This window comes from Zingiber officinale, chromosome 6A, assembly GCF_018446385.1.
Source record: "Zingiber officinale cultivar Zhangliang chromosome 6A, Zo_v1.1, whole genome shotgun sequence".
Lineage (NCBI taxonomy): Eukaryota > Viridiplantae > Streptophyta > Magnoliopsida > Zingiberales > Zingiberaceae > Zingiber > Zingiber officinale.
In genome coordinates this window covers 88471575-88615753 of record NC_055997.1, presented here as the reverse complement: position 1 = coordinate 88615753, position 144179 = coordinate 88471575, and the positions used below count along the sequence as shown (strand labels likewise).

The following is a 144179-nucleotide window of genomic DNA, read 5'->3' as shown; positions in this document are numbered from 1 at the left end:
TTCCCAGTCAAGTATCCGGTCATCCTTGACCTACTTGACTCTTCTTCAATCAACCTTGCATTGTCAAACATCGAAACCCAAACCAAGACTCAAGCTTGGTCAACCAGGTCAACCTTGACCTGAGGGATGTTGCACCAACAGATATAACCCCTTTAGCAAGCATAAAAATATAGTTTGAAGTGGACCTCCTACTATCCAAATATCTAGCAAAATCAGAGTTTGAATAACCAATCACCTCAAGGTAATCTGACCTCTGATGTGAGACTATATGTCCTTTAGTTCTTTGCAAATACCACATCACTCTCTTTACCACTTTCTAGTGTGATAGTCCTGGATTATTTACATATTTACCTAATATCCCCACTATAGATGCTATATATGATCGTATATAAACATGTGTATACATGAGACTTCCCACAATTGACGCATAGGGAATTATTGCATCTCGTTTATTTTAAGTTTAAGATATGGACACTACTGCAGATTAAATCTGTCACCTTTAAACGCAGGAGTGTCACTAGTGCACAATTTTATATGTCATACCTTATAAGTAACTTTTCAATATAGGTCTGTTGTGAAAGTCCAAAAATATCTCTTGAACGATATGATCATGACAAATCTATGCCTAAAACAAAGGATGTTTCACCAAGATCTTTTATTTTAAAATTAGCAGATAGAAATGACTTAGTTTAATACAGCAGACCCTTATTATTGCTTGCAAACAATATATCGTCCATGTACAGAATAAGTATAACAGACTTGCTCCCACTAAACTTGACATATATGCACTAATCAACCGAGTACTCTTAAAATCTAAATGAGATAATCACTTAATCAAATTTCTAGTATCACTGACGGGATGCCTATTTCAAACCATAAATGAGCTTCTTTAATTTACATACTAGGTGTTTTGAGTTTGAGAACTCAAAATTCTCCGACAGGGCCGGTCTTGATTTTTGGGGGCCCTTGGGCGAAAAAAGACCTCTATAGATTTTTTTTTTTACTAACGTACAATTTGAATATAGTTTAATAGAAAAATTTAAAAATTAATATATTTTATTTAAAATATGTTAAACTGCATACAAAATATATTTATCAAAATTCTTCAAAAAGTGCAATACCAGACAAAATAAATATATTTCCTAATTTTCTCCAAAAAGTATAATACCCAAAATACCAAAAAAAAGTATGACATAATAAAAAATTTATATCTTCTAGCATTTTGAGTAGCAAAATCATCAATAAGGTCTTCAAAATCAAGTTTTTCTAACACTTCATTTTCGATATATAAAATTATCAAGTCATTTACATTCAAATCATTATTATCATTTTCTCTCAATTTTTTCCATTGCATAATTATAATCATCATTTTCTCTCAATTCTTTCTACTCATTGATTGCACGATCAGTTAATTCTTCTTGATTACATGATTGCTGCTTATTTGTTGTATGATCATTTAGTTCTTCTTGTCTTTCTTCTTGTAATTCATCAACTGAATCTTTAATTGAAGAACTAACTTTAAAAACCTTATGAAGAACACCTTTGTGAATTTTAATAATCTGTTCCACTTTTTTTATTTTTTGTTTCTTTTCTGACTTCAATATTGATATTTTTTTTGAAAATATGTTTGTACTACAAATTTGAAGTGTAAAAATAAAACACACAAAACTAGCAACAAAGTTAAAATGAAATAAACACAAATAGTGAAAATAATAGTCAAAGAATAATAAAGTGTTTGAAGCAATCAACATAATCTATTCTATGATGATTAAAATTGGGATGATTGATTTAGACTCTTTCAAATCTGTAAGAAAAATCATAAAATATTGACTCCAATATAATATTAAAAATCAATATTGAATATTGACAATAGAAAAAAAATATAGATAAGTAGGTAACTTACATTGTAATTTTATATATTGATGAATGATGATATTGATGAAACTAAAATTTTAATTGGAGAATAAACTTTTCTAATTTAATTAAAAGAGATTCATATGAAAAGAAGGGAGGACATTAGTATTCAGGATTCTCTTTAGAGTCTTATGACTTCTATAAACAAGTTAATGAAGAAAGAGTTGTACAAGAAATAAAATCTTAGAAAGAGAAAAAAGGATCGTTTACCTTCCTTTTGTTTTTCTTTTCTTTTTTAAATTTTTTCCTTAAATTTTAATAAAAAATATATTTTTTTGGACCTTTATTAAAATAATTCAACAATATATATATTTTTGAACCTTTATTAAAATAATATAATAAAATATATATTTTTATTAAAACAATTTAATTATATATGATATATATTATTTATGCATGTCAAATTTAGAGGCCCCTAAAAATCGGGGGCTCTTGGCCATTGCCCCCGGTGACATGTTTCAGGGTCGACCCTGTTCCCCAGTTGCACCATATATATAGATTCCTCAATGTTTTCATTGAGGAATGTAGTCTTTACATCTATTTGGTGTAGCTCCAAGCCATAATGAGTTACAAGTACCATAATTACCCTAAGAGAGTCTTTTATCAACATAGTTGAGAAAAGTTTCTTATAATCAATGTCTTCCTTTTGAGTGAATCCCTATGCTACAAAACGAGCCTTATACTTTTCAACATTTCCTCTTGAATCCCGTTTGATTTTAAATATTTATTTACAACCAACGGACTTCTTACCTTCAACCAATTTGACAAGTTCTCAAATGTCATTATTTGTCATATACTTCAACTCTTCTCAAATGGTGTTAATCTACTTTTTAAAATGATAGATCCTCTACCTTAACAACCTCCTATTACCGGCCCCATAGATATGGAGAGAGGTAAATACTTATACACAGGCTATAGGTGCATGGTGGGGTAAATTCCAGGTCATCAGTTCCTGAGAATTGACCCCTAACCATTACACCAGAGATGTCATACGCCCACCATCTGCGCTACGCCTTGGGGGCACATTAATCCACTTTTCAATGTTAGAGCATTGTTTGACCTCTTGGAAAGATGCATGATCACTTTTCAACCCCATGCTAAAATCATGCTCTTAGAGAAAAATATAATTACAAGAAGTTGTGGTTCTCCATTCACTTGTGGATCGCGTTAATAACACTTGTGTTTAAGGTGGTTGAGGTATGTGCTCCTCAATATGAGATATTATCTTAATTTGAGTAGTAAGTGTCGGTACCCCAAGGTAGTTTTGATGTGATCAAATAAGCTAAGTTAGGTCATGTTATGTTTAATCATGTGTCTAAGTGTGCAGGAACTTAGGAGCACAGGATGTCGAGCAAAAGACGCAGCTAGCAAGAAGGACGGTACGGGAGAGAGCCGACGGACTCGGTGCGTCTAAGGCACGAGGTGCTGCAGGAAAGTACACGGACGGATGAGAAGGAGGCACACGACGTTTCTGAGGGACGAGAAATCGGAGCAGAAGCTTGCTTGAGAAGGACGGAAGTTGAGTTCGGATGAGCCATATTCCAGATGGCCAAAATCACCCAAGCGAGCGGAGCTAGAGCAGAAGACCCAGACCGAAGCAAGTGAAGTCGAAGATGGAGGCTCGGAGAGAAAGTCAACAAAATGTTGACTTTTTCCTTCGGGGCACCCGGAACCCTTCTAAGCGCCCAAAACCCAAGTTTTATCAAAATCGACGTGGATTTTGACCGACGCATTGGGGATAAGATTTTATCCCATTCCAGGTGCCTGAAACACTTCCAGGCGCCCCGAGCAAGACTATATAAGCAGTCTTACTCCTAAAGCTTTACAATAACGCATAATAGTTTGCCACAACACTTGTTCTTGAGTTTGTTAGAGTTTAGCTTTGCTTTGTGAATCTTGAATGCTGTAAGAGGCTTTTCCGTCTGAAGGAGATTCTTATTGCGCTTCAACTTCCTTGGATTAACAACCTCCCCGATTGTAACCAAGTAAATTCTCGATGCCTCTTCCTTTTAATCTTTTATTTATTCTTATGCAAGTTTTTATTTAAATTATAAGCCGAGGAAGGTATTTTTGTTTGTTTTTGTGCAGGGGCTATTCACCCCCCCTCTAGCCGGCTGTCAAGGGTCTTAACAAGTGGTATCAGAGCGAGGACGCTTCAGGAGGGCTAACTGTTGAACGAAGCACACGAGATGGTCAGACCGAGCATCTATCCATAGAAGTTCAAGGGGGAGTTCGCAAGCTGGAAAAATAAAATGGAGGTATTCTTTAAAACCATCTTTGAATTACTTTTAATAATGAAATTCGATTTTGTAGCACCCAAAGGAAAGGAAGAATACCAATGGACGAAGAAGGAGCAGGCGGACTTCGTGGCAAATGACAAAGCAGAGTTCCATCTACTGAGCGTCCTACCACCACAAGAAGTCAACCGGATCGGCGTCTACGACTCAGCAAAGGAGCTTTGGGAGAAGTTTCTTAAGCTACACGAAGTGACGTCTGAAGCCAAGCTCACGAGATGGGTGTTGGTACAATATTCCCTAGGTCAATGTTGATCTGGTTGACTGAGCTTGAATTGGGTCAAGCTTGAGTCTTGATGTATGGGTTTTGATGTTTGACAATACATGTAGACAATACATGGAGATTGCAGATGCAATTGTTCATGTGGGGAGAGTGTGAAGGAGAGTCAGTAGGTCAAGGTTGGCTGGATACTTGACTGGAAAATCCTGGTGAGTGAAGCCAGGTGAAAGTCCTAGTGAGTGAAGCTAGGCAGAAGGAAAGTCCTAGTGAGTGAAGCTAGGCAGTTGTGGAAAATCCTGGTGAGTGAAGCCAGAGGAGAAGACCTAGTGAGTGAAGCTAGGCAGAAGAAAATCCTGATGAGTGAAGCCAGGTGAAAGACCTAGTGAGTGAAGCTAGGCAGAAGAAAATCCTGGTGAGTGAAGCCAGGTGAAAGTCTTGGTGAGTGAAGCCAGGCAGAGGAGAAGTCCTAGTGAGTGAAGCTAGGCAGAAGGGAAGTCCTGGTGAGTGAAGCCAGGTAAGGAAAATCCAGATGGATCAAGGTTGATCGGACATCTGGTGTTGGGAAGTCCAAGTAGGTCAAAGGGATTGACCGGATACTTGGCACGAGAAAATCCAGATGGGTCAAGGCTGGCCAGACATCTGGTGGAAGTCCAAGTGGGTCAAAGGGATTGACCGGACACTTGGTAAGCGAGTCCTAGCAGGTCAAGGGTGACCAGATGCTAGGCATGATGTACCAACAGGTCATGGTTGACCGGATGTTGGTTTAGGGGACTTTGGACTTTGTTTTGGGAAAAAACAAGGAGCTGGTTCGATCAGCTGATCGATTGGCTCATGCCCAATCGATCGGCTGATCGATTGGGCGAGTCCCTGCGACAAGCCTCCTCCCAATCGATCCGAGTCCCTGCGACAAACCTCCTCCTAATCGATCCGAGTCCCTGCGACAAACCTCCTCCCAATCGATCAGTGGATCGATTGGGAGAATCTCCGATCGTACAGAAAGCCTCCCAATCGATCGGCCGATCGATTGGGAGCTTCCAATCGATCGACTGATCGATCGGGAGGTGCGATTTCACGCGATGGGGCCTGGATCGATCAACCGATCGATCCAGGCGATTCCCAGGAGCACAGAGGCGCTCTGAATCGATCGGCCGATCGATCCAAAGCCTCCCCAATCGATTGGGAGCAATCCAATCGATTGGGATCCGACCGTTGGCGCAGGATATAGTCGTTGTCGAGTTCTTTCTCCGCCAAGGCTTGCACTGTTCAGCTCCGATCTACACAGTGATTCCAGAGCTTCTCCATAGAGTTCTCACCGCCAGATCTTGAAGGTTCTTGGAGGTTTTTCCAAGTCAAGAGGCGGATCTACAACAAGAAGAAGAAGCTAGGGTTAGGGTTTCTTGTGTAAACCGTGTAAGTTTTCCCTTGTATTTGCTTCTCTTTGCATCTTGTTGTATTGAGAGTGTTATAGGGCTTCTCCGCCTTCGGTAGTTACTGTAAATGAGTGTTTTATTAGTGGAGGGTGCGTGAGTGTGTGGATCCTTGGATTAGTCACCTCTTGTGAGGTGGATACCAAGTAAATCCTCTTGTTAGCGTTGTATTTTGTTTCTTGTTTGTTTTCCGCTGCATATCTTTGAAGAAACAAGCAACGAAGAGCACAAGGAGCGTACCGAGCTATTCACCCCCCCTCTAGCTACATTTCGGTCCCAACAACGGGATCTACTAAGGAATCAGTTAAGCAACATAAAACTATAAGCAGAAGAAACCGTTGCACATCTTTACTCGAGAATGAAGAAACTAATCACCGGACTCATAAATCTCGGAGAAAAGGTAAACAACCGAGATTCACTAAGTTACACACTTACTGCATTTCCTAGATCGACTGAGTGAGCATCATTAGTAGATGCTTACTATATTTCTAAAGATTTAGATTCTATTACCTTAGAAGAAATGTTTTCAACATTTGAAGTCCATGAAACGAGATGTGCAGATCTGAAGGAGCCGAAGCACAACATTACCTTTAAGGCAAGGATGGACGCACAAGATTTAGAATCCTCTCTCGACAACGAAAAATGGTAATGATGGTAAGACAATTTAAAAAATTATTTAAATCTAGAAAAATTAACCATCTGCAAGGTAGAAAGAAAAGAACAATCAGATGCTACCATTGCAATGAAGAAATGTATGTTAAAGATAACTATCCTAAGTTAAAGATCAAGGACAAAGGGAAGAACAAGAAACATGTCCAATCGAACAAGTACAAGATGCTAAAGGTGACATGGGACGAAACATCGTCCAAATCAGAAGTTGAAGTTGTTGCCGGACTTGCGTTAATGGCAAGTCATCAAGATGACGAAACGAAACAAGCTCATCTGAAATGAGCATCGAGAGCATCGATGAAGGGGGAGCGACATCGGAAGAGAGCAGCAGTTCAGAGGGAGCTACAAATAACGAGATCGACAAGGTAAGTCAGGTACGATCTCTTCCTCCCGATAAGTATTTAAATTTGTTAAATTATTATCTAAAGATTGTTGCAAATTAGAAAAAGAAATTAAAGAGTTAAAATTAATTCTAGCAAAATCTTGTCCATTAGAAGAATTTGATAAAATAAAATTGGAAAATGATAATTTATAAAAAAATAAAGAACTTGAAAAATCATGCATGCTTATATGTTAAAAATTAAAATATTAGAAAATATAATAAATTGAACTGTATTTTAATTACCACAAGGGATAAATTAGGAAAATTTCTCAAAAAAATATTCCTAAGAAAATTTTAATTAACCCAGTTGGCTGGAACCTATATTGGGTTCCAAAGTCTTGTCTAAATTGAACTATAATTAGACATAGCATTTTCAACGAGAAAATTAAATGTTTGAATTTCCTTAAGAAGCTTTGTCTAGAAAGTGGTTGTTGTTCCAATAACTAAGAAAGCCTAGTGTCTTGCCACAACCTGGAATCCAATTAATGAAATAAAATGTTTAATTGACTAACTGATAAAACATTTAATTGTAATTAAATAATGCTTTAAATAGTTACTCAAATTTTCTTTGGTGTTTTTAACTTAGAAATTAAAAAAAAACTTAAAGTTGATTTTTTTGGAAAACTTAGGAAATTATTGATATTTTTTTTGTGATATCAAAAATATTTTCCACTTAAAATTTTTTTTCTAAAATTATTATAATTTTTTTAAGTGCTATCAAAATTATTTTTCAAAATTTTTAAAAACTTGATAAGTTTTTCAAAATGTTGAAAATCATTTTCTTTTAACTAAAAACTTTCCTTTTTTTTTTTCTTGAAAAAGTTACCCTTAAATTTTTTTTGGTACCTTATTTTTTATATGATCAAAGGGGGAGAAGAGAAGATTAAGTCTAGGGGGAGGTAGATTAAAATATTTTTCAATTTTTGCACTTTAACTGTAAATTTATTATTTTTACTTTATGTTAGTTTACCCTAACTTAACTTGGATTGCTCACATCAAAAAAGGAGAGATTGTTGATACCCCAAGGTTGTTTTGATGTGATCAAACAAGCTAAGTTAGGTCCTATTATGTTTAATCCTGTGTCTAAGTTTGCAGGAACTTAGGAGCACAGGATGTCGAGCAAAAGACGTAGCTAGAGAGAAGGACGACACAGGAGAGAGCCGGTGAGCTCGGTGCGTCTGAGGGACGAGGTGCTGCAGAAGAGTACGCAGGCGGACGAGAAGGAGGCGCATGACATTTTTGAGAGGCGAGAAGCCGGAGCGGAAGCTTGCTCGAGGAGAAGGCCAGAAGTTGGGTTAGGGTGAGCCTTATTCTGGATGGCCGAAATCACCCAAGTGAGGGAGCCAGAGCGGAAGACCCAGACCGAAGCAAGCAGAGCCAAAGCTAGAGTCCCGGAGAGAAAGTTAACAAAATATTGACTTTCCCCTTCGGGGCGCCCGGAACCCAAGTTTTATCAAAATCGACGTGAATTTTGATCGACGCGTCAGGGACAAGGTTTTATCCCATTCCAGACACCTAGAACGCTTCCAAACGCCCCAAGCAAGGCTATATAAGTAGCCTTGCTCCTAAAGCTTTACAATAACGCATAATAGTTTGACACAACACTTGTACTTGAGTTTGTTAGAGTTTAGCTTTGCTTTGTGAATCTTAAATGTTGTAAGAGCCTTCTTCGCCTGAAGGAGATTCTTAGTGCGCTTCAACTTTCTTGAATGTTGTAAGAGGCTACTTCGCCTGAAGGAGATTCTTAGTGCGCTTCAACTTCCTTGGATTAACAACCTCCTCGGTTGTAACCAAATAAATTCTTGGCGCCTCTTCCTTTTAGTCTTTTATTTATTCTAATGCAAATGTTTGTTTAAGTTATAAGCTGAGGAAGGAATTTTTGTTTATTTTTGTGTAGGGGCTATTCACCCTCCCTCCTCTAGCCGATTGCCAATGGTCCTAACAAGTGGTATCGGAGCGAGGATGCTTCAAGAGGTCTAATCGTTGAACGAAGCATACGAGATGACCGGATCGAGCATCTATCTACTGTAGTTTGAGGGGGAGTTCACGAGCTGGAAAAAGAAAATGGTGGTATTCTTTAAAACTGACTTTGAATTACTTTTAATAATGAAATTCAGTTTTGTAGCACCCAAAAGAAAGGAAGAATACCAATGGACGAAGAAGAAGCAGGAGGACTTCATGGCAAATGATAAAGTAGAGTTCCATCTGCTAAGTGTCCTACCGCTACAAGAAGTCAACTGGATCGGTGCCTACGACTCAACAAAGGAGCTTTGGGAGAAGTTCCTTGAGCTACACGAAGGGATGTCTGAAGCCAAGATCGCGAGACGGGATATGCTAAGGAATCAGTTAAGCAACATAAAACTAGAAGCAGAAGAAACCGTTGCACATCTTCACTCGAGAATGAAGGAACTAATCACCAGATTCACGAATCTTGGAGAAAAGGTAAGCAACCGAGATTCGCTAAAGTACGCGCTTAATGCATTTCCTAAATCAACTGAGTGGGCATCATTAGTAGATGCTTACTATATTTCTAAAGATTTAAATTTTATTACCTTAGAAGAAATGTTTTCAACATTTGAAGTCCATGAAACGAGATGTGCAGATTCGAAGAAGGAGTCGAAGCACAACGTTGCCTTTAAAGCAAAGATAGACTCACAAGATTCAGAATACTCTCTCGGCGACGAAAAAACAGTAATGATGGTAAGATAATTTTAAAAATTATTTAAATCTAGAAAAACTAACCATTTGCAGGGTAGAAAGAAAAGAACAATTAGATGCTACCACTGAAATAAAGAAGTGCATGTTGGTTGCTACTGGGAATATCGTATCGGTTCCCATGTACAAAAATTTTGTACAAGTCCTGAACCATTGCTAACAACCTATTGTGTTCTTTAGAAATTAAATTTGGAATCGCAAACGGAACTTAACATTATTGATTCCAAATTCAACTTATCTGTTCTTAGTGGTTTAGACTTGGATCGCAAACGATGCTTAACATTATTGATCCAAATCTACCTATGTTATAAATTCAATTAAATATTAATTTCAGAGATTGGCTTCCAGGTTAAACATGGCAAGGCACTAGGTCTTCTTGGGTATGAGAGCATCCACCACTTCCTAGACAAAGCCTTTCAATGAAATTTAATATTTAATTTCCTTATAGTAACCCTAGGTTTAACCAAAAAGAACAATCGAATCACAAATTCGAAAAATAAAAGAAACACAAAATCAAAAACATAAATTTGATTACCTAGATTCATTAACCTCTTGTGTTTGGTATTTCAAGATCTAAATAAAAAGATAAACTAGTTATGATGCGGAAACTAATAACTAGTTATACCTTTTATAGCTTATTAACCTCACGATCTTCTGTCGTATTCCTCTTCTTATATCGGATGTCGTGTGGGCGACGATCTACAGAGACGAGAATCTACCCAAGCTTCCTTCTTCTCCAAGCAAGTTTCGGCCACCACAAGAACTCCAAGAGAAGATAAGGTTCGACCACCACCACCAAGCTCCAAGGGATGCTAGAAACAAAAGCCTCCTATCTCTCCTTCTTCCTCTAACAAGATCCGGCCACCAACCAAACTCCTTGAGATGAAGATGCCACTGACCAAGGAAGAAGAATAGTAGTTGGAGAGGAAGAGAGGGGCCGACCACCAACCAAGGAAGAGAGGAACTAAAGAAGATATCTTGTGTTGAGGTGAGACACCTCTACCCTCTCTTTTATATTCCTTGGTCTTGGCAAATAAGAAAAGTTTTATTAAAACTTCCTTATTCTCTTTGCCAATGAAAGGAAAGTTTAATAAAATTTCCCTTTTAAACTATTATGGTCGGCCACCTTAATCCCTCCAAAAAAGAAAAGTTTTAAACACAAAATTAAAACTTCCTAATTTGTTTCCGGAAATTTTTAAAATAAAAATTTCTTTTTTAAAAATTCCCTTCATGGTTGGTCGTAAAAGGAAACTTTTATAAATTAAAATCTTTCTATTAAAATATGTGGATGATTTAAAAGGAAAGTTTTCTCTAAAATTAAAATTTTCCTTTCAATCTCCAAATAAGGAAAGATGTCAAATCTTTTCTCTTAATCTTATGTAGAAACTATAAAAGTAAAGATTTATTTTAAAACTCTCTTTTAAAATCATGAGGATGGTTACAAAAAGGAAAGTTTTATCAAAAGTTAAAATCTTCCTTTTAACTACAAATAAGGAAAGATATCAAACCTTTCACTTAATCTTTTGTAGAAAACTATAAAAGGAAAGATTTAAATTTTAAACTCTCTTTTAAAACCATAGCTTCCACATAAGCAAGATTTTTAAAAATAAAAACCTTTTAATTTATTGTGGCCGGCCGCACCAAGCTTGAGTTCAAGCTAGGGCCGACCACCTCTCGCCTTGGTTTGGCCGGCCCTAGCTTGGGCTCCAAGCTAGGCTTGGCCGGCCACTTTAAGGTGGGTAAGAAGGTGGGTATGGGTGGGTATAACACTTTATAATTAAGAGGCTACGATAGAGACCGAGAGGAGAAATTGGTTTTGGTCTCCCAATGAACTTGAGCTTCCCGTGTTCGCCCTGAACACCCAACTTGACTTCATCAATAATATCTCATTCTACTAAAGAGTTATTATTGAACTACCGCACCAATCTCATATTACTATATGGGCTCCTCTTTATCATGAGTGTGTTAATCTCCCTGTGTTTAAGATATCGAATGTCCACTAATTAAATGAGTTACTGATAACTCACTTAATTAATATCTAGCTCCAAGAGTAGTACCACTCAACCTTATCGTCATGTCAGACTATGTCCACCTGCAGGATTTACATGACAATCCTTATGAGCTCCTCTTGGGAACATTATCAACCTAGATTACTAGGACATATTTTCCTTCTATAATCAACAACACACACTATAAATAATATCATTTCCCAACTTATCGGGTCTCTTGATTTATCGAACTAAATCTCACCCATTGATAAGACAAAGAAGTAAATACTAGATATATGTGTTTGTTATTATATCAGGATTAAGAGCACACACTTCCATAATAACAAAGGTCTTGTTATTTTATTCAGACAGTATAAAAAGAACTTACCTTAAATGGTCCTGCTCAATACACTCAGAGTGTACTAGTGTAATTTTATAGTTAAGATAAACTAATACCAAATTACACTACGACTATTCCAATGGTTTATTCCTTTCCATCTTAGTCGTGAGCTACTATTTATAATTTATAAGGAATTGATAACATGATCTTCTGTGTGTGACACCACACACGATGTTATCTACAATATAAATTAATTAAACAACTACAATTAGCATACCAATGTAGATATTTGACTAATGAGATTCTTTATTTCAAAATAAATGTTTACAAAAAGTTAGGCGTTTAGTATACACTCTAACATTGTATGTTAAAGATAACTGCCCTAAGTTAAAGATCAAGGACAAAGACAAAGGGGAGAACAAGAAGCTTGTCCAATCGAACAAGTATAAGACTCTAAAGGCAACGTGGGATGAAAGATCGTCCGAATCAGAAGTTGAAATTGTTGTTGAATTTGTATTAATGGCAAGTCATCAAGACGACGAAAACGAAGCAAGCTCGTCCGAAATGAGTATCGAGAGCATCGATGAAGGGGGAGTGACATCAGAAGAGAGCAGCAGTTTAGGGGGAGCTACAGATAATGAGATCGACAAGGTAAGTCAGGTACGATCTCTTCCTCTCGATAAGTTATTTAAATTTGTTAAATTATTATCTAAAGATTGTTGCAAATTAGAAAAAGAAATTAAAGGGTTAAAATTAATTCTAGCAAAATCTTGTCGATTAGAAGAATTTGATAAAATAAAATTAAAAAAATGATAATTTACAAAATGAAATAAAGACCTTGAAAAATCATGCAAGCTTATATGTTAAAAATCAAAATATTAGGAAATATAATAAATTGAACTGATATTTTAATTACCACAAGGGATAAATTAGAAAAATTTATCAAAAAAATATTTCTAAGAGATTTTTAATTAACCCAATTAGCTAGAACCTATATTGGGTTTCAAAGTTTTGTCTAAATTAAACTATAATTAGACTTAGCGCTTTCAGCGAGAAAATTAAATGTTTGAATTTTCTTAAGAGGCTTTGTCTAGAAAGTAGTTGTTGCTCCAATAACCAAAAAGACCTAGTGCCTCGCCACAGCTTGGAAGCCAATTAATAAAATAAAATATTTAATTGGCTAACTAATAAAATATTTAATTGTAATTAAATAATGCTTTAAATAGTTACTCAAATTTTCTTCAATGTTTTTAACTTAGAAATTTAAAAAAAAACTTAAAGTTTTTTTTTTGGAAAACTTAGGAAATTATTGATGTTTTTTTGGTAATATCAAAAAATATTTTTTACTTAGAATTTTTTTTTCCTAAAATTATTGTAATTTTTTTAAGTACTATCAAAATTATTTTTCAAAATTTTCAAAAACTTGATAAGTTTTTCAAAATGGTGAAAATTATTTTCTCTTATCTAAAAAATTTCTAATTTTTTTTTAAAAAGTTACCCTTAGATTTTTTTTTGGTACCACATTTTTTATGTGATCAAAGGGGGAGAAGGGAAGATTATGTTCAAGGGGAGGTAGATTAAAATATTTTTCAATTTTTGCACTTTAACTGCAAATTTGTTGCTTTTACTTTATGTTAGTTTACCCTAACTTAACTTGGGTTGCACACATCAAAAAGGGAGAGATTGTTGGTACTTTAAAATATTTTTGATATGATCAAACAAGATAAGTTAGGTCCTGTTGTGTCTAATCCTGTGTCTAAGTGTACAGGAACTTAGGAGCACAGGATGTCGAGCAAAAGACGCAACTAGCGAGAAGGACGACGTGGGAGAGAGTCGAGAGGCTCGATGCGTCTGAGGGACGAGGTGCTATGGAAGAGTACGTGGGCGGACGAGAAGGAGGCTTGCGGCGTTTTCGAGCGACAAGAAGCCATAGTGGAAGCTTGCTCGAGGAGAAAGCCGGAAGTTAGGTTCGGGTGAGCCCTATTCCGGATGGCCGAAATCACCCAAGCATGTAGAGCCAGAGCGGAAGATCTTGACCGAAGCAAGCGGAGCCGAAGCTAGAGGTCCGGAGAGAAAGTCAACAAAATGTTGACTTTCCCCTTCGGGACGCCTGGAGCAGTCCCAGCGTCCGGAACCCAAGTTTTATCAAAATCGACATGGATTTTGACCGACGCATCGGGGATAAGGTTTTATCCCATTCCAGGCGCCTGAAATGCTTCCAAGCACCCCCAACCAAGGTTATATAAGCAACCTTACTCCTAAAGTTTTACAATAACGTAGAATAGTTTGACACAACACTTGTAGTTGAGTTTGTTAGAGTTTGGTTTTACTTTGTGGATCTTGAATGCTATAAGAGGATTCTCTGCCTGAAGAAGATTCTTAGTGCACTTTAACTTCCTTGGATTAACAACCTCCCGGTTGTAACCAGGTAAATTCTCGATGCCTCTTCCTTTTAGTCTTTTATTTATTCTTATGCAAGTGTTTGTTTAAGTTATAAGCCGAAGAAGGTATTTTTGTTTGTTTTTATGCAGGGGCTATTTACCCCTCTAACCAGCCGCCAAGGGTCCTAACAGTAAGCTCCTTTAATTGCATTGGAGATAACATGAGCATATCTTAACTCACTACTCTATTTGGAGGTGCAATTTCCATAATGTACAGTATGAAAATCATACTACTATTTGTAAGTACTCCGTGGTAGTTTTGATGCGGTCAACTAAGTTAAGTTAGGTCCTGTTATATTTGATCCTTATGTCTAAGTATGCAGAAGCTTAGGAACACAAGAAGTCAAGCGGAAGACACAACTAGCAAGAAGGATGGCACGAGAAAGGAGTCGACGGGTTTGGTGCATCTAAAGGATGAGATGCTGCGGAAGAGTACATTGGTGGACGAGAAGGATGTGTGCGACATTTGAGGGATGAAAAGCCGGGGAGAAAGCCTGCTTGAGGAGAAGGTCAGAGTTGAGTTTGGGTGAGCTCAACTTCGATTAGCTGGAGAGTCACCCACGTGAAGAGATCAGCTACTAAGGAGCTGATCTGCCTCTTGGAAGGCTCTTTCGATGAACAGTGCGAAGGTGCCTTCTAATTATGAAAGGCATCTTCTAGTAGTTGTTAGTCGTAGATAGAGTTTTATCTTGAACGGATAAAACTTATCTAATGGAAGGTGCCTTGAACTATCTTGAAGGCGCCTTCAAGCTACGAATAGAGTTTTCCAAGGGCTATAAAAAGACCCATGGAGGTAGGAAATATTCAATAACTCTGGTATTCATTTCCTAACTTATTTTTTAGTGTTCAAAGAGTGTAAGAGGATTCTTTGCCTTAAACGAAGGAGATTTTGTTAGTGCTTTCATTTTCTTTGGATTAACAACCACCTAGGTTGTGACCAAGTAATTCTTTTGCCTCTTTAAATTTTTTGTTGTTCAATTTCGTTAATTTAATTGTGCTATTAATCTAGATTGAAAGATTGAGAAAGGTTATAATTTTCATACAGTCAATTCACCCCTCTTGTCGGTCTCACTGCACTAACACTACTTATTACACTAGTAGTGACCATAGGAGTATTGCTAACACTTTTCTCAAAAGATATTTTCCTAACCTTATCACTCCCACTATTCTTAATGAATTTGATGTTTCTCATTTCAAAGAAAGAACTTTTAGAGGGATCATAAAATTTATACCTTCTTGATTTTTCAGAATAACTTATAAAATTACAACTAACTATTCTTGAGTCTAGTTTCCTTTCGTTAGGCCTGTAAGGCCTAGCCTCAACTGAACAACTCTAGACATGTAAATGTCTAATATTAGACTTCTTATTCATCCACATCTCAAATAAGATTTTGGTTATTATCTTATTAGGTATTCTATTGAGTAGATAAACTCTAGTCTTAAGTAAATCACCCCATAAAGACTCCGGTAGAAAAGTGAAGGCCATCATACTTCTCACCATGTCTTTTAAGGTACGATTACGCCGCTCAACTACACTATTCTGACTAGGTGTACCAGACATGATCCCATATACTTACCAAGTTAGTTCATAAAAGGTCTTAGATGTTATTTACCTGATTCATCATATTGACTATAATATTCACCTCCATGGTTAGATCGGACGATTTTAATTTTCTACCTAGTTGAAATTCAACTTCGATTTTGAAAATTTTGAATATGTCCAACGATTGTAACTTCTCATGAATAAGGTATAGATAACCAAATCAAGAATAATCATCTATGAAGCTAATAAAATATGTGCGATCATTCTAAGATTGCTTAGGGAATGATCTATAAATATCCGTATGTATTAGTTCTAATACGTCACTGCATTGATTTGTTCCCTTATTCCTTTTATTAGCTGTCTTCCCCTTAACAAACTCTATGGAGACATCAAAATCTGACATACCAAGAGAATCGAGAATTCATATGGGATTAACCTTTTTAGGTGTTGTCTGGATATATATTCTAAACGCCTATACCACAACATAAACGAAATCACATTAGTTAATTTGTATTTCGTACCTATACTATGTATTATCATATTGTCATTCATAGAAGTTATGATATTTAATTTATAAAGCTTATGAACCAAAGAACCATTGCCAACTAACACTAAATTAAAGAAAATAATGAAAATTTTATTTCTAACTAAACAAGAATAACCTAATTTGTTCAAACTTAAATTTCATTGAAGAAATGATATATTAAATATATTTTATAAATTCAGAAAGACATTAGTTCATAAAAAAGTATAAAAATACCAATCGATTCTACTTTAGCCTTCTTTCCATTCCTCGTATGGATGTATCTTTCATTATCAAAAGAAAGTCGACTCCTAATACAATTCTGTATAGTGACACTTATATGAGTAATAACATCGATATCTATTCACCAAGTGTCAGTGGGTACAAAATCAAATTGACTTTTGAACTAACAGGAGTGACAAATTTACCTTTCTTTGCACACCAGTTGACGTACTTGCAGAAGAAATAAATGGACTCCTTATCATATTTCTTTTGCTCTTAATGGCTAAAATCCCCAGAGTCTGTTGTTTACTTTTCCTTTCCTTTATTGATCATTTTCTCTTTTTGTCCAAACCTTGGGAACCAAATACTAAGTAAGCACTTTCAAGTGTCTCATGCCTCAGTCTCTTCTCCTTTTGCACACATTGAGCTATAAACTCATTTAATGCTCACTTTTTATTTTGAGTATTATAAGAAATCTTGAAAGTAGTGAACTGTGTAGACAGAGACATTAAGACGAAATGCACTAACATACACTCAGACAAATTGAGTTTAAGTACTTTTAAACTTGTGATGATATTGGACATCTCCATAAAACCTCATGATACTTAGACACTTGTGGTTCTATCGTTCCCACTTTCCAAATTCTGCCCTCTACTCTATGATGCTACCACTAGTCAGTGGTGTTGGACAATTATGTCTCAATGGATAGTCTAAATCCGTACAGCCAAAGATTACGATAATGTATGCTTTTCACTTAGTAAAATTTGAACTAGTTAGTGTGAGGATGTTATTAATACTGACAGTTATAGATTACACTGAAATTAAAAGAGCGTAGATTATATAAGTTCACGATTTAATTAAACCCAAAAACATGAATAAATATGCAAAAAAAAAAAATGCATATAAATGAGTTTTTATGAGATACCAAAACATTACATTTTACTCTATGGACTAAAATATAATTTGTTAATGGTACTCTCTAATATAACTCAAAATTTAATTAGTCGCATAATGAGTCTTCTTTTAGCCTGACCCATTATGAGCATAATTTAACACTTTATATGAGTTATAAATTGGTTCATAGCTTACAACAACTTTAATTTGTCACGCAATATGTATTTCTTTGAGTCGACATATTTTGTGCATAATATGAGCAAAATAAATTTTGTTCTATAGTTGTAGGCTTACTTGAACATATAACATATATCTGACATAAAAGTAATTTTTCTTTAGACCAATTACTTTTAGCATAATTATACGTCTATCAATATAAAATGTACTAAACCTATCTAAAATCTTTTTCTTTGGGTTAACACATTAGTTCAATTTAATAACATATATATAAACAGACATAAAAAAATCATGAGAACTTTAATTGAATAAATAATCACTAAATTAGTCTTACTAAATTAAAATTAAATTTATTAATCGATTCATATCATATAATAATTAATTAATTTTATCCAATCATCATAATTCATTATATATATATATATATATATATATATATATATATATATATATATAAAAGATCAAAATATTTAATGACATATATATATATATATATAAATAAAAAGATCATTAAATATTTAATGTCATTCAATTAATATTCTCATGCATGAATTGCTATAATTGTTTAAAGTCATTTAATTACTATTTTCATGCATGAATTGCATTGTTTCACGTTAGAAAGAAATGCTTAATCGGTTGCAACCCTTCTAATCGATTGATGGAATTAAATATCATTCTCATGCATGAACCAAGTGTTTCATGTAGAAAACATTCTGCTAATCGATTCGAAACAAATTCCAATCCAATAACAATTAATCCTTTAGCAACTTAAAGTTAATTGGTATTTTTAATCATTGGATTCCAATCGATTAATTATGATTTTTTAACCGTTAATCGAGTGAAAATAAATCCTAATCAATTAATTGTATCAATCGATTAGGTTGATCGTTTCCAATCGATTTTGTCACATTTTAAAAGCGGTCAATCGATTGACAAAAAATAATTTGGTAACATCAAATCGATTGACTTCATCGATTAAAATTGATCCCGTATTTGATCCGGTCTTGCTAATCGATCGGAGAAATTCGTCAATCGATTTATGTCCACTGAATCGATTAGGTAATCGATTTGACTTGGTTTTGTTCATAATTTTAGACTTGGTAATTGATTGACCAATCAAACTAATCGACTGAGCCGTCACAATTTGATATAAAATTAGGTTAAACGTGGCAGTTCTTCCTGAACACGGTGACGGTTCACCACTGTTCTTTGTGTTCTTCGTGAAATACACGAACAACATATAAGATCAAGCCTTTCTTAATATTTTTATGCAAAAAATTTCGACGATCAAACATGATTCATACAAAGAAAACTTTATCTAACATGAACATAACAAATCGAAGAAAAATCTAAATTGTATCGAAGAAATAAAATCATGACTCTGATACTAATTGATGGAAGTTGTAAAACCTACGCCGCATCTAAGAACCAAATAAGAATTCAAATAGAAAATAGAACTTAGCATAGATCTTGTTTCAATGAAAGCATGACATAACAACATGAAAGCATAAACCAAATACGACAACGAACATGTTTGAAGAGGCATGTCCTTATCTTTAGTGTTGTCTAAGAATCTATGAGGAAGAAGAAGCAGAAACAAGAAGATGATTTTCCAGGGGAATTAGGGGTGACGACATTACAAAACTTCTTGTCGATGGGGAACAAGAAATTAGGTCAAAATCCCTAAATTCTTAGGGATCAACCTTATATATAGTGGGCATTCATTATCAGCCTGTAAATAATAATGAATATGGATAATAGGTTTAACACATACGAGGTCCACATCTAATAACCCAATATCCAATTAATGAGTTTCGCTATTGCAAGTCGTAAATCACATGTGGGTCCACCTTAAGAGATATTAAATCCAATAAAATTTTCTAGTCTATACCTCTTGTGAGTATTGTGTATTTTTTTAAAAAATTTCTTTAGCTTAAATCCTAAACCCGGAAGCTTAAAGCCTAAATCCTAAACTTTAATATTAAATCCTAATTAATTCTAAAAAAATACACTTGGTGGTCACAAGCTGTGCACCAAGAAGTGTGTAGGTTAACATTCTTGTGCTGGTGTATATTTAGAGTAACAATTTACTGTGTGCCCTCCTGTGCGCGGTAACATCAGTGCCTAATAGCGCCCGCCCATGTGGCAGTCAACCCACGTGGGCACGCACCCCTTAGGCAAGGATGTTGTTATGCATAGGGGGCCTTGCAATAGATCAACACTGCATGTGTGTATATAATTTCGGTATATCACATATCCCGTGAGCACTTTAAATTATTTTTTTTTTCCATTTTGAAGTTTTTTTTATGTTTATGTTTTCAACAATATGTATATATATATGAAAACGCCGTGCTTATTTGATAAATAAGATCATGAAAATCTTATAGATGAAAAGCTTGGTCAACGAAGACTTGTGTTAGCGATCCACCAGAGCTCCGCGTCACCGGAGAATCATCTGTTACCATCTTTTGGATCTCGGTACATCGCATTTGGAATGCTATCTTAATCAGTGGCAATTCAACGGGGTTGACTTATTGAAGTCTTGGTCATAAAAGGTGAACGGGCGATTGAAGTCAAGCAGAGAAAAGGTTAATAATTAATTAATTAATTAATATTATTATGTACATTTCTGCCACCAGTAATAGAGTCAATAGATTCCTAATTTTTGAATTAAATTAGTCGACCGAAAGGTCTCCTCCGCCCGGTGTGGACGTATAACTGAAAGGTCGCTTTGTCTCATAAAGCATCATCATTTTTATTGGACTGAAGCCATTTATACTTGATGATCTATGGGTAAGCCCAACTAAGGCCCAAAGCATATATAGAAGAATTCGGTTCTTGCCCATTTGCTCATCTACCGAATCTAATGCAAAGAGGAATTACACTTGTCAAAACTTTTTTGTGTAAATAACTGAAATGGGCATTCCATTCCACCTGCTAAAGTGCCTCCACAACAGTTAAATTCATTTGGTGGGGAGACTAACTACTCAATAATTAACTTCGTTAGGTTACTATCCAATGGTACCTTGCTGAGTCACCTCCACGTGGCCGTCATTTGGCGCAGTCGCATCATATCTTCGTGGTACATTGTGTTGTGTCCATGCACCAGAAGACAGGCCCGTAGGCAATAGATTCTTAGTGGGGCCCAGCCAGCTCGGAAGGATAAATTTAAGGGTAAAAATAAAAAAAGACGTCCGTATTTTTTTATCGCATAAGTTTTAAATTTTTTTTTTTTTAAAGAGTGTCCCACCCCTTGATCTTCAGATAAAATGACATAATTTTCCTGTCATAGATATTAACTCCTACACCGATCGATCAATTGTATAAATAAAACAAGTTTACTTGATAACAGTTTTAAAATCATAATTGTTAACAGAGTAACAGCTTTTATAATTTTATAGTTGCTACAATAAAAATATTATTAAACAAAATAAATTTAAATTACAATAATTATGATTTATAATTACTACGATTTATAATTATTGTAATGTGAATATTATTAAACATGAGATATTTAAATTGTAGCCGTTATAATTTTATAATTGCTACAATATGTTATAATTTTATAATTGCTACAATATGAATAGATTAAATCAGCGCTATAGTTCATAATTACTACCACTTAAATGTTATCAAACAAATAAAAATTCATCCACATGGTTCCAGATTTAAATTTGAAATCCACCTACTAATAAATCAAAATTGAACTATTTAAAAAAAAGAGACACCCATCATGATTCCAATAAAAAAAGGGACACCTTCTAGGTTTACCCTAAATTTAAATCCACACAATTTACTTATTTTCGAGATCCATTTCAAACTATATTTTTAAAATGCATCCTGGTGTCTACTTTATCAATAAAAACAAAAGACAGATATTTTCAGCAAAATAATATGCTGGCAATATTTCTTGTGGTTTGTTCCATCCCCACTACAATTCTTCTTAGTTTATTAGTTTCAGGTGATTTCTTCACCTAAAAGATCATTTGCTTGCAATCAATCAACTAACTACAATTAAGCACAAGAACAATCATTTGGTTGCTTTCTGATGATTTGATTTCCCCGAGTTGAAGTGGTTGCTCCAAACAAAATATAATTAATCTTTTCCTTTTCCTTAACCCTGGTGTGGCGGAACCTTAATGTTCTGACAAATAAAGATGTTTGGTTTTACAAAAAAGTTAAACTTGATATTCCCATAAGATTTGATAATCTGATATATCTTATAAGATTTTGCCGACATTAAAGATTACTGCAACGCACAACTTAACTTACCAATTGTTGAAGGTGTATAACACATCTCGGAAAATCTGAAAGATTTAAGTCTCTGCATGAGCTTTGAAGATTGTGCCATCTAACTTTGTTGATTGAGCATCTAGGAAACACGACCAAACATCCCAATCAATATCTTCTTCGGTTTGGTTCACCCAACTTTGGAAACAACTCGGTTCCAGGTTTCCCAAGGAGATGATTCACCGATTCATCTTTCTCCCTGTTTATTCATGATCCAGAAGAACCTCTCACCTTCATATCCAAGCCACTCGCACGATGTTCTGTTGTCCCACTGAAATCCTCATCACTTTCTCATCATCTTTCATGGTACCAAAATACTTTTGAGCCCAAGAAAAGAGAAAAACAGTGCCAAAGTGATATACAACCAAATGTTTTAGTTTACTCCTACTACTTTTGCCACCCACAGCTAGTGATGACGATAAACCTCCCCTCCTCCACTCATCTCATATCACACAAATCGTTATAAGAATCCAAGCTTCAGCTTGCTCGACCAAAGTTGCAGCATTAGCAAGACCAGCAACAGCCATCGCAATCTAGCTCTAGCTGGTGTTTGTTGTGTTTCCTCACATTCAAGAAGTTGCTGATTTGTTGGTTTCGAAATGGGCGAAGCGAAGCAGGTAAGGATGGTTACATGTAATCCTTTGAGGTATTTATTCAACTCGAGGAGAATGCAGCAAGATTTGCTCTCTTCTGTTTGTTTTGACAGGAAGTAGAGAACAAACAAGAAAAGAAGGCCGAGGAGAAGAAAGAAGAGAAGGCTGCAGGTCCTCCTCCACCCATTGTCCTGTCTCTGGACCTGCACTGTGTTGGATGTGCAAGGAAGATAGAGAAGTGCATGCTCAGATGTAGAGGTCGCGCCCAATTCTAACTCAGTTATTCACTAGAACTCCTCTACTCAAATTTATGTAGCATCTGGTTAAACTATGTTTTGTATTTTCTCCACATCAGGAGTTGAAAGCGTTGAGGTCGACATGATGCAGAACAAGGTCACAGTCAAAGGGATAGTGGATCCTCAGGCCTTGTGCTCCAGAATTCAAAAGAGAACACAGAGGCAGGTCCGAGTGCTCACTCCTCTGCCCCCGGCCGAAGGGAACCCCAAGCCGGAAGCTGATCCACCTCAGGTATGCAAAATTCAATTATGCCTTCTGAAATTCTATCATTTCCTAAGTGAAAGCTTAGAGTTTGGACTTGGCTCATGTTTGTAAAAAGGAGAGTGGCATGACAACAGTTGTGCTCCTTGTCAACATGCACTGCGAGGCATGCGCAGAGCAGCTGAAGCGAAAGATACTAAAGATGAGAGGTGACAAACCACACTGACCTTAGTTAACAATTAGCAGGGATGTATCAAGTTAAAACCATGACTTTCTATCGTGACTTCAATTGAAAACTGATTGCAAACTGACTTTGATTTTTCTAGGAGTGCAAACGGCCAAGACTGACATGACTGCTGGGAAGGTCACTGTGACCGGAACAATGACTGGAGAAAAGATAGTGGAGTACGTTCACCGGCGCACCGGGAAGATAGCTAGCATCGTTCCTCCACCGCCCAAGGAGGAGGAGAAGAAGGAAGAAAAGAAACCCGAGGAAAAGGCCCCGGAGGAGAAGAGTGAGGAGAAAAAGAAAGATAGCAATGAGAAAAAGGAAGAAGGGAAGGCATCTGAACTGCAAGAAAATGCAAGTGACAAGAAGGAAGGTGATGCCAAGGAAGGGGAGAAGAAAGAAGCCGACGACATGATGAAAAGAATGATGTATTGGCCTGGCAACTTCTTCGGTGAGGAAGAGATGGCGAGGAGGATGATGGTTCACTGGATGCCGGTATACATAACCCAACAGCCTCCACCTCCACCACCCCAACACTTCAGTGATGAGAACCCCAATGCCTGTTGCATCACATAAAATTTCATGCATCAAAAAACATGATCTGTACGTAATGTTGGAGCTAGGAAGCCATGCCATTTATTATTTCATATAAGATGATGTCGCATGGTATAACTGTAAACTTATGTAGAACTGGCTCTTGTTCATGTTTTATCTATGAATTGTAACTCCTGTATGTCCTATCCTCTGGTTGTTTCAATAATTTCCGATGAAAATGTTTTCTCAAAGAGAAACATCTTTATATATTAGGCTATGCAAGACTAAAACTGTTACAAAAACAGCAATGAAAAAGCTCATCACGAAATTTTCAGTAGCAGAACAAGGCTGAAATTTATATATTTCATCTACCAAAGATAATCTTATATTAACAAATGCCCAAGAGCTTAGAACCAAAATGTAGAGAAAGAACACAGTACAGGATGAAACAATATTGAAAACTAGTTACCTCCAAAGCATGAGCAAAAGGTGGTGCATTGCATGTGGAAAATGGCTGCAGGAACAGGGAGAGTGGCTTTGCTTGACTGCTTGTGCTGCAGATGGTGAGTGTCACATGGTGGTAGGGACATGGAAGAAAAAGAGGGAAAGGTGGTCTTCACTTTCCTACCTGGGTTCATGTGTCTGATTGGCACACAGGCATTCCAACTTCAACATCCCATGATAGCAGAGCACAAGATGCTCGAGTTGATGACACTGGAAACAGGTAGCCCCTTGGTCGTGCCTCCAATCACAACTACATTTGAAAGGTACTTTAAAGGTAAGACATGATATGACACAATTGCGGAAAGGGATCAGCTCTTCTGCATCACAATGATCATGGAGGAACACAGCTGAAGAGAGTAAATTAGGCAGGTTTAACTTCTTGAGCAGTAGAGAAGTGCTTCAACTAGACAGTCAAAAGTATCCGTTTATGCATGCTGAACAAATCATCCTTTCCATATTTTGAACAAAGGTGGAACTGAGTTTCCTTAACAAGGAAGAACAATGGCAACTAAAGAGAACCACTAGACTGAGAAATTGTACACGAGAAGGCAATAGATCTTAAAGATGGATTATAAGATCAGATGTGGCACTCCACATGGCCATCTGCTTGAAAGGAAGAAAAGTTGCAATAAATAAAATCAGCTAAACCTGAAGGCAAGTGGATTTAGACTGTCACCCCATAAATCTGAACTCCTATTCGTTGTCTAAAAAAAGCAAGAACCCCATCTTGACAAGCTCCGAGTGTTGTTCTTAATTAGGAAATTGCTTCAAAAAGGATTGCTCCATAAAAATATCAAAGATTTAAACACAAAATTACCTTAAGCAAATATAAGAACTTAAGTATTATGTAAAGTGTATTGCAGTATCTCGAAACCAAAAACTCAAACAAGCATCAATCTTAATTAGTTGAGTAGACTAGGGAAAAATCTTAGGGTAATGCCAAATGACTAGAATCTGGTCACCTAGAATATATACATGCATGTGTATGCATGGGCATTTTAGTAATATCATATGTACATATTAATTACATGCATGTACATGCATGCATTATGATTGGTAGATAAAAATTTCTAGCTGGCCAGATTCTGGCCAACAAGATTTACTCAAAATCTTAATAGTTGATCCATTAGGAGGTTGCATGTTAGATATCGTGGACGCTTTAAAAGGGAAAAACTGCATGAATTTCAAGGTAGGAAATCTGCACTAACTATCATAATGAAGACTTAAGTGGGGATAATAATACTTAGAAACATACAAATTCTCAAAGAAGTGGATTTAGGAACACCACAATGAAGACTATGTCTATGAACAAAATCAACTTTAAAACCTAAAACAAATGTATTCTTTGTTGAAACAAATCATGTGAAAAAATTGCGTGATATAATGAAATATGGATCAACTGAAAGAGTTCGAAATGCAATGCTAGTACTGGAACTGATCTGATTATTTTCATTTGCTTCAAGAACAAAATATAACAAAATCCATGTGAGGCATTTAGTATTGCCTTCTTAATATCTCAAGTGTGTAGCAATTCTAATTCAAGCAGTTATATAATCCCTTGTTTCATATTAGGAGAAGTGCACAAAGGACAAAAACTTCATGCTTACCAGTATGGCACTATTAAAATTCAAATACTTGTAAGAGATTAATAAATGAGAAGCCACATTGTATTCATCACAACATATCCACACTTCCAATTGTATTAAAAATTAATAAAATTCAAAGTGCGATACACGGGGTTTAACTATTATGACAAATGATACGAAAAAAATCAACGAAAATATAATTGGTTTAGGATGGGTACATCCTTCAAGTTTTATAGTGCAAACACGTCTAGGTGAGTTCTGGTTTTGGTAATCTAGGAAGGATTCAACATATATTTCTTACCAACAATATTTGTGACTGAACTAAAAACATATCTGTGCTCCGCTCAGTGACTTAGCTCTACGATAGGGGGAAAAGGCAAATATACTCTTGTTAAACAAGCACCATAGATTGAACATTTTGACACTAATGAAAATTACATGCCCGGATACATATGTCTTACCACTGCATCCAGCAAACTAGAAATGATTAAACTTGCCACTGACAACCTTAATATTTCCAATATAGTCTTTTTAACAATTGCTGTTCCAAGCAGAAGTATGGACTTTATAATCATGGAGTAAAAGCTTAACAACATAGAAGAACTACTGGTCTTGTTTACTCATTTTGTCATTCTGCACTATCTGCAGCACATAACTGATGATGGAGCACACAGTTCAAGGAATCAACTATGATCATTCTTATGCGTGCGCTTTCAGTAAACTGATGTAGCTTATTCTATGTACTTCATTCTGGCATTCAAACTTCCATGCATCGCTGATTTAAGTACAATTCAACAATTGCAGTATGTAATGCTGCCCCAATTGGAAGGACTTCTTCATCAAGGAAAAAATGAGGGGAGTGAGGAGGATAGACTGAACCAGCTCTCTCATTTCTCATTCCAATGCCAAACATAACACCTGGGATCAACTGTTGGTAGAATGCAAAGTCTTCACCAGCCATGATTTTTCCTCCCATCTTTACCTTATCTTGACCAAGTAGAAGGGCACCAACCTGCTGTAGATGATCATTCAACTCTTCATCATTCACTACAGCTGGATAGATTGGGTATTCCTCCGCTAGCATGCTAATAACTGCCTTACATCGTTGTACAGCTGCCTGGCCTTCTATCACCTGAAGATATCAGAAATTTTCAACCTTTTGAAGGACAAGTAATGCTAATGCATATCATAAAGTAGAATGCTTTTACTTGTCCATCTGGGTTATACAATCAATAACTAGTGTTAAAGATTACAAGATGTCATTGGGACAAGTACCAAATTAATGTAAGCAAGTTATGTATCTGTGTCCCTATACCAAAAAGTAAGTGCCCGTGGAATACCTCTTTTACCCTTCTCTGAAGCCTTTGCAAGCCTTCAGTGGTTATACTTCTCAGAGTACCCCCAAATTCGACAATCGGAGGTGTTTCATTGAATGAGCTACCACCCTTGACATATGTAACAGACAATACCTGCAAAATATCAGAAGACGGTTCAGAAAACAATAATGTCACGAGCAAATACACAACTAAGAAGCCAATAGCAGGAGCAGACAAGATATAGAGGGTCATCGTGAATGAAGTACGTGACTCTTTGAAAGCCACTGATACATCATCTGTGCAATATAGAACTTATCAAAATAAAATAAACTTATTAGCATGCTAAAAAGAAATAATGTCAAATGTCAGATCATACATACTTGACTATGCAGAGGGTCATCTTCTCTGGAGATGAGCTGTTGCATTGAAAGAATAGCAAACGCTGCAGCAATAAGTGGATCCACATTTAAATGAGGTTTTGCAGCATCTCCCCCTCTACCTTCTATTTTGGCTTCAAAGAAGCACACAGCAGCTTGACTAGGCCCTGGAATTGAGCTAATACTACCTGTAGGCAACCTGTAATCAACATGCATAGCAAAGATAGCTTCTATGCCATCTAGAGCACCTTCCTTGATCATGTGAAAAGCACCTGCACCACCCTCTTCTGCAGGTTGAAAAAGAAGTCTCACTGTCCCCTTCAAAATAAACATCCAAAACAAATTAACAGATGTTGCATTAAGGATATGTTGTTGTGTTAAATTGATTCACGTTGAGATGTAAAGGAAAAAAACAATAAAAGAACAAATAAACAACCAACATAAGTATCATTTCCCAAAGTAGAGTTCTAAGAAAAAATGGGCATTGCTTGACAAATGAATTTAATGGGCCACAAGAGCCTCACAAGGCAAAAATTGTAGAATTTCCAAAATTTAGTTATAATAAATAGTTAGCTTGATTGTGTTTCTCTTCCTCACTCACGTGATGTAAAAAGTGATAACGCTCACTCTAGACACTCCTCCACTGCTCGTCCCAAGACCTTGTGAAAGGGAGGTAAATCACGATATTGAACGGCCTCCTAGGTGGGAGGAACTTATTCTCTAAGGGAATGAACCTAGGGGGATTCGAACCTTGCTCTTATAATACAAATCTACCACCCGAGTACTAACTAAGCTACACTCACGTGAGCTTCTCTTCCTGAGTCATAGACCAAGACTATGTGGATGGAGAAACATGATCTACAGTATCAGTATAAAACCAAGCAGTTGAAATAAGAGGTCATGCTAATGCGAGCTTTTTCCTCCGTCTTCCTTTCCTCTTCCCCTTTTTCTCTTTTTTCTTTTCCTTTTCCATTGTTGGTCCTTTTCCACATGCCTTTTCCCTAATCCATCCACCCCGGAGTAAACACAGCAAGCATGAATCTCCTTTTGGCGGAATCCTACTCAGTTGTTCACCAGGTCGTGCATTAAACAACACACTAAGTGGAACAAAGTAGGTGAGGAACTGTTTCGAGCTGTAGTACACGCGGGGGGAAAAAAAGAGAGTAAAGTCGACCCTTATGAAAGAAAAGACATGAATATAGTGGGTGTATTTGAAAGAAAGAGAGTACCCGAAGTACGTTCTTTCGTTGATTCAGCAATTTTGCTGCACCAAGAAGCATCGTCACATGAGCGTCATGTCCACAAGCATGCATCACACCGTCGTTCTTGCTTTTGTGCTCCCACTCCACCATTTCCTAACATCGCATGGAGAAAGACAAGAACTTTAAGCGACACCCGTATATCCTTTCGAAATAGGACTTGATTGAAACCCTAAAAGGTAAAATTTGCAACAAGGGAGCGAGAAAGACGAATAATCAAAGTAGGAAAGCACGGTCTCGGAATTTTAAAAGACAACCAATTCTCGTACTGTACCTGAAGGGGGAGGGCGTCCATATCAGCGCGGAGGGCGACGATTGGCGGGTCACCGGAGCCAATCTGGGCGAGCACGCCGGTGCGAGCGTAAGGGAAGGAGTAAGGTATGCCGAGGCGGTCGAGGTGGAACCGGATAAAGGCGCTGGTGTTATGCTCCTGGAAGCGGAGTTCGGGTTGCTCGTGGATCCGCCGCCGGATGGAGACCAGCCATTCCTTCTCCTCATTGGCCGATCGCAGCAGCTCCTCTGCATCGTAGTGGGGAGAAGAGGAAAGAGCCAAGCACACAAGGAAGAAGAAGAGAGGGAGGAGGAGGAGGAGACGACGGGCATGCAGATCTCCCATTTGACTTACGAATCAGTAGATATTTTCCATGGAAGACGTACCCTCTGTTTGGATGGAGGGGATGCGAGGGGGAGTTAAGTAACTCCTCTTTGTTTGGGAGGAAGGGAAAGTGTATTATTGTAACCTGTGTTATTTTAATGAAGGTTAAATAGATAAAGTTATAAAAATTTTTTTACTTTTTAAATTAGATATTTTTTATAATATTAATATTTTTTTATAAATATAAATTAGATATTTTTAATAATAAAATTATTTTTTTATATTATCATTTAAATTAATTATTTTTTAATAAAAAATTAATCTTTTTATTCATAATAAAATAATGAATTATCGATAATCAAATAATTAAATAAGAAATAATGAAAATAATGATTTTAAAAATTTTAAATAAAAAAATTTGAAAGATAATGACGAGAATTCTTATTCTTTAATTATTAATTTTTGATGGAAAAATTTAAAAATAGTAGATATCCTCTTAAATTTTGAGGATAAAAATGATTTCTCCTTTCAATTCAGTTAGAAGACGTGTCAGATCTCTTTTAATGATATGGCAGCAAACGAGCTATAAAGAAGACGAGGAAATTGGACTCCGACGATATAGAAAAATTATAAATTGGAAAATTTCTTAAACTATTAAGAACAGGGATAAAATTGGAATAACTTTTTTTTGTTTTCCCTTCCCCTTCCTTACACCCCAATTCGGGGTGTAAGAAAATCTCTCTTTTCATGGGTAACAAAAGTTAAAGCTTACCCTTCCTTACCTTTCCTTCCTTTTCCTCACTCCTTCCCATACAAGGTTCAAAGTTTCCCTTCCCCTTATTTCCCCTTCCTTCCCCTCCCCTCACCTCCTCCCAAACAGACTGGTAGAGTCAGCACATCATTTCAGAAGTTGGGAATGCTAATTATCAAAATTATAATAATAAAAATATATATATATATTTTGAGATATAAAATGTTTTTTAATAATTTTTTTAAAAAATAAATTGTTTTTTATTATAATAAAAATAGAGGATACCTTTTTTATTTTCAATTCTGCAGAAATAGGTTCCACGGTAAAATATAAGATAAATTATGATATGCAACAATCTTCTAACACTTGTTTGGATGGGGTGAGGAAAGGTTCATTAATGAAAGGAGAAGGAAGAGGAAGGGTGGGGAAGTAAAGAATTTAACTTCCCCTTGTTTGGGAGGGAGGGAAGGTTCATTAACCTAATATATGTTATTTGGTTTGGGAGGAAAGGAAAGAGAATGAAGGTTAAATAGATAAAGTTATAAAAATATCCTTACTTTTTAAATTAGATATTTCTTATAATATTAATATTTATTTTATAAATATAAATTAGATTTTTTTAATAATAAAATTAAAATTTTATATTATCATTTAAAATAGTTATGTTTTAATATAGAAAATTAATTTTTAAAAGATGGGTTATTATCAAGTTAAGATTAACAAATAAATCTATATGTTATAAGATAGGTTATGCATTCAAAGGTGAACCTAGATTTTACATATTAAATATTTATTGTGAATTTCCATATACCTCAAATGAAAAAAATATCTACAACAAAAATAATAATGAAAACCATTCTTATTTTTATTTTATAAAACAAAAACAAAATATATCCTATTTTTATAAAACCAATCCACCATAAGTACAAAATATATCTAATCATCAAATAACAAGTCTTACATCAAATAATAATAATCTAACAAACATCCAAGATCATCCAAGTACATATAATCCAAATTCATAATACATAGCATCCAAATATATAATCCAAATACCTAACAAGCAACAAACTAATCATGTCGTAGATTCTCTCCATCCAACATTTGAAATAACAAGTTTTTGCGATGTTCGAAAGAACATCCAAGTAAAGCTCTCAACATCTTCGGGCGTTGAACAAGATACAAATAGCATGTAGATATTATATGTTGCTCAACACCTAATTGAATCAACAAACTCCACACTTCATGCTCAGGAATTGGAAGTTCATTTGACTTAACTATTTCATGTGTTGAGCTCATAATGGCTTGAGCTATATGGTCAATTGCATTGGTTATATTGTCATTATCAACTTTAAATTTCTTTGCACTCTTATTCTTTAATGATGCACCAACAAAAGAGGTAGTTTGAGATTTAGTTGGTTCATAACTAAGAGATGGAATTTGAGCGCCCTCATTAACTGCATTTGAATTGTCCAAATGGATTTCCTGTTGAGATATCATAAATTCAATTTCATCAATGGTTTCAAAATTATGTCCACCAACATTATTCTCCATTTCCATGTTAGCTTTTCTCTTTCGCATTTCTGATGTAGTTTCGACATGTTGTCCTGTAGCCCTATCTTTCCCATATAATTGAACTAATTTTTCATAATTTCGAATAGGCTTGTTTTTCCATTCGGCAGCTGCTGGTTTTATCTATAAGTTACAATATAATTGCATTAGATATTCATTCATAAATAGTATTACAAGAGAAAATCAATTATAGTTTTCAAATGCATATTATGAAACGTACCTCAATTAATTGTTGTCAAACTTCAGGTTCAGCAATGAAGAATTCTGTGATTGGATCCCACCCAAAACCACTCATCCATTATTGAATATATCATAACATGAAAACCAACATCTTTTAATATGTTTCATGCGATTTTGAATCCTGTCCTTATCGATAAGTTTGTCGGGAAATTTTGCTTTCAATTCATTCACAATGTTTTCAAATGCATGTGTAGTAAAGGTTCCACCAACTCTATTACCTATATTATGTTGGTTCAAATATGCATCAATAAGAGCATCATCCATTACTTTAGTCCAGACACACTGATTATTTGTTTTGCTTGTATTTGCACTTTGCAAGTCCTTTTTTGACATCCTTAAAAATAAAAATATAGTAGCAATCAAACACATAATCACATAAACAATCATTGACATAAAATCAAGTAACATAATAAATTAAAATGTCAATATTTACAATCATCCAATTACATGAGAATTTGTCAAAACCACAAGATAAACATATAAACATAAATATCACATATTATAATCTAACCACATAGTCGCAGCTATGGAATCCCTAAGCAATTCTCCCTTTCTTACATCTTCACTATCATCTATATTACTATGATTTTCCACTTGATGTTCACTATTATTATTAAGTTCAGCATCAACCTCGGCAAACAATCTCTCATCTGGATCAATATTAATCAAGTAATTGTGTAAAATACAACAACAGATAATAATTTTTTTTTGAGTTTCAATTCCATAATGTGGCTCCGTTGAACTTCTTAAATAGCAAATCTCTTCTTAACAACTCCAAAAGCTCTTTCAATTGCATTGAGCAAAGAAGAATGTCGAAGATTAAATAACTCTCGAGCATTTCATGGTGGATTGCGACTATATTCTTTCAAATGATAGCGTTCTCCTCGATATGGTGTAATAAGACTACTTTTCAACATGAATCCAGCATCAACAAGATAGTATTTTCCTAAAAAACTTGTGTTATTAAATTATAAAAGTAAGGAAAGTCTAATCACAACATATGTCATTTAATTTACCTTTTGGAATTTTAAGACAATCTTTTCTGGTCAAAACATTTTTTATTATTCTCGTGTCAGATGTTGTCCCTTCCCACCTAGCTAAAACATAAGTGAATTTCAAATCAAATGTGCATGCTGCTAAAACATTTTGTGTTGGAAAATCCTTTCTACTGCGAAACTTTGGGGCATCAAAGGGAGAAACTTTAACTCGAATATGTGTTCCATCTATTGCTCCAACGTAATCCTGATATACCATGTCTACATTATTAATACTTATGAATATATAGACATGAATCTTTAGTACTCAAAAGATAAGAATAATATTTTCACCTTAAAAAATGGATAGAATCGATTGCTATTGAAAATTTCTAAAGAAACTTGTGACCCATCCGGTTGTTTGAGAAATTTATCCTCCAACTCCATTATAGCTCTTAAAACATTATGGAAATGACGACTCACTGTTTCTCCTGATCGATAGAAAAAGAAGCCAAGTCCATGATTTGTAATATTGTGATCTAGTAAATAGAGTAATTTTGCTACTTGTTCTTCCACAGTGATCCTTGTTGTAGGTCGTAAACCACCTTCTTTAACTAAAAGAGTACACAATTCCACAAATGCAGAAGGACCCATTCTAATTATACTACGACATTGATCATTAGTTAACACTTTTGTCATTAATTCATTTCGCACGCGTTCCCCTTCTAACGGTACAATACGAGGAATTTTGATATTTTGTTTGTGCCTATTTTGTACATACCAAGCTGCAAACAAACAAACCACTTGTGTGTTGGTGTAGGAAGCATCCGACGATCGAACCTTAGTTTTGATAATGGCAAAGGGATTCAAAGTTAAGTTTAATTGTTATCTAATGTGTATGACTGAGTGTTTCAAGAAAGTCCTAACTGTGGTTAGGCAGGTGAAAACCTTAGGGGGTGGTAACCCTAGGTCCTAGGGGGTGGTAACCCTAGGTGGAGAAAAGTCCTAACTGCGGTTAAACAAGGAAAACCCCTAGGGGGTGGTAACCCTAAGTCATAGGGGGTGGTAACCCTATGCAGCAAGTCTTGGCGGGTCGGCGCTTCGGGCAAAAATCCTAGGGGGTGGTAACCCTAAGTTAAAATCCTGGTGTCGCGAACCGGGTAGAAGTCTGGATGGGTCGAGGACCGGACATCCAGCATGAAGACCGGAAGCATCGGACGCTGAGCAAAAGTCCAGTCGATCTGGAGGATTGTACTGACAATAGGTAAATCTCCTTAGAGGAGTAGGTGAGGACGTGTTCCCCGGAAGAGGGAACAGTAGGCGTCGGGTCGACCTAGAGTTTCTGGTCGGAAACTCGAAGTCAGACCCGGACAGTCTGTTGACTGTCAAATTTATTTATATATATTATCTTTTGTGTTCTAACTCTGTTTTGTAGGAAACTAATATTTTTGTGCAGGGTTAGAACTGTCCGGGATCGGTCGACCGAACCTCCAAGCTAACAGATCAGGTCTCCAGAAGTTGGGCTCGACCAGGGATCGATCGACCGAACCTCGGGATCGGTCGACCGAACCTGGGATAGGTGTCGACTGGATCAAGCCGAGGTGTGCGGGTCAGAGGAGACTGATCGGTCGACCGGACCCTGAGATCGGTCGGCCGAACCCAGGGATAGAGTTTGACCAGATCGAAGCAGAGCGACAGATCGACGGATCAGATGCGGTGGAGATCATCTGATCGGTCGACCGAACATGAGGATCGGTCGATCGATCCGCTTCGGGTCAAAGCTGATCCCGAGACTTGGGGATCTGGATCAGATCTTGCAGAGCTATAAGAGGAGGCCTCGAGGTGCAGCTCAGACATCAATTCAAATAGAAGAACGTGTGACCTTATACGCTGCTCCGAAAGCTTCAACTAGACTCTGCTACTCCGACAATCGACAACCACTTCATATTTGTATTTTGTCGGTATAATCTTTATTTTTAAGCTCATACTTGTACTCATCTATTTGTAAAGATTTGCGCTATATAGTTGTTGCCCACCGAAAGCGGTCAAGGACCGCGGGCCTTCGAGTAGGAGTCGAGATAGGTTCCGAACGAAGTAAACCACTTGCGTCTCTGTGTGTTTGCATTTACTTTCCGCTGCGTTTCTACTCTTAGTTTTAAATCATTAAAATAACCACGAGCGCTATTCACCCCCCTCTAGCACGATCTCGATCCAACAATTGGTATCAGAGCGGGGTCGTTTTGAATCGGTGCAACCACCATTCAAAACAAATTTTTCGTGGTATTTTCAGATTTTTTCGGAGTCAATTAGAATTTAGCCTTATAGCTATATTCCAATTCTTTTCTCGAATCAGTTTTTGCTCGAGGTTGGTGCAACACCACCCGAGTTCGTATTCTATTTTTATATACTTCCCGCACTACTAATCCAGGACCAAGTCCTGGAATTTTCTTGTTGTTTATTTTTCATAGTTGATCTAAAATGACCCTTCCAGAGGGTTATAGCACTGTCCGTCCCCCGCTCTTCACCGGAGAGGACTTTGGTTACTGGAAGGACAGAATGGAGAATTTCCCAAAGATCCTGTTCGAGACGTGGATGATCGTCAAGACTGGTTTGGATCTGCCAACGGATAAAGACGACAATCCTACACCCTGCGAGGACTGGGAACCTGCATTAATCAAGAAGGTGGAGGCAAATTCCAGAGCAACTTGTACCCTCCAGTGCGGACTAACAAAGGAGGAGTTAAACCGCGTCGGTCCATTCTCGAGCACCAAGGAGCTATGGGAGAAGCTGATCGAGCTTCACGAAGGGACCTCCGATACCAAAGTAAGTAAGCAGGATTTATTATTCAATAAATTGTATAACTTAAAAATGCAGGAAAATGAGACAGCAAGCCAGCTTCACGCGCGCATTCAGGACCTCCTAAACGACCTTCACGCAATCAGCCAAAGAATAGAAAATCGCGACATAATAAGGTACGCACTTAGCGCCTTTCCAAGGAACACCTTGTGGGCATCCATGGTTGATGCTTACAATGTTTCTAAGGACCTCTCTTCAATCAAATTAGATGAACTTTTTTCGGAATTAGAATTGCATGAACAGACTAATACACGCCCGGTTGAGAAAGGTGTTGCTTTGGTTGCAGGTACCAGCAGAACGCGTGAACGGACATCAAGGCGCAAATCGAAACCCGAGTCCAAAGACGAATCAGACGCAGAGGACAAAGACGAAGTTATTTCCGAACTGATAAAGCTCATGCGGAGAATATGCAAGTCAAAAAGGGCAACTCAAACGGACCCGAAGGACAAATTTGAAGTCACCTGTTTCGGCTGTAACCAGAAGGGGCACTACAAGCCAGATTGCCCAAACAAGAAGAAAAGAAGGAAGGTATTAAAGGCGACTTGGTCCGAATCATCAGATGAATCCGATTCCGACGTAGAAGAACCGACAAGCTTCCTCGCGTTGCCAGCACAAGTAAATATTGACAAAACTGAGTCCGAATTCGAGTATGAAACCGAGAGCGAGTCGGAAACTGAGTCCGAGCGAAGCCACGGATCCACATCCGTTTCCGAAGGACCGAACCCCACTGTAAGTGCCTTACTTGCCGAAACTCAATTTGATTTGCAAAAGTTAATTCCTTACTTGCTTAAGAAATTGGCTAAATCCAATGTTCGTGTCAAGTCACTCCAAAAGGAGGTAACAACCCTTAAGAAGGTGACGGACTCGAGTTCCTTAACTGAGCCTATTCGAATTGGAAGTTCAACTCAAGTCCAACAACTTGAGGAAGAAAATTCCAATTTGAAAACTCAAATTAAAGAACTCAAGGACACGTTGGAACGGTTCACTATGGGTTCCAAGAATTTGGATCTGATTCTTGGAAAATAGCGAGGCGTTTACAACAAATCTGGACTTGGATTTAAAACCAAAAACAAATATAAATCATATCTATCTTTAGTAAATAGAAATAATAAAACCATAGTTCAAGCATGGGTCCCCAAGTCAAACTTGGTTAATCAAGTTGGACTTGGACTATATTGGGTCCCCAAGGATCAGATTCATTACCTTGATAGACCCTATCGAGACTATGATCCAGGGGGAGCCAATAGAAAGACCATCTTTACCAAGAGATAGATTGATGCTTGTTTATTTATTCTTCTTTACATTATGCATGTTTAGATTTAGGATAGCTTAAGGACCTAAGCATACTTTACAATTGTTAGTTAAATCTAGGGGTTTCAAAAAGAAAATTAAATATATATCTTCTTTGAACGGTTTTGTCTAGGAAGGGGTGGATGATCCCATACCCAAGAAGACTTAGAGCCTCGCCCTGACCTGGGAACCAATCATTGAAATATATATTTAATTGACTAATTGAAAAACCTAATTTTAACTCAAATGTAAATTAATCCTTATAAATAACCTAAATTACAGATAACCATCTCATAAAATGTAAAATACCGGAAAAAAATAGGAAATATTTAAGGGAATTTTTCGGAGCTCGTACGGATAAGTTCACGGGGATAAAAATGGGGCCCGGAAAAGGCCTGTTTAGACTATCCTATTTAAATGAGGAAAAGTTTTATTTTTCTTTTCCTTTTCTTTTTCTTTTTCCTTATTTTTATTCCTCCGTTTCTTTTCCTCTTCCGCGAGCCCGAGCTCTTCTCCCCGACGCCGCCGATTTTCCTCCTCTCCGAGAGCACAAAAACGCCGGCCACTTCTTCTCCCTCTCCTCCTCTCCTCTGCCGGAGCCCTAGCACCGCCGCCCGACCGCCTGCCCGAGCCAAACTCCTCTACTCTGCTTGCCCTAGCCACCCGACGCCGAGCCACTGCCGTCGGCGACGCACAGAGCAGCGCCGGTCATCTTCCTCCTTTCTCCCAAGTCCGACTTCATCTGTGCCCTAGTACATCTGCCGGCCAATTTCTCCTTTGTTCTAGTATCGGTGATTGTACCTCCTTCCCTCTCTTGGCGGACGACTAGAGTCGTCGTAAAACAGGAGCTTAAGAAGGAGGCTGAGGGAAACAGTAGTCCGGCAATGGGATTGAAGGTGAGGGATTAAGGTTTGGTTTTGAATTTTTTTGCTATGTTTGTGTCCTGCCGTGAGCAGTAATGTGTTTGGGCTTTAGCCATTCTTATTGAGGATGATCCACAGCTTCGGACATAACTTCCAGCAGCAAGATCTGTGGTTGTGAGTTGGCAGGAAGATACTTAGAGTGAGGTAAGCTTCGGTTGTTGATTAGGATTGTTGTTTGATTGGTTATTATCGATCTTGATTTCATCTGATCCGAACAGTGAAGAATTTCAGCAGCCAACAACCCTTGACGGCAGTAACTTCAGCCAACAACTCTTTGATTCCAGTACAAACCCGTGGCTGTGAATTTAGGTATGGTGTAGGATAATGGATCCTTGTTATAGATTGAGTTGGTTTAAAATTTATCTAATGGAACGGTTAGGGTTAAGACAATTAACCCTAGTCAATTGTTATATTTTAATTTAGGTAGACAAATGGTTATGTGGATTAGGGTTTTCCCTAATTTAGTCTCGTGGATTTTGTTTAGCTATTTAAATTCTTATGAATTTTAGCTAAATAAAAATATATATATTGATTGGTACAGGACTTTGACGCGAGACGAGTATCTCGGAGTCAGATTTGGACCTTTCTATTTTCGGAGGCGGGTACTTTTGACTTTTGTTGTCTTTGATATGCTTAGTAATGGAATTAACATGTTTCATTAATTATGTTTCTTATCTATATCGGTTAATCACTACCCAAATCTTATATGCTTGATTGATTGATTGGTTTTGCATCTCAGGTATATTTTTACCTGTTTATACATGCTTATAGGGGTAGTGATATGCCATGCTTGACCATGTTCAGGACCTAGGTTTTTATACCTTCTGTGTACCTTGATTTGATATGATTCTTTGACCTAGGGTGCACATTTCTATATATATGGATTAGGTCAGGATGTTTATATGGTTATTGCCATGCATCATTTGCATGATTGCATGCTGTGCGATAGTCCGCTCCATTATTGCTGAGCACATCGCCAGTTACATGGATCTGCACACACCACCACTCATGGGTTAGTGGTCGATTCAGGCTGAGTGTGTCGCAGCAGGGACTCTGTTAGGCACCGTTGGTCCGCTCATGGGTAGTGTGACACAACGAGTTATCCGACAGGAATTCCTCCCCGTCTTTGAGTACCAGGAGTTGAGAGCATTGCGCTCCCCCATCTATGATTTGGGGTAGGAGGATAGGTGTACTCCGACAGCATCCCGTCCACTCGGTCACTCATCAGGAGTAGTGACGACAGAGTGCACGGTTGTCACAGCCCTACCCACTCGGCCTCACTTTGGTATGAGATGATCGACTGGCGTCAGGGGTGACCAGGACGCATCATTGGCATCATACGCATGATGCATTTATTGCTTGTGTTTGTGGTTGCTGCATTTATATGCTGCATATTATTTGGATGCCTATGTTTGACATGCATACAGGATTCCTATACCACTCGGACTGTTTGACCTTATACTCAGGACCTGGTTAGTACAGCATTCTCCTGTTTACTTCAGATGCATATTTATATCTTTCTTATATCAGGAGACTGTACGCATGATTAGTGTTAGGTGTTATTTCTTTACTTTGCATATCAATTGTACCTGCTGAGTGTTGGACTCACCCCGCCTCCATTGTTGATATTTTCAGGTTGATGCTGTCAGGAGAGAGTTCCAGTTGCTGGTCCCTGCAGACCTCGAGGATAGGATTTGGTTTCCGTTTTGGTTTCTTTTCTGTTCTAGACTATTTTAAACTTGTTATGTTTTAGATTTATTCCACCTATGGACGTTGTATGGATTTTATGATGTCGATGAAATTGGATTTGGTTTTATTCTACTACATGCCTGCCTGGACGGCAGAAGAGGTAAGAAAAATCGGATTTGGGCTTAGTATTAGTAGGTTGTTTAGTTTATTATCTGCGTGGTTGTGACAGCCAGAGGTGAATATATATATAAACTGCGTGGTGATTGATTTTTATTATTATTATTCCAGCCGCATGTGGCTGAGTATTTAGTGCTTGTAGAAAATTTTGATTGTCCACCGTACAGGGGAGAAATTTTCTCGGACGGGGACTCTTCCGGGGCGTGACAATTTAGTGGTATCGGAAAGGTTATACGATCTTTTGTTTCGTATTTTGGATTTTCGATTTATCCGATACCAATTTATTGGTATCGAGCGTTATGGATACACGCTTTTAGTTTCGGAGATTTATCGGATCTGGGTTGTTGGTATTCGGATATTTGGGTTAGCCGGTTTGCGAGTCAAATTGGGCATTATCGGATTTTCGATATGGTTATGTTTGGATTTCCGTTTGGATTTATTTGGATTTGTACGCTCGGAATTTTGAGGTCAAATTGGGACCTGGACAGCGCATCTTCTGACGACAAATAGGTATGTTGTTATTTTATGTTGGTTATATTGGTATTGATATCTGTAATTTAATTTAACAGATATGAGACGATCTACTCGTATTGCTGCGAGACGTGGTGCTGGTCGACCATGTGCGAGGACCACGGGATCTCTGGATAGAGATGCCCACTGTTAGTGAGCCTGTCAGTCAGGGACAGACTCAGGATGCAGCGGGAACATCGGGCTCTCAAATCCCGATAGCTCCTGTAGAGATACCTATTTTGGCCACACCGACGGTATCCACGCCTACCCTGTTTACAGTACCATCGGAGTACCATTGGGTACCCGACGCCCCGCCTCCAGCCTCACGGTGTATTCGGACCACCGCCACTTGGACCTACAGGTACCCGACACCGGCACTGCTTGTACCTCCGGCTCACGATGCTGCTCCACATCCTGTACCTTTTCCTACACCTCCGCCACCACGCTTGTTCCCAGGACCACCGACGGCTTATGCTCCGGTATATACTGAGCACCGGAGTTCCTCCTCCGGCTATTCTCGGTACCACCGTAGTATCGCCCAGCTCAGTGTTTCCGACGTATCATCGATATTGTCATTGCGAGCTAGGATTCGACCGCCGAGTCGATGAAGACTCGTTTCACTCTTTTCCGCGGAGATCTCGATCCGAGTATGGCTCTGTCATGGATAGAGACAATGGAGCGGACTTTCTTCTATATGGCTTGCTCCGAGTGGGAGAAAGCAGAGCTGGCTGCTTACCATTTACGGGATGAAGCTAATGCCTGGTGGGTTACTCAGCGTTCTATTATTGGTGAGCGCAACGTCACATGGACCAGGTTCAGAGAGGCTTTTGAGAGCCGTTTCTTTCCACTGTCCTATCAGATGTCTCGCCGACAGGATTTTATGAGTCTGAGGCAGAATAACCGCTCAGTGACCGAGTATAATACAGAATTCCTCCGGTTGGCTCAGTTTTGTCCAGAGTTAGTTGCGGAGGACAGAACTCGCATGATGCAGTTTATACAGGGATTGGATGGTTATCTGCATGTACAGCTTGCCGGATTAGGGATTACATCTTACTCTGATGCATTGAATCGAGCTTTGATGATAGAGTTAGCTCGGCAGACAGCATATCCGGACAGGAAAAGAAAGCATACGGGTCAGACATCAGGGCAGGTCCAGCAGACTCAGGCGACAGGACAGCCTCAGAGTAGTCGCAGACAGGTCAGAGTTCTTCTGGGGCGTCTCGTAGGCCTCAGAAATCAGGGCGGTCTTCTTCAGGACGTTCCCGGTTTTCTCAGCAGAACCGGCAACCACCTTCCGGTGATACTCATTGTTTCAGATGTGGATCCAGAGATCACCTCACCCCAGCTTGCTCTCTGGGACAGTCAGTTTGCTTTTATTGCAAACTGCCGGGGCACCAGAGCCGAGATTGTCACAAGGCTCAAGACACGGCCCTGAGGGTCAGGTCGAGGGGCGGTCTAGTCACGAGGCATATCGAGGAGGGCGAAGCCCAATCTTCACACGGCGAGCAGCCCTCCAGAAAAGATTTGGCATGCTTGGACAGGAGTACTCCAGAGCACCCTGCAGTTTTGCTCTGGACCTTATTATCCGACTGTCGGACTCGATCTCGGCCTGCAGACGATCACCATCCTCTCGCCTTATCGGCACCTAGTCCAAGAATACCTCGGTGGCGCCACCGGGCAAGATTACCACCTCCTCCTCCGCCAGACGAGGGTGTTCATGCTTCCGGAGGGCCGACGGATCCGTTTTCCGTGATACGATTTCCATTTATGCATTTACTGCTGATATTTTGATTGATACTGGTAGTTCGCATTCTTTTATATCCCGTACCTTTATGCGGGAGGTTGGTAGATTACCTACTGTTAGGTTGCGGCGATTGACTGTTTCCCTACCGTCCGGTGATACTTTAGACGTCACCCAGGAGATCAGAGGTTGCCCGTTAGACTTTGGCAACATGATACTTACGGTAGATCTTCTAGTATTGGAGATGGTCGAGTTTGATATCATTCTTGGCATGGATTGGCTGTCAATATATCATGCTACCGTTGATTGCCAGACGAGGGTGGTCACCTTCCGGCCTCCGAACCAACCCTCGTGGAGTTTCACTGGCATTAGAGACGACGGCATCTCGATTATTTCGGCGATTCAGGCGCAGAAGCTGCTGTCTCACGGCTGTCATGGTTTTCTGTTGTCGTTGATCAGTACTGAGGACAGTAGTAGTTCGCAGCTCTCCGACGTTCTTGTTGTCCGGGAATACCGGATGTATTTCCAGGAGCGCTGTGTTTGCCTCCTAGAAGGCCGGTGGAGTTCGCTATTGAGTGATTCCAGAACCGCTACGACATCGAAAGCTCCGTATCGTATGGCACCAAAAGAGTTGAACGAGTGAAGGTTCAACTCTTTATTGAACAGGAGATTTATTCGCCTAGTGTTTCACCATGGGGTTCTCCGGTTCTATTTGTCAAGAAGAAAGACGGCACCATGAGATTATGTATTGACTACGGATAACTGAACCATCATAAATAAATATCCATTACCACGGATTGAGGATTTGTTTGATCACCTCAGACTTCAGGGTATTCTAAGATTGATCTGCGATCCGGATATCATCATTGAGAGTCGAGATTCGATATCCGAAGACAACTTTCCGTACGGATACGGGCATTATGAGTTTTGGTAATGCCATTTGGCTTACCAATGCTCCAATGGTGTTTATGGATTTGATGAACCGCATCTTTCCGGAGTATATGGATCAGTTATCGTCTTTATTGATGACATATTGGTCTACTCGCTCCGAGGAGGAGCATGCACGACATCTTCGCACGCTTAGAGATTCTTCGACGACATCAGCTGTACGCGAAGTTCAGCAAGTGTGCATTCTGGCTATCCTCAGTTGGGTTTCTGGGACACGTGGTTTCTAGCAGAGGTATTTCAGTTGATCCTCAGAAGATCGAGGCTGTCACCGGTTGGGAGCAGCCGAAGTCAGTTCAGGAGATCCGCAGTTTTCTGGGTTTGGCCGGATATTACCGACGTTTTGTCGAGGGATTCTCGCGTATTGCTATGCCGTTGACACGTCTTACCAGGAAAGGCGTGAAGTTCATATGGTCCGAGGATTGCGAGACCAGCTTCCAGGAGCTGAAGCGGAGATTAGTGTCGGCTCCAGTTTTGGTTTTACCTTCTGGAGAGGATGGATTTGTACTTTACACCGACGCGTCTCTACAGGGTTTGGGCGCTGTTCTGATGCAGCACGGTAGAGTAGTCTCTTATGCTTCTCGTCAGTTGAAGGAGCATGAGAAGAACTATCCAGTTCATGACTTGGAGTTAGCTGCCATCATCTTTGCTCTGAAGCTTTGGCGTCATCATTTATACGGTATCACATTTGAGATTCTCACTGATCATAAGAGTCTCAAATACATTTTCACTCAGAAGGAGCTTAATCTCCGACAGAGGAGATGGGTGGAGTTCCTGAAGGATTACGATTGTACCATTAGCTATCACCCTGGGAAAGCTAATGTGGTTGCAGATGCACTCAGTAGGAAGTCCAGAGGGACTTTGGCTAGTCACCGGACTTCAGTCACGGACTTGATTCAGGCTTTCTCAGAGTTAGATCTTGAGGAGCAGGGACCGACAGAGCAGGGTATTCTGGTTACCATGGTTGCTCAGTCGTCGATCAGGACGAGGATCCGAGAGGCACAGGCTAGTGATCAGCATTTGCAGTTTATTAGCAGTCAGATAGCTTCCGGGCAGCAGACCGAGTTTACACGAGACGAGGAGGGTATCATATACTTCCGAGGCAGATTATGCGTACCTCAGTCTCATTCGGTCTTACAGGAGCTACTTCAGGAGGCACATCGTTCTCGATTTGCGATCCATCCAGGCGGGACCCGTATGTATCGAGACTTGAGACGTTCCTATTGGTGGAACGGTATGAAGAAAGACATCGCGGATTTCGTAGCTAGATGTCTTGTCTGTCAGCAGGTGAAGGCTGAACACCAGAGACCTGCAGGATTACTTCAGCGGATTCCTATTCCTGAGTGGAAGTGGGATCACATTACCATGGACTTTGTGGTGGGTTTGCCGAGGACACGACGAGGCCACGACGCGATTTGGGTAATCGTTGATCGATTAACCAAATCAGCGCACTTCTTAGCGATTCGGAGGACTGATTCCCTGGATCGATTGGCAGATCTGTATTGCCGAGAGATTATCAGACTACATGGTGTTCCATTGAGTATCATTTCGGATAGAGATCCACGGTTCACGTCTCGTTTCTGGCAGAGTCTGCAGCAGGCCTTGGGCACACAGCTCCGTTTCAGTACAGCTTTCCATCCACAGACAGATGGACAGTCAGAGCGGACCATTCAGACTTTAGAGGACCTGCTGAGATCATGTGTTATGGATTTCGGAGGCAGTTGGGAGGACCATCTGCCATTGGTAGAGTTTGCCTACAACAACAGCTTCCATTCGGCTATCCAGATGGCACCGTTTGAGGCGTTGTATGGTAGACCTTGTCGGACACCCGTCCTCTGGGATGAGGTTGGAGAGGCTCAGTTGTTGGGACCTCATAGAGTTCAGCAGGATGCAGAGTTGGTCCGTACTATCAGACGGAGGATGTCAGAGGCGCAGGATCGCCAGAAGAGTTATGCTGATCGGAGACGCAGACCACTAGAGTTCTCTGTTGGCGACCATGTATTTCTGCGAGTTTCACCCACGAAAGGGGTGAAGAGATTTGGCCTCAGAGGTAAGCTGGCTCCGCGATACATTGGTCCTTTCGAGATCTTGGAGAGGATCGGAGCAGTAGCTTACCGACTGGCACTACCACCGTCCCTGTCAGGCGTTCACGATGTATTTCACGTATCCATGCTGAGGAGATACGTGCCTGATCCGACACATGTGCTGGCAGATATTCCAGTTCCAGTTCAGCCTGACATTACCTATGAGGAGGTTCCGGTACGGATTCTCGACCGGAAGGAGCGTCAGTTGCGGAACAAGACCATCCGGCTGGTTAAAGTCGGATGGCAGCATCATTCGGACGAGGAGGCTACTTGGGAGCTCGAGGACACTATCCGAGCTCGATATCCCCATCTTTTCACTTGAGGTATGTGATTTATTTACCGTTCAGCATTTATACTCAATATCTGTTGTTAGTACTTGCTGGTGGTAGATAACGAAATTTGGGGACCAAATTTTTATAAGTGGGGGAGAATGTAAAATACCGGAAAAAAATAGGAAATATTTAAGGGAATTTTTCGGAGCTCGTACGGATAAGTTCACGGGGATAAAAATGGGGCCCGGAAAAGGCCTGTTTAGACTATCCTATTTAAATGAGGAAAAGTTTTATTTTTCTTTTCCTTTTCTTTTTCTTTTTCCTTATTTTTATTCCTCCGTTTCTTTTCCTCTTCCGCGAGCCCGAGCTCTTCTCCCCGACGCCGCCGATTTTCCTCCTCTCTGCCCTAACCGCCGGCCGGCGGTTCCTCCTCTCCGAGAGCACAAAAACGCCGGCCACTTCTTCTCCCTCTCCTCCTCTCCTCTGCCGGAGCCCTAGCACCGCCGCCCGACCGCCTGCCCGAGCCAAACTCCTCTACTATGCTTGCCCTAGCCACCCGACGCCGAGCCACTGCCGTCGGCGACGCACAGAGCAGCGCCGGTCATCTTCCTCCTTTCTCCCAAGTCCGACTTCATCTGTGCCCTAGTACATCTGCCGGCCAATTTCTCCTTTGTTCTAGTATCGGTGATTGTACCTCCTTCCCTCTCTTGGCGGACGACTAGAGTCGTCGTAAAACAGGAGCTTAAGAAGGAGGCTGAGGGAAACAGTAGTCCGGCAATGGGATTGAAGGTGAGGGATTAAGGTTTGGTTTTGAATTTTTTTGCTATGTTTGTGTCCTGCCGTGAGCAGTAATGTGTTTGGGCTTTAGCCATTCTTATTGAGGATGATCCACAGCTTCGGACATAACTTCCAGCAGCAAGATCTGTGGTTGTGAGTTGGCAGGAAGATACTTAGAGTGAGGTAAGCTTCGGTTGTTGATTAGGATTGTTGTTTGATTGGTTATTATCGATCTTGATTTCATCTGATCCGAACAGTGAAGAATTTCAGCAGCCAACAACCCTTGACGACAGTAACTTCAGCCAACAACTCTTTGATTCCAGTACAAACCCGTGGCTGTGAATTTAGGTATGGTGTAGGATAATGGATCCTTGTTATAGATTGAGTTGGTTTAAAATTTATCTAATGGAACGGTTAGGGTTAAGACAATTAACCCTAGTCAATTGTTATATTTTAATTTAGGTAGACAAATGGTTATGTGGATTAGGGTTTTCCCTAATTTAGTCTCGTGGATTTTGTTTAGCTATTTAAATTCTTATGAATTTTAGCTAAATAAAAATATATATATTGATTGGTACAGGACTTTGACGCGAGACGAGTATCTCGGAGTCAGATTTGGACCTTTCTATTTTCGGAGGCGGGTACTTTTGACTTTTGTTGTCTTTGATATGCTTAGTAATGGAATTAACATGTTTCATTAATTATGTTTCTTATCTATATCGGTTAATCACTACCCAAATCTTACATGCTTGATTGATTGATTGGTTTTGCATCTCAGGTATATTTTTACCTGTTTATACATGCTTATAGGGGTAGTGATATGCCATGCTTGACCATGTTCAGGACCTAGGTTTTTATACCTTCTGTGTACCTTGATTTGATATGATTCTTTGACCTAGGGTGCACATTTCTATATATATGGATTAGGTCAGGATGTTTATATGGTTATTGCCATGCATCATTTGCATGATTGCATGCTGTGCGATAGTCCGCTCCATTATTGTTGAGCACATCGCCAGTTACATGGATCTGCACACACCACCACTCATGAGTTAGTGGTCGATTCAGGCAGAGTGTGTCGCAGCAGGGACTCTGTTAGGCACCGTTGGTCCGCTCATGGGTAGTGTGACACAACGAGTTATCCGACAGGAATTCCTCCCGTCTTTGAGTACCGGAGTTGAGAGCATTGCGCTCCCCCATTTATGATTTGGGGTAGGAGGATAGGTGTACTCCGACAGCATCCCGTCCACTCGGTCACTCATCAGGAGTAGTGACGACAGAGTGCACGGTTGTCACAGCTCTACCCACTCGGCCTCACTTTTGTATGAGATGATCGACCGGGGTGACCAGGACGCATCATTGGCATCATACGCATGATGCATTTATTGCTTGTGTTTGTGGTTGCTGCATTTCTTGCATATTGTTTGGATGCCTATGTTTGACATGCATACAGAATTCCTATACCCTCGGACTTTTGACCTTATACTCGGGACTGGTACAGATTTCTCCTGTTTTTTTCCAGTTGCATTTATCTTTCTTATATCAAGAGACTGTACGCATGATTAGTGTTAGGTGTTATTTCTTTACTTTGCATATCAATTGTACCTGCTGAGTGTTGGACTCACCCCGCCTCCATTGTTGATATTTTCAGGTTGATGCTGTCAGGAGAGAGTTCCAGTTGCTGGTCCCTGCAGACCTCGAGGATAGGATTTGGTTTCCGTTTTGGTTTCTTTTCTGTTCTAGACTATTTTTAAACTTGTTATGTTTTAGATTTATTCCACCTATGGACGTTGTATGGATTTTATGATGTCGATGAAATTGGATTTGGTTTTATTCTACTACATGCCTGCCTGAACGGCAGAAGAGGTAAGAAAAAATCGGATTTGGGCTTTACAAGTGTAGTTGAGTAGGGTGGATTTCGAGTCAGAGTATTATTACTGCGTGGTTGTGTCAGCCAGAGGCTGAATATATATATAAACTGCGTGGTGATTGATTTTTATTACTGCTATTATTCCAGCCGCATGTGGCTGAGTATTTAGTGCTTGTAGAAAATTTTGATTGTCCGCCGTACAGGGGAGATGCTGCCGAAATTTTCTCGGACAGGGACTCTTCTGGGGGCGTGACATAAAATTATATAAGATTACCTGATTGATAACTTAGAATCGGATGAGATGGATCTATGTTAAACTTAGTCTTAAATAAATTCAATTTAATCAAATGAATCGACTTAATTAACTTAAATCAAATGAATTAATTATTTGAAAAATCTTTTAAATCAATTTCAAAATCTTTTAAAACTTAATTATTTGAAAATAATTTTAAAAATCCTTTGAAAAATTATTTGAAAACTTATTTAAAAATCCTTTAAAAAATTATTTGAAAATCATTTTAAAAATCCTTTGAAAAATTAATTTCAAAATCCTTTGAAAATTCTTTTCAAAATCATTTGAAAAATCCTTTGAAAATTAATTTCAAAATTATTTGAAAAATCCTTTGAAAATTAATTTCAAAATTATCTAAAAATCCTTTAAAAAATTATTTGAAAATCATTTTAAAAATCCTTTGAAAAATTATTTGAAAATCATTTTAAAAATCCTTTAAAAAATTATTTGAAAATCATTATAAAAATCCTTTGAAAAATTATTTGAAAACTTATTTTGAAAATCCTTTGAAAAATTATTTGAAAATCATTTTAAAAATCCTTTGAAAAATTATTTGAAAACTTATTTAAAAATCCTTTGAAAATTAATTTGAAATCATTTGAAAAATCCTTTGAAAATTAATTTCAAAAATTATTTGAAAAATACTTTGAAAATTAATTTCAAAAATCATTTGAAAAAAGCTTTGAAAATTAATTTCAAAAATTATTTGAAAAATACTTTGAAAATTAATTTGAAAATCATTTGAAAAATCCTTTGAAAATTAATTTCAAAAATCATTTGAAAAAAAGCTTTGAAAATTAATTTCAAATTTTTTTTGAAAAATACTTTGAAAATTAATTTCAAAAATCATTTGAAAAAAAACTTTGAAAATTAATTTCAAAAATTATTTGAAAAATACTTTGAAAATTAATTTGAAAATCATTTGAAAATTAATTTCAAAATTATTTGAAAAATACTTTGAAAATTAATTTCAAAAATCATTTGAAAAAAGCTTTGAAAATTAATTTCAAAATTATTTGAAAAATCCTTTGAAAATTAATTTCAAAAATTATCTAAAAATCCTTTAAAAAATTATTTGAAAATCATTTTAAAAATCCTTTGAAAAATTATTTAAAAAATACTTTAAAAATCATTTGAAAAATCCTTTGAAAATTAATTTCAAAAATTATTTGAAAAATACTTTGAAAATTAATTTCAAAAATCATTTGAAAAATGCTTTGAAAATTAATTTCAAAATTATTTGAAAAATCATTTGAAAATCCTTTGAAAATTAATTTCAAAATCATTTGAAAAAAGCTTTGAAAATTAATTATTTGAAAAATACTTTGAAAATTATTTCAAAATAATTTAAAATTATTTCTTAAACTTAGAGTTTAGAAGGATTTTTTTTTTTAATTTTTTTAAAAGAAAATACTTAGACTTTAATGTTTACAAGAAAATTAATTTGAAAAGCTAAGTGTTTACTTCAGAACTCATTTTTTTCCCCTCCTTATTTTGATATATTGCAAAGGGGGAGAGGATAAGGAAATTCAAAGGAAAATAAAAGGAAACTAAATACAAAAATTCAAAACTAAAAGAAATCAGTTAAAGGGGGAGCTTTCATTAAGGGGGAGCTTCAATGTGCTTATGTTTTATTTATGCTTGTACTCATGTATATTTACCTTTATTGCATTTTTTTCCTTTAACTTTGAATTTCGGTTGTCATAATAAAAAAGGGGGAGATTGTTGGTGCAGGAAGCATCCGACGATCGAACCTTAGTTTTGATAATGGCAAAGGGATTCAAAGTTAAGTTTAATTGTTATCTAATGTGTATGACTGAGTGTTTCAGGAAAGTCCTAACTGTGGTTAGCCAGGTGAAAACCCTAGGGGGTGGTAACCCTAGGTCCTAGGGGGTGGTAACCCTAGGTGGAGAAAAGTCCTAGCTGCGGTTAGGCAAGGAAAAATCCTAGGGGGTGGTAACCCTAGGTCATAGGGGGTGGTAACCCTATGCGGAAAGTCTTGGCGGGTCGGCGCTTCGGGCAAAAATCCTTGGGGGTGGTAACCCTTGGTTAAAATCCTGGTGTCGCGAACCGGGTAGAAGTCTGGATGGGTCGAGGACCGGACATCCAACATGAAGACCGGAAGCATCGGACGCTGAGCAAAAGTCCAGTCGATCTGGAGGATCGTACTGGCAACAGGTAAATCTCATGAGAGGAGTAGGTGAGGACGCGTTCCCCGGAAGAGGGAACAGTAGGCGTCGGGTCGACCTAGAGTTTCCGGTCGGAAACTCGAAGTCAGACTCGGACAGTCTATTGACTGTCAAATTTATTTATATATATTATCTTTTGTGTTCTAACTCTGTTTTGTAGGAAACTAATATTTTTGTGTAGGGTTAGAATTGTCCGGGATCGGTCGACCGAACCTCCAAGCTAACAGATCAGGTCTCCAGAAGTTGGGTTCGACCAGGGATCGGTCGACCGGACCTCGGGATCGGTCGACCGAACTTGGGATAGGTGTCGACTAGATCAAGCCGAGGTGTGCGGGTCAGAGGAGACTGATCGGTCGACCGGACCCTGAGATCGGTCAACCGAACCGAGGGATAGAGTTTGACCAGATCGAAGCAGAGCGACAGATCGATGGATCAGATGCGGTGGAGATCATCTGATCGGTCGACCGAACATGAGGATCGGTCGACCGATCCGCTTCGTGTCAAAGCTGATCCCGAGACTTGGGGATCTGGATCAGATCTTGCAGAGCTATAAGAGGAGGCCTCGAGGTGCAGCTCAGACATCAATTCGAATAGAAGAACGTGTGACCTTATACGCTGCTCCGAAATTAAAGCTTCAACTAGACTCTGCTACTCTGACAATCGACAACCACTTCATATTTGTATTTTGTCGGTATAATCTTTCTTTTTAAGCTCATACTTGTACTCATCTATTTGTAAAGATTTGCGTTATATAGTTGTTGCCCACCGAAAGCGGTCAAGGATCATGGACCTTCGAGTAGGAGTCGAGATAGGTTCCGAACGAAGTAAATCACTTGCGTCTCTGTGTGTTTGCATTTACTTTCCGCTGTGTTTCTACTCTTAGTTTTAAATCGTTAAAATAGCCACTAGCGCTATTCACCCCCCCTCTAGCGCGATCTTTATCCAACATTGTGCTGCTGTGAGTTGATGCATACGATGCAACTTAATGAAATCATTATATTTCCTATTTTGATCACCCATCTATAATCAAATAAATGAAAAATAAAATAAATTACAAAGAAAACACTAATGAACATTGAAAATGAAATCACCCAGTTAAAAGAAAATTAATTTAATTATATAAACAAATTGAATTCAATTATGTGCATGAAACATAACTTTTGTTGCATCTGCTGATCAAATCCTTAAGTGCCTTTGAAATTATATACAAGTTGATATAGATTTATAGGGTAATAATAACTTGATTGGAGTTGGCTGTATCAACTTTGTCAATAATGATGGAGCACAGATGTATTGATTAAGTAGGTCAATACATTCCATTAATAAAGATGCACAGATGTATTGATTGGAATATTTACTTTATTCCAATACACAGATGTACAGATGTATTGATCTATTTACTTTAAAAAAGTAAATCAATACATCATGCACAGATGTATTGATTGGAGTTGGCTGCATCAACTTTGTCAATCACTTTTAATATGTTTCTGTGATGCATCAACGTTCACTCATTCTATTCTTTATTTGTTGAACTATTCAAATAAAGTAATGGTTTGCATCGAAGTAAAGAAAAAGGAGAAACAACAAAGTAAAGAAAAATACAAGGAGAAGAAAGAACGAAAAGAAAAATACAAAGACACGGAGAAAAAGGATAAAGACAAGGTTATCTGTCCTCGGGGTGAAACGCCGGTGTCGTGAAGTGGGAGATGTTGGAGTCGGCGGTGCAAACGTGGTACCTAATAAATCAAAACAACAAATTTTATAACTAATATAATAATTGAGGGATAAAATTGGAAAATAAATTTTTTAAAATTTTCTTTACCTTTCCTTACATCCAAATCGGGGTGTAAAAAATTCTCTTATTTGATGGGTAAGGGAGGTTAAAGCTTACCTTTTCTTACTCTTCCTTTTTCTAACTCACTTTCTCCCAAACAAGGTTTAAATTTTCCTTCCCCTTGTTTCCCCTTCCCTCCCCTCCCCTCACTTCCTCCCAAACAGAGCGCAAGGGGGAGGGCATAATCCTCGATGTTAAAGTCTTCGAGAATCGACTCCAATCCAATAACTCTACTATAGTCAACTACACCGAGGCAGCTTTTTAATTTTCAAGTTAGGTAGAGAGATGATGAAGACAAAGGCACTTTTTTAATCCAAACTCTGGCTCTATCGAACGCCTACAGGGCTCTTATCCCCATCATCTCTCGATCAACTAAGGTCGATCGGACATGCTTTCAGGAGGTCAATACCTCAGCCTATCAATTGCTTACGAGGCTCAATTCCCCCTTTTTGGGGTACTATCATAGTTCACTCATTCCCTATAAGAGATTGAACAACCTTGTTCATGGCTCATCTTCTAACTAGTAGCCCAATAGACCTTTCAACCCATGAACCCATTTTGTAATTAATATAACACGTGAATTTATCAAAAAAATCAGAGAATTATCTTCTCACAGACATGCAATACTCCTCCATACGTACGATGAGATTGCAGGATACAATAGAAATATGGTGATTAGATAAGTTGTCAAGCGGTGATATGATCTCTCATTAAATACGAAGATTACAGGAGGCATTATAAAAGAGGTCCCTCTCCACTAGCATATGCATGCGAGCCCATTGTCTTTTTTCCCTTAAGTCACTGTTCTTCTTCTTCCTAGATTTTGATTTGATTATCGAAGCAGCTGCGTTAGAGACCCCTATTGACGATTTTTTTCCCTTCTCCTTTTGTTGGTGATTGCAAGTGCTCTCCAACATGCCCTTGTTGAGGTTTTTTTCTAGTCAAACTCCCAGCCAACTCACTGATAATCCATAACTATCACTTCCAGACCGGATCACCTACTATTATCTCTCTAATGAAAAAACATTCCTATAATTTTTATTGACCCTACATCACAAATCACATAGCTCCCTTACAAATCATAATATAACAATACTTTATCATTGATTAAGCTCTTTGTTAGTTTTTTTTTTTTACCAAACCTGAAATGCCCTTAATTAAAATCGAGACCGGATAATACATTTATTAAGGAATCATTAACAAAATAATTTATTAGGTCCAAAATCAGCTGTAATATAAACTTCACATTCATTCATCTCCCTTATTTGTCTTATTGATCAAGCAGACTTATCTTCCCAGTAATTCACTTAATCTTCTTCGTCCTCCTCTTTCTCCTTCTTTTTCTTCTTCTCCTTTTCCTCTTCCCCTTCTTCCTCCTCCTCTTTCTTCTTCTTTTTCTTCTCCTCTTTCTCCTTCTTCTTCTTTTTCTTCTCTTTTTCTTTCTTTCTCTTCTTTTTCTCCTTTTTCTCCTTTTTCTTCTGCTTCTTCTCGTGAGCATCCTCTTCACCTTCTTCCTCCTCTTCTTCTTCGTCTTCTTCTTCATCTTCCTCCTCCTCGATGTACTCTGTTATGTCCACGTGGACGCCGGGGTCTTCGGCGGTGGTGCTCCCGCCCAGGAGAATGGAGTTGTTGACGGCCTGGTAGTTGCTGTTGGCGTAGGTGAGCATGCCGCTGTCGTCGCCGTAAGTGACGCCGCTCTCCATCAGCTCTTCTATCTCCGCCTTCATCGTCGCGCCCTTGTTCTCTCCGGTGAGCGTGATGGTCCCAAAACCGTGCTCGGCGTCGCGGCCGTCGGAGCGCGCCATGGACCTGCCGAGGGCCCCGAGGCGGCCGGTGAGCGCCGAGAGCACGTCTCTGATCTCCGTCTGCATCTGGCGCTGTCGGGGCTCGTCCTCGCCGTTCGCACTGCTGCTGGCCACCATGGCGATCGACGACACAAAGCTTGCAATTCCTCCATGTGGAGCCGGATCATACTTATATAGAATTTCTGCGAGGAATGAATTCTTAGCTTGGAACGAGATTGAAAGGATCGCAGGGATGACAAGCAAAGAATTAACAAATTTTCACATGAGAATGCAGGGGATTAAATTCCTTGCTTGAACTAGTTCCTACTCCGACTTAATGCCCTGAAATCACAATTCAGCTAAATAAAACGAAGGCTTGAGTACAGGAATTAACATGATGAATATATAGTTTTGTTCAATAGTTGCAGAATCGCAGTTCTTCCCCAGCGCCACTTGTTTCAGAGCATCGCGAGCTGACAGGCCTAAACTCAAGGCCTTGCACTATAAGCACACTTCCGTCTTCATGATCACTGAGAAATCGCCCCATCTGAATCTCCATCCATCCACCTTCCCTGATCTGCGGAGTCTGCACCTCCTCGGCACCGATAGGCAGTTGCACAGCCACAAGGGTTTCCAACGCCTAAGCTCCGACATGGACCGATGCTTCCTGCACCGGCCCACCGGCGAACTGAACCCTTGCAAAGCTTTCTAGGAAAAGAAAAAGAATGGTAGTCTAATAAAATATTTATGCTTCGTATATTCAAGTTAATTTCAATTGCTAACATTCCTCCTTAAATTTAAAATTTCCTTATTCCAAACATGAATCTTAATCTTTGAAAATCATTTTATTTAAGTAATTTTAGAAAAATATTCAACTTGATCGGTAGTCTTCGCATACTCTTTGCAATGTATTTTCAAATAAAATGATATCTTCTGTCAATATGTTTACTAGTTCATGAAACATCGAATTCTTTACCAAACTTTGAGCTAATTTATTATCAATCATGATTCTTGTAGCATTTTCTTGCTTCAAATGAAGTTCCTTTAACAATCTTCTCAACCATATAGCACGACAAGTACAAGAAATAGCTGCAACACACTCAGCCTCACAACTGGAAAATGTCATAATAACTTATTTTTTGAACTCCATGAAATTGTATTATTTCTCAAAATAATATAAAACCATTTATGTTTTTTCTATCATCAATGTCTCCTATAAAATCACTAATACAATGTCCCGTTAACTTGAAGTTGCTAGAGGATGAATAAAGAATACCATAATCAAGAGTACATTTACTATAACGAAGTATCCTCTTAACTGCTAACATGTGAGACTCAGTTAGATTCCTCATAAGTCGACTCACAACTCCAACTGCAAATAAAATGTTGGGTCTTGTACAAGTCAAGCATCTCAAACTCCCCGTAAAACTTTTGAAATCAGTCGGATCAATCTTCTCTTTTCCTTTCTTTACTTTGGATAGTTGTGCTCTAAAGTGTATAGAGGTATTAATTGAATATATTGAACTTCTTAAGAACCTCTTTTGCATAGCTTTCTTATGAAATAGTCTCATCCTCCATTTGCTTTATTTGGATTCCTAAGAAATAAGTCATGAGTCTCATGTAAGTCATCTCAAATTCATGACTCATGGTTATTTCTAATTTTTCAATTATTTTTTAATTATTTCCTATAAATATGAGATCATCCACATAAATGCAAACAAATAAGAAACTCTTACCTTTGTCTTTCATATAGAGTGTATACTCATGAGTGTATCTCAAGAAAACTTTTTTTTTCAAATACTTTTCAAGTTGATTGTTCCAAGCTCTTAGTGTCTGTTTAAGTCAATAAAGTGTCTTCTTTAGCTTTAAGACCTTGTCTTCATGCCCCTTAATCACATATCCAATAGGTTGCTCAATGTAAACATTTTTATTGAGATGCCAATAAGAAAGATAGATTTAATATCTAATTGATAAATCTTTCAATGATTTTGAACAACAAGAGATATCAACAAGCACATTGTCTCCAATAGAGCGATCAAAGCAAATACCTCATTATAATCAATATCTTATTGATCCTGTCCGAGTCACCGAACCAAAGGACGCTGGGCACGTGGCGTGCTCCTAGTCGAGGACGTAGGCCTCTGTCTGGTCGCACGAATCTCCGGCGAACCTGCACAGAAGTCGGGCCGGGAAGGGTTCCCGGCGTCGACCCTCCGACGCTCAAGTCAGGCAAGCAAATAATGCAAAAGTCACAACTTCGAACGGACATGAAACGGTTGATGTCTTCATCTCCTCTGCCGGTCGGTGCGAGAAGTTGTGATACTTTTGGCATGAAAGGCACGTAGATACTGTCCGCGCGGCGTCCATTTGTAAGGTCGGCCAAAAGTATCCAGCTAGCAAAATCTTCTTGGCTAGTGATCGTCCGCCCGGATGTCCTCCGCGCGATCCTTGATGTACCTCTTGGAGGATGTAAGCCGAGTCTTCCGAGCTCACACACTTCAACAGCGGGCGAGAGAAAGCCTTCTTGTAGAGCTGATCGCCGATGAGTGTGAACCGACCGGCCCTCCTCCTGAGCAGCTGGGCTTCTTCCCGATCGGCAGAAGTGGTGCCCGAGCGCAAAAACTCTATGATGGGTGTCCTCCAGTCGTCCGGAAATCTGAGGCCTTCCATCCGGTCAACATGTGCCACCAAAGATACTTGTTCAATTGGCTTCGGGATAATGACCGGCGTCATAGAACTTGCTAGTTTGGCCAACTCATTGGCTGCCTGGTTCTCCGTTCGGGGAATCTTCTGGATAAGAACCTCACGGAAATTAGCTTTGAGTTTTTCAAAGGCCTCAGCATAGAGTTTAAGCCGAGCGTTGTTGATTTCAAAGGTGCCAGATAGTTGCTGAGCGACCAACTGTGAATCTGAATAAAGTGTCACCTGACCGGCTCCCACATGCCGTGCTGCCTGTAATCCGGCTATGAGGGCCTCATACTCTGCTTCATTGTTGGTAGCTTTATAATCCAGCCGGACGGATAAGTGCATCTTTTCTTCTTGAGGCGAGAGCAGCAATATTCCAATCCCACTTCCGAGCTGAGTGGAAGACTCATCCACATATATTCTCTACAGAGCTTTCGGCTCTGGCTTTTGCACTTCGGTCACAAAATCAGCCAAGGATTGCGCTTTGATCGCCGAGCGGGGCTGGTATTGGATGTCAAATTCACTCAGTTCTGTCGTCCATTTGATGAGCCGTCCGGACGCTTCTGGATTCAACAGCACCCTTCCCAGCGGGCTGTTCGTCCGGACAATGATGGTGTGAGCCAAGAAATATGGTCAAAGACGCCGAGCGGCTAGAACCAAAGCAAAGGCCAACTTCTCGAGCCCGGTGTAACGAGATTCAGCATCTTTTAAAATATGGCTCAGAAAATACACCGGCTGCTCTTCGCCGCTCGCCCTCACAAGTGCTGAGCCTACAGCATGCTCAGTTGACGACAGATAAATATAAAGTGACTCACCCCCGATCGGCTTGGCAAGTATAGGCAGAGAATTAAGATATGTCTTCAATTCTTCGAATGCTCGGTCACATTCTTCATCCCACTGGAACTTAGTAGCCTTGCGCAGGATCTTGAAGAATGGTAGGCTCCGGTCGGCGGTTTTGGAGATGAATCTGGACAAAGCAGTTATCCGACCGGTCAACCGCTGCACTTCCCTTGTATTTCTTGGAGGCGACATGTCTTGCAGAGCTTTCACCTTGCTGGGATTGGCTTCGATTCCCCGCTCGGTCACTATGTACCCCAAGAAACGTCCTCCTTTTGCTCCGAACAAACACTTTTGGAGATTTAGCTTGACTCCATATTTGCGAAGCGTTCGGAAGGTTTCTTCCATGTCCTTGAAGAGATCGGCCGCTCGGGAGGACTTGATAAGAACTTCCAGATTCCGCCCGATCTGCTCCCTGAACACTTTATTCATCAAGCGTTGATAGGTGACCCCGGCATTCTTCAATCCGAACGGCATCACATTGTAGCAATATGTGCCGTCGGCCGTTACGAAGCTTACTTTTTCTTGATCTTCCCGGGCGAGCGGCACTTGATGATAGCCTTGGTAGGCGTCGAGCATACAAATTAATTCGCAGCTGGCCGTAGAGTCCACCAGCTGATCTATACGGGGCAGGGGATAAAAATCTTTGGGGCATGCTTTGTTTAAGTCCCGAAAGTCGATATAGACTCTCCACTTGCCGCCCGGCTTGGAGACTAATACTACATTAGCCAGCCAGCTCGGGAACTGCACCTCACGTATATGGACGGCTTCCAGAAGTTTCTCTACCTCCGTCCGGATGATGGCGTTCTGTTCGGCGCTGAAATCTCTTTTTCTTTGTTTTACCGGCCGAGCATCCAGTCGGACATGCAACTCATGCTGCGCTATGTTTGGCGAAATTCCGGGCAACTCATGTGTCGACCAGACAAAGACATCGTGATTTCTCCCGAGGCACTGGATCAACTCCTCTTTCTGCTTCTCCTCCAGATCGGATGCAATAAAGGTTGTGGCCTCCGATCGGGTTGGATGAATCTGCACTTCTTCTTTTTCCTCATAAATTAAAGTGGGTGGCCTTTCGGTGATGGCGTTTACCTCGATTCGGGGCGTTTTCCGAGCAGAATTGGCCTCTGCTCGGACCATCTCGATGTAACATCGCCGAGCTGCTAGCTGGTCTCCTCGTACTTCTCCCACATGGTCCTCCACGGGGAATTTGATCTTCTGATGAAAGGTTGAGACGACCGTCCGGAATTCACTGAGTGCCGGTCGTCCCAAAATGACGTTGTAGGACGAGGGAGAGTCAACCACTACGAAGTTTGTTGTTCTCGTCCTCCTGAGCGGCTCTTCTCCCAGCGAGGTAGCCAACCGGATCTGGCCGACCGGCTGAACTTCGTTACCCGTAAACCCGTAGAGCGGAGTCGTCATAGGTAGCAGCTCGGCTCGATCAATTTGCAGCTGATCGAACGCCCTCTTGAATATGATGTTGACTGAGCTCCCTGTGTCAACAAATACGCGGTGAATAGTGTAGTTGGCTATTACCGCATTGATGAGCAGAGCGTCGTCGTGAGGCACTTCAACTCCTTCCAAGTCCCCGGGCCCGAAACTGATTTCAGGTCCGCTTGATCTCTCTCTGCTGCAACCAACGACATGGATTTGGAGCTGCCGCACGTTCGCCTTTCTAGCTCGATTGGAGTCTCCTCCGGTCGGCCCGCCAGCGATGACATTGATCTCGCCTCGGGAAGTGTTGCTTTTATTTTCCTCTTCCCGAGCGGATGGTCGGGACCGTTCTCTGGACGCTCGGCGATTCTCTTGCCTAGGAGAGCGATGCCGATCGGGAGTCTGTTGTCGTGGCCTATCAACTCGCGTCCGATCGGCTTCCTGAATTCTCTGTCGCCGATCGACTGAGGGAGATCGTCGTCCAGCATTCTGTGGCACAGGATGAGCCACGAAGGGAAGACTTCGACAATCCCTTGTGTTGTGCGTATCCGTCCGGTGGAAGGAGCAGAACATCGGGGTCCACCTCTTCTTCGGTTTGGGTCGGGCGGCGGCTACCTCCTGCACATGGGACCGGTCATGGGAAGATCGGATTGCTTCAGCCCTTGGTCCCCTCGGCGGTTGATGAGTGGCGTGTTGTTTCCGTTCGGCCTGAATAGGTGCCCGCTCGGTTGGAGTTTCCTTTTTCCGGGCGGCTTGCGCTTCTTCCACGTTAATGTACTCGTTGGCCCGATGTAGCATGTGATCATAATCCCGGGGCGGCTTTCGGATGAGCGATCGGAAGAAATCTCCATCCACTAGGCCTTGTGTGAAGGCATTCATCATGGTTTCCGAAGTGGCCGTTGGAATGTCCATCGCCACTTGGTTGAATCGCTGGATGTAAGCTCGAAGCGATTCCCGGGCCTCTTGCTTGATGGCGAACAGACTCACGCTTGTTTTTTGATAACGCCGACTGCTGGTGAAGTGGTGGAGGAAGGCCGTTCGGAAGTCCTTGAAGCTTGTGATGGATCCGTCCGGCAGCCTCCGAAACCACCGTTGAGCCGATCCCGAGAGAGTGGTGAGAAAAACTCGGCACTTCACTCTATCTGTGTATTGATGGAGCGTAGCCGTGTTATCAAACTTACCCAGATGATCATCCGGGTCTGTTGTCCCATTATACTCGCCGATCGTCGGAGGCATGTAGTGCTTGGGCAAAGGGTCTCGTAGAATAGCCTCTGAAAATTGACGATTGATCCGCTCGGGAGAGGCGTCCGCTCGGGGGGCTTTCCCCTTCCTGTCATCTCGTTTAGGCATTTCATCCGAAGAAGACCCCTTATCTCTGTGAGTTGGTAAGGCTTCAGGGGTTCGGAACAGAGCCCGATGAAATGCGACGTTGGCAGGTGGTGCTTCCGTTCGGCCACCAGATGCTGATGTTGCTTGCTGCTCTGGCCGCTCGGATGCGGCTTTCTGTTTTTGCTCCACGAGCTTAGCGGCCCTTGTCTCGATCAGAGCATCGAGTTCCTCGTTCGAAAGCGTCACCATGTGTTGTCGTCCAGCTTCGTCCATTGTTCCCGATCGGATGCAGGAGTGTTCCCACAGACGGCGCCAAATTGATCATGTCCGAATCACCGAACCAAAGGACGCTGGGCACGTGGCGCGCTCCTAGTCGAGGACGTAGGCCTCCGTCTGGTCGCATGAATCTCCGGCGAACCTGCACAGAAGTCGGGCCGGGAAGGGTTCCCGGCGTCGACCCTCCGACGCTCAAGTCAGGCAAGCAAATAATGCAAAAGGTGGCTCCAGAGATGATTTTCCGCGTACCTGCGGCGAAGTAAGAGGCTCTATATATAGAGCGAGGAGAGAACTAATGCACGTTCACCGAGGTGCAGACGTGTCAGCCACCCATACCTCGGTATGTACTTGTCAGAGAGCTTACCTGACACCATACTGCTACAGTCCGAGCATGTCTTCGATGGGACAACAGGACACCCCGTCGCCAGACTAGGGGTATGGCGTATCCATACGACTTGACGGCTATCAGAGGGTGTTCCCTTCCTTTACCCACCGCCCGGCCGGGACGTCCGTCCGGCCGACCGGGCGAAGAACGTCGTCCGGATGGCCTTAATTCCCTGCGTCGGCCGGGCGGCCCGTCCCTCCGCTCGGTCATTATGTACTGTTTCATTAAGCGTCGGAACCCTGGTCCCAACCAGGGTGCCTTTTACTACCAGATGTCCCTTCCTTCTAAATCCGGTCGGCTCGTCCTTCTCCGGCGGGCCACTGGGCCCTTTAACCTCCCCGTGGTGTTGATCCCTCGTTATGGGGTTCCGGATTCTTACCACCGGATCACTTATTTTTCCTTATAGCCTTTAACAACAAGTCTCGCCTTATACCTTTCTACTTCTCCATTGGCATTCTTTTTTATCTTGTACACCCAATTGACTCCAATAGTCTCACGGTCTTTTGGAAGAGATACTAACTCCCAAGTATCATTCTTCACAATGGCTTGCATTTCTTCATCCATGGATCCTCTCCATTTCTTATCCTCTTTTGCTTCTTTAAAGCTCAAAGGCTCAACATCTAAAAGTAAACAAAACAAACTCATTACATCAATAGCATAAGTCTCACTGTAGATGTCCAAGATTTTGATATTTTGGAGTCTCTTCTCCCAAGATGATCCCGGTATGTTTGATAACTCAGGTGCATGTGGAGTTACTGGTGGAGTAGATTCCTCTTGAACTTCTTATTTCGCATCAAAGTATAGAAGGAAATCATAAGACCTTTCCTCTTCCTTAGAGCTCAATCCCATAATGCATCTTCATTAAATTCTACATCTCTATTGATCACAACTCTTCTTTTGTGTGGATTGTATAATTTGTAGCTCTTGGAATTTTCATCATATCCAATGAAAATAAGTTTATGACTCTGATCATCTAACTTGGATCTTTCTTGTTCAGGGACATGTGCAAATGCAATGGATCCAAATACTTGTATATGCGATACAGTTGGCTTCTGTTGGTGCGGGAAGCATCAGACGATCGAAATTGTGTTTTGATTATGTCAAAGGATTCAAAGTTAAGGTTATTTATTGTCTGACAAGTTTGAATGAGATTGCAGGAAAAGTCCTAAGTTGTTTTAGGCAAAAGTCCTAGTGGATTTTAGGCAGGTGGAAAACCCTAGGGGTGTAACCCTAGGTCCTAGGCCTAGTAACCCTATGTGATGAAAAGTCCTAACTACGGTTAGGTAAGTTGAAACCCTAGGGGGCGGTAATCCTAGGTCCTAGGGGGTGGTAACCCTAGGCGGAAAGTCTTGGCAGGTCAAGATCTTCTAGCAAAATCCTCGAATCGGGGACTCTAGGTTGAAATCCTGGTGTCACGAACTGAGTGGAAGTTTGGACGAGTTGTGGAGTGAATGTCCAACATAAAGACCGGAGGCTTCGAATGTTGAGCAAAAGTCTAGTTAGTCTAGAGGATCAATATAGCAACAGATAACTTCTCCTGAGAGGAGTAGATGAGTACGCGTTTCCGATGAGGGAACAGTAGGCATCAGTTCGACCTAGGATTTCCGAAGAAAAATTTGAAGTTAAAACTAGACAATCCGGTGACTGTTAAATACTTGTATTTATCTTATATTATTGTGCTAACTTAGTTTTGCAGGTTATACTTTGTTTGTGGACTAATGTGCCTTGCAGGAATGAAGTTGCCCAAGGGAAGCCTCGGATGAACAGTACTCGAGACGCCTTCAAGTATCCGAGGCGCCCTCCATGGAGCTTGAAGGCGCCTTGGGTGCCTTGGATGAAAGCCTCGCCAGCAAGGAGAAAAGGTGTTAGAATGTATACTAAAAGTCTAGCTTTTTGTATAAATATTTATTTTGAAATAAGAATCACATTGGTCAAATGTCTACATTTATATGCTAAATGTAGTTGTTCATTTAATTTATATTGAAGATAACATGGTGTGTGGTGTCACACAGAAGATCATGTTATCAGTTCCTTATAAATTATAAATAGTTACTCACAACCAAGATGGAATGGGACAAACCATTGGAATGATTGTAGTGTAATTTGATATTAGTTTATCTTAACTATAAAATTATACTAGTACACTCTGAGTGTATTGAGCAGGACTATTTGAGGTTGTTCTTTTTATACTGACTATAAAAAAAGAATAGGATCTCTGTTATTATGGAAGTGCGTACTCTTAATCATGATATAATAACAAGCACGTATACTTAATATTTATTTCTTTAATTTATCAAAGGGTGAGATTTAGTTTGTTGAATCAAAAGGCCCGATAAGTTGAGAAATGATATTATTTATATGGTGTGTTGTTGATTATAGAATGAAATTGTATCCTAGTGATCTAAGTTGGTGATGTCCCCTTGAGGAGCTCATAAGGATTGTCATGTAAACCCTGCAGGTGGACTTAGTCCGACATAACAATAACGTTGAGTGGTACTACTCTTGGAGCTAAATATTAATTAAGTGAGTTGTCAGTAACTCATTTAATTAGTGGACATTCGATATCTAAAACACAGGGAGACTAACACACTCATGATAAGAAGGAGCCCATATTGTAATATGGGATTGGTGCGGTAGTGCAATAATAACTATTTAGTGGTATGAGTTATTATTGATGAACTTGAGTTGGGTGTTCGGGGTGAACACGGGAAGCTCAAGCTCATCGAGAGACTCGGTCCCTGTTGTAGCATCTTATTTATAAAGCCTTATATCTACCCAAAGCACAACTTCTTAACCAAGCTTAAGGGCCGACCACATCCTTGCTTGGAGCCCAAGTAAGGGGCCGACTAAGCCAAGCTTGGAGCCCAAGCTAGGGCCGGCCAAGCCTTGCTTGGTGCCCAAGCAAGGGGTCGGCCATCCACACACATGGAAAAGGAAGTTTTATTTTTTTTGTAAAATATTTCTTTTTATAGAGATCCATTAAAAGGATTTAAAAGGATGATTTTAATTATAAAACTTTCCTTTTTTAGATTGGTCACATAAGAAAATAAAAGGGAGTTTTTATTTTGTTAAAAACTTTCCTTTTATGATGCTTTCCACATGGTTTTAAAAGTTAGTTTTAAATTTTAAAATCTTTCCTTTTATAGCTTTCTACAAAGGATTAAAAGAGATATTTGAAATCTTTCCTTATTTGTAGTTATCTATAATGTTTAAAAGAAAGATTTTAATTTTAAACTTTCCTTTTTGTAACCATAATATAAAAGGAGTTTTATTTTAGATCTTTTCTTTTATAGACATCCACAAAAGGATTTAAAAGAGAAGATTTTAATTTTATAAAACATGCCTTTTATAGCTAACCACAAAAGGAATTTTAAAAGAGAGATTTTAATTTTTGTTTAAAATCTTTCCTTGATTGATGAACAAGTGGTGGTCGGTCATGTAAAGGAATAAAAGGAAGTTTTAATTTTTGTTTTAAAACTTTCCTTTTTTGGATTCACCAAGGATTATAAAAGAGAGGGAGAGGGTGCCTCATTGAGAACAACCTAAGCCTTGCATCCTCTCTATTGTGGTCGAAATCCTCTCATCCTTTTCCCTTGGTGGCCGACCCCTCTTCCTTCTCTCTTCTCCTTTTGTTTTCTTTCTTGGAGGCCGGCGGCATCAAGCTTGGTTTTCTCTTGGTGGCCAGTTCCTTGAAGGAGAAGAAGAAGAGAAGGAAACTCTCTTATCTAGCATCCCTTGGTGGTTAGTTGGTGCCCGAAACTTGAAAGCAAAGGAAGAGGCTTAGGTGGATTTCATCTTGGAAGATCGTCGCTCACACAACGTCCAAGAGAAGGAGAGGAATACAACAGAAGATCAAGAGGTCTATAAGCTACTAAGAAAGGTATAACTAGTTATTTGTTTCCGCATTATAACTAGTTCATCTTATTTGTATAGATCTTGAAAAACCAAAGACAAGAGGCTATCGATTTTAGGTTATCGTTTTGTTATCGATTTTATGTTTCGATATTGTGCTTCTATTAAGGTTTCTGTAGTTAAACCTAGTTTACTGTAAGAAGTTAAATATCCGATTTCTTTGAAAGGTTTTGTCTAGGAAGTGGTGGATGATCTCATACCCAAGAAGGCCTAGTGTCTCGCTATGTTTAACCTGGAAGCCGATCTTTGAAATTGATATTTTAATTAACTTCTGTAATATGATTTAACTTATGAAGAACACATCGGTTAAACTTGGAGTAAAAATGTTAAGTATCGTTTCCAATCCAAGTTTAACTTCTGAAGAACAATTTGGATTAATAATGTTAAGTATCGTTTGCAATCCAAATTTAACTTCAGTAGAGCACATGGGTAGCTAGGATAGTTCTATACCTGTATAAATTTTTGTACAGGGAAACTAGAACGGTATTCAGAGTAGCAACCAACAGGGTATACTTTGTTTGTGGACTAATATGCCTTGCAGGAATGAAGTTGCGCAAGGGAAGCCTCGGATGAACAGTACCCGAGGCGCCTTCAAGTACTCGAGGCGCCCTCCATGGAGCTTGAAGGCGCCTCGGATGAAAGCCTCGCGCAACAAGGAGCGAAGGCGCCTTCCAAGGAGATGGAAGGCACCTTGAATGCTGGATGGAGGGCGTCCTCCATGGAGCTTGGAAGCTCCTTCGGGTGGATAAGCAGCGTAGACATAGGAGATTATCAACACCGCGGAAACTGGGATAAGCATCCTTACTAAAAGCGCCTCCTATGGAGGTTGGAGGCGCCCTCAATGGCTTATTTAAGCATGGTTCGAGTAGAGGCAAAGATACAATAGTAACTTGCAATACTTCTTCTGTGTGCAGCTAACAAATCGATTCGGCAAAGTCCTAACACTACACCGACAACCAGAAGTTCTCAATTTCAGATTTCTTTATTGTCGGTATAATATTTGGTAGCACTTTAATTGTTGTACTCTTTTTGTAATATTTTCGAAGCTATAGTGATTGCCTATCGAAAGCACTCTTACGTGCGGGCCTTGGAGTAGGAGTCGTCACAGACTCTGAACCAAGTAAATTCTTGGTGTTTGTGTTTGATCTTTATTTTCCGCTGTGATCACTCGATTATCTTAAAAATAAATGAATTAGTCATGAGCGCTATTCACCCCCTCCCCCTCTAGCGTTTTTCGATCCTACAGCTTCCACTCACTTCATGCTTCTTGAGGTGTTACATTCTTCAAGCTCTTTATTGGAGATCGATTTAAAAGATACACATCATATGTCATAGCTTCAACTCAAAACTCCTTCGTCATTTCTTTAGACTTTAACATACTCGTTGCCATATTAAGTATTGTTCTATTCTTCCTTTCAATAACTCCATTTTATTGGGATGATCTTGGAACTGTCAAAAGATGACAAATTCCATGCAACTCATAAAAGTTATTAAATTCATTAGATATAAATTCACCACCCTTATCGATCCTTAATATTTGAATTTGATATCTACTTTCTTTTTCAACAAGAGTTTTGAACTTTGTGAATATACAAAATACCTTATAATTTTGCTTCAAAAAAATAAACTTATGTCTTTCTATTAAAATCATCAATAAAGAGCACAAAATAATAAATTTTACTAAGAGATTCAAGCTTGATAGGACCACAAACATTAGAATGGACAAGTTGGAGTGGTTTGGTTTCTCTTGAAACCGATTGCTTTGGAAAGCTCTTTCTTAGATACTTTCCTAGTAAACATGCTTCACATAATTGATCAAGATGATCGATTTTTGGAATCCCTTATATTAACTATCTTATATTCTCCCAAAGCTTTAAGCCCACCAATTCAAATGGCCAACCCGCATATGCTAAATTCATGATGGATCCTAGATACAAGTCTTCAAGCACATAGGCCCACAATTCTTTAAGTTCAATAAAAACATCCTATTCTTAGTCATAGACACCTTAGCAACAAGATTAGAATCTATATCTCATATCCAAAGCATATAATCATTCATATGAATCTTGTAATTTCTTTTCAAAAGTTGACTAATACTTAAATATTGCTAGTCAATTTTGGAACATAATAAACATCACAAAGTACTGTTGGAAATGTGAATGGAATAAAGCGGTGGAGACGAAGAGACTCTATTGTGCATGAGTTTAGTCCCACATTAGAAGTCTCTTGGCTTTATTGTTAGTTTAAATTATGACACGTGCATTGTAAACATATGCATGGGGAGAGACTCTCTCACGCGTGAGTGCGCATGGGTGGGTGCAAATCCAGGGCCTAGATTGTACTGAACCAAGGTTGACTTGTGCGCGAGCATGACTTGCGCATGTTGAATATCAGACCGGTTGAGGTAAAATTTATCCAAAAGAATGAATCAACATATTGCCACTTGAATCTTGCTCAAGAGTGTAATGGAAGCATTAATGTGAAATTAATGTTGATTCCATAATGTCTCGACATTAATGGCGGCATTAAACTCATTAATGGTGATTTCGTAACGTCTCAGTATTAATGGCGACATTAATCTCATTAATAATGATTTTGTAACGTCTCGACATTAATGAAGACATTAAATTCATTAATGACGAAATTAAACTCAGCATTAAATGATCATAATTTGATCATTTATTACAGGCAAGATGAGAGCTCCTATATAAGGAGGCTGGATCTTGAGCAAGCGAAGAGAAAGCAAAAGCAAAGCGAAAGCGAAGCAAAAGCAAGAGAATTCCTCCACCTTCGTTCCCCGATTCTTTTCTCTCAGTCGTGCATTTGCTCGGCTAAACTACTTGTGATTGCACTCAGGTGCATTCTCAGTTCGTCACGAACAACCAGTGCTTGGTTGCGTTCGTGGTTTTGCAGTTGTATCCTGGGAAACAGACGATCCGAGAAAACCTCGAAGCACAGCCGGAGGTGGGACGAATCCGTTTCAAGGAAACTACGTCGATCGCAGGCCTCGGTCCGCTGCTTTGTTTGTCCGCTCGGTTGGACTCTTCATCTGCTGGGTCGACCACTCGCCCTTCTGATCTGCCCGACAGGTCTCCCGCTCTGCCTATCTATCCTTCAGTCTGCTCGGACGCTTTGATTACTCAGACTTTGAGGTCAGAAAACTAGCCCCTACTGGCAGCCTGAGATTATTTGCTCAGGTCATCTTAACTGTGAGTTGAATTTAATTCGAGTATTTAGATTCAGCTAATTTCCTGTAAATCTCCGGCTACAGATTGTTTGGTTTGCAACAATCTTGAAACAGACTCGATTCTGTTGAGATGGCCACGAAACGAAATGTTGAGGTGCAACAGACTCAACACGTGCAGGCCCCCTCCGCCCCGATTGGAACTGTGTCAATCAATCATGGGGAAAAGCTAGAGAAGTTTAGTGGACTGAACTTCAAGAGGTAGCAACAGAAGATGCTCTTCTACCTGACCACGCTCAATCTGGCTCGGTTCTTGACCGAGGACCCTCCCAAGCAGACTGAGGATGCTGATGCGCAAACCATCAGTACAGTGGAGGCATGGACTCATTCTGGGTTCCTTTGCCGAAACTATATCCTCAACTGCCTTGCCGACTCGTTGTACGCTGTGTATAGCATGAAGAGAACGACTAAGGAGCTGTGGGAGTTCCTGGATAAGAAATACAAGATGGAGGATACAGGGGCAAAGAAGTTCATCGTGGGCCGATTCCTGGACTACAAGATGGTTGACTCCAAGACGGTGATCAACTAAGTCCAGGAGCTTCAGGTGATCTTGCACGAGATCCACTCAGAAGGGATGGTTCTGAGTGAAACCTTCCAGGTGGCTGCTATCATTGAGAAACTGCCTCCCAGCTGGAAGGGCTTCAAGAACTACCTGAAGCACAAGAGGAAGGAGATGAATGCGGAGGAACTCATTGTTCGACTTCGCATCGAAGAAGACAACAAGAGTTCAGAGAGGAAACTGTTCTCTCAGGCTACTGTGAACATGTAGCATGATGAGTAGCATGTCAGGTCCATAATAAGGTGAAGTTTCTGTAAGAATATTATACTCCAGTGTAACATGATGAGTAGCTCCAAAATCCAAATGTCATCCTGGGATTTCAGGAACTGATATCGTTGCATTAGGAGGGATGGAGAGTGAAAATGCTTCAGAATTAGATAATTGAGTACTAGATTGCCAAGACGAGGGAGAGGGTCGACTTGATGATATAAGTTCTCCTCAAAAATTTGAATCATATCTTTTATAGCAATTTGAGTATAATGATCATAATTAAAGCAAATCTGATAGTGTCCTCGACCTCGACCTCGACCTCTACCTCGACCCCGGCCTCGGAAACCTCCAAACTGATTTTGTTGACCATATTGGGGAGGAGGCTGATTATGTTGATCAGGTTGTGGAGCCTTGCTAAGCATATGCGTCGATAAAGATAGAAAATCTGACATCCTTTGAGATTGTATTTGTAGAAGCCTTTCATAAGAGGATAACATACCATGAAGTGTTTCAAGTGACACTTGATCCATGCGAGTTGTCACGCTAGGAACAAAGCTATCATATTGAGGACCTAAACCTGCAAGAACATGCATTAATAGTTCTGGATCAGAGACTGGATGTCCAATTGCAGCTAGGTTTTTGGCAATAGTCTTGACTGATTGCATATAGTCATTGATGGAGGCATCTCCTCGTTGTACAGACTGTAATTGTAGACAAAGCTGGAGAACTCGTGCTTGAGTGAGATGCAAAAGAATGATCAAGAGCTTCCCAAACTTAGCGCAAAGTGTTGCGCCCAACGAACATAGGAAGTATAGACTCAGTAATTGATTAAATTAACCAAGTCAAGACAAGTTGATCCTTCTTAAACCAAATAGTAAAGGATGAATCATCTTTTTGAAGTTGGGATAAACTACTATCAACATGACTAAGTAAATCATGAACATAAAGTAAAGGAAGAAATTATAATTTTCATAGTAAATAATTATCATGGTCAAGTTTAACGGAGCAAAAAGGAACTATAGGAATTGAAAAAGAGATATTTTGTGATGATGAAGAGATTTCAGTGGACTCGAGAGAAGATATATTTCTTTTCTCTCTTTTTTTTTTGTTTTTTTTCTCTCGATTTTTTTTTGCTTTCATGGTTTTTTTTTCCCTCGATTTTTTTTTCACGTTTTTTTTCTCTGCTTTTTTTTTCTCTATTGTTTTTTTCTTTTTTTTTTTCTCTCGGTTTTAGCCAAACGAAGGAGGAGGGAAAAAAGAAAAAGAAAAAAACAAAGTAGAAAACCGAACTAGTAGAGAGAAGAGAAAAAAAAATTATTACTGTAGTTGTCGAAATTCCTGAGGTTGCCGCATAATACTAGTAAGAAAGGACATTGACGATGAGATTGCAAGATGTTGATGGAGCACGTTGATCTTTGGGTTGATCCAAGTTACTGGAGTGCTTCAAGATGTTCATGTTGTTGCTGACTAATGGTGTAGAAATCTGGTGCTAGAATTGAGGTGCTGGAAGAGGATTTAAAGAAGGAAGAAGCTAAATTTTGAAGGAAGATAAAGAAAAGGAAGGGATCATGGCTCTGATACCATGTAGAAATTAATAAGTAGAGGAAAGAAATAATATAAAGCTTTTTGATAATCTTATTACTAAAGTCAATAGGCCTATTTATACAAATTGTCCAAAATAATAATGAAAATATTAAATAAGGCATACAATCATAATAATTATAAACATAGTAATAGAATAGACTTGGAAATATTATTTTTACTATTTGATTCATGTCGATCTTGATTGTAAGCCAAATATAATAAATCCCAATTGATTGAAATCAATTAGAGATTATTTCCATCACTATTAAAAATATAAACACTTTCTTCGTGACATTTAATTTTAAATGTCACTATAGATATTTTTTAATGACATTTATTAAAAAGAATTATTTTAAATATAAAAATATCATTTTAGACTATATAGTGACAGATTTAATTGATGTCACTATATATCATCCTAATAATAACATAATTTAGCCATCTTTTTATTTTTGCCCTACGCTAAGCCCTCACGACGCCGATTCATTTCTTTCTTATCTGTTCTCGTTGTCCCACCGCTCACCCACGCTCAAGCGCCGCTCCTCTCCCTTTCTCTTCTCTCGTCGTCGCCGCTTCTCTCCCTTTCTCCTCCCTAATATGTTCTCGTCGTCGACGCTCCTCTCCTTTTCTCTGTGCCGTCGCCGGGCTCCATCACATGTCGCCACCATGATTCCTCTACAGCACTGCCTCCACATTCTGCCCTTCTTCTCCCTAACCCATTCTCGTCGTCGCTGGCTCCCTAATCTGCTTTCACCGTCACCTACTCCTCTCACCCACGCTCACTCATCCTTGTCGCCGTTCCTCTCCTTTTCTCCTCCCTAACCTACTATCGCCGTCTTCTCTCACCCATTCTCTGGATTTGTGGTAGGATTGGAAGCCGAATCCTTCATTTAGACGGTAGGTGTCAGTGGTGTACACGCCCACTCCTCAGCTGAGAAAGGTGACGCCTTTTTGCATCGTATCCCTTTTCGAAATTTGCTCGTTGTTGTTCTTATGTTTCATAGATCAATATTCTATAACTTTCCCGATAGCTTAGCAGTTTAGTCTAATGGTAACTTCCGATGAAAGGAAAAACTAATTTTGTTGCAACGTCCTTGACCTTCGTTTTCTTTTTCATTCATTTTTATCTGCCTGAAATTGTTCCTAACCAATCTTCTCCTGCGGTAATTTTTTCTCAATTATTCCTTTTTTTGGTTGGTTTCTGATGCTTTATTGCAATATTAATCATGAACTCTAAAACTAGATGTCGGCTGGTGGGACTAATTTCCTCCCAACGGACATTTATGATATGGGAAAAGGATGTCATATGCAAAAGTTCAGTTACTATTGTTAACTACCCAAGTGTTAACATGATCAACGGGATAAATAAACAAGTAGATTAAAGATGTAATCGAGATGGTGTAGCTTCATTTGCAGTCGTAACTATTGTTTTAGCATTCAATTTTCTAACCGGACAGATTGTCTTGAGAATTACACCGCTTTACTAGATTTTTTTAATATATATTTGCCAACTTCTTAGTTCTTGCCAATTCAAAAGATGTTCTTTCTTTGATCTTCTGAGTTGCCATAGTAAAGATATCAATGATATTAGAATTATTTGACCAGGGTAATTCTCATTGTCAAAATGCAGGTTGTTGATCAAAATGGAAAGGTAGCTCAGCCACATTCAACTACAAAATGTTTTGATCATGGAGATGATGTTGCAAATAAGGAACCGGATAAACTAGTTGCTATTTCTGGTTTATCAAGTTTTTCATCAACCTCATTGTTGTCTGAAGAACTCGTTAAGAATGATGAAGAGTTAAAAATGTTGAGGGAACAATTTGAAGAACTTCAGAAAAAATTTCTGGAAAAAGATGAAGCTTTAATAGCTTTAAAGGACACAATAGCCGAAATGAATGGAGTTAATGAAACACTTAGGGAATTGAAGCAGCAAATTATGGAGAAAGATTCTTTGCTGACAAATACAAATCTGTAGCTAACTAATACAGAGGTACTTAACTTTGTATACACATGATCTCATTCTTTCTATCGTTAAATTTTATTTGTTGGAGAGTATAAGGTTGTTGTTATGGATATAATTCCTTTTAAGATAGGCATGTATTTAAAAACTTGATTAAAAAAACTTTTCTAGTATGCTGGTCTCCACAGGTATTGTTTTGTGACTATAAAATTCAATTTACATCAAGTTGTCATAGGTCTCAAAGCCAATGTTGCCATTCGTTCAGTTGAATACTTAAGTCTCTATCACTGTCACACCTAATATGAAGCACAGCAATCCTGTTATGCTGTATTGTTCAATGCTGCCCTTTGAAATAAGCTCTCAATTTTTCTAGTTTCCCTTCATCTGTACTAGTTTAATAGTTGATCTTAAATTTAAGGTATATTGTGAATACATCCACGACTCTTAAGTTTGTCTCTATATGTACCATATGATGGCTGTCATAATGTCCTTTCAAATTTCTTTTCTTTGACTCAAACACCTATCTTTTTAATATACAGATTAAGCTTGAAGAAAGGCAAGCTGCTCTAGAGAAACTAGAGTTGGAAGTGACAGTCAAACAATGATATATTTGCAATGATCAAGTGAGCCCAAATGATATATTTGTTCAAATCATGGGACTAGATAGATCTGGTCGAGTACGTATGCTTGGTGATGGTATTAGCCCATCTGATTTATGGGGATTAGTTCCTAGTCGTGGCACATGCAATCGACTAGTTATGGAATAGAATGCAAAGTTAGAACAGATGAATGAACAAATCAATAAGCAAGGCCAACATATTACAATGTTAGAAACAAAAATTTCTGAATAATCAAGCACAAATCCTCTTTCAAATTGTAATAATAGTCATGACATTTCATCGAGTAGTAATCCACAAGGTTCTATTCCATCTCATCCAACCTTACGGGTAAGTTTTTTTTAATTTCTATTTTATTATATATTCCACACATCTTGAAAAATTTTTGCTATATTTTTCACTTTCATGTAGATTGGAAATTCTGTCTTAATCAAAAGTTTATTTGATTCAACAAAAATTATGGCAAAAGGAGTGTTATTCAACATAGATCCAAATAATATAGTAGGAAGACAAAAACTAGGATCAAATTGGTGTGAAGTACAAATACTAGTTGTCCTAGGACCTTATGATCTTTTACAAAGGTTTGAGGATACACTTGGAGGATCGATAGTTTGACCTTGTCATTTGGTATGATTTAAACATTTTAGTGAAATATTATTAATTTTTTATATTTATCATGTTATTAAATTTTTAAATAAATATGAAATGTATTTGCAGTTGGCAATATACGAAGATTTTTATTAGTGCATATAGAATAATACTTTATATGTTTCTCATTCGATATGATTTTCAATCTTTTAAATTATGTTTATTAGGTTTATATTTTCATTGTTTAATTTACTTATACAAATTTATTGATTGTATTTGTAGTTGACATGTACTTGGATTTTGCATATGAAGGTTGAAGATGGTTAATAGTAAATTAGTTGGTTTTTTATTTTATAAGACTTTGTTAGTTTTAAAACTCAATGATTTGTTAGTATTTAGTTAGCATTGGATTCAATACCTTTACAGTAATAATGCATTTGTACTTTTGTGATGATGGGATGAATTATGATGATATGATGAATGAATGGGATATTTTGGATATAAAATATTTCTATTCTTATTGTGATGATTGTTAAATTATGATGATGTGTAACTTTTTCTATTATATGATGAATGTTTTGTGTTCTGAATAAATATTATTAATTTATTATGGTGTATTCTAAATGTTTCTATTTAATATTTTTATAAAATATTATAATTAACATTTCATAATGTCATTATAGATTATATAAGATGACAGTTTAAAATACCCTTATAAATTATCATTACTAACATAATTTATTGTCCTTATATAAAAATTTAAAACATTTATAATTGTCAATATAAATTAGTTTATGTGACATTTATATTTGTCCTTATTAACATAATAAAAAGACATGCATAAATGTCCATGAAATATGTTTTCGTGACATTTTCGATTGTCATTATATTCCTATATTTAAGACACTTTTGAAGTTAGCATAAATATTTTATAATGACATTATACAAATGTCAGGAATACTAGAGGGTCTATGCTAACACCGCATTTTAATACATTTTTTGATGATGTCACCATAACTTTAGTGTCACTAAAAATATACTATAAGAGCATTTATGTGTGTCCTTAAAGACCTTAATTCTAGTAGTGCATTATTGTCATTACTCCCCTCGGTCGAGGCATGATCACCCGACCGACCGATAATATCTGAGCGTTGACCACCTTGACTTTGACCTCCACCGTGGCAACTATCCTCCGCAGGGTGGGGCCCCTTCTTATCACCGCATCACATGTCTCCCCCTCAAGTCTAGTCGAAGGACGTTGCAAGTCCGACTGACTGGACAAAATTGTTTGTGAAGCTTTCGACCCGATCGGCTCCGACACTCCTTGGTTTCTGATCGGGCTAACGTGGCCCCACGGTCGGCTATGTGACCGCTCTTTGCAGGTTGGCCTGTTGAAGATTGTCGTTCGGCCATAGGTTTTCTCTCTTAAGCCGATCGGCACAACGAACATTCATACTTGGAAATCTTTTCATGGGCTTCTTTGGGTGGGCGTGATCCGGGATTACATCAGTTATATTTTTGGGAGACCATGTAAATCCCGGCTCATGATGGCTAAGCATGACCCATGCCTCCTTAATTGCCTCCCTTAAATGTCGGCCCATGGTGAGGCGTCACGTGTCCTGCCCGCTGCCGCCGCACACTTGACATGACAGATGGATATCCGCTGGCGATGTGACGTTTGACCCTTCAAATTCAACGACCTGATTTTTGCCTGGGTTTCCGCAACCTAGATCAGTCGGCCTCGAGGCTTATAAGCCCGTGTGCATTGGCCTCTCCTCCTTTGCATCTCTGTCTTCTAGCTCTTCGGCGATAACTACATTTCTGTGCTCCGGCGACATTCTTCCTTTCTTGCTCCTCCGGCGACCTCCTTCCCATCGCCTATCACCTTCTTCCTCTGCACTTTCCTGTCTTCGAGTTTTTCGACGTTTCTTCATCTATGTTCTAGCGATATTTTTCCAATAGGCTTTCTTCCCCTCGCATCTTTTCATTCTCCTTTATTTTTGTAATGGCGAGTTCCCCACAGCCGCATGTTGACATCCCTGGGCTTTGGTTCCCCACAACCCAGGTTTAACGTCGGCGACGATGAGAGTCTGACCTCTGCCTTTGAGTTTCCTTCTGGATACAAAATTGTTCTTCCTTCTCCTTCCGATCGGCCAAACTCTCCGCCGCCCGACTATCTTACCTTCTTTAGGGATCAGTTTACTGTCAGTCTGCGGTTTCCTATTCATCCCTTCTTTTCCGCCGTTTGTAAATACTTTCGCATCTCCCTTCATCAATTAATGTTGAACTCCTTTCGGCTACTGTGCAAGATAGTTGTTCTATTCCGCCTGCACGACATTCCTCTCACTCCCCGAATTTTCCACTATTTTTATTACCCGAAAGTGTCCGAGCCGGGGACTTTTCTTTTCCAAGCCCGAGTGGATTTAGTTTTCTTTGACAAAATGTTAACCTCCAACAAGCATTGGAGGGAATATTTCTTTTTTTGTACGTCTTCCCGAGCGGCTAGACTTCCCGACCCACTGGCAGCACGAAATAGCGAATCAGCCTCCCTTGAAATAGTACAAGAGTCGATCGGACTACCTCAATGCAGCTTTAATGTTGGTCGGTCAGAAATATGACATCCACAAGCTACTGCTGGAGGGTGTCCTCTACATTTTCGGCCTGAGTCCGATCCACACCCGGCTTCTGTCCAACCTAGGTATGTAACTTCTTCACTCCTTCATTTGATTCTAACTGATTTTTCTTCCTCTTTTGCAGCTGAAGTCATGCTACATGCACGTTTAGCCGGTAAGGCTAAGCTTGCGGATGTCGCGATCTATGCAGTGGCTATGGAGGAGTTGGAGAGACATGGTCTACAGCCAGTCGGCTTTCACAAAGGCCCACAAGACGAGAGCGAAGCAGCTCCGGTCTTGGTGAGCGGAGGGGCAGCCAGCTGGACACTTAGTGGTGGAGCGACTGGTGGGTCACAACCTCCCTCCGAACGGCATATGGTCGTTCAAGTTAAGGGGGCGTCTGGCTCGACCTCCTTAGGAGATCCGCTGATCAGGCGTAAGAGGTTCCGGGCAGAGCCCTCATCATTCTCCGCATCCTCGGTGGTGCAGTCCGTCAAACAGGTTGAAACTTCAACCCCCGCTCCAGTTCAAGAGACTGCTGCCCCCACGTCATCTAATCGGATGTCATCATTATTCGATCTACCGCAAGGGACTCTCTGCGCACCACTAGTGGCCTTCATGCCACCACCATCAAAGGTAAAAAAAATCTAGCATCCGTCTTGTATCCTCGTCTCGGTCGTCCGAACGAGCGACCTCAGCCCAGTCAGTCCTGAGTGGCCAGCGCCATATAACGACGATTCTCCATCTGCCGACTGAAAAATGGCGCGAGTCGGATATCGTTGAATCCCGAGCCCCCGAGCACCAAATAATTATCCAGGGGTCGCTCGCCCAGATATGGGCTAACGGCCGAGCCTGTGCGGCGATGATGCCTCCGAGGGCGCTTTGCGGAGATGTCCACTGGGGTAAGTGTTGTGTCTTATTATATTTTCTCCATTTATCCCCGGTCGACACTTACACTTTCCTGGTTATTCGTAGTATTGGGTAGAGAATCTGGTCATGTGCCAGAGGCTCACATTTTTGGAGGAGGAAGTCAAGAAGATGAAGGCGTCGAGTGGTCAATCCTCCACCTCTCAAGAGCAGACAAATGCTGATGTGGCTAAGCTGAGTGTTGATCTGGAGAAGAGCACTGCACTGCTCGAGGCCGAGCAGGAAAAGAGCACAAAACAGGCCTCTCTGTTGGCTTGGCTTAACAAGCAAGTCATTACCTTTGACGCTAAGATCGAATCGACCAATGCGAGGAAACTCCGGTACATCGAAGACCTGGACTTGAAGAATAAAGAGGCCCAGACCCTCGCTAAGAAACTTAAAGAAGCTGAAGATTTTTTGGTCGCCAAACGGAAGAGCCGATCGACCGAAGAAATTGCCCTTCGAGGCCAACTCTCCTCAAAAAATAATGAGCTGGCCACCACAAAGGATGCGATGGAGGCCTTTCGAGCGACCTTAAAAACTTATCAAGATGTCGAGCCTAGCCGGTTTAGGGCTATGAGGAGGAACTACATCTGCTCAGACGCTTTCAATGACAAGGTCACCGACCAAGCACTTCGCCTGTTCGACCTGGCGATCGAAGGGACGTTCAGCCAACTCCAGGCAGGCAGCTACCCCTCTACTACTTTATCGAGTAAGGTCATCAGTCGGGACAAGCTGACCGAATCGTTGCTCGATAATGCCTTAGATTACCTTGAGTGAGGTTGATAGTTCTACCTTTGTAAAATTTTGAAGTTTCAATGAATGTTTGCCCGTTCGGCTAAGCTTTTTTGTCTTCTAGTATTTGTTTTTCCAACTTGTCTTTCAAACATTGCATAAACTTGTGGTCATGTGATTCCTCTAATCGGCAACGACTAGTCTATCTAGCCGATCGATCCGTTTCATTTTCAGAGTTTATGATTCTGCAACCTTCCGATTGGTGATGGGAGTATTTTGAAGAATAGTCTCAAACGGTCACTGTATTTTGAAGACTTGGAGCTTTTGAGTAGCTCATGTTCATGGTCGGTCATTCATCATTCTTGAGTTATAAGATCGTCGCTTGACCACTCATCGAGCCAAAGTCGCCGCTCGACCACTGGGGGAGACGAGGGTATCACCAAGTGTTGCTCGCCCGAGAATACCAGGAGAAGGTCAGCTTCATTACGGCTGACGGAACGTACTGCTACAACGTCATGTCATTCGGACTCAAGAATGTTGGAGACACTTACCAGAGGTTGATGAACAAGATGTTCCGACGACAGATCAGCTGTAATATGGAGGTATACGTCAACGACATATTAATAAAATCCCTCCGAGCTGCTGACCTGTACGCAGATATTGAGGAGACCCGCCGAACGCTGAGGGCTTATGGAATAAAGCTGAACCCGAGCAAGTGTCTGTTCAGCACGAAGAGTGGTCGCTTCCTGGGTTACATCGTCACCGAGCAAGGCATTAAAGCCAATCCAAGCAAAGTCAAAGTGTTGCAAGACATGCCGTCGCCTCGGAACTTGAAGGAAGCTCAAAAGCTGACCGGTCGGATCACGATGCTGTCCAAATTCATATCCAAATCATCCGACCGGAGCCTGCCATTCTTTAAAGTACTTCGCCGAGCTACAAAATTCCAGTGGGACGCTGAGTGCGATCAGACATTGGAACAACTTAAGGAATATCTTAACTCTTTGCCTGTATTAGCCAAGCCAATTGTTGGTGAGCCGCTCTGGATCTATTTATCATCCAATGAGTATAAGGTTGAGTCAACTTTAGTAAGGCAGAATGGCCAAGAGCAATAGCCTGTATACTTTTTAAGCCATATATTGAAGGATGCAGAGTCTCGCTACATCGATCTAAAAAAATTAGCTTATGCTTTGATTCTCGTCGCTTCCTGGGTTACATCGTTACCGAGCGGGGCATTAAAGTCAATCCAAGTAAAGTTAAAGTGTTGCAAGACATGCCGTCGCCTTGGAACTTGAAGGAAGCTCAAAGGCTGACCAATTGGATCATGACGTTGTCCAAATTCATATCCAGGTCGTCCGTCCGGAGCCTACCATTCTTTAAAGTGCTTTGCTGAGCTATAAAATTCCAGTGGGACGCCGAGTGAGATCGGGCATTGGAAGAGTTTAAGGAATATCTTAACTCCTTGCCTGTATTAGCCAAGTCAATTGTTGGTGAGTCACTCTGGATCTATTTATCATCCAACGAGTATGCGGTTGGATCAGCTCTAATTAGGCAGAACGGCCAAGAGCAACAGCTTATATACTTTTTAAGCCATATATTGAAGGATGCAGAATCTCGCTACACCGGTATGGAAAAATTAGCTTATGCTTTGATTCTCGTCGCTCGGAGGCTTCGTCTATATTTCCTCGCACACTCAATCATCGTGCTGACTAACAGCTCCTTAGGACAACTCCTTGGAAGCTCCTTGCAAATGTATTCATGCTTTTGGCTACATCAAAATCAAGTTTCGGAGCTCTATATTCCGAGGGCTTCAACTAGCGAAGGAACTCCTTGGGACGACGCCAAATATGATCCTGTCCGAAAGTCGATGAAATTGAAAGCTGGGGATGTGGCGCTCCCACTGACCACCTGTAGACTCCACTTAGACCTGCAACACATATTACGTCAGTGGCGAACCAGGGAAGGGATCCCCGCGTTGGCCTTCCGACTCTCAAGTTAATCACCGACGATGAAGTAGAAGGCGGAGCAATAACAAGAATGAACAGTGGCACGAATAGTCTCTATTACATATTGCGTACCTCTATCGATGCTTGAACCCCCCTTTATATAGAGCTCCTGTAGCGTGCGTGCACGCTCCATAAGGCGAGCACACTTCCCAAAGTTTTCCCTGAAAAGACTTGTCGGTAATGTGTCCCTGACATAGTACCTTAACAGGCCGAGCATATCCCTGAAGTGACAGTGGAAGTTTTCGTCGTACGATCTTTTAGTTGTCCATGTCCGGTGTCAATAGTACAAACTCCCAAAAGAATGTCGATGGATAACAGAGGGAGAATGCTGCTAGGCTGACCAGGTAGTCCGCTCGGACAGAACTTTGTTGTTCCTGTGTCTCATCCGCTCGACTGAAACTTCACTATTCCTGTGCATGTGTCTGCTCGGCCGTAACTCCGCTGTTCTTGTGTCTCGTCTGGTCAGCCATAGCTCCGCTGTTCTTGCGTCTAGTCTGGTTGGCTGGAGCTCCACTGTGCCAATACCGAGCCCTATCGCAAGGTCGAGCGGGGTAGCTGCTCAGCCCGACTTTCTGTACATCGTCTCCTCTTCCATCCGACGTCCGCTACTCCCTTGAGCGTCGGTCATTTTACACTTGCCCGTGTCAAAGGCGAGATCAGATCGGAACCTTCTCCCCTTGGTCCGGGCATGATCGTCCGACCGACCGATAATATCTGAACATTGACCGCCTTGATTTTGACCTCCACCGTAGCTATTCTCCGCGAGGGCCCCTCCTTATCACCGCATTAATTATTAATACAATAAATATTTGATTGATTTTAACTAAATTAAGATAAAAACAAGGTATTTTTTTCTTTAAAAAATATATATATATTTTTTTTAAAAAAAACAAATATTCCAATTTCCGCGCAACGATTTCCTTCGGTTTTCGCTTTCCCTCCTCCATTTCCTCTTCGCCCTCCAATCCCAACGACGACGGTGGAGCCCATCATGTCTCTCCGCCCCTCACTCGCCGCAGCCTGACCCGTCACCACCGGACAATGGGCCGCCACCACAGCCCCTCCCTCTCCACCGCCTCGCCCTCCGACACCAACGCCGATGCGGACTTCGACGCCGTCGTCGAAAGCCCCTTCGGGCGGATCGACTCCCTCACGCGATCCGACATCCGCGAGGCGGCGTACGAGCTCTTCTTCATGTCGTGCCGCTCGTCGCCGGGCTTCGGAGGCATCAAGAGCTCCATCAACTACCACCCGGCGGTGGAGGGCGGCGGCGGCAATGGTGGCGGAGGGGAACCACCAGGATCCCCCAAGATCTGCTCAGGGATGACGGTGCCGAACAGCAGGATCAAGAAGGCATTGGGGCTCTCGACACGGAGGTCGTCCCCGATGAGGAAAGGCATGTTGAATGGGGTCTCTAACTCGCCTGGGAAGGCGAAGCGGCCGATGACGTCGGCGGAGATCATGCGATTGCAAATGTGCGTCCCGGAGCATAGCGATCACCGACTAAGGAAGACCCTCATGCGAACCCTAGTTGGACAGGTGAGGCCATGCATCTCTAATCTTGCCCCTCAAACTTGCCCATTTTTTCCCCGTAATAAAAAATTCATCCAACATTCAAGATCAAAACTTTTTTGTTTGTTTGTTTTGGTTGTAAGCTTCCAAAACTTGATTTTGATGTAGCCAAAAGCATGAATAGATTTGCAAAAAAATAAAATAAAAAAAGTTGTTTATTTCCAATGTTTGTGTTAGCAGACGAGTAGAAAGGCAGAGACGATCATTCTTCCTCTGGAGCTCCTTCGCCAGTTGAAGCCCTCGGAATTCTACGACGCACAGGAATACCATCAATGGCAGCGGCGGCAGCTCAAGCTCCTCGAGGCAGGCCTCCTCTTGTACCCTTCGCAGCCCGTCGACCGCCAAAATCCCGCCGCCGTGCGTCTGCTAGACATCATCAAAGCCACCGAGAACAGACCCATCGACACCAGCAAGAACTCCGAGGTCATGCGCATGCTCTGCAACTCTGTCATCGCCTTAGCTTGGCGTAACTCCGGCACCGGTTCCTCCTCAGAAAGTTGCCACTGGGTGGACGGCTACCCGGTGAACATCCACCTCTACCTCGCCCTGCTCCGTTCCATCTTCGACCTCCGTGAAGAAACCGTGGTCTTAGACGAGGTGGACGAGCTGATTGAGCTGATGAAGAAGACATGGTCGAGCTTGGGCATAAACAGGATGATCCACAATGTTTGCTTTGCTTGGGTTTTCTTCCAACAGTACGTCGAGACCAGGCAAAATGAGCCGGATCTACTTGGAGCCGCGGTGACGATACTGGTCGAGGTTGCTCATGACGCGAAGAAGCCCAATCCCGAAGCTAACTACACAAAGCTCTTGTTCGGTTCACTCAGTACCATGTATGGTTGGGCAGAGAAGATGATGTTGGATTACCAAGAGTACTTCGACAAGGACACCATCACGAACATGGAACATGTTCTTACCCTGGTGATCTCCACCTCGAAGATAATCGGTGAAGATCTTTCAAGTGAAGTGATCTTTGCAGACAACAATCCTGTCGAAACAGGGGCAAATACATCGACAAAGAAAGTGGATTACTTCATAAAGTCTTCCATAAGAAACGCATTCACCAAGGTACTTTTTCTTTCTTTCTTTCTTTCTGGTGTGACTTCGAGGCTCATAAAATATTGCTCCTGTTTGATTAGAATTTCATGGTAGATGTTAGAACACGGAGCAGCCGCCCAAAACGATAGCATGATTGTCAAAGTAGACGAAGATCCGAGCAACATTATGATCCATCTCGCTAACGATACCGAAGAAATGGCAAAGCTAGGGAAGGAAGTATTTGGGCCCGTGCTGAAGAAATGGCACCCGATGCCAATTGCCGTGGCGGTGGTGACCATCCACAGCTGCTTTGGGATTGTGCTAAAGCAGTTCTTGGCCAAGGTCTCCATCCTAACCAATGAGGTAGTCCAGGTGTTGCTAGCTTCAGGGAAGCTGGAGAAGTTCCTGGTGCAACTGGCAGTCGACGACTCCGAAGACGGAGGGGAGGCAGCACTGAGGGACGTGGTGCCTTACGAAGTCGATTCGATCGTCGGAAGCCTTCTCAGGAAATGGATAGAAGAGAGGTTACGGCGAGGAAAGGATTGCGTTGATAGAGCCAAAGAAGTTGAGGTGAGAAATGAATGATATCCACCACTGGATGCCGTTGGTTGCATCGACTCTTTAAGATTCACAGACTTTTTCTCGTCTTGAAGACCTGGACGCCGGTATCAAATAACGAACCGTATGCTCGATCTTCCATGGATTTGATGAAGCTAGCGAAGGTGACTTTTGACGAGTTCTTCGTGATCCCTGTCGGAATCCAAGATCACATGGTTCAATACCTTGCCGATGGCTTGGACATGCTGTTCCATGACTACATAGCCTTCGTTTCTGCATGTGGTATTTGTCTTCGATTGCAATTTGATTTGATCATGAAATTTAATGTCGGCAATTAATTAATTGATTGTTTAGGGACGAAGCAAAGCTACATGCCCGGCCTCCCTCCACTCACGAGGTGCAACCAGGACTCCCAATTCAGGAAGCTATGGAAGAAGACGGCCAATTGCAGGGCCGGGGCCGGCGGCCGGCAGAAGAGGAGGAAGGGCCGCGCCAACAACTCCGACCACCCGCGGCCGTGCACTAGCCGTGGCACACAGCGGCTTTACATCCGCCTCAACTCCCTCCACTACCTCTTCGCCAACATCCACGCCCTGGACAAGTCGCTCACCTTCGCGCGCAGCGGGCTCTCCCCCTCCGGCCGGCCGCGCCACCTGGCGTCGGCGCACCACTTCGAGCTCGCCCGGTCGGCGGCCCAGTCGGCTATCAGCCACGTGGCGGAGGTCGCGGCGTACCGCCTCATCTTCCTCGACTCCCGCTTCTCGCTCTACGAAGGGCTGTACGTGGAGAGCGTGGGCGGGGCGAGGATCCGCCCGGCGCTCCGCACCCTGAAGCAGAACCTGACGCTGCTGGTGTCGATCTTGACGGACCGCGCGCAGCCGGCGGCGATGAAGGAGGTGATGCGGGCGACGTTCGAGGCGTTCTTGATGGTCCTCTTGGCCGGGGGGCCGGAGCGCGCCTTCGAGCGGGAGGACTACGCGGCCGTGCTGGAGGACTTCCGGAGCTTGAAGCGGGCGTTCTGCACCTGCGGGGAGGGGCTGGTGGCGGAGGAGGTGCTGGGGCGGGAGTCCGAGGTGGTGGAGGGAATCGTGGCCCTCATGGGGTTGCCCACCGAGAGGCTGATCGAGGATTTCAGCATCGCGGCGTACGAGGCGAGCGGCCTCGGGTTGGTCAGCGAGGGAGCCGGGTCGAAATTGCCGATGCCGCCGACGACCGGCAGGTGGAATCGGGCCGACCCAAACACGGTGCTCCGGGTGATCTGCTACAGGGACGACGACATGGCCAACCAGTTCTTGAAGCGGACGTTCGATCTGGCCAAGAGAAGATGAAGAAGAAGCAGGAGGGTCTGAAACTTTACTTGAAAGGGATGTGAAACTCTGGGGCAGGCATAATGTACAGTACAGTACAATACAGTTGTGATCAGAACTTGCATGAGCATTTCCATTGTCTTCATTTTGTCATCTGATCTAAATCTTTGCGGTGGTGAAATTATGGGCATCGACTTACATTATTTATTTGGCAAAATAAAAGGAAGAGAGGAGATTGATTGATTGATTAGTTTCGTATCCGACATAGATTTTGCTTCAGCTCTTCGAGTTAATTTTTTTCTTCAAAAGTTATTATTAAATTTTAAAATTATCAACTTGTGTAGGTAAATTTTAAAATTATTAAATTATGAATTTATTATTTATTTTATCTCTAATTTTGAAAATCAATCAATTTTTAATACCAATCAAATCGATTTTTCTTTATATTGAATTAATTTGCTTCAATTTCAAAATTAATTTTGGATAAATTTAGTTAATAGATTTTAAATTGACATAAAACTAATTTCTATATATTTAACTAGTTCTCCTAATTATATTCATGTCATTAAATATTAATTTGATCCAATAGATTGAGAACAATAATTTTTTAACACTAATGAAATTTTTAAATACATTTTAAAAAAATATTACTCTTAATATATTAGGTTAAATTAATATTTTAGAACATGAATATAATAAAAAAATAGATAAACACATAAAAATTAATTTCATGTCAATTTGAGATCGTTTAATCCATCAATTAATTTTTATTTTTTTTATAATATCAATTGTTGGACCAAACGTCTTCAGACTGATATGAGACTAGCTATACGTATTTAGTTAACTTTCCTAATTATATTTATATTCTCACATATTAATTTTATTCAATATATTTAGAACAGTGATTTTTTAAATATAAACCAAACTTATTCATTCAACTCAATTTAGACAAATTTGATATCAACTTAAAAATTCTCTAATAAACAGGTAAACAATACTGCTAATACTCCTAAAAGAACTTAACCCCCATACGCAAGATTCTTGTACAAGAGATGGTACTCATCAAAACTCCTAAGCTACTTTAAGAAAAATAATCATAACAAAGCATCACAAATAGTGTAAAGCAAGAAATATACAAATAGAAAGCTTGGTTGATGAGCGGATTATACAGAACTTCGGAAGACATGCAAGCCTTCAATCACAAACTTTCACTTGGATTTGATTTGTCAGTTGGTTGACACCGATAGTTCAATCTGACACTCTGGGATAAGAGAATGGTAAAGAGATTCAGTTTAATCCCATAGAATATTTTGCAATAAATATTTTAAATATTTTGCAAACATGAATGGAAACGCATTCAGAAGTTCTCTATATGCCTGGTACAACATAGTAAAACATATTAACACAAGAATTAGGCCTAAAAGATTTTAGTTCTAACATAACTATCACCAATTTACCTGCGGAGATGAATGTACTGTGCAATATCAAAAGTTGGGTCAAACTAATATGGAGCCATTCTTGCAGTAGGATCTGATCTTCCTTTCTCCACATGTTTGTTAGTAGTGTTAACTGTTACCACTTATATGTGCAATACAACCCTAACTTCAAGCGGGGTGGACAAGATAATTAACTTAACCATGTCAACTATGTTTCTAAAAAACTCAAGATCCTAGGAAAGGGATTGATATTTTTTATAAATTAGAGTTCTAATTAACAATAATAGTATCAATCTTCTATTCACTACTTTTAGTTTCTTCATATGGCAATGTCAAGCATATCTTAAGAAAATATGAAGCTACCAATAACAATACTACACTTTTGTTTATCATGATGGGATCCCATTTCTCATATTAAATGATTCAATCAAGTGGACACCTTTCCCTCATTTAAACTAACGATGCACCCAAATGGGATCCTATTACAATTAGGAAATGAGATTAAATCCAATAGTTTACTAAAAGAATAATTGATTTGACAGTCCTGGAAAATGTACGTAAAGCATTCTCAGTTAGATCATTCAGAAGCATAATTGAAGTCATCGGGCATTAGTGAAAAGATTGGCAAAAAAACCTCCAAAAGAGTGATGTAGTAGAAGTCTTCCATGTGCTGCATAAGGGCAGTCCCATCTCTGATGGATCGGAAAAGATTAATTTCAGTCTGTAGTATTTGTTCAATAAGTTGCTTCTCCCCTCTCATCTGCACAATTTTTTTTTTTTTTCAATCAGATTTACCAACATCATGAGGACACTTTTTCATATGCCACATAATTTTGTTCTTTTCACATGAATTTAATAGAAGATATGCCACAAATACAACTGTTTAAACAGAATAAGCATCATGCTATAGTAGCAACGATGAATTCTACAACAATTTGTTTAAGAAAAAATAATTTGGTTATGTCCATCTAAGTGATTAAAATAAACAAAATCATTCAACATTCATCGGAGGAACAAAAAATAATAAAAAGGGAAAAATGGACCTCTTGAAAAGTGTTAGGTAACATTGAGAATGAAAAACGTAGGAATGCAGTGCTCCCCTTAAGATTCACAGAGTCATCCATATAACATTTAACCCCAGGATGTTTGTTTTCCTTGGATAGTTATAGACAACTATAAAAACCAGCCTCATTTTCGAAAGGGTGGAGAAGTAAACCATGCAGAGAAGTATCCAGGCCTTATCTTGTTATTAATTTTCTCGTTGGGTTGGTTTCTAACCTCCTGCACAGACAAGTTTTCTTTGGCTCACAAGGGTATCAACAACAAGCCTTATTCCACTAGGTGAGGTCGGCTATATGGATCCTTCTAACTCATTGGGCTCTATCCCCTACTATATCATCATTTATATTTAAATAAATTTTATCTTATTTTATTATTGCTAACCAAATCTTTTTTGGTCTTCTTCCTCGTTTGATGTGCGTATTTATCATAGTTTCACATTACCCTTAGTTATTGACCATCTAAGTATATATCTATACCATATTAAATATCTCTCTCGGAGCTTTCCCTCAATAAATATAACTCTAAGTTTCTCTCTAATGCTCTCATTTTTTATTTTGTCGATCCTCATATGTTCACACATCCATCTTAACATCCTCATATCTACAACTTTCATCTTCTGCTCATGTGCTCATGTCATAGCTCAACATTCAACGTCATATAATATAGCAGGTCTAACCACCGTTTTGTAGAACTTCCCTTTAAATTTTAGAGGTACTTTACAATCACATAAAATACTCGATGCTAACCTCCATTTCAATCATCCAGCTTATATTCTATTAAGACATCTCTCTCAATTCCTCCATCGTTTTGCAAAAGTGATCCTAAATACTTAAAGCTCTCATTACAAAAAACTCATCATCCTCCATCTTAACAATTGTCTCATTACGTATAATATTGCTAAACTTAAATTTCATATATTCTGTCTTTACTCTACTAAATCTGAAATCTTTCATTTCTAGTATTTTTCGCCAAAATTCTAGTTTAGCATTTACTCCTTCACGTGTCTCATCTATCAAAACAATATCATCTGCAAACATCATGCACCACGGTACTCAATGTGTCCAATGAGTCCGTCCATGATTAGTGTAAAAAGATAGGAGCTTAGAGCTGATCCTTGAAGTAACCGTATCTATACTGGAAATGAGTTAGTTAATCCACCTAAAGTCTTCACTTTAGTCGTTACATCCTCATATATATCCTTAATTAGTTAAATATATGTTACTACTGGGACTCCATCATAGGCTTTTTCTAAGTTTGAATATCATGTGAAGATCTTACTTTTGCTCCCAGTACTTTTCAATTAGTTGTCTATAAAGATGTATAGTTTCTATTATTGGTCTTCTAATCATGAATCCAAATTGATTTTCGGTCACCGTAATTTTTATTACTTTTTCCCAAAGTTTCATAGTATGACTTATTAGTTTAATACCCCTATAAGTTGTACAATTTTGTATGTTTCCCTTGTTCTTATATAAAGGAACTAGAGTACTTACCCTCCATTAATCAAATATTTTTTTCGTTTTTAATATCATGTTAAATAATTTTATAAGCCATTAAATACCTTGTTTCCCTAGACACTTCCATACCTCTATCGGAATATAATCTGGTTTAATGGTTTTCCCATTTTTCATCTCATTTAAAGCTTGTTCTACCGATAACATTTGAATTCTATGATAAAAGTTTAAATTTCTATACTCACCTATTTAAATTACCTAAGTTAATTTGGTCACCCAAATCTTCATTAAAAAGTTAATGAAAATATATTTTCCACCGCTCGTTTATTTCTCCATCATTTACTAGTACCCTAGTGCATTCATCTTTAATATATCTTATTTGCATAAAATCTCTTGTCTTCCTCTCTCACTTTAATTATTCTAGAAATGCCTCTTTCTCTTTCTTTTGTATTCAATTTCTAATATAATCATTCAAAAATTTCATTTTTTTACTTCATTTATTGCTTTCTTAGTCTCTTTCTTATCTATTATTTATTTTTTTAAGTTTTCCTCATTCTTACAAATATATAATTTCTTATAGGATGCTTGTTTTTCCTTCACTTGCTCCTGTACTTTCTCATTCCACTACCAAGATTCCTTATTTGGCGGTGCATGCCCCTTTGACTCACCAAGTACACTCTTAGTTATTATTTTCAACTTTGATACTATCTTATCCCAAGTCGTATTAAAATCACCGTATATTTCACCTAATGCTTGTACTCATACATTCTCCGTAAATATATTTTGTTTCCCATCCTTTAACTTCCATCACTTAATTTTTAGAAATCGTGTATATTTTTCTTCTATTACTACTATGATTGAGGCATATATGCAATACTACTTGTTAGAGCAATCCCAATGGTCCGTGCGACCATGTGTTTTGATGTTTGGGCAAACGGTTTAAGTTAGGTTCACCCTTGTATTTGATATGTGTATTTGAGTTGTGCAGGTTTGCAGGATACACATATGACTTAGGTTGATGGCTTCGGATCCGGTGAAGGATGGAGCATCCGAGGGACCTTGGACAAGGCAACGAGGACAAGGGCCGAGAGAAGAGACTTCAAGGTATACGCGAAGGATGACATTGGAGACGAGTTGCAGGCTTGAATGCATCCGAGGGACAAGAGCCAAAGGAAATAGGCTTGAAGGCAAGAGGTCAAGGCTGCAAAGAAGCGTCAAGTGAGTCATAAGGGTGAGGGTTCGAGTGCTGAGAGATTGTGTTGGTGCAATATCCCTCAGGTCAAGGTTGACCTGGGTAACCAAGCTGAGTCTTGGTTTAGGTTTAGATGTTTGACAATAAGATATTGATTGAAGAAGAGTCAAGTAGGTCAAGGTTGACTGGATACTTGACTGGGAAGTCCTAACTGGGATGTTAGGCAAAATGAAAGTCCTGGTGAGTGAGGCTGATGGAAACGAGTCAAGTGGGTCAGTGTTGACCGGAAAGTCGGTGTGAAAGTCTAGTGAGTGAAGCTGGGTGAAAGCCCCGGTGAGTGAAGCCGCAAGGAAAATCCAGATGGATCGAGGATGATCGGACATCCGGGCTGGAGAGTCAGTAGGTCAAAGGATTGTTGGATACTTGGCGTGAAAGAAAAGTCCAAGTAGGTCGAAGGGATTGACAAGAGAAAAGTCCAAGTGGGTCGAAGGATTGGCCGGACACTTGTAAGGGAGTCTAGCAGGTCGAGGGTGACTAGATGCTAGGCATGACATACCAACAGTCGAGGTTGACCGAATGTTGGTTAGGGATGTTTGGGACTTGGTTTTGGACAAAACCAAGTTCGGATCGATCCGTGGATCGATCCGGATCTGGATCGATCGATGGATCGATCCGGACTATCCAAATGACCACGGATCGATCCGTGGATCGATCAGATGTCCCAATCGATCGGTGGATCGATTGGGACGCGGCTAAGCGCCGGATCGATCCGTGGATCGATCCAGCGCTTTCGAGACTCGGATCGATCCGTGGATCGATCCAAACTCCCCGATCGATTGGGAACATTCGAATCGATCGGGATCCGACCGTCGGCGTTGTAAAGGCGAGCGTGGTCTTGGTATCTCTTACGAGCTCTTCTCGATTCATTCCAGCTCCTCCACGGCTCTCTACACGCGTGATCGCGGTTCTTGAAGGTTCTTGGAGGCTTTCCAAGTCAAGGCGGATCTATTGCAAGAGGAAGAAGTTAGGGTTAGGGTTTTCTTACATCTTGTAAGATTTTGCTTAACTTGTATTTCCTTTCTTCTTCTTGTATTGAGAGTGTTGTAGGGCTTCTCCGCCTTTGGTAGTTACCGTAAAGGAGTGTTATTCATAGTGGAGGGTGTGTGCGTTGGTGTGGATCCTTGGATTAGTCACCTCTTGTGAGGTGGATACCAAGTAAAATCCTAGTGTTAGCGTGTTTGTGTTTGTTTACGTATTTTCCATTGCGCATTCTTGAAGAAACAAGCAACACCGAGCAACGAGCACGCGACGAGCTATTCACCCCCTCTAGCTACTTTTGGTCCTAACAAGTGGTATCGAGGCCGCTCTTCACCGGAATCATCGCCGGAAGGGTCAGCATAACAACAAAAGCTAGAGGGTGAAGAAGTTGAGCAAATTCATCAAAGTCAAAGAATTCAAGAAGCTCGACTTCAAGATGCAATTCAAGATGGACTTGGATTTGATCAAGGTGGCTCCAATACACTTACGAGTTTCGATTCTTGGAAATCAAGAATCGAAAATTTTCTTATGATGGAGATAAGCGATGGTTTGCTCTAATGGAAGGCAAAGCTCCAACAAACTCGGGCAAGCTTAAAGAAAAGCGATGGAGCTCGGAGAAATTCAAAGGCGAGGCAATGACAGTGACCAAGCTTCGGTCAACTTATTGCCTAGCCACATCTTGGCTCGAGTTGGAGAATTCAAGATGCCAAGGAGCTTTGGAGCAAATGGCGCAATTCAAGAGACCCTCCACTGTACAAGATCGTGAAGAATCCAAGAGGGTGACTCTTTGAGCAAGACCAAGAGGAGGACCCCGAGGTTGAGAGATACTCAATCTCAGAAGAGGTCCAAGAAGCTTCATCCTCGAGGAATGCAGAAGGGAACAAGGAGGAGCATACTCCTTGTTTCACATTCAAGATGATGAAGCCTCCACCTCTGGGATTGAGGGGAGCGTCCTTGGTGACGCCGGATCGAGAAGAAGGAGAAGCCTACTCCGGGTCAAGTGAAGAAGAAGAAGATGGTGCCACCTCAGAAATTCAAGAAATAGCAAATGGAGGAGCAAGTGTCATCCCTACACGAGAAGGTATAAATGTTTGATTAAAATAAAATCATATAATATGTTTTGAGTGTAGGAAAAGTGGGCTACAAGAGCAAGTGTCCCAACTTGGCGAAGAAGAAGGGTCAGTGGCAAAAGGGCAAGGAGAAGCCCAGGAGACCACCCCGGGACAAAGAAGAGGAGCATATCGTGCGCTTCTCTTGCAATCAAAGGGCATTACCGATCCCCAAGGGGAAGAAGGTGGTCGAGGCTCAAGGAGGCACTAGGCAAGGGGAGCCTCAGGTAAAGAAGAAGGTAACATTTATTGAGCTACCCTTTACATTATGGTAAAAGCATGATGGTTCTAACTTTTATCATTTTAATGCTATTTACCATGAAAATAGAAAGCATGATAGTGTTAAAGAAAACATATAGCTTTTCATGCTAAAACTACTACACCTAAGGCTAGGATTGTAGGTAAAAATCTAGGCGAAAACTCTAAGGATTTTAGATACAAGCCTAGAAACAAAAATGCTCATGGGTCAAATACTAAGGACTTAGTGAGAGAAAATCAAGTCTTGAGGTCAAGACTTGATAAAATGGAAAAGACCCTAAAAAGGATGGAAAATATCCTTATAGGGCAAAATGAGCATAACCTAGGTCTAGGAGCACAAAGTCATCTAATGGCCATAGAGGTTTGGGATACAAACCAAAGGCTAAGAAGGATGTGCTTTCTTACCATAGAGTTCCATATAGCTATGGAACAAACCCTAGGTCTAGTGATCAAGCCAAGAATACTAGGGAAGTCATCCCTAAGAGTATTTTTGCAATAAATGTGACTAAGACTTCAAGAAGTCTAAGAAAGTCACAAACAAGGTCACAAGGGAGGTTATCCCTAGAGTTGACCTAGAAAATGTGACCAAGGCTTCTAAGAAGCCCAACAAGGTCACTAGGAAGGTATCTAGGGAAGTTATTCCTAGTGAGTACCTAGAGCATCCAAGGAGCACCAATAGGTGTTGGGTTCCTAGGAGCATCTTCTCTACCCCATAGATGGGTTAGAGAGTGTCAACTCCGATTAGAAGGGTAGTTAACCCAACTTTGAGGAAATTGACACTCAAGGAGCATTTTCAAGGTTTAGTTAACCTTTGAAAATGAAATGGACCTATTATTTACTCCGTGAAAGAGTAAAATGTGCCTAATGGTGGAAGATTTGATTTTAATCTTAAATGGCACATATTGGAAAATTAATAAGAACTATCAAGTTAGGTTTTTGGTATGCTCTTAGGCAATTTAAGGCAATCCGGGCCTTAAATTTAAAAGTGCTGCTCTTGAGGAAAAATGGAATATGCCAACATTTGAGGACATGTTCATTTTAATTGGCATAAATTAATCAAGGGAATAAGAAATGCAAACTTAGGCTTTGGCATTTTCTTGAAGCACTTTGGGCAAGCTAGGGTTTAAGTCTTAGGATTAGCTAAGATTAACGATACTTAGATAGGTAATCTAGGTATATTTTATTTATGCTAAACCTTGCCATGATTGTTTGCTCATAATATGCCATGACATCATATTTAATCTTATTTGTATTTTGCATTCATGACTTATCATGAAAAATACAAAAATACCATGTCATGTCATACATACATCATGTAGTTATAGGAATCTTTCTTTTGAAAGCTATTTTATTTTGATGTATGCCATAACATTATCATGCATTATGTTTATTTCTTAAGGACATATGGCATTAGTTAAACAAGTGGCATTTGTTTAAAACAGGTGGAATAAACAAGTGACATTTGTTTAACAAGTAAATCAACAAGTAACATCCTTTGTGGATGTCTACCTCTCAAAATGCCTAGATAGATATGCATGATCCCTAGAATAGGGCAAAACCAAAATCTTACATCTCACAAAGACCTATAAGGTGACTTATATGTGTTTTAGTGCATATTATATACAAGTGAGATGTTAGGATGATAAACAAAACTCAAGATGTTGATTTAGTGCATTCTTTTGAGTTTTAAGTTCATCAAAACACATAGTTATGTGTTTTCCCATCATTGGGAAAGCTAATGTACAAGCCATGTGCATTATGCCCAAGGAACATGATGGGATATTGGTTTTGAAAATGTTTTAAAATGTTTTGGAAAACCTTGGTGAAGGCTATCTTTTGATAGTAATCACCATTGAATAGTTGACACAAACTTGAAGAAAACACTAAAGTTTTTGCAAGCTTTCAAGTTTGTGTCAATCTTTGAAAATATGATGTATTTTCAGAAAGCTATTTTCCATGATTATGTATGCCCTAAATAATGTCTACAAAATTTCATAATTTTGGATTTTGTAGAATTTTCTAGGGGTTTCGAAGTTGACTGAAATGGAATTTCAGCAACTATCGAGCTCCGATCGATCCATGGATCGATTGAGTTCCATGAATCGATCCATGGATCGATTCAACGGCAATTCCGCGAGCAGAAGCTCGCTGGATCGATCACCGATCGATCCGGAGTCTGAATCGATCCGTGGATCGATTGAAAGGTCTGATTGGAACCGAACTCCAATCGATCCAAGTTGCTGATTTTGGGGAAGGCCTGATTTCAGCATCTTTGAATCTCTTTGAGTCTAGGTAACCATTCCAAACCCCTTAAATACATTTGTATACATACAAAGGGTGTTTTCATGTTGAAAACAAGGATGGATTGGTTAACGAAGACTAAGTAGAAGTTTCGGTTGAGGTTGTTTCAAATTTTGAATATTTGAACCTCAAAACTTCTAAATTTGGGTTTCTAAAGGTTTAGGATTCCAAGTCATTGTTGGTGCAATGGCGAAGTTACCACCATGTCTTTAGGGAGGACTCTTTAAAGACATGAAAATTATTTTCATGAACCTTGAAGGTGGTTAACCTTCGTTGTGAACTTGCTCAATGTTGAGCATTTAAACTTGAAATGGGAAAATGGGGTGGATATCCTCATTATTTCAAGTGGACACTCAAGTGGTTGAAAATGCTCGAGGTTGGGTATTTGTCAACATTGAGGAGAAGTTAAGGATAAATGAAGGGTATGGGACCTTCATTATCGTGTTGATCACAACGAGTGATGTTGTGAACAACGATGAGCAACTCTTGGGGAGAGTCTTCAACAAATGGATTTGTTGAAGTGTGCCTGAATGGAGCATGGGTTGATGTGTGTCCAACGATGGGTTGATGTGTGCCGATGGGGAGAATGTATGGTTAAGCCTAGTCCTTCATTACATGGGAAGGTCATAGGGGAGAATGAAAGGACTCGTGAAAGGGAGTAAGTTAGGCTTTCGTTACCTAGAGGGAGTGCCCTCTTGGGGAGAATGAAGAGCTTAATTTATGCTTCATTACCTAGTGGCGTGAAGAAGGAAGCTATGGGATTAGCTTAACTACATATGGGATTGTAAGTGTTATTGTGGTATTGTCGAACATCAAAGGGAGATTGTTGGTGCATATCCTCGGTCAAGGTTGACTGGGTAACCAGTGAGTCTTGGTTTAGGTTTAGATGTTTGTGATAAGATATTGATTGAAGAAGAGTCAGTAGGTTAAGGTTGATTGGATACTTGATTGGGAAGTCTAGCTGGGATGTTAGGCAAATGAAAGTCCCGTGAGTGAAGCTGGGATGGAAATCCTGGTGAGTGAAGCGGTGAAAATCTGGTGAGTGAAGCCGGTGAAAGTCCTAGTGAGTGAAGCTAGGTGAAAGCCACAGTGAGTGAAGCTAGGCAGGAAAATCCAGATGGATCGAGGATGATCGGACGTCCGGTGTTGGAAAGTTCAAGTAGGTCGAAGGATTGATCGGATACTTGGCGTGAAGAAAAGTCAGTAGGTCGAAGGTTGACGGATGCTTGCAGAGAAAAGTCCAGTGAGTCAAAGGGATGGGACACTTGGTAAAGGAGTCTAGCAGGTCGAGGGAGTGACTAGATGCTAGGCGTGACGTACAAGTCGAGGTTGACCGAATGTTGGTTGGGATGTTTGGGACTTGGTTTCGACATTTCGATCGATCCGTGGATCGATCCGATCTGAATCCGGATCGATCGGATCGATCCGCACTGCCCCAAATAACAAAGCTCGGATCGATCCGGATCGATCAGATGTCCCAATCGATCGGTGGATCGATTGGGACGCTGCTTCGATCCACGGATCGATCCGTGGATCGATCCAGCGGGATCAGAAACTCGGATCGATCCGTGGATCGATCCAAAGCCTCCCGATCGATCGGGAACATTCGAATCGATCGGGATCCGACCGTTCGCGTCGTTTAAAGCTGCAGGCGTGTGATGATCTCTTTACGAGCTCTTCTCAGATTCATTCCGGCTCCTCCACAGCTCTACAAGCACGTGATCGCCAGTTCTTGAAGGTTCTTGGAGGCTTTCAAGTCAAGAGGCGGATCTATTGCAAGAGGAAGAAGTTAGGGTTAGGGTTTTACTGCATCTTTTGCTTAACTTGTATTTCCCTTTCTTCTTCTTGTATTGAGAGTGTTGTAGGGCTTCTCCGCCTTTGGTAGTTACCATAAAGGAGTGTTATTCATAGTGGAGGGTGTGTGCGTTGGTGTGGATCCTTGGATTAGTCACCTCTTGTGAGGTGGATACCAAGTAAAATCCTAGTGTTAGCGTGTTTGTGTTTGTTTCTGTATTTTCCGCTGCGCATTCTTGAAGAAACAAGCAACACCGAGCAACGAGCACGCGACGAGCTATTCACCCCCCCTCTAGCTACTTTTGGTCCTAACAGATTGTACTCGGGATAAAATCCTAAGTTTAGGGGTTACTGCAGCAATTACTGTAGCAGTACTGTAGCAGTTACTGTAGCAGTCGACTGCTGAAAACAGCAGTCGATTGGTGTAGTCGACTGGTGCAGTCGACTGGCAACAAACAGAATATTTCTGTTCGCTCGATTTGTGTGGATCAGTCGACTGCTAGTTTTGGCAGTCGACTGGTATCGAACCGTTAGGATGTAATGGTCGAATTTCCACAAAGGGCAGTCGACTGCTAGTTTTAGCAGTCGACTGGTAGGCGGGGTTTCCAACTCGTGACCTATATAACCAAGCCTTGGGAGCTTGGTTATAGCTGACGAAATTAGTGGTGATAAACCCTAATTAGTAGTCTACTTGTTCTCAAGTGTTTGTGAGTGTTGTGGTGAGGTTTCTCCACCCACAAGGAGCTACTTGAGATAGCCGGAGTTTGCCGGGGGCTAATCTACCGACGGATCGGGATCGTCCACCTCAAGAACACACCGTGGAGTAGGAGCCCTAATCTCCAAACCACGTTAAACGAATGTGTTAGCGGTTTGCTTGTTTTTCTTTCCTTTAGTGTTTAGCTTTCATATTTGTAGTTAGTTTGTATTTCCGTTGCGCATACTAACGAGTGTAGGAAGCAATCGATTTGAGGGTGTCGTCTATCCAACCCCCCTTCAAGCCGGCCACCGATCTCCTTACACTACGAACGTATGTTGGGTAGTTAAGCTTTCTCTAGAGATGACCTTACAATTTTTACCAATTTTTCTATCCCTCTTCCTAATTATAAGAAAGTCAATTTGCGATTTATTATTCCTACTTTTGACTTCTTTTTTCTTAAAAAATGTATTAGCTAGTATAAAGTCATATGTTATCACAAAATCCAATATAGTTTTCCTTTCATTTCTTATTCCAAACTCATAACGCCTATACACCCTCTCATATTCCTCATTTTTCACTCTGACATGTCCATTTAGATCGTCTCCTATTAAAATTATTTCATTTGGTGAAATATTTTATAATGCTTTATCTAGATCATTCCAAAATCTTGATTTGGTATCTTCATCTGATCCTACTTGAGGTGCATATATGCTAATTACATTAATAGTTTCGTTCGTCACTACTATCTTGAGAGCTATAATTCTATCTCCCTTTTTAACTATTACAACTTCATTCTTTAACGAAGTATCTATAATAATACTCACTCCATTTCTTTTTTTACTTTTTACTGTGTACCATAACTTAAAACCCGAGTTCTCTATCATCTTTGCCTTTTCGCCTACCCATTTTGTCTCTTGTATGCACAAAATATTAATTTTTCTCCTAATCATCGTATCTACTACCTCCATTGCTTTACCAGTGAGGATTCCTATGTTCCATGTTCCAAATCTTAAACTATTAGTTTTCTTATAATAGTTATTCTAATCTAACCTATGATACGAGAATTCTTGTCTATTTAACACTACACTCAAGTTCTCATAGAGATGTAACAATCTTTATCGATACGTTACAGTAGGACTTGCAACGTGAACTCTTGCATATTTAACACTACACCCGAGTTTTGGAGATGTAACGATCCTTGCCGAGATGTTACAGTCAAACCCTGCAATGAGTTTCTTCTAGAGAACAACCTAGCAATAACACAATAGTTTAATGGATCCATTCGTTGAATATTTGTCATAGTTTAACACTGGCTGACAACCTAACGCAGTCCTTCTCCTTTATCCAGACTTGGGACCGACCATGATGGGTTAATTCGTCATGGGTGGAGTTGACAATGGAATCAAGAACTCAAATTGCTCCTTGATATGATTTACTGCATTGACAATGGTGACCCCATTCGATTCCAAGAGTTGTTATGGCCCAAGTCATTCAAGGGGCAAGTTCCTCAAAAGGAACAATAAGACAATCATCTTGCTAGAATGGAGATACAAGTTTTCCCCTTCTTGACGGTTTGATTGGATTCAATAGAATCTTCACATCATTGGAGATCTGACACTAGGTAATAGGCCGCTCAAACCAACTTTATTCATGGCAAAATCAACTTACTGCCTCATCAATTGTACAAATATGACACGGTCCATGTTGGACAAGAAACCTTGATATGGAGTACCTTGTGACACTGAAAATAAGGCTAATCTACTAAATCGTTATTAGCATGATGAGAAGGCAATTGCAACTTCCATATAATGTGGAAAGAAAGATACTAAGGTGGCATTTGATTTAAGGATTTGGGAATGAGGGAATGGAATAATAGAAATACAAGGTGGTTGGTTAATGGATTTGGGATTAAAAATTTTGGTATCATTCCTAAATAATTTGGAATGGACAAAACCCAAGTAAAGTGGTGGTTTAGAATTCATTCCCGATTCTTTACACCACGGGCAGAGTTTTAAAAAAATATATATTATTTCATTTTTTTGTCCAATAAAAGACTTTCTTTTTTTTGCCCTAAGCCATCACTCCTTCCCCTCTTCGCTCGCGACGGATGAACAACCACGTCATGTGCGACAACACCATCGGCTCTCCAGCGCAAGTCATCGTATCGTAGGCTCGTGGCTCACAGTCGTCCGCTACTGCCATCTCTTCGTTTTGTCTGCCATCCCTTCCCATCAGCAACGAACCCCCTTTCCCGTCTTCCACCGTCGTGCACTAGGAATGCATCAATGTCGAAGTACATAACCGAAAAAAAAAATCAAAACTTTGGCATGCTTTGCTCGAAGGAACTTAGAACATGTTCAGGAAAGGACCAAGGTGCCTTCTCTCACATGGAATTGGAGAGGGAAGGTGCAGCGAAGGCAGAGAAGAAGGAGAGGGATGGGTTGGCAGAGAGCAGAGAAGGAAAGGGTTGATGCAAAGGAATGTTGTGTGGCAATTAGGAGGGAGTCAAATGGGGAAAGCATCAATAGACACCAGACACTGTCTTTTTTTTTATATATTGATGTATTATAGGTAAAAGTTTTGAAAAATGAATTGATACCTAATCCAAGCTTATAAACCAAACAATAACGTTGGAATGACTAAACCCATTCTCATTCCTATTCCTGCACCCAAACCAAACACCCCCTAAGAATCTCACTTAAATAGGTCAAACATTCAGATATTTTTGCATCTGTCATAGGTAGTCAAAACAAATGAAGCAAGTAATGTCATACGCTCTTAGACCATGACAGCCATTATATTCTTATGCATTTATCCAAAGTAATGATTGTAGAAATGTCAGCCATACAAGAAGAGAATGAAGAAGAGAGGATGCATTTACAGCAAGGATATAAGACTCATGATAGTCAAAATGAAATTGGCTTGAATCTAAGCATTTGTTTGTATAAAGCTGCAGAAAAACAGTAAATTGGTGAGTGTGGATGAGACTTACAAACTTATTTACAAGGCTATCAGGGGTGACCTCTCCAATTACATCTCCTTGGTAACCATCCCCAAGAAACTCCCTATCTACCTGTAGAGAAAGCATTAGTTAACAAAATCACATGCTACTTACAAACATGCAGGTACACGAGGATCCTAATGAAAATATTATTCTAATTTAGATAGGTAGAAGAGGCAACCTAAGATATTACAAAAATTCTCATTTACTCCACAGGTATAGAAGCTACGAGGGGATCACAATGTCTCATAAGTCAATTGAAGAAATTGTGTCTCCACCAAGACTCATCGTCAAACTTCATGATGTTGCGCATGAATAATGGGTGATAGTTTCATCATCTTCTTTATGACGACATCATGATTGGTAGGTGTTATGTTGATGCTAAATTGTGACTATTGAGGAAAGGAGGATCAATGAAGAGATCTCAACTGAAATGATCAAGATTAGATTTCAGCCAACTAAGAAAGCAGTATTAACATGTGATCAACAAGAGTAGAAGTTATGTGTGCTGTTGACACAAGCCTACCAAGAGTAAAGGGTCAGCTGCAAAGAGATCATGACAATTTGAGCCAAGATTACAAGACCTAACTAATAACATGGTAGCAGAGTCTCAGAGTCGAGTAAAGATATGTGTTGCATGCTAGATATAGAGTTGGTGGATGACATGTTCATACTGGAAACATGAGCTATGGATGAGTTGGATACACATTCAGCCATTGAACCCTATGGAAACAAGTTATGTTTAAAATGCAGTTGTGTTACAGGTGAAACCGTATCCACAGAAATAACCAAAAGCAAACACTACAATGTCATAAATGAAGATTTTCCCATATTCATCTTTTAATACTACGTTTTTTTTGGTTCATAGCTTTTGATACTATGTTGGTAATAGCTCTAACAAGACAAAATCTAAAATTTTGAATGGCAAATATTTAACAACAAAATATCTTAACAATTATGACACACATATAAATGGCTATTCCATAACAAAGCATGACCAAAAAGAAAGTAGTTCTATAAGAAACTTGCATGGCTTCATACATATAACCTGTTACTTACCAATCCCTTCAACTCTCCAGCTGCAAGATAAACAGGGTGTGCAACATGACAGTAACCCATAAGACGAGGCACTGTTGGAATAATGTCTCTGTGGTTCACAACTCTCCAACTATCTTTGACTTTCTGCACGTGCAAACGTATACAGATATCTTGAGGAAGTATTCACAGAACTATAAAAGAACATGAAAGTTGAACTGTAGATCTCTTCAAAAATTTACTAGTGAAATTATAGTTAGCACTAATCCACAACTAAAACCACCCATGCCAGTTGGTTGATGGTTGCATTAGGACAAGAAGTAAACCTATGAGCATGAATCACAACCCTATTTTTTCAATCGAAGGATAAGATTGATGTAGCTATCCTTAAATAGTTGGGACAACATTCTTGATGATTTGATATTTTGACCAAAAAAGATCAAGCATCAATTAAAATATGATTAAAATATTTTCTAGGTTCTGCATCTCAGAAGTTAAATGTCCCAGAAACTGCCTAGTAGTGTGGCATTAGTCAGGTGTTTTTATCTTTATTATTGCCTGCAGCCAGTAGGATCATTGATGAGTGTAAAGAATATATAATGATATAGATCTAATAAAGTTCAATTATTACTAGTTATTATGTACTTATACATCCATATAAAATATCAGTTATAGTGATACTGGACATAAAAGAGTGGACGAATTTCATTTGGTAGTGCAGAATCATATTGGAATTAATTAAACATTTGACCATGGGATTAATAACTACAGGCTAATCCAAGTAAGTAGAAGTGGAGGGCACAAACAATATATCTCATCATCTACCTCTCTTTAGAGTTGTAACAACCAATTTCATACCTCATTATAGAGTTCAGCAAACCTTCTATTACCAACTCGAGGAGAACCAAAGTTGTACATAGTAACAGATAGTTTGCCAAGCCTACAAATAAACACTTAAGATGCATATAAGTTGGATCTGAGGACATATCACAAAAAAGGTAGGCCAAATTATGGCTTCATAAGATTATCATGAGAAACAGAAATATAAAATTGAAAAGGGCAAACTAAAATTAAGCATTATCAAATGAATTATCATGAGAAAACATAACTACTAAGCAAACCTAAATTGAAAAAAGGCTTAGGTAAGCAAAGCCACTGTCATGTGTCACTGAAATCAGCCAAGTAAGCAAGAACGCAGTTCTATTGGTTGATTAAGAGAAGAATACAATGGTCTGATCCAAGTAAGTCTTAGGTAGAATCAGTCATTCCCTCCGATTTTGGGATATTTAGATCTATTCAGACTTTAAATAATTGATAAGAGAAGTCAAATAACTTTGAATTAATCAGGTCTCCACTTTTTGTGACAACATTTTACCAGTAGGTAAAGATACGTTGACTTAAAATGTGAAAGCAATGTATCAGTAGGGAGTGAATACTCCAATTATACTGAAACAAGGTTTACCAACTTTGCCATTTGGCTCAACGAAAGTTCGAGGGCAAGCAGGGTAGCAAGTGCACCACCTAGACTGTGTCCTGTAACATAAACCTGCCATGTGGGTATGCTTAGATCATCTTCTGGCCTGTCACAAAGAAAAAAATAACAATAATAATAAGGCAGTGACAACATACTGCAAATTTTTTTAAAAGAAAAAAACTGAGTTCCTTTGTTTTTGAAGATTATTATTATCTGCCATGAATATCAGTCTAAGTTGCTTCCTATACCATTCGATAGCCTTTACTTACCGACTCTACTACATGAATTCTATGAATAATATGCTTGGGATAAGGACTATCATGCAAATATGAGGCAGGTCAAGTACCTTCCTAAGTTCCATTACCAAATCTAAGAAGAATAAAAACAATTTAATTAATTATTGAACAGTTCACTGATATGACAACTCCACCAAGATATCATAAACAAGAGTAAATATTGTACATCACTTTTCTTTTGAATATACTCCACCTTGGTTACATGCTGTGGATCAGCAATCAGCATGAGTTATAGTTGTTTATTCATGTTGTAGAGTGAACCAATGGCGAGCATATACAATATAGATATGTTTATATAAAAAAAATATCCCTTGTAATTATGAATTAAAATACCGAGTCATGCCACCCAAAAATGGTATTTACTTGTCGCGCAACGTGGCACTAGGACCCTACTAGCACAGCGACCGCGAGGCCATCATGAGGTCCCAGAGGGTACGTGACCCCACGACAGCTGTGGGGTCATAGGCCTTTTTTGTAATTTTTTAAAATTTTTTAAATAGATTTTTTATTATAAATAATTAATTGTATATATTATTACAAATATAATATATTATTAATAATATTTATAAAATATTAAAATTTATTTTGAAATTTTAAATTAATAAAAAAAATTTAAATTTTTTAATAAATATTAAAAAATAAATATGAATTTAATATATTTTTAAAATATATTTTTTAAAAATTTGAAATAAATTTAAAAAAATAAAATTTACAAATACATTTAAAAAATAATTGAACCTTTAAATAATTTTATAATTATCAAAATTTTCAAATAATTTTATAATTTTAAATTTTAAAAATTATTTATTTTTTAAATATTTTTTATAAAAAATTAATAAAAAAATACTAAAATGAATTCAACACTTCCAAATATAACATTAATAGTGAACATATTTAATAATCAAATATTAATAAAATTAATTTTTAATTAATATATACTTATCTTTAAAAGTTTTTAAAAATATCAAAATTGTATTGTCATTGCAAAATATGATACCGAAAACATATCATTCCGATCCGGGACCCTAACTCCCACACGGATCAAAATTTTAAACCATGCTTATAATTCAAATATAGAGATAACAAACTTGCCCGTGGCAACCTAGTCAAACACACTATTGTATTTTATTTAGATGCATTTGATTCTCATGATACAAGGTCAACAAAAAAAAGAAGGGATTGTTGGATCAAGTGGAGCAGCCAATGATACAAGGTTAGCATTTGCAATGTGCAAGATGATTTAGCTAATGAGTGTTGGGTCTACAATCAAACAAAATAAATATGACGATCAAGCAAAAACATATAGCATCTTCACAAAAATGTAAACACTGAACATATGATGAGGGGAATGGCTGCATTACCTAAAGAAATGTCTAGAGAATGGCATTTCATGAGTGTTTCTCATGAAAAATCCTGGCAATGAACTAATCTCCTTAATCATTAAAGGTGAGTTCATTTTTCCTAAAGAACTTCCCCACATAATAGTGCTGCAACAGCTTCACCATTAGGGGACACAAGTGAGTTTATATATACATACAGATAAATGTGTAGTCATGTTTGCCTGGGAGATTATGATGACTGTGAACAATAGTTCAGAGATATATCACTTACAGGTTACAACCTTCTTGATTGAATCTTTCTTATTTTCAGGTATATAGAAAACTGAAAATTTTATAGAAAAATTAACCACCAAATTTATTACAAAGAAGGATCCATAATGGTAACTTGTCAATTAGATAGTTAAATTTGACTTGGAGATTAAAATGACCATGAACAATAAATAGATTTCTCTCACATACAGAATTAGGTAGTTATGTTTGCCTCGGAGATTACAATGACTATGAACAAATAGACCACCCACACACACAAATATGGATATTCCAATTTCAGATTACAACCTTCTTGATTAATCCTCGTTTTTTCACATATAGAAAATTGAAACTTTTATGAATAAATTAACCATATTTATTACAGAGAAGAGTTCAAAACAATAACTAATAAATTCGGTAATTATGTTAGTCTTGGAGATTACAATGACCTTGAACAATAGATCTACTGAAATTAATGTCACCATAATGCAAGTATATTGAATAGAAATAAAAAAAAACCAGTAAAAATGCATATTTGCTAGCACTCTACAAAAGTGATCTTTTTTAAACTAATATTATAATACTTGCAAAAAAGAATGACTTACTCAGGATCAATAGAAAGCTTAATAAGCATCATTATCCTATTCTTCACCGAATCATAAGCACTGAGAAAGCCACTATGAACCTGGCAAATTGAAGAAAAAAAATGATTTTAAAACAAATAGAATAAACATATTTCATAAATTGATATAAGACTAGCAAAAATTTAAAAGATTGAACTTACACAATTACCTGAACTTCTTGCTTAAAGTCACCACTTAGCCTCTCAGGATTGAGCCTATATGATTTGATGGAAAATGGAAAATCAGAGCACTAAATCATGTAACAATTATTCATATCTTCACTCTATCAAAGCTCAAATGTCTAATATAGCTAATATGAACAAATTTATTAACCTTTAATTTTAAATTAGCTCAAATCCTTTGATTTAAATTAAATTGCAATATAGAAAATTCTAGTGGTAGTATCCTTGGTTTAAAGGAATCGATAACATTATTTCCATTTTTTCCCTCTATATACCCATTTTTTTCCCTCTATATACCCATTTCTTTCTTTACTATCTTACATGTATTGTGTCATGGGGCATTAAAAAAAACTCAAACGTAATCATTATTATAAGTGATTTACTTCACGAATCTGGGGAAAAAATGATACTAGAGAAAATATGTCTTACGTCAGAGTTTTTAGGATAGTATATGAACTACTAATACAAAAATTATTCTATAAGCCATCAAAATTCTGTAAAAAAAACACGTAAGAACCTAGACAAGAATTACACTTGTATATATAAAAAAAATAGAAAACTAAGAATATTTTAAGCTCTTACCCAACAGGAAGTAGCATTAGGTCCGTTCGTAGATCCTTCCATTTTGACTGACAAATAACACAATTTCACATGCAAGTTCCATAGTACTTGTCAACATCAAAAACCATCTAGCAAGAGAAAACAATGGCGATTTCATTAATTAATAAAACAACATACTTGCTCAGTACCCCGGAAGGCAACAACTAATCTTTTCCGCAATGAATCACGCCATATGGCCACCTACAAATCCTTGTTTGTTAAAATTTATCCTCGAAAATAAGATACATTTACTATCCATTTTTCTCTAAAATAGATGATAATCATGTCTTTGAATAAGTAGATGATATAATTATGCAGTTGCAAATGCACCTGTGTATCGGTGGAGGGGTTATCAAGATAGCAGATCTTCTCAAAGTCAGACTTAATCAAACTATTACGTCCCAATGAAGTGGCAAGCATTGCCCAGGCTTCCAGAGCACTTTCAGCACACGAAAAAAGTTCCCTCATCTCATCAGCTTTTTGTGTTCCCAATGCAAATCTTTCTGTAGCTACATTTCCTGTTTCATTTTGAAAATCTTCCACATTTTCATCATCAGTCTTGGAGATGTCTTTATTATTAGCATTGCTACTATCAAGTAATGACAGTAGATCCTTCCTTTGTTTAGAGAGTACGGAAGTGAGGATCATTAATGCGCCAAATATTGTATCTGTTTGACTTAGTACATCTTTTGATATTTTATCTATGTCCAAAACTGAATACTTGGAACCATTAGTTGAGGGTTGGTCATTCCTTTTCTCATCATCATCCACTTCTTCAGGTGTTGCTAATCCAGACTCTACATACTCTTTTTCTGCAATTGTGCGCAATTGTAAGCTGGCCTTGTTTAACATATCAAATCCGTCCCAAAACTTAATCTCAGGAAGTGAAAAGCCTAGCTTCTGGCATACAGTCTGATTAATACTATCTGCAAAAGTTCTCCAGAAATACTCATCTGGTGGATCAGATCTACCATCCTGTTTTTCGAAGGACCATCTTCCTTCAACATTTTGGAGAGGAACAGGGGTGACTTCTTTCTCAAAGTTTGAGTTATTTATGGAGCAACCTGAAGATTGTGGACTGCTATCTTGCTGCAGAAATGTGGATGAACCAGGAAACTTATTTGTTTCAGTGTGTTCTGAACCAACATTATCATTGTTGGACGAGGAAGGTTTCTCAAGATAAGTATATCTGAATGTGTTTAATTGCCCAAAGGCAGAGTCTACAAACTGACTAACGTTGATACCCTCAGAACCGAAGAAAATTTTCAGTGCAGATCCATAGCTGCTTTTCATAAGAATATCTGACAAAAAAGATATTCTCCACCATTGTCTATCTTTTTCAATTTCATCACAGCTCTTATAAATAACCTGATAATAAGCATTAATTGGATAACCATAAAAACTACACATAACAGATGAGCAATAATCCACAAGAAACACCCATAACAAATGAGAAGTGCCAGAAAGATAGGGCCTAGCTTTATAGAATAGAAACTCCTCTATAAGTAGAGAAGATAAGATACATGTCTGATAGGAACAATTTAAATTAGTCTAACAAAACAGAACCCCTCAAGTTGGAGCAAAGATATGGATTATATCCAACTTATCCAAAAACCTAATAACCGATAGGTTATGAATACTTGGTGAAGTTCTGAACAAATTTTTCTTCTATAAAAGTATGAGGAATCGAAAATCTTTTTAGAAATAACTGGATGAGGAATGAAGATTACAGGCATGAAATCGAGAATTAGGCAATTGAAGTTGTTCCTACCCCTATGAATAATCGGGGGCTCAAGAATTAATAAATCATGGCTTAGAAATAGGGTTGTCAAAAATAAACCCGACCCGACAACCCAACTCGAGTTGACCCGAAAAAAATCAGGTTCGGATTGGCCATTTTCGGGTTTGGGTTGAAGGGTTTTCAGGTCGGGTTCAGGTTGAACCGAATTTAGGATTTAGTGGATTTGTGAGAGTTAAATCAAATTTTATTTTGAAAATTAAGATGTTTTTATGTATATTAATATCCATGTTAGTATGATAATGATGGAGTATTGAGATAAAAGTGAAGAATTATAGGGAAAATAACAAAAAAAGAAAAAAAAAATTAATTTTGAATCGGGTTTTCGGGTCGGGTTCGGGTTTAAGGCTTTCAAGTTGAATTCGGGTTCGGGTTTGGGTTTGGGTTGGGTTTAAAAAAAAAAAATCCAACCCGACCTGACCCACCCAAATTGACACCCTTACTTAGAAATCAACCTCAACATTAAAATGAGTAGACACCAGTTTGCGAATGATTTTTGCATGCACTTACTACCCATGCTGATGTATCATAAGTGAGGATTTTGTGCTTAAGCCGACAATGTAACAAGACTTAATGTGATGCAAAAGATAAGTCCATACACCTCCACCAGCAATAATATGACTGCTTGCCTCAATTGGCGTCTTACAAAAATGAATGTGAAAAAATCCCAAAGGAAAATTTGAACAATTATTGATTGAATTATCTAAATCATTGACAGGGAGGCTTCATTCATAGAGATTAACAAAACAGTCTCCAAAACTTGATAAAAAAAAATTGACTAAATTATCTAGAAATGATAAAATAAATAATAATTTTAGATAGAATCAAAAGAAAAAATAGGCCATGATTTGGTTTATTTTAATTAGTTTATTGTCGTTTGCCTCATTCTCTTTTACCAAGAAGAATTTGATTTCTAATATATTACTACCCTCTCAACTTCTGTGACTACACAGAAACAGAAGGAAGAGCTAATCTGGTTTCCATTCGAAATGAGACCAAGACTGAATCAATCAGATGTCATTCATAGGATATGGTACAAAGCAAACTTGCAATCTGGTCCAAGCCCACATCGCAGTGGAAACTAGTTTCGATTTGGTCCAAAAATTGCTATAGATCTGCTACAAGGGATTGAAACTTTAAGAGAGAGGTCTCTGCCAACTGATCAAGCCACAAATCAAATGGAACTTCAACATAGATTTGACTCCCACTACTCCCATGGTTTTCTTTCTGAATATTACTTTTGTTTACTTTATTAATTCATTTAAATTTTGGCATTTAATTAGTTTTTCTCCGGATACTTCCATATATTATCATCCTTATTTGTAAAAAATATCATCACATGCATAACTTCTTTATCATATAGACCAGAAGAATAAATTCATCCATCATATTTTCTCTATCACAACTTAGATTATGATATTATTTAATTTATAAGCGCCATGACTTATTATATTGACATGATGAAATAAAACGCCACCATTATTGTGAGATATTTAAGAGATATAGATGCTAGTTGCACGTGTCCTGAAAAATACTAAATGATCCGAGATCAAGGAGAATTGACTTGAATATCAATCCCTTTAAAAAGAATACATTATGGCATTACAAATACATCTAGTAAAACCCTTACCACATCTAATAGCCCATCTCTTGAAGTAGATCATCCTTTCATCAAGCCTCTTAAAGAACCCTAACAACGCACCACTTTTAAAAAACAGTTATATGACACTAACCATATATCTAGTATAATTCTTAACACACTTAGCTACCCAACTCAAGATCAACGATCCTTTAATCAAGTCTCCTAAAGGATCCCCTATCAACTCACTACCTTTAATGAATATTCAGTATGTCATTATAAAAAAAATAGTAATTAGCAATGAAAGTTACCCTTTTACCAAATTAAATACTTTAATCAGTCTGGTAAGACATACAAACAAGTGTCAATTCAGCCATTTTTAAAGATTGCTTTGGCTCCTCTTTCTACCTTTTTCTATAGAACTGAAAACATTAGAGAGAAAGTGAAGATGACACCTATTAAGGGAAAAACTATGAGAGATGCGTTTAAGATGATATAGACATGTACTTAAAGGACTAATAAATCTCCTAGTTTGGTGATGTGAGACCATGACAAATACACATTAATCGAGAAAAAGAGAGATCAAATAAGATTTAATTAACAATAACAAAATAAGATAAAATTCATCTAAATATATATAAGGATATGGTAAAAATAACCCAATGACAGGGGATTCATATAGCCGACTCCACTTAGTCAGATAAAGGTTTAGTTGTTGTTGTATTTTTAATTTTTTATCCATGAAACTAAGTTGAGAGATCTGCTATATGTATAAGCAAAGATAAATGTTGATACTAGACAAAAATTACATTGACAATGCACCTAGGTGAGAGATTTACTATGTGCATATGCTAGATAAATGTCAATGCTAGTAGGAAAATTCCATTGATCCATGCACTTCTCTTCTATTTACCCACTTTTTCTTACCCACATAATATAGTGCTTACTTTGTGTTTGTTTGTTGCAAGAGGATAAGTAGTAGTTATCCTTGTCAGTTTCAATGAGTTGAAGTTGCACAGAAATATCTAGACATGTTGAAGACTTATTTTACCACATTTATTTTTCCCACATTGCATTTCTTCTTGCATTTACAGCTCGATGTACTTTACTTTTCCATAGTTGATGCATTCCTTATAACATTTCCTTTCCATACTCAAGATATACATGTTTGGATTTGGAACTTGAATCCTTTATTTAAAAGAATGAATAAAATGCTTATCCTGTGATTTTTCCTACTCGTGGTTTGATTGTTGTTGCCCAGCAGTTGTCACTAAGAAGGGTCTCTCCTGACATGTGGAAGCATACCCCTAGGCCATGACATTTCAAAAGTTGGGACATGAAGTAATCAAGATATTTAGTAACCACATTACAACAACATAGCCAAATTGCTGTCATTTGAAATATCTGATGATGCTGTTGAGAACCAGAAAATATCAGAACACTCTAGTGAAGAAAGAGATAATTAGTATATATTAAATCTAAAAAGGAACTAATGATGCAATAGGTTCAAAAAAATCATTCATGGAGACAGACATGTAAATAAAAAACGAACCAGAAAAAAATAGTTTTCCAAAAACAAGTGTCTGCATTTATTATATTGAAGAATACCTTGAAAAGTTGCTTACAGAAAGCAAATAATAATAATAATAAAATTTCAGATAAAGGACTACTTAGAAAGAACTTTAGAGAAGATAAATAAAAGCGCTTGCCTCTAGATATATCTTTCCACCACCACCAATCCCTTCCAAATCCACTTCCACCTCATGCAGATTGCCTAGAATAAGAAAGTTTATTCCATTAGATTACTGCAGAAAGATCGTGTTTTAAGTGTATAGCCATACAATTATAGCCAGGATAATTTACTTTCAAAATGTAGGACTTACCATCGCAGAAAGACTCAATGCTAACTGCTGCATTTCCCATCCGTTTGTGTGGAGCAACAAGGTTTGCATCCCAAGCCATAACCTTTGATTGTTAAGTAATATGGTAATTGATGTGGTAAAACATAAAGGGCTAAAGCACCAGGCGATATGTATAACCTGGGACAAGCAAAGTTTTTTTTTTTTTTGGTAGTAGCATAAAGTAAAATTGGTATTAGAATTTGGAAATACTATTCAAAATCCAAAACAAGGATCCACTAATCTGATGAGGTGTATTATACCAACCAGATGACCATTACACCACCTCAACTAATTGTATCTTTTCAAGGTGTAAAATTTGAACTGTGTTGACAGGTGTTGATTTATGAAATAATTAGGGGTAAAATATTCAAGCACAAATTATCTAATCTAATGTTGGCATTTTGCCATTGTACATAGACAAGAACACTCATATAATTTGAACCAATTTTAAGGGGAGTGTTGGCTATGCAATTGTAACTTACAGTCATATCGTACAGAGATGAATTACTACTTTTTAAAGAAAAAAAAATGCAATCATTTATTAGTTATAATGACCAGTAAGCATATTTAAAGTTTGGGATGTCTTAAAATTGAAATATTTGTGACAAGACGAGAATTTATTGCATTTTGAACCAATTTTAAGGGGGGTGTTAGGTATGTAATTGTAACTTACAGATACAGTCATATCATACAGAGATCAATTAAAACTTTTTAGAGAAAAAAATGCAATCATTTATTAGTTCTAATGACCGGTAAGCATATTTAAAGTTTGGGATGTCTAAAAATTGAAATATCTGTAACAAGATGAGAATTTATTGCATTTTGAACTAATTTTAAGGGGAGAGTTAGGTATGTAATTGTAACTTACAGTCATATCATACAGAGATCAATTACTACTTTTTAGAGATAAAAATGCAATCATTTATTAGTTCTAATGACCAGTAAGCATATTTAAAGTTTGGGATGTCTTAAAATTGAAATATCTGTAACAAGATGAGAATTTATTGCATTTTGAACCAATTTTAAGGGGAGTGTTAGGTATGTAATTGTAAATAGTTAGAGGCTATACACAAATCACAGAGTTGTATATGTAAAATGATAATGAGATAATATAGATAGAGGAGACTACCAAAGCAAATAACTCTAGTAATGCACCCTATAAAGTATGAGATCAATCAAACTATTGGATTGAGAATAGCTATTAAAGCAATGACCTTATACAACATCAACATCAAACCATCCCACAACAAGAATAATTGAATATCTACTTTGTAACACCAGTTTGGAAGACAAAATAAACCTGAAAATGAGACAAAGCTGCTACCAATCGACTTGTACCTGTAAAGTTTTTCCTGATACCTTCTTGAGATTTAAAGTTAAGTTCTCATTCCATATTGGGTCCTTTGACCTACAATTAAGGCTACAAGTGAACAAACACATAAAAATAATATGTTAAAAGCTAATAAATAATTTTATCTGTAATTTAAAGAGTAAGAAGAAGGAGGAAGAGGAAGAAGAAAAAGAAAGAGAAGAAGAGGAGGAGGCCTCTTCTTCTTCTTCATCTCTTTCCGAAGAAGTTACCCTCTTCCTTTTCTTTTCTTCATTTTTTTTCCAAAGAGAAGTAGCCAAGGAGGAAGAGGCAAAAGAGGAGGAAGAGGAAGAATAAGACCAAGAGGAAGATGAGAAAGAGGAAGAAGGGAAAACAAGAATCTCTTCTTCATCATCGTTTTCTGAAGAAGTATAGGAAGAAGAGAAAGAAGTAATCAAAGAAGACAACAAAGAGATAGAGGATGAAGAGAACAGAGGGTAAGAATGAAGAAGAGAAAAAAAGGGCAAGAAAGAAGAAGAGAAAGAGGAAGAAAAAAGAAGACGACAAAGAGGAAGAGAAAGAGTACAAGGAGGAAGAAGAGAAAAAGGAAGAGTAGGAGAAGGAAGAAGATGAATATGAAGAGGAAGAAAAGGAGGATAAAGACTGGGAGGAAGATCCTCCTCCTTTAGATTCTTATGTTCCTTCTCTTTTTCTTTCCACTTCTTCTTCAAGTTCTTCTTCCTCCTACTCTTCCTCCACTGCTTTGGTATTCTCCTCTTCAAGAAGGATTAAGAAGAGAAGGAAGAGGAACAAGGGTAAGAGGAAGAAGCATAAGAGGAGGAAGAGGAACAAGGCAGCAATCATATATAAGTCTAAATCTTTGCAGCAAGTTTTATTTGTGCATTTGCAATGATCTCTAGCTTAAAAACAAAGGGAGGGAGCATATGCTTAACATATGGAACACCATCCTAAGAGATCATTGTGAGACAGTAATCTCAATTGAATTTCTTTAGATTCTAAGCAAGCTAACAGGATAGAATGAGGACATATAAACAGCCAACCTGAAGCAACTACATCATACCAACAATGAGGTCATGTTCATAGATTGGTATTAATGTAAATTCTGAGGATTGTCATATGAAAATGTACTGCTTAATTTGGAATAAAAGTACTTACGCCCATTTCACCTTGCTTTTGACAACCTGACCATCAAGTTGTAATACTACATAAGGATCACTTGTTCCCTGAAAAATTACAACCTCCATACAGATAATAAAGAGACATTGGAGTGCTAAAAAACAAAAATATAAGCTTTTAATTTTGTAGAGTTCTACAATAACACATGAATGTCCAACCATTCAAAGGTTTAACAATCTGTAGTTCAATTATTAAAAAAGGTTAGGACAACAAAGTTAGCATAAGTTTAATACTTAACACTATTGTGTAGCACTTTACAAGTCATTATCTACAATTTTGATTTATTAACCATTACTATGTACTTGTCACAAAGAAATGGCTACATAACAAAAGAAATTCATATGTAATTGACCAACCACTAAATATTGTTTTCATGAGTGGGAGAAAACCATTGTCTCAATTAACCAGCTTGAGAATGGTTCAAAACAAGGTTTAACTATTGTTCCATGTTGGAGCTTCAAACTTCGGTTAGAACAATATAATTTTGTCACCATCTTCCGCCAACAATCGACAACAGGCATGCTTTAAAGCGTGCTAAGCTCCACCTCAAATGAGTTTTATTACTATAATGTCTTCCATTTAACTTGTTTATCTCCAAATATCAACATATACCCAAAATTCAATTGAATTAAAATTTTGATAAATCATGTTACAAAAAAAAAAGTCTGTCATAGTCAGTCCCAAGTGCAGATGAGAAAGGATGATGGTTGCATTATATTATCTGTATATATTAGTTACCCCACACACACACGGCTATGCTCTGCTGCAGACCATTCATCGTGCGACCATGCGCAACAGTGGTCCAAGCGCGCCTTTTCTCATTAATCGCATGTCATCCACAGTTCTTCACGCTCAGATCCCTTACAAATCTTTTTTCCAATAAGTCATTGTTTCCTGTTAACCCTAGGATATTTGGTAGCACTTGTTTTGTTCGTGATATTCGTTCGCATGCCACTAAATTAGATCCCAAATTTTTGAAGTGTATCTTCCTTGGTTATTCTCGTCTTCAGAAAGGTTATAGGTGTTATTGTCCTAGTATTAACAAATATCTTGTCTCAATCGATGTTACCTTTATAAAAGACACACCTTATTTCTCATCCTCACCTATTCCGACTCGTCAAAAGGAGGAGGATAATTTGTTTGTGTATTCTATCACATCCTCTACATCTCTCTTGGAGTTGCCTCCTGTCAAACCACCTATTATTCAAGTCTATTCTAGGCGTCAACCACTTGATTCATGTCATGCGGCTACTAGTTCGTCATCCAATCCCGTCCTAAGCGATGATCTTCCTATTGCATTATGCAAAGGTAAATTTTGTACTTATCCTACTTCTTTTGTTTCTTATAATGGCTTGTCGTCTTCCTCTTGTTCTTTTATTGCTTCACTTAACTCTATTTCTATTATTAAAACTGTTCGTGAGGTCATATCTCATCCTGGTTGAAAAGATGCAATGATAGAGGAGATGAATGCTTTAGATGATAATAACACTTAGGATTTGGTTGATCTACCTTCAGGAAAACGGGCTATTGGATACAGAGTCAAGGCAAGTTTGTCGTCATTGAAAATCTTTGTATGGTTTGAAACAGAGTCCTCATGCTTGGTTTGAAAAATTTAGTCAGGTTATTGAAAAATTCGATATGATGAAAAATAAGTCTGATCATTCTGTGTTCTACAAGCAGTCAAGAGCTGGTATCATTCTATTTGTTGTATATATGGATGATATTGTTATTACTGGTAGTGATACCACAGGAATCTCATCTCTCAAATCTAACATTCATACTCAGTTTCACACAAAAGACTTGGGGTGCTAAAGTTACGAGTAAAAAAGATATATTTCTATCTCAGACAAAAAATATCCTCGATCTATTAACTGAGATAGGGAAATTGGGGACAAAACCTTATAATGCTCTAATGACTCAGAACATGCACCTCACAAGAGATGAAGAACTATTTGAACATCCTGAGAGATATCGAAGATTGGTTGGGATAGTTGAATTATTTTATCATGACTCATCCAAATATTGCATATTCGGTTAATGTTGTCAGTCAATTCTTGTCATCTCCAACTTTTCATCATCGGAAGGCGTTAGAGCAAATTTTGTGTTACTTGAAGGGAGCACCCGAACGGGGTATCATATATGCAAATCATGGCCACACTCATATTGAATGTTTTTCAGATGCAGATTGGGCAAGTTCCAAAATTGATAGAAGATCTACTTCAGGTTATTGCATCTTTATGGGAGGAAATTTAGTCTCATGGAAGAATAAGAAACAAAATGTTGTGTCACGGTCTAGTGCAAAGTCAAAATATAGGATTATGACACAATCTATGTGTGAGATAATGTGAATATATCAACTATTGACTAAAGTGAGATTTAAAATTTTAGTATTAGAAAAACTATGGTGTGATAACTAAGAACTCTTCGTATTACATTGAATCCTGTGTTTCATGAGCAAACTAAATACATTGAAATTGATTGTCATTTTGTTCATGAGAAAATTCAACAAACTTGATTTCTACAAGATATGTGAAGACTGAAGAACAACTCGGGGCCATTTTCACAAAAGCTTTAAATGGGGTTCAAGTTGATTATCTTTGTAATAAGTTGGATACGATTAATATGTATGCTCCAATTTGAGGGGGAGTATTATCTGTATATATTAGTTACCATATTATCTATATATATTGATTAATATATCTGTCAAATTAGGCTAATTATCAATTAGCCTAATTATAGTTTCCTAAGATAGATTTCTAGTGTGTATATAAATGTCTCACTCTTGAATAAAGGGTATGAAAATTGTTATTTGTTTAATAGTTAGGTTGTCAACCAGTGTTGAATTGGGGTAGGGTTCAATGAATGGATCCACCAAACTATTGTGCTAATGCTAGATTGTTCTCCGGAAAGAATGTGTTGCAGGGTCCAATTGTAACATCTCAGCAAGGACCACTACATCTTTATGAGAACTCGGGTGTAGTGTTAAATATGCAAGAGTTCGCGTTGCAGTAACATATCAATAAAGACCACTACATCTCCTTTAAAACTTAGGTGCAGTGTTAAATATACAAGAGTTCTCACACCATAGGTTGGATAAAAACAAATATTATAGAAAAACTAATGGTAAAATGGAGCATAGGGACGCTCGCTAGTAAAATGGAGGTAGTCGATACAATAATTAGGAGAAGAATTTTATGCATATAAGAGATAAAATGGATAGGAGAGAAGACAAAGATGATAGAAAACTCGGATTTTAAGTTATGATACATACAAAGGAGTAAAACAAAAAATGAAGTAGGTAATGTTTCGTTAAAAGATAAAGTTATAAGAATAATTAGAAAAAGGGATAGGATTATAACTCTCAAGATAGTAGTCGCGAAAGAAACTATTAATGTAATTAGCATATATGCACTCAAGTAGAATTAAATGAAGACACCAAATCTAGATTTTGTGATGACCTAGATGAGGTATTACAAAATATTTCATCAAACAAAATGATTTTAATATGAGAAGATAGAAATGATTTTATGGTTGGGAAATTTTTAGAGTAAATACAATATCAACACCCAAATTCTCTTAAGGATAAAGGGCAAAGGAATGGTATTATAAATATGGAAAAATAGCCAAAAAAAAAAAAATGGCTAAAATTATGTATAAAATAAGTGGGGAAAAATGCAAGTGAGCTATAACGTTTGTAAATTGATTTTAGGTTATAAATGATCAAATATATCTAAGCTAATTGGAGGTTATTTACCTAAGAGCGAAATTAGTATTTTATATAAAATTGAAAGATTTGAAGCCTAAAAAAAATATTGCTTCATGAAAAATAGCAAGAAAATTAACTAAAGTAATTTGCAAAATGCAAAACAAATTTAGACTCCCAAAAACTCCCAACCATTAAACTCCTAAAATAAATACAACTTGGAACTCTTTGAAGCTGATATTGAAGAAACGTATCAAGGAATATACTTGTAAAACTATATATAATTAAAATAATTAGCTAGTCGAGTTATAAATACTACTTATATTATGGATAATATTACATATATTCATAGTGTATTTTATTTTATTAATATTAAATTTATTTATATAATTGATATGGTGCATGGGATTATGGGTTTGAAACAAGAAATGAAAAAGGAAAAATTATATTAGATTTTGCGATAGTATATGACCTTATACTAGCTAATATATTTTTTAAGAAAAAAGAATAACATTTAATCACGTTTAAAAGTGGAAATAATAAATCATAAATTGACTTAGGAATAAGGATAGAAAGATTTGTAAAGATTGCAAGGTCCCTAGAGAAAATTTAACTACTTAACATAGATTAATAGTGTTGAATATGCACTTCAAACATAGTATCAATAAAAGAAAAATATGCACGACTCTCATAATTAAGTAATGGAAGTTAAAGGAAATGATAGAAAACAAAATATATTTAAGGATAGGGTAGAAGTACAATTATTAGGAAAAATATACGATAGCTCAAATATGACATGAGATAAGATGGTATCAAAGTTGAAAATAATAGTCAAAAGTATACTCGGTGAGTCAAGAAACGCACAGTAAAAAATCTTGATGATGGAATGAGAAAATACAGGAGAAAGTGAAAGAAAAATAAATAGTTTATAAGACATTATATACTTGTAAAAATGAGGAAACTTAAAAAAAATATACACTAGCTACGAAAGAAGCTACAAAATAAGCTAAGAAAGCGGTGAATGAAGCATAAAATGAAACTTTTAAACACTTATATCAAAAATTAGATATAAAAGAAGGGGAAAAGAATATTTATAGAATAGTTAAAGCGAAAGAGAGAAAGACAAGAGATCTTATCCAAATAAGATATATTAAAGATGAATATAATAGTGTATTAGTAAATGATAAGGAAATAAAAGAGCGGTGGAAGAGATATTTTCATCAACTTTTTAATAAAGATTTAAATGACCAACTTAACTTACTAATTTAAGTAGATCAAATGAGTATAAAAATTTAAATTTCTATCATAGAATTCAAACTTTAGAAGTAGAACAAATTTTAAATGAGATACAAAATAGAAAAATAATTGGACCAACATTCCAATAGAAATATGGAAGTGTCTAGGGAAACAAGGTATTGAATGACTTAAAAAGTTATTTAACTTGGTATTGAAAATGAAAAAATGTCTAATCAATGAAGAGTAAGTACTCTAGTTCCCTTATATATGAACAACGGAAAACGTACAAAATTATGCAAACTATAAGAGTATTAAACTAATGAGTCATACTATAAAACTTTGAGAAAGAATAATAGAAAAAATATTAAGAACGGAGACCACAATGACCGAAAATCAATTTGAATTCAAAGCTAAAAGGTCAACCATAGAAGTCAAGAACAAAAATACGATCTACACAGTATTAATTGACCTAGAAAAACTTATAATAGAGTCCCAAAAGAAATTATACAGAAAATTTTAGAAAAAAAAAATATTAACGTAATATATATTGACCTAATTAAAGATATGTATAAAAATATAACGATGAGAGTGAAAACTTCAAGCGAATTAACCGAAGCATTTCCCATAAAGATAGGGAGCACATGTTAAAGAGTAAATACTAAACTCGAATCTTGACGAAAAACACGAGTGAAGATTTTAGGCTTAGCAGAGTAAAGACAAAATATGAAGGGGAGCATTGGCGCAACGGTAAAGTTGTTGCCATGTGACCAAAAGGTCACGGGTTCGAATCCTGGAAACAGCCTCTTGCAAAAAGCAAGGTAAGGCTGCGTACAATGGATCCTTCCCCGGGACCCCGCATGGCGGGAGCTTCGTGTAACGGGCTGTCCTTTTTTTTTTAGAGTAAAGACAAAATATATAAAATTTAAGTTTAGCAATATTAGATATAATAAGACAATTGTTAAGATGGGAGATGATAAGTTATGAGTTTTAAGTATTTAGGATCTTTTTTGCTTAAGGATGGAGGAATTGAGAAAGATGTCTTACATAGAATACAAGGTTGAAATAGAGAACATCGGGTGTTCTATGTGATTGTAAAGTATCTTTAAAACTTAAAGAGAAGTTTTATGAAACGGCAGTTAAACTGCTAGGTTATATAAAGCTAAATGTTGGGCTATGACTCGAGCATATGAACAGAAGATGAGAGTTACAGAGATGACGATGTTAAGGTAAATATATGGGCATATGAGGATGGATAAAATAAGAAATGAAGACATTAAAGAGAAAATCAAGGTTGCATTTATTGATGGTGATCCTGTCTAAAAGTCGATGAGATGGAAAGCTGGGGATGTGGAGGTCCCGCTGACCGCCCGTGGACTCCGCTCCGCCTTATAGAACAAATGACGTCAGTGCCAAGCTAGGGAAGGGGTCCCCGGCATTGGCCCTCCGACGCTCAAGTCAGTCACCGGCGATGATGTAGAAGGCGAAGCAACAAGAATAAACACTGTAGCACAAATAGTGTATATCGCGTACCTCCACCGATGCTTGGACCTCCCTTTATACAGAGTTTCTGTAGCTCGCGTGCACGCTTCCCCAGGCGAGCACGCTTCTCGAAATTTCCCCTGAAAAGACTTGTCATGTAAAGTGTCTCTGACACAATACCTTAACAAGCCTAGCATATCTCTGATGTGACAGTGGAAGCTTCAGTCGTACGATCTTCTTGTTGACCATGTCTGGTGTCAGCGGCACTAACTCCCAAAAGGATGTCGAGAGATAATATAGTGGGCCCGTTGCTAGGCCGAGCGGATTAGCCGCTCGGCCGGAACTTCACTGCGCCTGTGCCGCGTCCGCTCGGCCGGAACTCCGTTGCGCTTGTGTCGAGTCCTATTGTCGTATCCAAAAGTCGATGAGATGAAAAGCTGGGATGTGGAGGTCCCGTTGACCACACATGGACTCCGCTCGACCCTGCAAAATAGATAACGTCAGTGTCAAGCCAGGGAAGGAGTCCCGGTGTTGGCCCTCCGACGCTCAAATCAGTCACAGGCGATGATGTAGAAGACAGAGCAACAAAAATGAGCACTGTAGCGCAAATAGGGTATATCGCGTCCCTCCACTGATGCTTGGACCCCCTTTATATAGAGTTCGTGTAGCGCGCGTGCGCGCTTCCCCAGGCGAGCACGCTTCTCGAAGTTTCCCCTGAAAAGACTTGTTAGTAAAGTGTCTCTGACACAATACCTTAACAAACCTAGCATATCTCTGATGTGACAGTGGAAGCTTCCGTCGTACGACCTTCTTGTTGACCATGCCTGGTGTCAACGGCACTAACTCCCAAAAGGATGTCAAGAGATAACACAATGAGTCTGTTGCTAGGCCGAGCGAATTAGCCACTCGACTAGAACTTCGCTGCGTCTGTGCCGCGTCCGCTCGGTCGGAACTCCGCTACGCATGTGCCGAGTCCTGTTGTCGAGCTGAGCGAGGCAGCTGCTCGGCCAGACCTTCACTGCACCTGTGTCGAGTCCTGTTGCCAGGCCGAGCGGGGTAGCTGCTCGGCCAAGATTCTACATATCGTCCGACCGGCCAATACAGTTATCATCCGTTTGGCCATATGATACCTGAGCGTTGACCGCCCTAACTTTGACCTCCATCGTGGCAACTAACCCCTGCAGGATGGGCCCCTCCTTATCGTCGTATCACATGCCTCCCCCTCAAGTCTAGTCGCAGGAGGCTACAAGTCCGACTGGACAAATTACCAATGACGCTTTTCACCCGATCGACTTATGACACTCCTTAGCTTCTGATCGGACTGACGTAGCCCGACAATCGGCTATGTGACCGCTGTCTTATAACTGAGCGAATGTGTTAGCAAGTTTTTTTGTCGATCGACCTATTGAAGACTGTCGTTCGGCGATACATTTGCTTCATTACGCCGATCAACACAGGCAAGATCTTTGTGCTTCCTTGGGTGGGAGCGATCTAGGTTTACGACATCCGAATTTCTGGGAAATCGTGCAAATCCCTGCTCATTATAGCTGAGTGTGCCTCTATGCCTCTTAATTACCTTCATTAAATGTCATCCCGTGGCCCAACGCCATGTGTCCCTCCTGTCGCCGCACGCTTGACGTGACAGGCGGATATCCTCTGGCGATGTGACTTTTAGCGCTTTGAATTCAACGGCCAGATTTCTGCCTAGGTCTCCGCGACTCTAGATCGGACGGCCTCGATCAACCGGCCCTAGGGTTTATAAACCTGTGTTCACCGCCTTCTCCTTGTGTATATCTCCATCTTCGAACTCTTTGGTGATACTCCACCTTTGTTTCTCGGCAATATCCTCCTTCTCTTGCTCCTCCGGCGACATTCCAGTAAGCTTTCCTTCCCTCCAATCGCATCTTTTCGATGTCTTCTTTGCTTTTTGCGATGGCGAGTTCTTCACAGCCTCCCGTCGCCGTCCCCGGACCTTGGTACACCTCTACTGAGTTCAGGTTTGGCGCCGGGGACGGTGAGAGCTTGACAGTCACCTATGAGTTTCCTTCTGATTACCAAGTTTTTCTTCCTTCTCCTTCCGATCGACCAAATGCTCAGCCGCCCGGCTGTCTTTGTTTCTTTAGGGATCAGTTTACCGCTGGTCTGCGGTTTCCAATCCACCCCTTCTTTCCTGCCGTATGTAGATATTTTCGTATCTCTCTTCACCAACTAGTGTCGAACTCCTTTCGACTGTTGTCAGGGGTGATGGTTCAATTCCGCCAACAAGGCATTCCTCTCACTCCCCGGCTTTTTCATTATTTTTATTATCCCAAATTATCCGAGACAGGGACTTTTCTTTTCCAAGCCCGAGTGGGCTTAGTTTTCTTTAATAAAATGCTGACCTATAACAAGCATTGGAGGAAGTACTTTTTTGTGCGCTTTCCCGAACGGCCAGACTTCCTGACCGACTGACAACTCGAAGTGGCGAGTCAGCCTCCACTAAAAAAGTACAAGAGCCGATCGGACTACCTCAATGCAGCTTCAATATTGGCCAGTCAAAAATATGACAACCACAAGTTGCTGCTAAAGGGTGTCCTCTACGTTTTCGGCTTGAGTCCGATCCATACAAGGCTTCCGTCCAGCCTAGGTATGCAACTTCTTCACTTCTTCCTTTGATTCTAACTGATTTCTCTCCTTCTTTTGCAGTTGACATCATGTTGCGTGCGCGTCTATCCGAAAAGGCCAAGCTTGCGGACGCTGAGATCAATGCGGTGGTCGTGGCCGTGCTGGAGAGTCGCGATCTTCGGGCAATCGTCTCACAAGAAGACCCGCATGGCGAGAGCGAGGGGGCTCCAGCCTTAGTAAGCAAAGGGATAGCCAGCCGGACGACCAGTGGTAGAGCGGTTGGTGCATCGAATCCTCTTTCTGAGCGGCTGCCGGTGATTCCGGTTGAGAGGGCGTCGGAGTCGGCCTCATCTGGGGAACCACTGATAAGGCGCAAAAGGCGTCGGGTAGAGACTTCATCGCGATCTGCTTCCTCGGTGGTGCGAACCCCCACCAGAACTAGCCCGCGCCCTTCGGCCAAGCGAGTTGAAACATCGACCCCAGCTCCAGCTCCGGCGACTGTTCCCCCTACATCGTCTGATCGGACACCATCCTTATTCGATCTGCCACAGGGAACCATCTGCGCGCCACCAGTTGCCTTCATGCCGCCGCTATCAAAGATTTGAAAATCTGGCATCCGTCCGACGTCATCGTCTCAACCGTCCGGAAGAGCGACCTCGGCCCAATCAGCCCCGAGCAGTCAGCGCCACATAACGGCGGTTCTTCATCTTCCAACTGAGGAATGGCGTGAGTCGGATGGGTTGACGCACAGATATGGGTTGACGCCCGAGCTCGTGCAGCGGTCATGCCTCCGGGGGCGCTCGCAGGCAGCCACACCCAGATGTCCACTGGGATAAGTGTTATATTTTCTTAATTTATCTCCGATTGACGCTTATATTCTCCTGGTTACTCGTAGTATTAGGTAGAGAGTCTAATCATGTGCCAAAGGCTTGCTTTTTTGGAGCAGGAGGTTAAGCAACTAAAAGCGTCGAGCGATCAATCATCTGCTTCTCAGGAGCGGCTAGAGCAGATGAAAACTGAGATGGCTCAGCTAAGAGTCGATCTGGCTAAGAGCGTCGAGCTGCTGGAAGCGGAGAAAGGAAAAAACGCCAAGCAGGCCACCCAAATAGCTCGGCTTAATAAGCAGGTCAACACCTTTAAAGCCAAAATCCATTCAACCAACACCAGGAAACTCCGGGCTATTGAAGATATGGAGATCAAGAATAAAGAGTTTCGGGTGTTGGCTTAAAATTTAAAGGATGCTGAGGCCGCGCTGAAGGCCGAGAGGGATGGACGGTTGGCCGAGCAGACTTCAACGAAGACCCAGCTCGACACCAAGGACGAAGAGTTGGACCGGTTGAAGGAAGAACTTGAGGCCTCCCGAGCGGCCCTAGAGACATATCAGAGAGCCGAGTCGAGTAGGTTCGAACTCATGAAGCAAGACTACATCCGCTCGGATGTTTTCAATGACAAGGTCGCCAACCGGGCACTTCCCTAAGTTAGTCGAACGTCCCTTCCATCGCCAAGTCAAACAGATGAATTGCCCGGTCGGCGACCTTGTCATTAAAAACATCCAAGCGGATATAAGCTTGCTTCATGAGTTCAAACCTACTCGACTCGGCTCTCTGATATGTCTCTAGGGCCACTCGGGAGGCCTCAAGTTCTTCCTTCAACCGGGCCAACTCTTCGTCCTTGGCGTCGAGCTGGGTCTTCTTTGAAGTCTGCTCGGCCAACCGTCCATCCCTCTCGGCCTTCAGCGCAGCCTCAGCATCCTTCAAGTTTTGAGCCAACACCCGAAACTTTTTATTCTTGATCTCCAGATCTTCAATAGCCCGGAGATTCCTGGTGTTGGCCGAATGGATTTTGGCTTCAAAAGTGTTGGCTTGCTTATTAAGCCGAGCTATTTAGGTGGCTTGCTTGGCGTTTTTTCCTTTCTCCGCCTCCAGCAGCTCGGCACTCTTAAGCCACATCGGCACTTAGCTGAGCCATCTCAATATTCATCTGCTCCAGCCGCTCCTGAGAAGTAGATAATTGGCCCCTCGGCGCCTTCAGTTGCTTAACCTCTTGCTCCATAAAAGCAAGTCTTTGGCACATGGTTAGACTCTCTACCCAATATTGCGAGTAACCAAGAGAATATAAGCGTCGATCGGAGATAAATTAAGAAAATACAACACTTACCCCAATGGGCATCTGGGTGTGGCTGCCCACGAGCGCCCCAAGAGGCATGACCACTGCACGGGCTCGGGCGTTAGCCCATATCTGTGCGAGCGGCCCCTGAATGATTATCTGGTGCTCGGGGGCTTAAGATTCAGCGTCATCCGACTCACGTCATTCCTCAGTTCGAAGATGGAGAATCGCCATTATGTGGCGCTGACTGCTCGAGGCTGATTGGGCTGAGGTCGCTCTTCCAGACGGCCGAGTGGATGACGTCGAACGGATGCTAGACTTTCGAATCTTTGATGGCGGCGGCATGAAGGCAACTAGTGGCGGGCAAATGGTTCCCTGTGGCAGATCGGATAAGGATGGTGTCCGATCAGACGACGTAGGGGGAACAGTCGCCGAAGCTAGAGCTGGGGTCGATGTTTCAACCCGCTCGGCCGAAGGACGCGGGCTAGTTTTGGTGGGGGTCCGCACCACCGAGGAAGCGGATCGCAATGAAGTCTCCGCCTGGTGCCTCTTGCGCCTTATCAGTGGTTCCCTAGATGAGGCCAACTCCGATGCCCTCTCAACCGAAATCACCGGCAGCTGCTCGGAAGGAGGGTTCGATGCACCAACCGCTCCACCACTGGGTGTTCGGTTGTCTATCCCTTCCCTCACTAAGGCTAGAGCCCCCTCGCTCTCGCCATGCGGGTCTTCTTGTGAGACGATCAGTCGAAGACCGTGGCTCTCCAGCTCGGCCACGGCCACCGCATTGATCTCAGCGTCCGCAAGCTTGGCCTTTCCGGACAGACGCGCGCGCAACATGATATCAGCTGCAAAAGGAGAGAAATCAGTTAGAATAAAAGGAAGAAGTGAAGAAGTTGCATACCTAGGCTGGACAGAAGCCTTGTGCGGATCGGACTCAAGCCGAAAACGTAGGGGACACCCTCCAGCAGCAACTTGTGGATGTCATATTTCTGACTGACCAGCATTGAAGTTGCGTTGAGGTAGTCCGATCAACTCTTGTATTTTTTTGGTGGAGGCTGACTCACCACTTCGAACTGCCAGTCAATCGGGAAGTCTGGCCGCTCGGGAAGGCGCACAAAAAAGAAGTACTCCCTCCAATGCTTGTTGGAGGTTAGCATTTTATCGAAGAAAACTAAGCCCACTCGAGCTTGGAAAAGAAAAGTCCCCGGTTCGGACAATTTGGGATAATAAAAATAATGAAAAAATCGGGAAGTGAGAGGAATATCGTGCAGGCGAAACAGAACCTCCACCCGCACAGCAGCCGAAAGGAGTTCGACACTAGTTGGTGAAGAGATGTGAAAATATTTACATACGGCAGGAAAGAAGTGGTGGATTGGAAACCACAAACCGGCGGTAAACTGATCCCTAAAGAAACAAAGACAACCGGGCGGCGGAGCATTTGGTCGATCGGAAGGAGAAGGAAGAAGAACCTGGTAATCAGAAGGAAACTCATAAGCGACTGTCAGGCTCTCACCGTCACTAGCGTCAAACCTAGACTCAGTAGAGGTGTACCAAGGCCCAGGAACGGCGACGGGAGGCTGTGAAGAACTCGCCATCGCAAGAAGCAAAGAAGGCAGCGAAAAGATATGATTGGAGGGAAGGAACGCTTACTGGAATGTCGCTGGAGGAGCAAGAGAGGAAGGATATCGCCGAGAAACAAAGGTGGAGTATCGCCAAAGAGCTTGAAGATGAAGATATGCACAAGGAGAAAGCGGTGAGCATGAGTTTATAAACCCCAGGGGCGGTCGATCGAGACCGTCCGATCTAGGGTCGCAGAGATCTAAGCAGAAATCTGGTCATTAAATTCAAAGCGCTGAAAGTCACATCGCCAAAGGATATCCGCTTGTCACGTCAAGCGTATGGCGGTAGCAGGAGGGACACGTGGCGTTGGGCCACTTTAATGAAGATAATTAAGAGGCATGAAGGCGCGCCCAGCTATAATGAGCAGGGATTTGTACGATCTCCAAGAAATACGGATGACGTAAACCTAGATCGCGCCCACCCAAGGAAGCGCAAGGATCTTGCTTGTGTTGATCGGCATAAGTAGACGCATCGCCGAACGACAATCTTCAACAGGTCGATCGGCAAAGAAACTTGCTAACACATTCGCTCAGTTACAAGGGAGTGGTCACATAGCCGATCGTCAAGCTACGTCAGTCCGATCAGAAGCTAAGGATTATCATAAGTCGATCGGGTGAAAAGCGTAATTGACAATTTGTCCAGTCAGTCGGACTTGCAACCTCCTTCGACTAAACTTGAGAGGGAGGCATGTGATGCGGCGATAAGGAGGGATCTAGTTGCCACGATGGAGGTCAAAGTTAGGGCGGTCAACGTTCAGGTATCATATAGCCAAATGGATGATAATTGTATTAGCCGATTGGACGATATGCAGAATCCTGGCCGAGCAACTACCCCGCTTGGCCGGCAACAGGACTCAGCACGAGCGCAGTGAAATTCTGGCCAAGCAGCTACCCCGCTCGGCCCGGCAATAGGACTCGGCACAGGCGCAGTGGAGTTCCGGATGAGTAGACGCGACATAGGCGCAGCGGAGTTCCGGACGAGTAGACGCGGCACAGGCGCAGCGGAGTTCCACTCGGCCTAGCAACGGACCCACTGTGTTATATCTCGGCATCCTTTTGGGAGTTAGTACCGCTAACTCCAGGCATGGTGAATAAGAAAATCGTACGACGGAAGTTTCCACATAATGCTAGGCTTGTTAAGGTATTGTGTCAGACGCTTTCTTTTCAGGAAAAACTTCAAGAAGCGTGCTCGCCTGGGGAAGCGTGCACGCGTGCTACAAGAACTCTATATAAAGGAGGGTCCAAGCATCGGCGGAGGAATACGATATACACTATTTGCGCTACAGTGTTCATTCTTGTTGCTCCACCTTCTACATCATCGTCGGTGACTGACTTGAGCATCAGAGGGCCAACGTTGGGACCCCTTCCCTGGCTCAGCACTGACATCATCTGTTTTACAAGGCAAAGCGGAGTCCACGGGCGGTCAGCGGGACCTCCACATCCCCAGCTTTCCATCTCATCGACTTTCGGACAAGATCAGACGGAAAACTCCGAGAGACACGTTTAAGAAGGTATGGACATGTATTTAGATGACCAATAAATGCTCTAGTTAGGCGATATAAAATTATGACAAATATGCACATCAAACGAGAAAAAGAAAGACCAAAAAAAGACTTGATTAGCAATAATAAAATCAAATAAAATTTATTTAAATATAGATAATGATATAGTAGGAGATATAACTCAATGACGTAAAAGAATCCATATAGATGATGATATAGTAGGGAATAGGTAAAATGATCCATATAGTCAATCTCAGCTAGTGAGATAAGGCTTAATTGTTGTTGTTATTGTTTGTTACAAAAAAATAATGAAATAAGTTGTATAAAAAAAAAATCTCAACTATTATCATACCACATTAATAAAAAATAAATGTCATACATCATATACAAGCATTGCTTCTTGTAGCATTCTATATATGTAGTGACTTATTCAAGAAAATCCCTCCTATGCAAAGACTAATTTCATTTGTCACCTCTATCCCTCTCCTAGATGCAACTAGACTTTGTTGTTGCAAAAAAACTAGATCACTAAATTCGAACATTAAGTATGCTCCTCCTTTCGCCATCTTACCAATATACTCGATCAGTTCATGGTTACCCATATTCCATGTTAAACCAAGACAATTATAATTTTCATTATCATCTCCAACAAATTTTCATTGTGTATAGTAGAACAAGCTCGACCAAGTAGGGTCTTATTCCCATCATCGCTCTCACCCCTATGTCACACGCATATACATTGTAGTTGTAAAATTGCCTCAAGCTCCATTCAAACAAATTTACCAACTTCAGGGATGGTTCATGCTATGAAAAAGCATGATTGTGCCAGTTCTCCCTTTCTCCCTTTCCTAGTGTCAGATGGTCATAAAAAGAGCATCAATGGATGGTAACCTCCTCTCTTTGAGCCGTCATTAAACATCTTCCGACAACCAACCATAATATCTCCATCAAATTATTACCTCTTTCATTCCTTGAATAATCTGGTTCCATCCCTCCCATTGTCAAGCAACTCGAAGTCTTTGTGACCCAGCATGCATCATATTTCAAATTGTGCAAACTGGAAACAGCATTGCAATTTCAAATGCTTTAAACTTGGAGACACCAACTCTTCCTACTCCAATGTCATTCCAATATCCTATGCCATCAGTTCGTCACCACCAAGAGATTATTCACTTCCTTTTCATTCAAATTAACTATGATCATCATATCCCTCCTCCCCAGCATCAGTTTGTCACTACCAAGAGATTATACACTTCCTTACCATACTCAATCTCAAGTACCCTAGACCACACAATTTTTCATAAAATTTCTACCAAGTTCTAGGGCATCCTCAAAGCAGACCTACTGACATCTTTCATGGAAAAACTCATTTGAGCATGATCATGTGGCTTTTTCCCTTCTGATTTTTCAATCGATCATGGTCATTTAGCTATGATTGAGATAGCATTTTCGAGCAAGCAACAATAGAGCCATCTCCAACTTCAAGTGGATCAAGATGCAATTGTGATCCCAACAACTTTTGTCTTCATGCCTTTGTCCAGGTTTGAGTAATATCTAGTTGTTGTTTAGCAAAATTAAGTGTTCTTTTCTCAATCTTCTATTAGGTAATTTAAATTATCCTATGCATAATCTATTTCCCTACCTAAGGTGCAGAGAATATAATGTTTGTTTGAGTACAAAAGAGATAAAAGGAGTTTAATTAGAATAAAGCATTCAAAAAGAAAAGAAAAGAACTGAATAAGACCAAAGTCCTAGTTCTTGGACATCAGCCAAGAGAGACCTGTCTACAAACCTGGGTAAATTCAGAAAACTATGGTCCTCTAGATAACTTACCCCACCAAAATCAAACTTTTATAGATGGATATACAGTGATCACCTGGTTAATATAAATTAAGTATTGCACAACAAAAGCTGAATACCGATTCAAAAGTCCTTTGCATAAGAATGAGGAAAGTGTCATACCCATGGGTCCATCGCGGGAAAGTTTACACCTTTCTGTAACTTAACTTGAAGTTGCCCGTCATATATTTCACGAACAAATTTCCTACCAAATACGATAACAACAATAGTAATACAACTCAGAAGAGATCAAGTAAATGACACACTGATTAGGTTCTTACATCAAGGAAAAGATTCTTTGAAACCTTTTACCCAGTAGCAACACAAGCCCATGGATGTGATATCAAAATCACACCTATGAAAGCATTTCCAAACGGCATGATTACCAACACAAACGATTTAAAGAAGCAATGGACATTCATTACAAATTTTTTTTTTAAAAAAAAAAAAGGAAATAGGGCTACACTAAACAAGATGAGAACGACTTGATGGCAAGTGTTGCTACACCCGCTTTCATGATCGATGAAGTATGAAGAGGAGAACCAGTAAACCAGCAAAGATTCACACGGGCAAGCCCATTGCAATAAAAGGATAAGCTAAGGATCAGTGCTAAAGAAAACAAAATCAGGGGAAAATGCATGGCTTCTTTGTAAAATTCTCTCAGGTATCACGAAGCTTCGAGTATACAGAAAAGAGAAACAAAAGGAGAAAACGATAAAAACCAATAGAGTAAGCTTTAAGTATATAGAAAGGAGAAACGGTAAATCAATGAAGATTCACGCGATCAAGCACATCGCGAGAATAGAATACGTACTCAGACAGGAACACTGTTTGACAATCAGTAGCATCAACCTCGCGCCATCCGACATCATCCTATTCACCAAGAAATCAACAGTAAAGAGAAAAATCAGGCAGCAACAAGAATAAAACTAAAGAACACACCGGAGGGTTTCTATAGGACTCAAAAGCAAACCCAGCGAGAATAACGGCGAGATTGAGATCGAAAGAAGGTCGCTCCTCTTCCATTATGAAGTTCCCAGAGTTTTTCTCGTCGACGGAAACCACGTGGCTTCGATCCAGTCTGCGGATTGACCTACCGAGCCTCGCTTTCTTGAGGAAGAACCAAGAGACGGTAGAAAGTTGAGGTTTCTTGAGACGAGGACTTAGGGAGCGAAAGGAAGCGACGAAGTGGACGGGGGAGAGGCGAAGAAGAGAGGCCTGCGAGCTCTTGAAAGAACCCATCGGCTAGGAAGAATGCAGCACGGCGTCGAGGCACCCTGAGCCCCTGAGGGAAACAGTAGAATATACTGGAGGATGCAGGCGGGAGAGATGAGGATGGGTAATGAGACGTAGCGGAGAATGTTCCTGAAGCAACCACGGAGTGATCATTTTCTTAGTATTTCTGGAACCACATTAATTAATTATGGTTAAAAAAATCGTCCAAAATTCAATCGATTCCGGCACCAAAATCTAGGATGTCAATTCAAATGAATTAAATGAGTTTAGGGATTGAGTAGAGATTTATAAAAAAAAAAATCCAATTCGATCGGATCCGTTTGAACATAATTCAAAAATTCTAAACATCCGAATAATTTAAATAATCTGAATAATTTTTAAAAAATTACTATTTTTTTCTATAATCTTTAATTTTATCTTAATATTTTATTATTATCATACAAACCTTATATTAGTGATTAAAAAGTATAATAATGAGGTGTATTTAATTAAGAGATTTTATGACTTTAATTTGTTGATTTTTTTTTAATGATAGATTGATATAGAGTTAATAGATTTTTATTGACTTTTATTTAATTTCATTAGTTGTAAAAAGAATTCTTTAGAGTTTTATAGATTTTTTTATAAGGCTTTTGTATACATTTATAAATTTTTTCATGAAAATTTATGGATTTATGAGAAAGAAAAAAATCTAAGGTTAGTTATTGTCAATATGATGAACATCGCTCCATATTTGATTTGCTATTGTATCTCTCCATGTATTGACATTTGCTCGTTGTTATTCTTGAATAGCAAATAGTTGATCAAAGCAATCAATATCATAAACTTGTTCTGACAAGGATGATGAAATTTCATTATCTGGTTTAATAGGAAATTCATTAGAACGACATTCCTTGCGAAGAAAATTATGCAATTTGGCACAAACTCGACTTGTGTTATATATGAAAATGGATGAGTTGTTTTAAATATTTTAAAATGTGATTTAAATATTCCAAATACCCTCTCAATGATGTTCCTCAAGGAGGCATGACGAAGATTGGCAACTCTTTTTTCATTTTCTAGGTGACGACCTTGGCCAGTGAATTCATGGAGATGATAAAGCACACCTCGAAATGGATCCAAAATGTGATAGCGATTCGGATATCCACCATCCACTAAAAAATATTTACCTATCAAACCATGTTTGTGGAAGCAAACGACTAAATATAAATAACATATGTAATTTTAAAAAATTACAAAATAAAATAAGCAAGTAGCATATAAAATAAAATATATATACCTTGTGGAACTTTAAATCTATTATTTCTTAATAAAACATCTATCAAAACATCTGAATCATGGACAGATTCCTCCCACCCATTGAGCACGTATATGAATTTTAAATCAAAGTTACAAGCTGTCAAAATATTTTGAAAAATCATTCCATAACGATTACGATAACTATTAGTATCATGTCCAGGCATCGTTGCTGAAAATAACTATCATCAATAACTTCAATGCAATCTTGTACCAATGATAAAATAATAACAATAATAATAGTAGCAATAGTAGTAATAAAAATAATAGAATAATTTCTTTAGTTATTTTAAAGTAAGGAAAAAATCTTTGTTAGGACCAAAAGTAGCTAGAAGGGGGTGAATAGCTCGTCGCGTTCGCTCGTTGCTCGGCGTTGCTCGTTTCTTCAAGAATATGCAGCGGAAAATACAGAAACAAATACAACAACGCTAACACGGTTGGTTTACTTGGTATCCACCTCACAAGAGGTGACTAGTCCAAGGATCCACACCACGCACGCACCCTCCACTATGAAAACACTCCTTTTAGGTAACTACCGAGGGCGGAGCCCTACAAGACTCTCAATACAAGAAGAAAGGAAAGGAAACAAAATACAAGCGTAAAACTTACAATGAGTACAAAACCTAACCCTAGCTTCTCTTCTTGCCTTTGATCCGCCTCTTGACTTGAAAGCTTTCAAGATCCTTGAAGCTGGCGATCGATCTTTGAGGCGTTGTGGAGGAGGCGCGTAATGTCTGAGTGAATCGGAGAAGCAATACCGCAGCCATCACACGCTGCGGCTTTAAGCGATGCCAGCGGTCGGATCCCGATCGATTCGAATATTCCCAATCGATCGGGAGGCTTTGGATTGATCACGGATCGATCGGGCGCCTCGTGCTCTGAAGCGCGCTGGATCGATCCGGATCGATCGGCGCTTATCGCGCGGCGGCAGCGTCCCAATCGATCCGATCGATTGGGACCTCTGGATCGATCACGGATCGATCGAGGCTCTGTTGGGGCAGTGCGGATCGATCCGCGATCGATCGAACTGGATCGATCCATCGATCGACCCTTGATTTTGCCCAAAATCAAGTCCCAAACCTCGAAACCAACATCCGGTCAACCTTGACTGTTGGTATATCATGCCTAGCATCTAGTCACTCCCTTGACTGCTAGGACTCCCTTACCAAGTGTCAGGTCAATCCCTTTGACCCACTTGGACTTTTCTCATGCCAAGTATCCGGTCAATCCCTTTGACCTACTTGGACTTTCTTTCATGCCAAGTATCCGATCAATCCTTTGACCTACTTGGACTTCCACACCGGATGTCCGATCATCCTTGATCCATCTGGATTTTCCTGCCGGCTTCACTCACGGGACTTTCACCTAGCTTCACTCACTGGGTTTTCCATCCGCCTAGCTTCACTCACTAGGACTTTCACTGGCTTCACTCACCAAGATTTCCATCACCTAGCTTCACTCACTAGGACTTTCACTGCCTTCACTCACTTTTTCATCTCGCTAGCTTCACTCACTAGGACTTCCTTGCTCAGCCTCAGGACTTTTCTTCCTGGCTTCACTCACGGGACTTTTCTTCCGGCTTCACTCACGGGACTTTCATCTGCCTAGCTTCACTCACTAGGTCTTTCATTTGCCTAACATCCCGTTAGGACTTCGATCAAGTATCCAGTCAACCTTGACCTACTTGACTCTTCTTCAATCAATATCTTATTGTCAAACATCTAAACCCAAACCAAGACTCAGCTTGGTTACCCAGGTCAACCTTGACCTGAGGGATATTGCACCAACAGTCTCCCCCTTTTTGATGTTTGACAATACCACAATAACACTTACAATCCCATATGTAAGTTAGGCTAATCCCATAGCCTCCTTCTTCATGCCACTAGGTAATGAAAGCATAAATTAAGCTCTTCATTCTCCCCCTAAGAGGGCAAACTCCCTCTAGGTAATGAAAGCCTAACTTACTCCCTTTCATGAGTCCTTTCATTCTCCCCCTATGACCTTCCCATAGGTAATGAAGGCCTAAGCTTAACCATACATTCTCCCCCTATTGGCACACATCAACTCATCGTTGGACACACATCAACCTATGCTCCAATTCTGGGCACACTTCAACAAATCCATTTGTTGAAGACTCTCCCCCTGAAGAGTTGCTCATCGTTGTTCACAACATCACTCGTTGTGATCAACACGATAATGAAGGTCCTATACCCTTCATTTATCCTTAACTTCTCCCTCAATGTAGACAAATACCCAACCTTGAGTATTTTCAACCACTTGAGTTTCCACTTGAAATAATGAGGATATCCACTCCCCATTTCTCCCCATTTCAAGTTTAAATGCTCAACCTTGAGCAAGTTCACAACAGAAGGTTAACCACCTTCCAAGGTTCATGAAAAAAATAATTTTCATGTCTTTAAAGAGTCCCTCCCCCTAAAGACATGGTGGTAACTTCTGTCATTGCACCAACAATGACTTGGAATCCCTAAAACATTAGGAAACCCAAATTTAGAAGTTTTGAGGTTCAAATATTCAAAATTTGAAACAACCTCAACCTAAACTTCTACTTAGTCTTCGTTAACCAATCCATCCTTGTTTTCAACATGAAAACACCCTTTGTATGTATACAAATGTATTTAAGGGGTTTGGAATGGTTACCTAGACTCAAAGAGGTTCAAAGATGCTGAAATCAGGCCTTCCCAGCCAAAATCAGCAACTTGGATCGATTGGAGTTGGGTTCCAATCGATTGAACCTTTCTGAATCGATCCACTAATCGATTCAGACTCCCTGGATCGATCGGCTGATCGATCCAGCGAGCTTCTGCTCGCGGGAATTGCCGTTTGAATCGATCCATGGATCGATTTAGGAACTCCAATCGATCCATGGATCGATCGGAGCTCTGATAGTTGCTGAAATTCCATTTCAGTCAACTTCAGAAACCCCTAGAAAATTCTACAAAAATCTAAAAATTATGAAATTTCGTGTAGACATTATTTAGGGCATACTTAATCATGGAAAAATAGCTTTCTATGAAAATACATCATATTTTCAAAGATTGACACAAACTTGAGAACTTGCAAAAACTTTAGTATTTTTCTTCAAGTTTGTGTCTAACTATTCAATGGTGATTACTATCAAAGATAGCCTTCACCAAGGTTTTCCAAAACATTTTAAAAACATTTTCAAAACCAATATCCCATCATGTTCCTTGGGCATAATGCACATGACTTGTACATTAGCTTTCCCAATGATGGGAAAACACATAACTATGTGTTTTGATGAACCTAAAACTCAAAAGAATGCACTAAATCAACATCTTGAGTTTTGTTCATCTTCCTAACATCTCACTTGTATCTATTGTGGACAAAACACATACAAGTCATCTTAGAGGTCTTTGTGAGATGTAAAATTTGGTTTTGCCCTATTCTAGGGATCATGCATGTCTATCTAGGCATTTTAGAGATATTAGACATCCACCCAGGATGTCACTTGTCAATAAGTGTCGTTAAATGCCATTCGTCCTTAATTACAAGGAATTAAACTTAATGCATGATTATGTTATGGCATACATCAAAAGAAAATAATTTTCAAAAGAAAATATCCTATTACTACATGATGTATGAATGCCATGACATGGTATTTTTGGATTTTTCATAATAAAACATGAGTGCAAAAATAGACATAATGTCATGGCATATGATGGGCAAACAATCATGGCAAGGTTTAGCATAAATAAAATATACCTAGATTAACTATCTAAGTATCCTTAAAATCTTAGCTAAACTTACGACTTAAACCTAGATTGCCCTAAAGTGCTTCAAGAAAATGCCAAAACCTAAGTTGACATTTCTAATTTCCTTGATTAATGTATGTCAATTGAAAATAAATATGTCCTCAAATGTTGGCATATCCCATTTTTCCACAAGAGTAGCACTTTTAAATTAAGACTTAGTTTGCCTTTAATTTCCTAAGAACATACCAAAATCCCAACTTGGTAGTTCTTGTGTTTTCTCAAATTTGTGTCACTTTAAAATAAAAACAATACTTCTCCAATTTGGCACATTTTACTCTTTCAAGGAGTAAATAATAATTCCATTTCATTTTCAAAGGTTAACAAAAACCTTGAAAATGCTCCTTGAGTGTCAATTTCTTCAAAGTTGGGTTAACTACCCTTCTAATCGGAGTTGACACTCTCTAACCCATCTATGGGGTAGAGAAGATGCTCCTAGGAACCCAACACCTATTGGTGCTCCTTGGATGCTCTAGGTACTCACTAGGAATAACTTCCCTAGATACCTTCCTAGTGACCTTGTTGGGCTTCTTAGAAGCCTTGGTCACATTTTCTAGGTCAACTCTAGGGATAACCTCCCTTGTGACCTTGTTTGTGACTTTCTTAGACTTCTTAGAAGTCTTAGTCACATTTATTGCAAAAATACTCTTAGGGATGACTTCCCTAGTATTTTTGGCTTGACCACTAGACCTAGGGTTTGTTCCATAACTATATGGAACTCTATGGTAAGAGGGCACATCCTTCTTAGCCTTTGGTTTGTATCCCAAACCTCTATGGCCATTGGATGACTTTTGTACCCCTAAACCTAGGTTATGCTCATTTTTCCCTAATAGGATATTTTCCATCCTTTTTAGGGTCTTTTCCATTTTATCAAGCCTTGATCTCAAGACTTGATTTTCTATCACTAAGTCCTTAGTTTTTGGTTTTTCATTTGATCCATGAGCATTTTTATTCTTGGGCTTGTATTTATTATCCTTAGTGTTCTTGCCCAAATGTCTATCTACCTTCCTGACCTTAGGTTGGGTAGTCTTGGCATGTAGGGCCACATGTTTTTCCTTAATGCCCTCATGCTTTCTATTCTTATGGTAAATTGCATTAAAATGATAAAAATTTGATCTATTTTCCTTTTTACCATAACGTAAAGGGGTAGGCTCAATAAATGTTACCTTCTTCTTTACCTTGGAGGCTCCCCCTTGACTAGTGCCTCCTTGAGCCTTGACCATCTTCTTCCCCTTGGGGCATTGACTTCGATAATGCCCTTTTTGTTGACACAAGAAGCACACAATGTGCTCCTTGCTCTTCTTTGTCCCGGGGGTGGTCTCCTTGGGCTTCTCCTTGCCCTTTTGTGTCACTTGACCCTTTTTCTTGGCCAAGTTGGGACACTTGCTCTTGTAGTGCCCACTTTCCCTACACTCAAAACATATTATATGATTTTTATTTTTAATTGAAACATTTATACCTTCTTGTGTAGGGGTGGTGCTTTCTCCTCCATGTGATGTGGATGTAGGGGCTTCCTCTTGATCCGATAGTGATGCTCCTCCATTTGATTTTTCATGACTTGTGGAGGTGGAAGCTTCTTCATCCTCTTCATCTCTTGACCCGGATGTAGAAGCTTCTCCTTTTTCTTGATCCGGTGTCACCAAGGATTGCTCCCCCTCAATCCTAGAGGTGGAGGCTTCATCATCTTGAATATGAAACAAGGAGTATGCTCCCTCCTTGTTCCCTTCGTTGCATTCCCTTGAGGATGAAGCTTCTTGGATTTCCTCTTCTTCGGAGGTTGAGCATCTCTCAACCTCGGAGTCCTCCTCTTGGTCTTGATCCAATGAGTCGCCCTCTTTGGATTCTCCTTGATTTGATACAGTGGAGGGGATCTCTTCATGAAGCTTGGCTAATTTGCTCCATAGTTCCTTTGCATCTTCAAATTCTCCAATTTTGCAAAGGATGGTGCTTGGCAATAAATTGACCAAAAGCTTGGTCACTTTGTCATTGGCCTCGCACCTTTGGACTTGCTCTTGGCTCCACTTGCTCCTTTTGAGTACTTTGCCCTTGGAATTTGTGGGAGCTTCAAAACCTTCCATGAGAGCAAACCATTGCTCTATCTCCATCATAAGAAAATTTTCGATTCTTGATTTCCAAGAATCGAAGCTTGTAGATGAATATGGTGGAGCCACCCTTGTGTCAAATCCAAGTCCATCTTGGAATTGCATCTTGAAGTTGAGCTTGATAAAATCTTGAACTTGAAGAATTTGCTCCAACTTCTTCACCCTCTAGCTTTTCTTGTTATGCTTGACCCTTCCGGCGATGATTCCGGTGAAGAGCGGCCTTGCTCTGATACCACTTGTTAGGACCAAAAGTAGCTAGAGGGGTGAATAGCTCGTCGCGTTCGCTCGTTGCTCGGCGTTGCTCGTTTCTTCAAGAATATGCAGCGGAAAATACAGAAACAAATACAACAACGCTAACACGGTTGGTTTACTTGGTATCCACCTCACAAGAGGTGACTAGTCCAAGGATCCACACCACGCACGCACCCTCCACTATGAAAACACTCCTTTTCGGTAACTACCGAGGGCGGAGAAGCCCTACAAGACTCTCAGTACAAGAAGAAAGGAAAGGGAAACAAAATACAAGCGCAAAGCTTACAATGAGTACAGAAAACCCTAACCCTAGCTTCTCTTCTTGCCTTTGATCCGCCTCTTGACTTGGAAAGCTTCCAAGATCCTTCAAGAACTGGCGATCTGATCTTTGAGAGCTGGCGAGTAGTCTGGAGTGAATCGGAGAAGCAATACCGCAGCCATCACGCTGCAGATACGACGCTAACGGTCGGATCCCGATCGATTCGAATATTCCCAATCGATCGGGAGGCTTTGGATCGATCCACGGATCGATCCAGGCCGCTGCGATAAGCGCTGGATCGATCCACGGATCGATCCGGCGCTTATCGCGCGCGGCCTCCCAATCGATCCAGCGATCGATTGGGACCTCTGATCGATCCACGGATCGATCCGAGCCTCTGATTGGGGCAGTCGGATCGATCCATCGATCGATCCACATGATTTTTGTCCAAAACCAAGTCCAAAACCTCCCAAACCAACATCCGGTCAACCTTGACTGTTGGTATGTCATGCCTAGCATCTAGTCACTCCCTTGACTGCTAGGACTCCCTTACCAAGTGTCGGTCAATCCTTTGACCCACTTGGACTTTTCTCTGTGCAAGTATCCGGTCAATCCCTTTGACCTACTTGGACTTTTCTTTCATGCCAAGTATCCATCAATCCTTTGACCTACTTGGACTTCGACCGGATGTCCGATCATCCTTGATCCATCCGGATTTTCCTGGCTTGACTCACCAGGACTTTCACCTAGCTTCACTCACTAGGGTTTTCTATCGCCTAGCTTCACTCACTAGGACTTTCACCGGCTTCACTCACCAGTTTCCATCCGCCTAGCTTCACTCACTAGGACTTTCACCGCCTTACTCACCAGGATTTCCATCCGCCTAGCTTCACTCACTAGGACTTCACTCACCAGGACTTTTCTTCTGCCTGGCTTCACTCACCAGGACTTTTCTTCTGCCTGGCTTCACTCACCAGGACTTTCATACTGCCTAGCTTCACTCACTAGGTCTTTCATTTTGCCTAACATCCCAGTTAGGACTTCCCAGTCAAGTATCCAGTCAACCTTGACCTACTTGACTCTTCTTCAATCAATATCTTATTGTCAAACATCTAAACCCAAACCAAGACTCAGCTTGGTTACCCAGGTCAACCTTGACCTGAGGGATATTGCACCAATAATCTTGTGCTCTCCCTTATTCTCTCGGGCACTACAGATCCAGGCTTAACCATTACTAGGTTATGTATTCATAATTCTTGGTCTAAATTTGTTCACCACTGTTCTAAATATCAAGCCTTAGAAATTCAGTTGGAATGATCTGTTTCAAAAAGGCAATTAGAAATCAAATAAAGGGAAGAGACCTTCTTGCCCATTGGTTCATTAGGAATAAGCAAGTACTGTGAAACATTGATTCATCATCGTAGATTAGTAGTAGTAGCAAACTCTTGATCTAAACAAAACCTGATGAATAGACTTCGCATGGCCTCTCCATTTTAATTTTTTACATGATTAAAGAAAATGTGCATGCTTTAGCAATTAATTAATGCCATGTTAGTCAATTTACTATGACAAGTTACATTTGATTGTGTTTACATTTTACTGATGCGTATAGAATTAAAATGCATTCACATTTTACATACGATAAGTTACACAATTAATTTTATTGATGTGTACACATAAAGAAATCGCCTGCCACAACTTACCAGGGATGGCTGAGAGGAAGAGGCGTTGGCGGCCGAGCAGGGAGGAGGAGGAGAAGAGAGGGGTTCGGGGAAGAAGAAGCGCGGGCGATCCGGGAAGAAGAAGCTCGGGTGGGCAGGCGGGCGGGGAAGCAGAGCCACCGGCGGGATCGGGGAAGAAGAATCACGGGTGGGGTCAGGGAAGAAGAAACACCGGTAACCGGTCGGGCAGCCGGCGACGCAGTCACGGGTGGGTCGGCGAGTGGGGAAGCAGAGACGTAGCGGCAAAGGAGGAAGAAAGGCGCTTAGATGAAACGCGAAAAGCAAAAGAGAAAAAAAAAAAGAAGAAGAAAATGTTCAGAGGAGGGGGGTTGGGTCATAAAAAAAAACCAAACGAATAGGGAAGAATGGGTTTAACGATAACCTAGGGGTGGGTGGGTTATGAAATTAGGAATATCAAATCCATATTTTGATTCCAATTCCCATCTACCAAGCATCAAGAATGGGAATGAAACAGATTTCATTCACATTCCAGCATCCTAAACCCGCCTATCAAGCACCTCCTAATAATTTATGAAAATCATTTCACTTATAACCAAAACAAGATATAATTGATAATCAACTTGAAACTTGCAAATTTATAAATAGTCTGAATTTCGAACCAAGAAATCATTGCTAGTTCAATCACTAGAAAATAATTCAAAATAATATGATAGAATTTTAACATAATAAAAATCGTTACTAATCATGCCCCCAAAATTTACTCATTCATTCAATTTATAGTTTATCCATCCTAAACGTTCTTCAATAGTCATTTTCAAGAAATCAATCTTCTTTGATAGGGTATTAAACAAATCAAGTACTTAGTGTTGAGTATGATGATCCCAGTTTAGGACCTCCTTGAAAGCATCCCAATTCCCAACAATTTTCACCTGCATTCCCTATTGATTCTATTTTAGAAGTCACCTTCTCATGAGTGTACATAACATCTATATCAACATTTTTGAAAGTACTTGATTTTCCTTCAAGCTTTGTCCTATATCATTTTCTAGTGATTGGAGGAACTGTTGGGACCTATGTGTCCGCTAGAGGGGGGTGAATAGTGGCTCGTCGCGCGTTCGTCGGTTGCGTCTTGATGATGTGCAGCGGAATACAAAGACAAAAACAACCACAATACTAACACATGGATTTACTTGGTATCCATCTCAAGAAGAGGTGACTAATACAAGGATCCACACATGACGCTATCTCCACTATGAAAACCCTCCTTCTCGGTCGCAGCCAAAGGTGGAGAAGCCTTGTACAAACTCTCACACACACAAACAACTCACACAAGAAGAAGAAATATAAATACAAATAGAAACACTCTCTTTTTACTTACTTGTTACTTGTTGTTGCCTCTTGAACCTTGGGAATGCACCCCAAGAGCCTTCAAGAACTGGCGGAGAAGCTCGGAGAAAACCGCCGATGAATTGCACACAAATCGCAGGAGAAAGCTCGCAAATAACTATGGAGAAAACGCTCCGCCAAGACTTTAAACAGTGCCCCAATCGATCCAATCCATCCCCAATCGATTGCCACGTCAGCACCCAGACTATGTGAAAATCTGGAATAGACTTCGCAACTGTTTACTTCGACAATCAATATTTGCGAAGTAATATATTACAATCAACTTCGATAATAAATTTGATGTAGTAAATACTATTTTAGACTTCATAGATTAAAAAATGCGGACCTCACTTTTAATTTTATCTAACATTTTACTTCGTAATATAAATTAGATGAAGTAATAAGTCACAATATCAAACTAATATATCTAAGTGTTGAAGTAATAAGTTTGAACCGGTTTAAAAAATTTTCCCTGTTGAACCGGTTACTTTTTTCCATGCATGAACCTTAACCCTGCGTCATCTTTATTTTTTTTCGCCATTTCTCTTCACTGCGCCCCTCTTCCCTCTTCGTGATTTTTCGCCCGATGCACACCTTTGCCTGGCGACCTTTGACTCCCCCCGCAACGGACGGAGATCCACTTCACCCAGCAACCTTCGAGTCCCCCCTCCCTCCCCGACGCATGGAGATCCTCCTCCCTCCCCGACACACGGAAACCCTTTCCTCTCTACAGCGCTAGGTTTTGTTCCCTTTCTGAACTCTTCTTTTCTTTCCTCTCTGCCTCTCCGTTATAGTGAATGGAAACGTTGAAATTGATTTGTCATGCTTTTTGAAATTTTTCTCTACAACCCACAAGTCACGTTTCCTTTCTTTTCTTTCCATTCAATTTCCGAAGATGCTTCAAAGATGACTGTGTTATAGTGACAAATCAATTTCCAAATTTAGACAGGTTGTAGAAGATGTAAAAACATTTTAAAGATGTAAATTTTGTCAAGATATAACTGCAAATATTTAGGTTTTTTTTGTTAATGTGTAGAGGATAGGATGTGCCAGATTAGTGAGAACTCCTACTAGTTTCATGTTTATTTTGTAATTTTATTCGTTCTATCTTCTTGGTTCAAAGCCGGTAAATGAATAAAAGTTATAAAGTGATATTAGGAAATGATGTTTCCATCAAATTGTTGCTCCCTTTGGTTCTCCCTCCTCCATCTAATCATCTGGTTCTTATCTCAAGCTCCTGTTATACTAATCTTTCAAACTATCTCACAAAGAGTAGGAGAGGTAATAACAATTTCAATTTGGCTCTTTCCCAGTAGCTTAAGCCTTTTGGATAGGTGATCATTGGTGAAACTTAAGAGAATCAAACCAGATATCAATCAAAGTACCAACTAGAGAAAATGAAAAGACAAACCTGTAGTTGCTTAGTAATGAAAATCTAAATATCAATATACAAGTAGATATGTGCTCCAAAGGTCCTATTATTTTGTTTTTTGATCATTCATAAAGTGCTTTAGTTCTTATTCTTGTTAGGGTTTTTTTCCTTGTCTATAGATGATTTTGTTGATTTAGTCTTTGGTATTGTGATTTTTTTATAGTGCTTGTAGAGAATGCTTCTCTTGCTTGTGTCATGAAAGCCTCAAGGATATCTTGTTGTAGTATGTGTTCTAAGAATTTCATCTCAACCATGACAATATATGAAAGTCGCACATGACTTCTAAAATTTAGTGCCACTATATGATTTTTGTGTGTTTTCATTTTTTTTTGTCGAATGACTTCTGGAATTGAGTGTCACTATATGATTTTTTTGTGTCACTATATGACTTCTTGCAATAGATTTTACAAATTAAAATTTCATGGATTTTACATTTTGAACACAAATGTTGTATTTTTTTTTAACTTTTGTTTATTCACTTTAATATCTTCAGATTTTGACCCATTTGTTTGGAGATTTTGCTTGATTGAAATGGATATTGGTAAACTTAGATTTACGTTTTAACTTATAGAGATTTTGCTTTTGTTTAAACACACTGGTATATTGGTAAACTTAGATTTACGTTTTAACTTATAGAGATCCATCAAGGTGAAATGATCTATACTGCTCAAAATATAAAGTCTAAGGATATGGATGAATTCCAAGGATCTTTAGGATCACATTAGTGTTTCGCACTTAATTTTAACTACTAGGTGTCTATTAAGGTGAAATGGCCATTTCACCTTAATAAATTGTAGATTAAAGTTTGAGGATATTGATGGATTCGTGGGACTTCCAAGAATATATTAGTGTAATATAAGATCTCATAAGGAACTCAATGCACAAAAAATCATAAAAAACAATTAGCATAGCAAATGCACAAAAAATGGACCAAATAAAAGGATCGCAGGAAAACCCGAGCATCATTTCCAAATTATTGGAATTACTCTCTCGTTTGATCAGGTACCAGAATTTGGCAAATTTGCCATAAATCTTAATTAGTTTGGTGAGTCATTACAATATTGAATCCTGAAAAAGCC

At 39.5% G+C, this 144179-nt stretch overlaps 5 protein-coding genes and 2 long non-coding RNA genes across 8 annotated transcripts; 4 read left to right on the top strand and 3 right to left on the bottom strand.

Annotated features, from left to right (window-relative positions):
• Positions 1-22167: 22167 nt before the first annotated feature.
• Positions 22168-24099, top strand: LOC121996846 (heavy metal-associated isoprenylated plant protein 9-like). The gene is made up of 5 exons (XM_042550977.1): positions 22168-22656; positions 22746-22890; positions 22988-23160; positions 23249-23339; positions 23457-24099. Exons 1-5 carry the CDS (start codon positions 22639-22641, stop codon positions 23933-23935), a joined length of 906 nt encoding a protein of 301 aa, XP_042406911.1. The 5' UTR covers positions 22168-22638; the 3' UTR covers positions 23936-24099.
• Positions 24100-26467: 2368 nt separating this feature from the next.
• On the bottom strand, positions 26468-29630 carry LOC121996845 (IAA-amino acid hydrolase ILR1-like 5). Its single transcript, XM_042550976.1, has 5 exons — positions 29210-29630; positions 28906-29031; positions 27680-27994; positions 27324-27452; positions 26468-27115 (listed from the first exon to the last, which is right to left on the bottom strand). Exons 1-5 carry the CDS (start codon positions 29549-29551, stop codon positions 26741-26743), a joined length of 1287 nt encoding a protein of 428 aa, XP_042406910.1. The 5' UTR covers positions 29552-29630; the 3' UTR covers positions 26468-26740.
• An 8376-nt stretch (positions 29631-38006) lies between these two features.
• Positions 38007-38447, top strand: LOC121994165. Its single transcript, XR_006115617.1, has 3 exons — positions 38007-38109; positions 38215-38280; positions 38355-38447. It is a non-coding gene; the product is annotated as an uncharacterized LOC121994165 (long non-coding RNA).
• Positions 38448-46240: 7793 nt separating this feature from the next.
• LOC121994164 lies at positions 46241-46620 on the top strand. Its single transcript, XR_006115616.1, has 3 exons — positions 46241-46343; positions 46449-46514; positions 46589-46620. It is a non-coding gene; the product is annotated as an uncharacterized LOC121994164 (long non-coding RNA).
• Positions 46621-52345: 5725 nt separating this feature from the next.
• Positions 52346-54438, bottom strand: LOC121995009. The gene is made up of 2 exons (XM_042548869.1): positions 54080-54438; positions 52346-52418 (listed from the first exon to the last, which is right to left on the bottom strand). The coding sequence occupies exons 1-2, from the start codon at positions 54436-54438 to the stop codon at positions 52346-52348; spliced, it is 432 nt and encodes a 143-aa protein (XP_042404803.1).
• Positions 54439-81150: 26712 nt separating this feature from the next.
• On the top strand, positions 81151-84841 carry LOC121996844 (protein unc-13 homolog). The gene is made up of 5 exons (XM_042550975.1): positions 81151-81715; positions 81929-82816; positions 82901-83356; positions 83440-83626; positions 83699-84841. Exons 1-5 carry the CDS (start codon positions 81218-81220, stop codon positions 84670-84672), a joined length of 3003 nt encoding a protein of 1000 aa, XP_042406909.1. The 5' UTR covers positions 81151-81217; the 3' UTR covers positions 84673-84841.
• A 746-nt stretch (positions 84842-85587) lies between these two features.
• On the bottom strand, positions 85588-131044 carry LOC121996843. 2 transcript variants are annotated; one of them, XM_042550973.1, is made up of 18 exons: positions 130607-131041; positions 130479-130537; positions 129788-129869; positions 113556-113623; positions 112409-112478; positions 111053-111134; positions 110879-110943; positions 106123-107160; positions 105931-105993; positions 105775-105821; positions 105180-105225; positions 104993-105072; positions 102495-102608; positions 101887-101968; positions 101053-101175; positions 99985-100065; positions 86722-86847; positions 85588-85912 (listed from the first exon to the last, which is right to left on the bottom strand). In XM_042550973.1, the coding sequence occupies exons 1-18, from the start codon at positions 130904-130906 to the stop codon at positions 85850-85852; spliced, it is 2589 nt and encodes an 862-aa protein (XP_042406907.1). In that variant the 5' UTR covers positions 130907-131041; the 3' UTR covers positions 85588-85849. The 2 variants fall into 2 exon arrangements, with proteins under 2 accessions (XP_042406907.1, XP_042406908.1); XM_042550974.1 differs by lacking the exons at positions 85588-85912; positions 86722-86847; positions 99985-100065 and having other exon boundaries at positions 102491-102608; positions 130607-131044.
• Positions 131045-144179: the final 13135 nt, after the last annotated feature.

Excerpts from the sequence above, each read along its gene's own strand:
- LOC121995009 (XM_042548869.1), bottom strand. The coding sequence starts at position 54,438 with ATGGTGGCCAGCAGCAGTGCGAACGGCGAGGACGAGCCCCGACAGCGC. Across the intron at positions 52,419-54,079 it reads GTCCACGTGGACATAACAGA|GTACCACGTTTGCACCGCCG; the intron begins GTACATCGAGGA and ends TTGATTTATTAG.
- LOC121996844 (XM_042550975.1), top strand. The coding sequence starts at position 81,218 with ATGGGCCGCCACCACAGCCCCTCCCTCTCCACCGCCTCGCCCTCCGAC. Across the intron at positions 81,716-81,928 it reads TGCGAACCCTAGTTGGACAG|ACGAGTAGAAAGGCAGAGAC; the intron begins GTGAGGCCATGC and ends TTGTGTTAGCAG. Across the intron at positions 83,357-83,439 it reads ATAGAGCCAAAGAAGTTGAG|ACCTGGACGCCGGTATCAAA; the intron begins GTGAGAAATGAA and ends CTCGTCTTGAAG.
- LOC121996843 (XM_042550973.1), bottom strand. The coding sequence starts at position 130,906 with ATGGGTTCTTTCAAGAGCTCGCAGGCCTCTCTTCTTCGCCTCTCCCCC. Across the intron at positions 105,994-106,122 it reads ACCCCTCCACCGATACACAG|GTGGCCATATGGCGTGATTC; the intron begins GTGCATTTGCAA and ends AAGGATTTGTAG. Across the intron at positions 100,066-101,052 it reads CTGGAGAGTTGAAGGGATTG|GTAGATAGGGAGTTTCTTGG; the intron begins GTAAGTAACAGG and ends CTTTCTCTACAG.
- LOC121996845 (XM_042550976.1), bottom strand. The coding sequence starts at position 29,551 with ATGGGAGATCTGCATGCCCGTCGTCTCCTCCTCCTCCTCCCTCTCTTC. Across the intron at positions 27,995-28,905 it reads AACGAAAGAACGTACTTCGG|GGGACAGTGAGACTTCTTTT; the intron begins GTACTCTCTTTC and ends TTTATTTTGAAG. Across the intron at positions 27,116-27,323 it reads TTCAGAGAAGGGTAAAAGAG|GTGATAGAAGGCCAGGCAGC; the intron begins GTATTCCACGGG and ends TGATATCTTCAG.
- LOC121996846 (XM_042550977.1), top strand. Across the intron at positions 23,161-23,248 it reads CGGAAGCTGATCCACCTCAG|GAGAGTGGCATGACAACAGT; the intron begins GTATGCAAAATT and ends GTTTGTAAAAAG. Across the intron at positions 23,340-23,456 it reads AAAGATACTAAAGATGAGAG|GAGTGCAAACGGCCAAGACT; the intron begins GTGACAAACCAC and ends TGATTTTTCTAG.